Genomic DNA, 144,179 nt, shown 5'->3' on the forward strand with positions numbered 1-144,179 from the left:
TAGCTGTAAACTGTATAATCACTTGGGAATCGTTTCATCTAGGTGTGTACGCATTCTTAACTTGTGAGATCATGGATCAAAACTGCAGCCAAAGTTAAAAAATATTGCTGCTGAGAGCACTGATATAACATGTCTAAAAAATTACGTTGTAATACATTTGGTTTTACTGCAGAAACCTCGCTGGGTGACGAGTTGGCTTGTGGTGAGTCTCTTTTCCTTCTCTGGCTGGTACATCCAAAGGCAGGGTGAATAAGAACCAGTTATGTCATGTGCTTTTCTAAACCACGTTTGGCTCTCTGTTTAGGTTCCCCTGGATCCACGGCTCCCAGTGCTTCGCAGCAGCCAATGTTGCCTGCACCACCAAGTATGCTTATCCTTGTTCTGGCCTATGAAGCATGCCTAATAGGGTTCAGTATTCTCAGTTAAATACAGTAAAAATTAAATGGAAGGCAATTTTTGTACATTTTAGTTTAAATGACGACCTCAGTCAGCGTGCACCCTCTTGAATACCAATGCAGCAACAGCTGCGCTTCCTCTGCATTCTCACATTTCTGCCCAGCTAAAGCAACATGTGTTAGTCTCTGTTCACTTTCATCATGTACCACCATGTTACTTAGAGTTGGGCTTCCTCGTTGGCTATCAACATTCCTAAAGCTGAGAAGTTTTAAGATATAGTGCATATGCATTGAGCATAACACCTTGGTAAATAAATATAACATGTGATACAGCCAGGTTAAGCACTGGTTGCCATTCTATTATCAATTAAAGGTTCTTGCTAAGGGTCAGACATTGTCAGTACCCATCCATGCGCTTCCATGTGTTCTCGTTTGCCTTTTGCAGTTTTGGATGTCTACAGTACATGAACCTTAAACGCCTTGTCACATTTTAGTTAACATTTATCCTTGTCGCTGGGACAACGTGGCGAATGCATATTCTCATGCAATGAGCAGCCACCTATTATGTTGCTATTTCTTTATTTGTAAAAGTGTTGACAGTGCTAAAAGCAAAATCAGGGACACAATTTTCTGTGCTGATCAAATGAAGACACAGCATATTGCATAACTAGCTTTTTCAAGCGAATAAATTGAGCAATAAAAGCTGAAAATTACTTCTTAAATGGTAATGCCAGTAGGTGTTCACCTGGTGTTTCTATCTAGAAAGCAATCTTTTTCTTTTTATTGGCCAATTACAATTTTGGCACAGGCCAAAATTGTATTTATACGACTGACATTACTTCACTGCACTAATTTGCAGAATGCAACAAAAACGAAACGTAATTAAGTGACCTTTATTTTGCAGGCCAAATCAGCAACGCAACAACAGTTGCTAACTTCTCGTAATTGGACGATGGCACTGTGAGTATAAGCAGATTAGTCTATAAGCCATTACCACAATTCCAGCAAGGTACACCTTTGACCTTGGACAGAAAGCCGATGCCTTCTATTATTTTATATTTTCTTTCACTTTCCTCATGGTCTGCTGCCTCATTATGACTTCGTATGTATTATATTGCCTTTTCTCGCAGTTCCACTTTGCCAAGGGAGTTCTTGTGCGGTCTGAAGCTGCCTTCAAAATCATGCGCAATCTCAAGCCAACAGTTGTCGTGAAGGACACGGCTGAAGCTGTGTGGGGGAAGGACGTTTTAGAAAAGAAGAGCGTCACAGGCGTGGTGGCGCCACGGAAAAGATGGCTTGGCGAATTGGCTAATGAGCCACTAACACCCGAGAAGGTTGCCGTTGTTGCAGGTGAATTGATGAAAAAAAAATATTTAGAAAACGTCGAACTGTTGCCAAGTTGCAATGTATTGACGGCTGCCACAAACAGTGCCAGTGGTTTAATTTCCATACACTAGCTTAATTGCAGCTTCCATTCAAGCTTCTTCTGAGTTGTGCTGTGGCAGCTGTCACTGGAGCTTTTAATCTGTTTCTGTTTCTACATTTGCTCTTTTCACAGCACACTGAAGCTCTGGGGTGCAGAAAAGAACATAGACGTGGAATCAACACTCCTGAACCTGGGCCGCCTGCTGTCGGAGAAGATCCAGGATGTCTTAAAATCAAAGCGTCAGCTCAAATTGCAATAAACCCTGGCAAGCTGTCCGACATTGTGGATTATGCATCTCTTGATATATTGAGGCCTGTGGTCAGTTGGATGCTGCGGCCAGCTTGGCACTAACAGCTCGGCATACGTACCTACTGGTTCCAGTGCCTACTAGTTCCAGTAGCTACTGGTCCCACTATCTACTGGTCCCACTATCTACTGGTCGCACTATCTACTGGTCCCACTAGCTACTGGTCCCACTACCTGCTGGGAATTGGCTAATAAACCATTAGAACTGGCACCCGTAGCATCCCAGTTGCGAATTTTCACCTGGGAAATCATTACGTCGTGCCGATGCATTAGTTCTTAATGTAACTAAGCATACAACACACTTGGAGATTCGTGGGAATGGAACATCTTGTACTCTGTATGTGAAAGTAATAAACTTGCGTCGCCATGCAATCTGAGCTTTAGATCATTGTGAGAGCTGTAGAGCCGCACTGGCAAAACACTACGCCCTGCGGATGAATACGGAAAAAATGTGTGCTAAAGAAAAATGGTCGTCATGCAATTTGATAGCAGTATACCTTTGTGGAAGCTGTACAGTAACACTGATATTGGCTACGTGGCCCAGATTCGTAGCGATTCTGAGGTGCTTGTGCGCAATGGTAATTAATGAAGGAGCGCGTATTACTAATCCCGGCTGTTACGATGTCTAGCTTGTATACGGGCCTGCTAACCTATGTGCAGTCAGTCAAAAAACACTATTTATGCAGGTGTCCACGCTCCTGTAAAAAAATGCAATTTTGTGATGATCGACCCTCTAGAGGTGGATCCGTACCTATGTAGGCACAGCCGGCTCATCAGTCACTAAGCCGGAGCTGAAGAGAACTTTTTAAAGCTCATTATACGACATTGATAGCGATTAATTTTTGGTCAGCCAGTGACAAACGCATTGCACTGAACAGCGAGACTTCGTCTTTATACGCAATGCTTATGTGGCGAACAGGAGAGCAAAAGGTGAACGCAACGTTTTCATACAAGGAAAGTCATCCATGTAGTGGAAATTTCTCTTCGGCTCCTACTTTGCGACTGATGAGCCGACTGTGCTTACATAGGTGCGGATCCATCTCCAGACGGTCATCACTGAATTGCATTTTTTTACAGGAACGTGGACACCTGTTTAAATAGTGTTTTTTTTACTGACAGCACATATGTTACCAGGCTTATTATCAATTTTAAGTCACCCACATAGCTAGGCGTACGTTATCCTATTCATTAAGTAAAGAGGGGTAAACATCGACAAAGCGATGCAGCTTAAGTTGCTTGAACATGTATGCGATTTCTATCCGCAGTTACGGACAAGATGACTCGAGCGTTGCAGAATGCCGTTTGCCTAAAGTCAGCTTCGCCGTAAAGCACCAGTGTTGCGCAATCAAACATGCGCAGTGTGTTGCGGCGAAGTATACCAACAGTGGAAAGCGGCCACTGTCGGAGGATATAGTGTGATATACGTGCGCACCTGCCGTCACGTCTCCTGTCGCAGTACAAGCACGGAGACGCTGAACAGGTGTACTGGCAGGCCTTCAGAGCTATTTCGCACGCAGTCGTAGCAATCGGAGCCCTTGTTTCGCCCACATAGAGCGCCCGTATATGAGCTAGACATCGTAGCAGCCGGGATTAGTAATACGCGCCCCTTCATTAATTACCCTTGTGCACAAGCACCTCAGAATCGCTACAATTCTGCGCCGCGTAGCCAATATTAGTGTTACTGTACAACTACTGCTATGAAATTGCAAGACGACCATTTTTCTTTAGCATACAATTGTTCCGTATTCATCGGCAGGGCGTAGTGTGTTGCCAGTGTGGCTGTACAGCTCTCACAACGATTTAGGGCTCAGATTGCATGGCGACGCAAGTTTTAGTACTTTCACATACAGAGTACAAAATTTTCCATTCCCACGAATCTCCAAGTGTGTTGTATGCTCAGTTACATTAAGAACTAATGCATCGGCACGGCAGTTGAATTCATAACCTGTTTCCGTTCCCGCGATTCACCTGAAGTGTGTGGTATGCTCAACGAAACTAATGAACAATGTATCGGCACGATGTAATAATGCTTTGCCATTAAAGTCATCCGAGAAAACGCCTCACGTCCAAACGTATCCCCCTGCGACTATCTGAATTTAGTATGGTACCGTATGAATTTAGTATGTTAAAAAATAGAAACAACGACCTTGCATCGGCACGGCAGTCGAATTCACAAGCTGTTTGCGTTCCCGCGAATCTCCTGAAGTGTGCGGTATGCTGACCTTGCTCAACGACAGTAATGAACAATGCATCCAAGAAGACACCTCACTTCCAATAACGTATCCCCCTGGGACTACAAAATTTTATATACTACCGTCGCAACAAAATAGCAACAAACTCACCTCGGACCCGGCTTCTTCGCCTTGCCAGCCACGCATTCTGTCTGCCAGCTCGATAGGGACAAACGGAGCTAACAGCTTTCTTCCCCGTAGTACCTAGGTGAAGAGAAATCTCAAGGACCGAAAGTCCCTACATTTCTCCCTCGCAACCACTGCTCCTCGCGCATGCGCACAAAGAGCGGAGAAATCTAATTATGATGTGCTCGTTGGATATCCCAATGTTTACGTAAGTTCAACGCCGCGACGTTCTAGTGATGCCATTCCTTTCCGCGCGTGGACAGTGGTTGGAGCGACGCTCCGCCCGCCTTATTAACATGATCAGCCGACCGTCAATGCTGGGTGATAAGCGGGGCAGACGAGTGGAATGCACCGCCACAAAATAGTGTTGCACATGCACCTGGTTCCTTGTATGCGCCAAAGAAAGCTTAGCGAGAATGTTTTTTTTTTTCAAATATCCGTTACGTACACTATGCTTATGACGCGTACGTTGTTTTCCAGCTGCGAACTAGCATAGTTCATAGGCGTAGTTGCATACATCGCTTCGCTTGCCTTGAGGCAGCCATTTTGGTTTAGGAGAGGGAGGAACGGTTGCTCCCATACATGAGGAAGGAAACTTACTCCATTTAAAGACAAACACAGGGAACATCGCCGTTTGTCCCATAACGGAGCAGCGGTCACTCCTTTTTTCTTAGAGTGTTGTTCGTACGTAACAGAGGACTGCGAGTTGTTGCTGTAGTCGCAGAGTTGTTGACACGGAACCCAGAGGTCGAGCAAACGCGTTCAAGCGGACTTCTAGGAAGCCTGCCGCTGATTGATATTGTAGCACCGATAACAAAGCTGAGGCGTTTCGTGCGCTTCGACTTTCCCTAGCGTACTAAAAACTAATAGATAAAACACTCTCAGGCTGAAATACACACATTTCAGCAAACGCTCGGTATCCGCGCCAAGATCGTTCTGGCACGCAAAACACGTAAAAGTGTGTTCTTGTGCCGATCGGAGCTTCGCAATCCCTAGATGTGCTATATCGCATGTTGTCCTCGAAAGGGTTGCACTCCCTTACGTCTCGCAACAACTCCATGTCGCTTATAGAAAAACGAAGGCGCGGAGCTACCTTATCGGCGTGTTTGGCTGCCATCTTGCAATGATGCTCTCTTTCGTTCGAGATCTCGCGAGACTGCCGCTCGGAACTCTCTACGTGCGCAAGGAACGCACGCAAACTTTTGAGCCTCGCGTACGTCCGTGAAACACACGCAATCCCTTTGCGTTCTGCGCAAGCGCACTGCTCACACGTAAGAGCTTCACGTACGCAAAGCGTTTACGTAAGTGAAACTAAAACTGTATAATGTCCGTGGCCTGCGCATTAAGCGACGGCAGGGTAAGCTGTTACACTTATTGCACAGCCTAGCGTTAGATATTATTGCAATTCAGCAAACAAAAATTGAATGCGATGACGACACAGCGGTTGCTGTAGCTCCATTTTTTTCGAAGTATGAAGTATGTGTCAGCCATGCGATTGGTGTCTCTGCAAGATACATGCTATTTGTGAGGAGAAACGCGGCAGTGCAAAGTTTCGAGACTGCACTGATAGGGAAGGGTGCCTCCTACCGTGTGATGTCAATATGGAAAGTCTAGTTGGGAGGTTTCTTAGCGTGCATGTGCCAAGTAGACCACGTGACAGGGAGGACTACTTTCTATCATTCACCAAGCACTTACGCGCTGACCGTGTATTGGTTGTCATAGGTGACTTTAATTGTGTGTGGTGCCCAAGATCGGTAATCTACAAGGCAGCGCCACGATACCAGTGTTGACGTTTTGAATGGCATGTGTCTACCAGCTTGTTGATGTAGGGCAACACGAAAATGTCCCGTTTCTGTGTACACACTTTCAACATGCAACTCATGCAAGGCTCGATCGGATTTATGTGTCGTTACCTATCCTCCATCGACTATACGTCTACAATGTGCACCCTGTGTTATTATTCAGTGATCATTGTTTAGTGTCCGTTTGTTTTGGCGACCGGCATGCTCAATGTTCGCAGGAAGAGCGGCAACTTATCAAAAAATAACAATATGTTGCTCTCAGGTAAGCCTTTTCTAAAGCGCATCCCTGAAATTCTTATTGAAGTCTCAAGTCGCAGTTCTTAATCTTTCTTTGCGCAGTGGGAGACACTCAAGCAAGAAGTTAAAATGATAGCCACTGAAGAAGCTTCCACATTGTCTTTTGAGAAAAAAGTAAAATATAAAGAGTTGTGCAAGTTGCTAGACCAGCTACACGAACTTGAATGCCTGCATTATAGCAAGCAAGTTGATGACATTTGCAATATTAAGGCACAAATGCAGACAATGGACACTGAGAGATACAGAGGTGCACCAGTCAGAGCGCGTACTACACTGTATTTGGAGCAACAGCGTTGTAGCCGTTCGCTTCGTGATCTATCTCGAAGCAAGTGCTCGAGATAGGGTACGCCGGAGCGATTGTTAATGACCAGACTATAATAATGACCAGAATAGAAATATTTTTCGATGTCATAAAGTTGATAATAGTGAAGCTGTAACGGAAAAAAATTGTTTCGTTGCTGCCACAGCTTACCTAAGAAGCATGTGCTGATGCTAATGGAGACATGTATCACAGAAGTTGAAGCAACCATTACTTCCCTGATACAGGCGAAACTTCTGGGTCTGATGGGATGTGTGCAGAATTTTGCCAGTGCTTTTGCTCTATATTGGCTCCTTTTCTGCTTAAAGTTCATGAAGAAGCTTACCGGATTTGATACCTATCTGCTACGCTCTATCGAGGGCACACAGGACTTATCTCCAAATGCAGTGAAGCAACTAAGTAGCACAAAGTCGTGGGATATCGCCCCATATGGCTTTGGTACGTGGATTATAAAATATTTGCGAAGATATTAGCTATTCGTCTTCAAGGCGTAATTCAATCAGTGGTGGGAGACCATCAAACATGTGGTATTAAAGGAAGATCTATCCAGATAAATATCCACCTTGCGTGGGCTGTGCTAGAGTGTGTAGCTGAAAGTGAAAATGAGGTCGCAATACTTCGGTTCATTTGCCGAAAGCCTTTGGTAAAGTTAATCATTACATCGTGTTTCGCGTGTTAGAGAACATAAACGTTGGGTCTCTTCATTTTGAAAGCATGGCTATCTGTTATGGTGATGGCACAGCAAGGCTAATAGTTATTGGTTGTCTATCCGAATCTATCTACCTGAGGGCATCGGTAAGGCAAGCTTCTCCCTTATCCCCTGTATTATTCGTTTCTTTTAGAACCGCTTTGCGTACGAAGTCTGAAGGGTCATACCTTTCATAGGTTCAATTTGTTATCCAAGGAGATCTGCGTACTTTCATATGCAGATTACATAGCCTTCTTTCGTGCTGACAAGAAAAGTGTAGAGAACTCCCTTGCCATAACGCAATGGTTTTGCTCAGCTTCTGGTGCAGCAGTAAACTGTGAGGAGGGTTCAGGATTTTGGTACGGTCAAAGGTGTACGATGCCAGCACTTCGCAGGTATTTCGTGCAGGCAAGACTTTAAGTACTTAGGTGTACCTCTCTCTCAATATCGCAATAGTAATCCACACTGGTCTGCGGAAGTTGCAGAAGTACAGCGTAAGGATACCAACTGGAAGGGACGGCAGTTCATATTTAGTCGAGCTGAACCTTGCAATGTGTTCCTAGCAGCTCGACTTATGTCCTGCAGGTATTGCACTGCTCGCGGCTTAGGTCGCAAGCTCTCCGTCGTGTATTTGCTGCCTATGTATATGTATGGAGCTCATGTGTTGAGGCCATGCGACGCGATGACCTTTTTTTCCCTCTTGAGAGTGGGTGTCTTGGCGCAGTTCACCTTTGTGTTAGGCAACTTGTCTCCCGGGTATTCTTCTTTCGTGACATAAACAGTCCATTTCTAAAAGGTGTTACAACTTTGATTAATCAATTACCTTACAGAAATATTTATGTCGTCATATGCCAGAGATGCACCACGAGGTCGTTTGGGCTTCTCGAAGGGGGTTGTCGAAGGATTTCACATTATTAAGGCTCGCTTTAGTGTGGATTACAATTTCACTGCCTCCCGCAAAGCAATATCTGGTGCACTCATAGACGCATCGTTTCCCATTTCCCCACTATCGCTCGCTTCATTCAGAATGTCATTGCCTGGATGTACTTAAGCGTGCCCGTCGAATGATCATTCCTCAAGGGATTAAAACTTTTTGCTTTAAGTTACGTTTGGCAACCCTTCCTGCCAAAATCTGCTTGAAAAAAAAAAGGTGCTGTTTCGTGCCGTGATGGACAAACTCCGCTTGTGTCCTCATGCTTAAACGATAGATCACTATTTTGTAGATTGTGGAGATGCCGTGTTCTTCTGATACGTTCTACAGATAACACTTAAAAGTTGGTCTACATAGCCTTTGGCGCTGCAGAATGTGTGACAGGCACGCTTAACCACCGCGAAGCATTCGGTCGTTTTTTCGGGAATCTATTGCACGTTCGTAGTGTGTGCGCTGCACAAAGGACAGCGCCGGACTCGATGCCTTTACTGGACGCTCCCACTTGCATGCCTGCCATTTGAATGTATTTTCAGTCATCTTAAATTTCTGCAGTGTTTTGTTTTTCTTATTTCGCTGAATATTCTGCTCCCATGTAATAACAACAAAAAAGAAGCTGGCGTGGCGCAGTGGTAAAGTGCCGAGCTTGTGATCTGTTGGTCAGACGATTGAATCCTTGTGGTAAAACTTTTATTTTTACTTGTTTCTTATTTTTTATTGCACTAGAACACTCCCTGATGCTTTATGTATTCCAAAGAAATATCTACGTTACCGTGTATTTCAAGCGCAAGAGCTGCTTTGCGCACCAGTACCCAGCGCCTCAGCATCCAGCGCGCGACACTGGGCCCGTAATCTTGCATGGCACTGCACACTGGATACTCGGTTTTGCAGTAGGGTTTTTATTGAGTCAACGTGTTCCCTTTCCATGGTGGCCTCAACGGCGTTTTACTTTGCTGGGGTGCAAGGCACCATCCACGCCGGGCCGCCCTGAAACTTCGGGTGTTTCCGGCGATTTTGTCAGGTCTATGGAAATGCCGGGCCGTCTCCTAAACCCTACAGACAAGCGTATAGCATCATCCGCCATGTTTTCCATTCGAATGTGCTGCTGATTTAGGTAAGTACAAGTAATGCTCAAGACAAAGCTATTGCGCAAGTGTTTGCAAAGCAGTAGTGCCGGGGCTACCGCTGTTGGTATAGAGCGCGTAGGTTTCGTAGAAGGCCGCTCTCCATTAACGCTCTACAATACAACCGGGGTTCCTATGTTTTGTCAAATTTTGATTCCATTCTTTTCGAATAACGCTCGCCTTGGCAGAAATTTCCGCATTAGTGCCGTCGCGTCGATCGTGGATGCGCTGTGGCGTGCCGGTGGTGGTGTTCCGACAGGCTCGTCTTGTTTAGCCCGTCGCCCTCGGCTGGCGTCTTCTTCGCCCGAGTGCGCCTGTTCCCCCGAACAGAGCGTGACGTCAGCCGCGCGAGTTCAGGCACGTGCGCGGGTGTTTCGCACGTGCGAATGCGCGGCTCAGCGAGTCGAACGTTCGGGCTACGTGCGGCGCAGCAGCGGCTTCTGGACCCCCTTGGGGCTGGCGGTCTGCGCGGTAATCGCTCGGCCCGTGGCCACCGATGCGAGCGCCGATGACGAAGCGGACAGCGTCGAGTGCAGCGCTGTCAGCGTGGTCGAAGTGCTCCGCCGACGTCGCCGTCGATCGGCCGCCTTCGCGCACAGCCTGTCTCGTACCTGCGGGGACAGGAGGGGGGAGGGATGCCGAAGCAGAGTGTGAAGAAAACGTTATGCGCACTGTGCATGGACAGGCCACTCTTTTGAGCATACGGCACTCTCAATTTTTCGATTTCTTGCAGAGAGGGGAAAGAAAAAATTACCGCGAAAGTGGCCAACCAAGAGAATGCGTTTCGTGGAGTGCTTTTATTTCCTGCGTCATGTTAGAGCAACGCACTGAGAGACATGCAATACGAGAGCCCACAATGACGCTTTCCTTCAGCAACGTTTTTTTGTGCACGTTAACGGAGAGAAGAATATAATGGCCTGTATTAATAAATTACCCTTTTACGATATCCAGAGAATCGCTCATAACGCGAGAAGAGGCTTGGTACCAAGCCTCTTCTCAGAGAAGAGACAAAAGATAAACGGGTGACGACGCATTTCTTTTTTTGTTGCTGCATTGTATACTAAACGATCCCGAGGCTGAATGAACTTCGCCGTTCTGGCTCATTTCCTGAAACTTGCCACGAGCTATAGACAATACGTTGCAATTCGTTACGTCACAGGGACGTACAGAGAAAATCTCGGCATGAAATTAAAAAAAAATTGACTTTGACTATCACTTTATTTTCTGGTAATCAAGCTATTGCCTGTAAATTGACAAATATGGACCACTTCATCAGTCTGATAGTGTCCTTCAACTAGAGTGCTTAAAGGGACACTCAAGTGAAAAATGATTTCTTCTGCATCAGCAACTTACCGTTCTAAAACACCAAAAACACTACTCTTACAGCGATAAGACGTTTGGTAGGCAAGAAAAAGCGCAAGAACGAAATACGGGCGGCGACGCCTACTAATACCCGCACCTGGGGGCTGTGACGTCTTGAATTTTGATGGCATCTTCTAGGGCCTACTAATTATATATAGCGGCACAGATTGACTACATTGTGTTCTAAAGGAACCAAATATTAAACATGCCAAGTTTCGGAAACATTTATTCAGCCAACGCGGCCCAAATGCGAAAACAGACTTTGGAATCCCTTACGTCACGCTGATGTACCGACGCTGGGGTTTCGGCGCGAAATTCAAAAACAGACAGTTCGACGTTCATTTTCTCATCTAATAATCAAACTATTTTTTTTAAATGACTGCCTACAGGGTTCTCAAACAATGCTTAATTAGTCTAAACTGATTTATTGTTTCGCGTTAGTGTCCCTTTAAAATTGATTTAATTTAGTTACCTGTGTTTTTTATTTCTCAGACGACTTGGAAAGCTGGCTCCTTTGCAATCAATTTAAGCGCGACACATAAGCCATACACCGTGTCTTTTTTTTTTTTTTTGCGGAAGGAAAACTACGTAGTATTTTTGAACGCACTGGTGGCCATTGCACCACACCCGCAATAAATGAATCCTGCTCAATACGGGACGAAGCATAGAACGCATTTTTCTGGCGTGGTGATTTCGAGTATCTTTACGGGCCACGCGATGCCTGTCACGTGTAGATTTAGTGAGGACAGTATTTTATCTCAGGTTTATATAGTTTTTTTTTCCGATCGCAATTATACGGATTTTCAACGCGCATTTTTGCTTTTTCATTGCGAACAGCTGCGGTTGCTTAGTACCTATGGTGTCGGGCTGCTAAGGACGAGGTCGCGGGATCGAATCGCTGGCCCGGCGGCCGTATTTCGATGGGGGCGAAATGTGAACACACCCGTGTTTTTCGTTTTAGGCGCATGTTAAAAGACATCAGGTGGGGGAAATTACCGGAGTCCCTCCCCCACTACGGCGTGCCTCACAATCAGATCGTGGTTTTGGCACGTAAAACCCGATAATTTAATTTTGTTTTGCGTGGCTGTTCTTTATAAATTCGAGGTTTGAAAGGAATGAGCGACCCATGCCTCGTGTGTTGCTGGTTCCGTGATATGTTGCGGGCGCGAAGGCTAGCATGCGAGGGCGAGACGAGAAAGGTGTTGGCTTAGGCGTGCAGTCCTTTCGCGCGCGCGAAATGTTGGAGGTGATGTGATTGTGCCCAGGTTGTATGATGAGACAGATTTTCGTCGTATTTGCCTGGTCGCGTTAGCTGCGAGATGGACATTCGGGGACTGTCGCTTCTCAACAGGTCCCTATCCCCCAGGTACTACAGAGGAGCACACGCTTTGCTCCGTTTGGATCTGCACTCCTAAAAAAAGTTTACACCCTTTAGAGGTAATCTTGTCCCACAACAACAATCGCCGTCCTGCCCCTTTTTCGTTTCTTTAACGCTGCGAGCCCGGTACTTCCAAGTCCCAAATGACATTGCCCGTTATCAGCGTGACACAGCATTCCCGACAGGAAAGTAGCGAACGCTGCGTTTTTAAGAAAGGAAACGCAAGCAAGACAGACGGCGCTTATTGTTGTGGGACAAGGTAAACGCCAAAGGGTGTAAACATTTTTAAGAGTGTGCACTTTTAAAGAAAGTTTACTCCCTTCGCGGCTTGTCTTGTCCCGCAACAATAATCGTCGTCGGTCTTATCCGCATTTCCTTTGTTCAAAGCTGCGAGCCCGGTACTTCAAAATCACAACGGCTTGCGCGTTATCAGCCTGACACAGCACTCCCGACAGGAAAGTAGCGAGGGCCTAGTTTTCAACAAAGGAAACGCAAGCGAGGCAGATGACGATTATCGTTGCGGGAGAAATGTGCAGCCAATTGTGTGCAACCGTTTGAAGAGTGTAGCTGCGCTCCGCTACGCGACAGCCGTTAACTACTCCGGAATAACCTCTCCCTGCGTTCGTGTTTCGTATAGCGTCGGGCCAAGGCATCGCGCTCATGACTCCTAGGTGCTTTACTCAAGTCGCGCGTTCGATTGGCTTTCCTTTTGAAAATCTCTGCATTATTTTGCATTTACCCCTTTCAATATTCGCTTTTCTTTTTTCCTACAGTTCATCACCAGGCCTGGCACGAAATCTTCCTGCCAGGAGAAGGAATGCGATCCGGCGTGAAGCGCTGTGCGGATGGGGTTCCGTGGGTAGGTGCCGCTTTAGCGGGCGCAGACCAATAAATGATGGCACGTTGTTACTGTGAATTCGTTTTGTTGCAAAATATTCATTTACAAGTTATACTGAAGTCCATGTTCGTGGCTGGGTGGAGTATATGCAGAGCGGACCCCTGTGGTGCGCACTGTCAAGATCGCCTGCCGTCGCTGGCAACCCTGGCAGAGCGCCGAAGGTGCACTGCGAAGCGGTCAACCTTATGTTGTCGTCCCAATGACACGGGCCAACCACTAACGATAAACGACTGCCGCTTCGCCATTGCTGATTGTATCGGCTTCAATGATCCCGTTTGCAAGGAAGCTTAAGGGCTGTTTAGACAGGGGAAGCAGAGCGCGTCGTTTTCCTTGGTACCCAGACTAACCCACACTAGCAGCAAGAGTCCCCAGCAAAAAAAAGTCCCCATATCGCGCAAAAGTCTCGACCAAATATCCCCAGATCTCTACATATCTGGGGACGTTCTGGCTCGTGCAAATACGAGAAAGAGAGGTGTCGTCGTTGTACGTCGGGTAGCCCCAAGGTCGGACAAGAACAGGTGGAGAGCGCATCTCCTAATGTAGCCCCGCCCTATATAGCTTCGCGTGGCCCAACACATGCACGACCCGCCGTGGTTGCTCAGTGGCTATGGTGTTGGGCTGCTGAGCACGACGTCGCGGGATCGAATCCCGTCCTCGGCGGCCGCATTTACAAGGGGGCGAAATGCGAAAACACCCGTGTACCTACATTTCGGTGCACTCTAAAGAACCCCAGGTGGTCGAAATTTCTGGAGTCCTACACTATGGCATGCCTCATAATCAGAAAGTGGTTTTGTACGTAAAACCCCATAATTTAATTTAAATTTAACACATGCGCGACCATCGCGCCGTAAATTTGTTAGCTGATGCTGGCACAAGGGTCAAGGGGCGAGTATGCAGTCTTCATGTGCACTGTATTGTAGCGCGCGTAGTGTTTGGAGTTTCCGCAAGCCGAATTTTAAAGACGAGGCACAGTTCAAGTGGTGAAGCGAGCTGCATCAAAGACGTTCGCTTTCGGACACACAGGCCCACATCTCGCTGACGGGTCTCCTATCACGCTAGAATTGTGAGAGCGAGTACTCGCAGTGATCTAGTGAGATCTGTTCATGTTTGTTTGTGAGCGCGTCACAGCATGCCTGTTTGATGAGTGAATATTTACTACGATTTGTACGAGCTAAAGAAGTAGGAACATATTCTTTGATGTAAATGTAAGGTTAACGGACGTCTCGATTTAGATGGGACACGACCCGCTTTTAATGCCGCTATCCCACGGCTTAGGTCCGGGACAGCGTTTTGTCCCGTTTGGGCCTCTGGAGGCCCCAAGTAGCCCCAGAATGCTTGCCCCTGTGGGGCCGCTAACCGGCTGTCAACTTCTCGCGTGTGATGAGACCACCTTCAAGATTACTCGTAAGACAAGCGGGGAAAGAGATAGACAGCCGGAAGTGAGGCGGGAACTTACACTTTGATAACGGTTGCTATAGGCTGTACGTTCGGATAGCGGACCGTTATACAATGGGACCCTTCCTAAAACGCATGACCACTTACGATTGGTGATTTTTCTGCAGCCAGCTACAATGGACTTCTCTGAATGTTGGCTAGCGATCCTTGGCCATGCGATGGTACACTGACCGCGCCGTCATTGTGCCGTCTTGCTTGTCCCGCATGCGGTTTCAGAAGCGCGTGAAGTAATGCCTCCAAGCAAGTGGCAATGTACTGAGCACATATAAACGGTGTTTCTCTCCACATACAAGAAAACATTTAATAAATGTTGAATTTCTTTCCTTCTACAATGTGTCTCCCCCTCCCCCGGTAACGCTTTGGCATCCGATGAATCTGGTCACATTATGTAAATATCTAATACTTTTGCTGTGGCTATTAATGCCTCGCCCCTTTCGGGCAAAACTGCGTCGTTTGTTTAGACAGAACATTCCCTGCAGCCCTCAATTCTGGGAAGGTCGAAAGCTGGACTATATGATATGGTTCCATTGGTATGTGAGAGCGCGACATAGGAAACAGAGAGAAAGGAAAACTACAGGACGAGCACTGTCTTCCAACTGAAACTCTAATGCCAAGTCGATGCAAGTAGGCGTACATCTCGGAGTATACGTGCGCAAAAAAAGGACCCCACGTAGAAGGCAATCATATGTTTTTAAGCACTGAAGTTCCTTAGAATTGTCCAAGCAGCTCGCATGCGCAAACTGTCGGAAGCATGGGTAGCGCAACCTTCGAGTGCCTTGCATTCTAAGGAGCTTGAGTACTTAAATATGTGGTGGTATGCTTATCCTTTTCATACCGGTTCTCTCTGAGCCCGCTCTTAGAGGTACGTATATTCGCATGGGCTTGGCAATGAAGTTTCAGATCGAAGTCAGTGCTCGTCCTGTGGTTTTCTTTTGTCACTGTTTTCTCTGTCACGCTGTCATAAAACAACGGGCTCAATTCTAGCTCTTGAGTTGGCTTAATCGAGGACGCGAACATTACTTTGAGGAGAAATCGAAATGTATATTCGAATAATTAAAACGCAAATTCGCTAATTCACGCGCATTCCGATTTATGGATTGTAGCCGTTGCGTACGCCGTTGTAGCTGTTGCGTTGTGAACGAATTCTGAGGATGACGTCAGTTTCGAGATATTCGTTGCCAAAGTGCAATGCGAAATACATTGGCGGTCGAGTAATTTTTTTGTACTTCAATGCATAAAAATTGTATTTTGTTTCAAAAAGTAAATGGAGCAGCAGTGAGTTTTGCCGCAAATTTGACAACAAACATTTCGAAATTGTTGTCATGCTCAGAATTCATTCGAAGTGGATACATGTTGTAATCGCACCGGCTGAACTTCAAAATTGTAATATGTGCGACAAGTAATTGGACAAAATAATGACAGTAAGTTGTTTAATACTCCTTTATGCATTTCCGTCTTTCCTCCATTAGACTGCATACATCGTCATCATCTCCATTATGCTTTGCCATTGTGCACGTAAATACCGCGTCCGCGAACAATCCAGGTCTGTCTGCCGCAGGCAATTTTTCTAATTCAGTAATTTCCCCAGAACTCTGTATAGCGTTTCCGGGCATCCCGTATCATCCGTCACCTCGATAATGAAAAAAAAAAATCAAATGAATAACATTGATAGCCTGCATATATAACAAAGCCAAAGGGGACGTGCCAGCGCAACTCGAAAATGCGTGTTCAAAAATTGCCATAAAAGCCGTCGTAGATGATCGTCAAAGGAATCGAATAGCTTACGCAGGAGCGTAGATACGAAACGGAAGGGCTACCGAAATTTCCGTAGTATACTGCTCACGTCAATAACAGTGTTTAATGGTGGAGACATAAGTCATCGTCGACATACAGGATTTAAGCCCAAACAATGAAACGTTCCTTTCCTTCGAGCGCTTCCTAAGGAAACCTCACGTGAGGCTTCCTTACGGCGAAGGAACGATGGAGGAAGCAAGCGTACTCTGAAAGCTCCCTTCACCCGTCCTCACGTAAGGACCGGTTGCCGCATGCCTGGGTTCGAGATTATCTCTTAAAAGCTTTACGTGAACACCATCATTCAATAAAAAATGTTCTATTGTCGCACAATCTTTAAATTGAAGAGCTAGTATAGAGAAGCGTGGACGCTTTCCTTTAGTTTTGTTTACTAAACTGAAAAAAAGTAGCGCATTACAGTGCAAAACTTGATGTGCTCCATCAACGCTTGCACGCCGGCGTCGTGCAACGCCTAGTAACGCCTAGCAACGCTTTCATGCCGCACGCGTGACTGAAACGAACATGCTTGGCAAGACGTACCGTGCTCGCTCTTCTCAGCAGGTGGGCGACAGCGCGCATGCGCAAGCAAAGGTCACGTGGTTAAGCAGTGAGGTGAAGCGCTCGTTCAGGGCCAGGAGCGGCGTAAGGCATGAAGGTAGCTTTGGAGCTACCTTATGCTGAGGAAGCACTAAGGAAGCCTTCACCGAGGGCCCCTCAGTAAGGAAGCTTTCAGAGTGACATGAGGTAGCCTCACCGCAATGAAGGCTTCCTTACTGAGGTAAGGAAAATTTCATTGCTTGGCCCTTAGCGGAATAAGGCAGCGCGACGAATGGGGGCTACAATGACGGTGCGACAAATTTGTAGAGAGAAAAGTGACGTAACCATCGGCCGAAAGCCGGTGCAAGGGCAGGCACGTTTCTTTACAGGGCGTCCGGCATCGCCAGGTGCATATGGTAGGAAATAGCCGGTAGGACGCGTCACGGGAAGCCGGAAATAAAAAAAAAACGACCCACCACGTGATCGTGTGGCGGTGCGTAATGCCGTCTTTCACCGCCGCGCCGGCTACGTAACCTCAGCGAAAGCAGTTCCGAAAGCACAACGGGTGCGAGAAGCGAAGCGCGGTTGCCGCACACGCATATTGTAACGAAGAGGGCGAAATGTATACGTCGCAGTGCGCGACCGAGGTTGAGCAAGCATATCGCGAGAGAAAATGCCACTACCGCGGTTGGCAAAGTGCCCCCCCTCCCCCTCCGCCGAACAAGTTCGCGTCTATTAAAACCTACCGGTACGCAAGCGCACTGGGCCTTGTCCGCCGAAAGCAAGGTCACGCGTTATTCTGGCGACTTTTTCGAGAGAGGAAAGGCGACGCGGATGACTCCACCGAGAGACTGTTCGCTAAGGTTTGCTGCGTGACGTAATCCAGCTTATTTGCTCCTTTCATGACCGCATATGTCACTCGAAATTTGAGCTGCTTCACCGATACGCCTATCTGAAGAACGAAGAAGACGGCGTATGATGTCTTACGTGGCGTTGCGACGGCAGTTCGTTGACTTGGCACCCACGACAGCGAAGAGCTGTTGTTAAGAGGAACGCTTAGAATGCCGTCTGTGCTGACAGTCACACTGCGAAGGGACGCGTTTTTTCTGTTCCGTTAGTAAACAAACGTTATCATATTTGATGCACTCAATTGGACAGCTCCAAAGTTTGATTTAGACGTGGGAGAGTTAACGTTAAGCCCGTCGTTTTTAGTTGTTAATTGTTCAGGAAACCGTTTACTAAAGCACCCGCGATGGAACGGATAACCGATGCAGTCTGCAGAAGACTGCAACATCTAAACAGCAGCTTTCTGCCTGTGTATACTTTATGGGACGCGTGAGCAGCAGACAACTGTGACGTGGCAAGGCTGGAACGAACGGCGCCGCGAACAGCTCCTCTAGCACTCAGCTACATCGCGATCATCCACTGGCTACAGCGGAAATCCGTCCGGTTGAGCGAACTGCGATTACTTCATCCATTCCAATAAAAAAATTTACTTGTTTTACGCAAACATTTCATTGTTTTTGTACGAATGCATTCTCCATAGTCGGAAAGAAAATTGAAATCATTCTGCTTTTCATTCATGTCGAAATGATGTTAAGGCTTTCCTGGTCGACTTAGCGTTTGTCGCTATGACAAGTGCAATTTTCAGCACTTGTCACTATGCTAAATACTCCATGCGCGATGCTGAAATTCTTCATTGTCACCTTGAGCTGGGATCGTGCTTCAAACTTTTTCTTTTATCCCGTTAAAACAGTTTAAAGTGCATACAATTTGATCGCGACACTATATACAGCATGATGTTACAGGCGGTCAAACTCTCTTTCTTGGTCTATTAGGGCTTGGCGTGCAAGGAAACGGAACAAAAGAAGATCAGTCAACTGCATACGAGCACAAGACCGTACAGCAATTAAAAAGAAAGAAGTCTAAAAATTTAATTTGAGAAATGTTTCAGGGAAAAGCTCTCTTAAATAGGAATTATAAAATTGTTAACAGCTCCAATACTTTCATCATAAGCTCGCTTGTAGCTTTGCAAAAAAGTGACACTAATGCGAATAGAGACATTGTTGTAACTATATACTCTAAAATAAGAGGTCATATGACAAACCGTAGCACCTTGTTAAAAAAATTACTGTGAGCTTCGGACTGTCCAAAGGGCCTGCGACAGGGCTGAAGATCACGGTCTTCCGCCCCTGGCGCGGGTGCGGTCCTCGACTAGGGCAACGTAGTCCCTTAGAACCAAATAAAGTTTCTTGTCTGTCTGTCTGTCTGTCTGTCTGTCTGTCTGTCTGTCTGTCTGTCTGTCTGTCTGTCTGTCTGTCTGTCTGTCTGTCTGTCTGTCTGTCTGTCTGTCCGTCTGTCCGTCTGTCTGTCTGTCTGTCTGTCTGTCTGTCTGTCTGTCTGTCTGTCTGTCTGTGAAAGCGAGCGCGTTATGAGTAAATGAGTGTGCATTTAGTATTCCTGCTCGTAGACTCGATTTTACAAAATAAGCTTTCCATCTAGCTAGCAGCAAACCAAAAAAAGAAAAAAAGGAAGAAAACCAGTGCCAGTGCGCTGGTTTTCTTTCCAGTGCTCCTTCTATCTTACAAACGGTAGTTCCGGCTCTCTTTGCGGTACTAATATTTTCTCCTCCGAGCAGTGCAAACAACTGTCATAACAGTTGCATACAGCTCACCCATTGTTTTGTTGCACTCAAAGCATTGCAGCTTCCCCTCGTGTGTAATGCTTGCCTTGCAGGAGCAGGAAAAAATTAAACAACTATACTCCTCTCCCAAGTCAAGGAGATGCGTGTGAAGCAGCTTCCGGTGCGAGCACGCCTATTTTTTCCCCGGCTAGAATAAATATCCACCACGACTAACGCGTGAACCAACAACATTCATTGGCTCGCATTGCATGACGGAAACAGTTGCGTGAGGCTGTGCTTTTTTTAAAGCGAACCTTTCTTTACTTCCTCCGGCTTGCTTCTCTGCGGAGTGTACAACATGGGGCCACTGTGAATGTGCACATGGTCATGTGCCACTGGGTATTCGAACATTGTTAGTCAATCTGCGAGATTATCTGCATGCCACCGGCTAGGTGCGCGGAAAGACATGCAGACGAACCAAGAAGTGAAGGGAAGAAAATTTGGACCAGACCGCGCACTGAGGGACCTGCCTTTAGCTATATAGAAGTGCAGAGCAAGTGAAGACATTTCAGTAAAGATCAGCCAAAACTTCTGTTATCACTGATGTATATAATGCGTGAGACACACCTCTTCTACTTCTTCTTCTTATACTTATTATTATTATAGACGTGCAACATACTTCAAAACGGTCAGAGTGGTGGCGTGTAAAAACCGATGTAACAAAAGCACGTTATAGCATTACAGCTTCTATCTTTGTAGCGATACTACCCACGCATCTCACTTTGGAATCATTGTGTAGATTAATGAAACCACCGCTGGGACATAAGCGTACATTACAACCTGGCGACCTCAAAATTCGAGTGATAAGCACTAAAGAGAAGGAGGGGTGCGATAAGAAAAACGAAAATAACACTCCTTTTTTTTTTCTGGGCCACATCAACGTCACAAACAGCTCTGAATGGCTGTCAGTACAGTTATTAGACGTCTCGGTGCTCGTGCTCTTTTCGGGGATGGTGCGGGCCTGGGTGTATATTTGGCAAAAATACGTACTATGTCCCGTTACGGCGAGGCCTTTCTACTCTTTGTATGCTTCAGCATATAACAAGGCTTCTTAGCCGCGAAGCCGACTTATGAAACCTACGCATTAGACATTGTGTATACTGCACCCCGGCCTCACGCACAGTTTTCAAAGCTTGTCTCGATCTAAAGTGAACTGAGCTACGCCTAATGTGTCCAGACTACTCTAATTCCAAAGCGGGACTGCAGAGGGCAGGTGCGGGTGAGTTTGGAGAGGGAAACGAGATTAGACATTTACTGCAAGTTCTGTTTATCTGAAGGGAAACTCTTCGAAACTTCTCAGTAAGCTCGCACATTGGCATTTCGGCATTATTCCACGTGCGTTCAACGCTACACGCGCAACGAGAAAGACGGCATGAAGACGGCGTGGTCGTTGCGGTTTCGCTTGGCTACGGCTCGTTAGCTAGCACATTGAGAAGTCCGATGCAGCTGGATGGTAAAAAAAGAACAAGCCGGAATTGGTCATGCGTACTAGGATCGATGGACGTGATCTGATAACGGTTCGGGAGGAGAAAAATTTGCTTGCCGTCGCGCGATTGTGCAGAATCGCGCTTTGATCAGCAAAGGCCGTCATTCCTACCAATAACCAACTTGAGGGCAACCGGGTGGTTCGCTTCCGGAACCGTTATAATATCGCAGATGCTGCTGCCTACTTTCCTGCGGTGTTTGGCTCTGCCGCCGGCCTCTCCAGTCTTTTGTTTAATGTGGCGCCACCACACCCGTGAAAGTGAACAGCCTATGAGGAACCACAGGGCGTGCATTTCGGGACAACTCGAGATACGAAGAAGTCAGAGCAGAACAAAACACCGTACCGCACGTAAACCGTCGTACAGCGGGACAACGGCGATGAAAACGGGACATCTGGGCAGCTTAGTTATGCCTGCACTGCCTACACACAAGTGCCTTGAATTTAAACCTGACTTCGCTTAGCTACCAAGCCCATAATGGCAACCGTGATGCGGTGGAGCCGAATTACACGTTTTCTTTTTTTTTTTTTTTTTCTCGGTAGGTATGGCAGTTTTTTCGGAGGTTTACGGCCGTGTCCGTACAATCGGCAGGATTTATTGGAATCCGGAAGTCTGCAGAACAAATCAGGAGCAGGAATAGTGGCGTCTGAGATGTCTCAGTATGCCTAGTAGGTATAATTCAAGAAACTGTCAAACCTGCGTTCATCAAAAGTTATAGGGCCTGTAAATGTGCATTATATTCCAAAAATTCGCCTATTTCGCCCACCGGTTCAATACGTAGGGTGAAGAAATGTCATGACGAGGCTCAGGCAACAGGACGGCGATTTCAATTCGCGCATACGAACTTTGACCGCGGCAGGTCCACTACGGATAGAAAGGGATCACGACTTCGAGATTAGACCGTAGAACCGCCACTAGCTACGTCATAACTTAAGCGCGTAGGCTTTCTAATACGACGATAGATGCCGTGCTCTTTATTTTAGAATGCATTGTGTAGAGGACTAAGGCCATTACTCAGTCATGCATGCGTCGTGTGCAGAGGTGGCGCCCTCGTCTCGCCGCTCATGACGCAATCGGAGCTAAATTTAGCTCCTCGCTCGGCGTTCAGAAATTAAGGCATGGCTCGCCAGTACCTTTGTCAAACCGTGGAATAGTGATCGCGTTATGAGAGAGCTCATTGTGTCATAGCAGTTATAATTTATAAAACCTATCATAGTGCTCATCGGGAGTTACAGCGCCTACAAGTGTGCAATTTGCTGCAGAAATTTCACGCTTCCTCGGCCATGGGAGCCCTGCGTTGTAGGCGTGCGGTCCAGAAACACAAATACGAGTATTATTAGCGCGCTTTACTACAACCGCTAACTGTTGCAGCTTGCACAGTTACTGTGTTTTCGAATGGCACTAGGTTTCATGAACTCTTTCAGGTTCCTGCGAGAGGATGAGCAAAACGAGAACAAGGTAAAAGCGCGAGCCATTTCGACAAGTGGACTCGTCTTTTTGAAGGCGACATATGACTTCCTCGGCGTGGTATGTATGGGTAGGGTTCGTCTAAAGAAGAGGGGGGGGGGTAAGGCGGGTGGGTGACGGAACGACCGAAGGTGTGTTAGCGGCGAGGGTGTAGAATTAAGAATAAATAGGTGCCATGCACACGGCCGGTGACACGACCGTGTGTATAGCACCATATTTATATTTTGCTTTCTCGAAGAAATAACCCTGGAAGTGTTAGGCAGTCTTAGCTAGCCTTTCTTTATTTCAATTAACACCTGCAGGTAACTTGCCCTGTGCTGTCGTTGGTGTGATTGTTTGTCGGCCTCCTAAAATGTGGCTCATCAAAATCGGCCCCCTTGGTTTCCCTTCTTCTCTTTCACACACACACACACACACACACACACACACACACACACACACACACACACACACACACACACACACACACACACACACACACACACACACACACACACACACACACACACACACACACACACACACACACACACACACACACACACACACACATATATATATATATATATATATATATATATATATATATATTCCTAGGATTCTACTAGAGAAGAAAGGGGGTTAACCGAGGGGCCCGATTTTTATTAGTCATATCATAAGAAGCCAACAAACACTGACACCAAGGACAACATAGGGGAAATTACTTGTGCTTAATAAATGAAATGAAGAAACGATAAATTAAGGGAAATTAAAGTGGATGAAAAAACAAAGACCGCGCAAGTTGTTTTTTCATCCACTTTAATTTCCCTTAATTTATGGTTTCTTCATTTCATTTATTAAGCACAAGTAATTTCCCCTATGTTGTCCTTCTCGCATTTACCGCTACAGCTGTACTGAATTTATTAATACCACGTATTTGTGGATTCACTGCATGTAAAGAACATTGGTGTGGCAGCGTCACCAACTTTATGGAACGCATGTTTCGCGGCAAATAAATGTTCCGTATCCGTTACGTGAACATTCCATAAGTACACTTTATAGACATTGGCGTCGACCCTCCTTTCTGCTACAGTAGAGCGCCTTGTTCAAAGCGTCCTTACAAAACGAAGTATGCCAATCTTCAACAAAAATTCGACATGTGCAGTATAATTAAAGAATATTTAGTACGCTTCGTTAACGCATTGCATTTCTTTTTTTTTTGGCTTCAGCTGCAGTTCATTTCTCCCAAGGTTGGCCGGTCCGCGCTCACCATTCGCAGAACGCTCCTCTTGAAGGTGAATGCGAGGAAGATGAACGCTCCCTGGAGGCTGCACAGCACGATGAACGGGTACCACAGGGCTTGCACTCCGGTCAAGGCAGCCGCAAAGCCAAACACCCACGTGAGCCCGAACACCACGGCCAGCTTGACGTAGAGCGCCAGACGGCCCCGCTCCCCGCTGGCGCCGCTGACCCCTCCGCTGGACACGGAACGTCGGGCTACCTTCGTCTGTCGGACAGCGTTAGAATATGTTTAACGCGCTCGCGGTTTTCTTGCGACTTTCTTGTCGCCTTTGTAAGCCACATCTCTCTGCACAGGGAAACAGGACTTATTAGAACGGCTATTAACGGAACTCGCGCCGATGTGTGTGCGTGTCGCGTCAATTAACCCTTACGTGGCCCGCTAGCGATTTCCTGTCGCTTGAGGATCAAGAATGTTTAGTATTTCACCGTTGCAGGGCGTAATTGTACGCTGTGGAATTTTTCGAGGCTACAAGCATAGTGACCGTCTGTTAGCTGCGCCGCCCAGCTAACAGACGTTTGCCTGTTTGCCTGCAGTGTGCAATCGACTCCTAGTGTTACTCCTCCTGTTGCCACTTTGCCCTGCGCAGGGAAGCAAACAAGACACCTATTTGGCCGGACGCTTATCTGCCTGTCGCAAATGTGAAAATGACATAACAAAGATGTGGTAAAAAAATGTAGCAGAACGAACTAAATGGAATCTATACATAGCAAAGCTTTGTGTGAGCGCATAAAGAGCAGAAACTCACGCACGCACAAATTGTACCGAGCCTTTTGCTAAGCGGAGTTGCTGACTATTAGCGAGTACATGGGACGCCTTGAAGTAATCGTCGTTTCAGAGGCAGCATGCGCATACGTACGTAGCGCAATTAGAATCCATTCTATCCGCTATAAGCGTTTACTTCCTCGTTACCATGCAGCCCCCGATGCGCGAAGGCGAGCTGCTGACTCTTCTTTTTTATTTCCCTGGCGCGGCCGACGATGCGAGTGCCATCTGGCGTTACAAGCAACCCAGTGGCATACGCGGCGCGAGTGCGGCGCTGTGATTGGTTGGTCTGTTCGGCAAGGGAACAGCCAGGCGGCAGCCACTGTAGCGAAATCGCGCGAGGTTCTCAAAGAAAAGCTTCCCCTTCAAAACGTCCTCGTAAATACGCCCAGAATAGGCTTTACACAAATTCAAGCGAAGCGTAGTATCTCCAAGTGTTCTCTGCATTTAGTAAACCCAAACGTATTTATGGAGAAATACAGTCCGCATTTCAGAAGCAGCAGCGCTCACTAGACGAAAACGATGACGACAACCAACGCAAGCGCTGACTTTCAACTAAAACTTTACTTGAAAACGGCATGAATATATAAACAAACGGCAACCTGAATACGATAACATAACTTACATGCGCAGCAATAACCAACCGGGCACAACGAAGGTCTCGATTTTGTGTCGTTTTCAAATAAACATTTGAGAGTCAGCGCTCATTTTGTGATGCTCTTCGTGCTCCTCGAGTTAGCGCTGCCGCTTGTCAAATATCAACTGACACAAACGCGTCCAAGATTCGGAAGTATTGACATATAGTCCTATATTTACTTTTCTGTAGAACGAGCAGTAAAACACGGGTGATGCCTTTTCCGCTTTTTCTGGCTTCCTGGAGCTTCTACTACACCTGCTGCGGATGTACACCCGGGAATACAGTAGAAACACCAGAACGGGCGTTGTTCCACCACCTAAGGTGGTTGCGAAGATGCGCAGATACCTCACTGTTGTCGTCCTACTGGATGCCTGTATATATATGTCAGTATACAGCACTTTCGTTCTAAACTTTATGGCGCAGCAGGCGCATGAACGTATGGATTTGTGCTGATAGCCTATGCAATGCTAAATATCTATGGAATTCTACCAAGCTCCTTCATACCGTCTTTCATACAGTAGCAGTCCCAAGTTACATACTTCTATCTTTGTGGAGTCACATGTGCCTCTCGCTCTTTACAAGCATATTGGGTACGTTGTTTATAATGAAGAACCGGGACATTACCATAGAAATTAATTCGTGTTTTTGAGGCATGTGCTGCCGGCGAATTTGTTCGTAAAACCTTGAGCGATGCGAAAATGATGATCGAGTGGCCGCGTACCTATTTGCAGGTATTGTAACTAAGTGTCAAAATTCAAAATGTAATATCGGCACTGACGGATATTTGGAGACGGATGACGACACAGTTAATTTCCAGAGAAACACTAGCATACTTTTACAGTTCTCTCAGGAAGGCGCCGTGCCAGAAATCTTGTCGGATGTGTACGTGTATTTTAACGTGCAAGTAAGCTGTGCTGTAACGTGAACTGCCTAAAAAAACACCAACATGTTACAACGCAGCACGAAGCATTCGCTTACCTGTTTGGTGGTGAGGTGAATACTACGCGCCGTGAGGAGGAAGAAGGCAGTGTTGGCCAGAAGCAACAGGAGCACGGGCGCGCCGAAGAACGCAATCAGGCTGAGCGGTCGATTGATCCAGCAGTACGGCGTGCCGTACGAAGGGCTCCACGCGGACTCCGGCTCGAGATACTGGAGCGTCGACGCCGCGGCCACGAGGAGCGCCGGGGCGAGCCACGCGTACGCCGAGTACGACAGGAATGCGCTGGCGGCGCGCGAACTGCCGCCCACTCCCCGGCGGAACGTCCGCTGCACGTCCATTGCCATCACGTTCATCCAGAAGAACGCCGCCAGGTGAGCCGCGTGGGACACCACGGCGAACGCGCTGCACAGCGTCGAGCCGGACTCGAGGAACATCCCGCCGGCCACGAAGCTGCCCTGCGCCACGAGCACCGATACCGCGAGGCACAGCACCAGCCGCGAGGGACCGGTCCGAAGCTTGGGAACCAGCGCGTACGCCACCACGTGAATCACCAGACACAGCACGGAAACGAGAAGCAGCACGGTGGAGAGCACGTTCTCGAAGCCCTCCGGCCTCAGGGCCGCGCTGAAGTCCGCCTGCGGAGGAGACATGCAGGCCATCACGGCGTCTGGTCCGTCCATGTGCCAACGGTCCGGCCTGAGCTCCACCTCGGAGTCGGGACTCGGAAGCAGGGTCGAGTCGTCGCGCACCCTGACTTGGTCGCGGCGGAGGCGAGTCCACTGGCAGTCGTCGCGGCGGACGCACACGTCGGTCGGGCAGGCGGACGGCACGCAGCGGTTCCCCACCGGTTCGTGGATCTCGTCGCGACCGCAGACGTTCCTGGTCGGCGCGGCCGACATGACGGACGTCTGCCAGTTGCTGAAGTCCAACACCACGGCGTAGGACGCGCCCGAATATTCCGGAGCTCTGGTCGGAGGCGCCAGCTGTGCTTCCAGGCTGCAGCTCAGTTTACTTAGCTTGCGCTTATTGCAAATGGCGCAGTGCAGGTTTTTGTACACGCGCATGTTGACGCTGTCCTCCAGCAGGCTCGTGTAGCTGTGGCACTTTCGTCTCACTTCTGCATTGCTGTAGCTGTCCGGGCAGGCCGTCACCAGAGGAGTCAGCGTGCACGGCGAGACCTTGAGCTCGCGGATGATGTGTTCGTCCGTTTTGTTGACCAATTCCTTGATCGCCATTTGGCAGGTGGCGCTATTGTGATCGACGCCGCCCCATAGGACGGTCACCTTGCGCGATCGGTACCCTGTTACAGTGGCATTACCGTTGTTAAGGGCCTGCGAAAAATTTAGCAAAATTCTCTTATAGGCTTCTAGGGTGCAATTCCGCTATGCTTTGCATGCTTCTAAAATAGTATAAAACTAAGCATTTTTTAAGGTGTATCTCACCAGGGTCCATTTCAATATGTCGTCAGACACTTGAAGTTGTAGAGCGCTGTTTAGAGAGCGTCTTGGCGCGAGAATTTTTAAAATTGGTTCATTATTGGAGTAAGCAGGAGAAATTGAACTGTCACGTTATCATACTTCCAGGGGGTGAGATTCAATACCAATTATATACTATCTCTTGTTCTCACTATACTAGCGCCCGAAAGCAACATTCCTTGCTTGCGTTCTTCCTCATAGCAGTACAGCGAACATGTCACGCCTACGTCGCGAGCCCATGCTCCCTTTTTCTTATTTCATCTCTTCCTCCATTTACCGCTTCGCGCACTACCTGTGGTCGTATTACGCGTTGTATATTGGAATATTTGCACTAGTCACGTGACATAATCCATTTGCGGTAGGCAGTGAGTCTCACGTGGAGACATGTGTGCACGTGACTGATTCTTTGGCTGCGTGCGGCTGCTCCCTCGAGGCGAAGGGCGCGAGGGCTTCTGTATGAAATTACAGCTGCTTCTGCGGCGTACAGCCGTTCGATTATTTGCTGATACGATCGCTAGATATGGGGCCGTATGACGTAAAACTATTGCAATATGTTTTTATTCCAATCTCCTGACGTCAAATTTGCGTAACCGTCGACGCAAGCATCGGGCGGTCACCCGCAGGGTTGCCTGAACAAACCAATCAAACGCTCCCCTCGTTCATGGGAGGTCACTTTTTTGCTCGAAAAACGAATAACATTGCCTGCGCGGAGCGGATTGTCTTATCTAATTGGCTCACGAGAGGCGAGGAGCATGCATAAGTGGAGAGGGATTCGATTCGGCCGAGCCACTGCACTGAATATCGATAAGGGGGTGGTGCCGGCGTCTGCAATTGGTCCGCTTTCTCTTACTTAGCTTGGGGTGGCTCGTCGACAATCGCAGCGGCATGCAACGGAAGCTTAAGAATGACGCTAAAACGGATCCTCAGCAAAGAAGAGTTAGCAGAACGAGGTCGTAAACGTGCCAAAAGTTCTCGAAAACGTTACACGGTTCTTCTTACACGCAAAAAACCCATGCTCTTCGGCAGGTGCTAGTATAGCCAGTGCCTGAGCGATCGGCGGCAGCCATCTCTTATTCTTTTCGGAACGGGCAGCCAGCGGCTATTCAGAAGAAAATTCAGTTTTGTTCGGCATATCAATGCATTTTTAACGCGTACACGTCACTTTGACGCGGTGAGTTCTTGTGGTTTTGTGACGTCGCGTGACAGGTAGGTGAAGTAGGTGCAGCCCGAAAACTCTTGACCAATAGCTGAGGGCTAATAGCAAAGAGGCGTCGAATAAGAAATAAGTATCTTTGTTTTGTTCGGTCAAATTATGCATAATCAGTGTGTACACGTCATATCAGACCGCGGTTTTCGTGACGTCGCCTGACAGACAGGTGAAGTGGGGGTGGTTCAAAATGTTTCTGACAAATCGCCGTAGGCTGATTGCAGAATTAGAATAGAAAAGTTTGGAATAGTTTTACGTTATAGCGCCCATGGTCGCTAACCGCCCCGAATTCGGCGGAACAATCCAGACTTTCGCGTAAATGACCCGAGTCCTCACTTGACGTGGTCCGGACGGCCAAATGTACTGACTGTTGCGTTTTATTTCGTTAGCATTCTTATGGTGCTTTAAGCACTTACGGGGGGGGGGGGGACTATCTATCTGCGTTTGTATATATATTTACCGCTTTCCAGCCTACCAAGATTAGTGGGTAGTCAGTGGTCGAATGGGCAGCGCATCGGGTTGCTGTGCTGGGTGAAGTGGTTTCCATACCGACCGTCGGACTAACTTGGGTCGCTGAGTATATGTCACTGTGTACATACGTGCCGCTCTTCAACGAAACTCTTTCACGCCAACATGGGTATCGAGCACCGGCTATGTGCCAGTCGGTCTGTGCCGATACTCAATGAGCGCGTTTGATCGTCAACTTGGGTAATTAGGTATGCGCGACTGGAAATGTGCCGCTCTACAATGACGACAAATGTCCTATAATATTGTCCGATGCTTGGCAGAAACGAACCCATGTCACAAGGGACCCTCGAGGAGAGCAACCCGACGCTTTAGCTGTCTGCACTACAAGTACACTTCTTCCTTCAAACTTTGGCGCACAACCGCGAGGGGGGGATTGGCCTTGGTTCTCAGTGGAAACATATGAACTTCTTGCTTCCTGTTATAATTTATTGGTCTGTACTATTCATATTTATTTATTAGTAAATATAAATTATTTACTGTTTCTATTTCTCGAATATTGGTCATGCCAGTTATGACGAAGATGCTTATGTTATGAAAATAACGCGATGCACTGTTAATAATGAGGAAAATGTTCTTAACACGAGAGTCTCCCTGTGGCAATGACGTACTCGTGTACTGTCTGACAAACTTCCTTTCCGGCTCGGTCAAAGGTACTTCGTAGGTGCCGCTCTTCAATGAACCTGTCGCTAATTTGGAACGCTGTGCATGTGCCGCTGAGTGCGCGGCCGAACGAGGGGAAAAATTTCTCAGCGATCGCAGGCACTCGCGCGCCGTTCTTCCCGTCTCGGAGGCCACGCGCGGACTCATCGGCAGTGACGCTAAACGGAGCAGCGTGTCCAGAGAGGAGCGCGTAGGGGAGCCCGGTTGCCGCATGACGCGTTTCTGAGCGTTCGCACGCGCGCCGGGCATTTCGGAGGCCTCGCACAGGTTTCGCGGCGGTGGTGCAAGACGGCGCTGAGTGTTCTTAGGGACGTGCCATGGAGGAATCCCGCTGAAGTACATGCCTCACACATAACTCGTTTGGACGGTGGGCATTATGTTGCGTCGCTACAGTGTTCCATCGCTAAACGCAACGCCGTCGACAGTCATCGCGAGATGGGTACCGCCGACCGGATATTTTTACTATTGTACAACAACAGCAATACTATGTTTTCTTACTATAAAGCATGCCAGCTAGGTTGCGCGTTCTTCTGTTTTGTCTTGCGTTGCATTGCCATAAACATAACGGTGGTTTCGTTTATATTGTGACGGTAGTTCTGTTCTACGCCCTAACCGTTCACGGTACCTGTTTCTGCATTGGTAGCCACGTTAGCCAGGCATGTATACTGCAGCTTTTGTGCTGTAAATTGGGATATGGTACATGCCTAATAAATCTTTTTCAATCTGTTGACGCGTGCAGGCTGGCGGCTCCTGGCACTGACAGGGTCGATCGTCGCCATCTGCACCCGGCCCCCATCCTCGCTCCCTCAACTCGCCCTCACTCCTCTCTCCGACCCGACATTGGCAAGCCTACCGCCACCTCGCGAAATATGCGCCGCGTTTGTCTACTTGCAGTGCCTAAACTGGTGAGAGGTCGCCTAATATTGGATTCGTATCATTAAGGAAGTGATGCATTTGCTTTGAATTCCCTGAAGCTATGTACATGCGCTTTAATGGGTTCTGAAAGTATGATGCTTCGTTCCGCCCTAAACTGCCAGCTATCTCTCCGTCTTCCGTCGAGTGCTGGTGTGTAGAAAGGTTCTCGCAAAACCTGCGTTCTCCCGTTAGGCAGCTATTCAGCGTGTTGACTACGAGACGGGTTGCTGTCTTTACCGAACAAATTGCGCCGGATGGTTCGCATATAAATGAAAACAACACTTCGGCTAATCTACACAACTTCACCTTCGGTGGAGTAAGGGCACGATCACGTGGTAAATACCCACGACGAACTAATTGCGCTTCGGAACAGCGCTCACCTCAGACGCTTCTTTGGGAGTGCACTCGACGACCAGCGTCCAGCTACGCAGGTCTCTGGTGTCCCCGTTGCACGAGGCGCAGTACACGTTTCTGTACAGGGTCCCGGACTGGCGGCTCTGCACGGGCAGATCGTCCAGGTACGTCAGGCCGAAGCGGCGCGGGTTCGCCCTCTCGCATCGAGCCTTTGTCTCGTCGTCCCTCTCGTCGGCGGGCGACCACGTTTCGGGACAACGGACGACGGCCATCAGTTCCCGGTAGGAAACCGCGGGAACGCAGGCGATCCTGGGCCTGGCCACCTCGCCGAGAAAGCGGTCGGCGCAGCAGTCGCCCGTCTGCGAGCACTCCTGGGGGGACCGACACGCGCACATCTTCGGCTTAAGGGCCGCGTCGCAGCGGTCAGTGCACTGGGTTGCGTTCAGTCCCGCTGCGACCCGCTCGGCGAGGAGCAGATCCGGCGTGATCGCCTGTGGCGGTGGCTCCATGGCGAGCAGGTACGCTTCGGCAGACGCGAGGACAAAGCAAACAAGAAGAATGCGAGCCACTGCGACGGTAGCTGCCGCCGTCGTCGCGATGCGTCCTACGCCAAAGCCTCGGACGGTGGCGGTAGCCACCATGACTACGGCGGTTGCAGCTCCGGGCGGCAGCGGTTCGGAAGCGGCGCGGCGGCGGTCCGGAGTTTCCTCTTTTACGGTGCCACGCCGCTGCGGCCGGCTCTGCGGGCTCCGCGGTGGTCGTTTGTTTATTTTGCTCCCGTTGCTGCGGTCCGACGATTGCACCGGCAGCCGTGGCGGCGTCCATATGGTTTCGCGTAACCGCCATCGGCGCCTTCGGTCGGGGCAATAACGGTGGTGGTGAGCTGGCTTCCGAGAGGAGGCTTCATTGGAGTCCCGGCCTGTTTCACGCTGCTGGTTCTGGCGAGGCCTGCGGGGAAAGAGGGGCGGGAAAGGGAGCGCGTAATAGTAAGCCCAATGATGGGGCAATTGAAGACTCATCGCCTCTGCCTCGTGTCCCTAGTGTAGCAGGCGGTGGCGGGCTAAGTATTTGGCCGCGCTATTTTTTTGTCTGCGCGAGGCGATGGCGAGAATTGCTGGCGTCAGCCGTCATAAAAGGCAGCTGGAGGGCAGCGTGCGGCGCATCTCGGAATAACACAATGCGTGCCTCTCAAGTTGGATCGTAAAACGAGATGGGAAGTTGCCGATGTCGATGCGAGTTGAAAATGCAAAGGAAACAAGCAAAAAGATAATAATAATACGGAGACCTGGATTACTCTATAAACCGTCGTTGCTCTCTGCCCCGTCGATGCGGCGAATTGCGTTCTAGGCTATCACGATATACCGCGTGTTGATGCAAATATCGCATTTCAGCGTACTGCAGTGGAACCGATCGAGTTAGAGTCGTTAGTTTACCGGCGCGCTTTGCTGTCTATACGTCGGAAATGTTTCACCGATGAAAATTTCAAAAGAAGAAAAAGGTCGAACTGCAAAAGTAGCTGTCTTACCACCCCACGAAAGAAGTGTTTTGGCACTGTGGCGTACCGCGTCGTCCGCACATGGTATTGTTCCCGTCAGCGGTTATTCTAACGAATCCCTTAGTGTAAATTAGAGTTGCCACTTTATTGATTTTGTCTCTAGATGACCTATCACTTTGTTCTGTGCTCATTGACCATATTTTTTACTATTTAGCTACCACATATTTTTTTAGCGACGGGACAGAAGAAATTGGCGATAAATTAGATACCTGAAATATTTAAACTGGCTTAAAGGACGTGTTTCCAAAACGCCCCTTATTCTAAAGCTCTGTTTAGGCGGTCGGAATTTGCTCAAGGGCCTGTGGGCTCTGTGACAATGATAAAGCAACGTGGAATTCACTAAAGCAGATCATGTGATGCTCGCTGAGAGTAATGGGCTTCACGATGTGCTCGTAAACTTAGTTTTTTTTTAAAGTGTGAATGCGGTAGCATTAGGAGCCAAAGTACAAAAAGTGAATGTGTGTGAAGTGTGGGAAGCCGGTTACATGATATATATTGTTACGAAGAGTTGCGTGCTACGAAGAGTTATGAAGAGTTATATTGTGCGAAGAGTTACGTGGCATGCGATAGGTACGGGGATCGATACTCCGCACCTCCACCACAACTGTTACGAAGAGTTGCGAAGAAATGGTTTTATTTACAGGAAATGGACGATGATCGTAGCGTCATCTTAGCGCAGCCCGGCCTCTCAAACCCCTCGTTCTCTTCGTCCTCTCTTCTCTCTTCTTGTCCGCGCCTTTCGTATCCGTTACATTATATATACAGTCCACCTAATTTTCCGCCATCCTCGACTGCACTTCCCTTCCCTTGGCACCCATTCTGTAGCTATAATGCCCCACCGCTTACAGTGGATCGAAGAATGCTTCGGACCGTGCGAAGTGAAGGCGAGAGACGCAGCGCTGAACTTACTGCGAACTGAACCGTCAACTAACTTACTGTGTCAGCAACAGACATAGCTAAACCGAAAGACGCATGTGTGGCCATAGCGTTAGTCAAGTTGACTGACATAAGGAGCCTTACACGCATTGAACGCAACCACGTTGGAACCCGGGGGCCGCACGCATGACACATGTGCAGGATGTTTGTTCTTTCCCAGCCGATGGTCGTTTGTGTTCCTAGAACTGCGCTACTTTTCGAGACAGGAACCGGTGGAGATGGCGCACCTCCACTGCGGTGCCCACGGTGTATGTACATCTAATAGAGCAGCGTACGTAACGAGAGGCCGAGCAGCCGGCTCACCTCGCGCATGTCGCTAAGCGGCATCTAGGCACGTTCTGGTGAGGCTAACACAAACGTAGGCACTGCCGAAGGTGGCGACACTCCCGTCGCGATGTGGGAGAAGCACAGTTTACGCCGTCGCGCATGCGCATACGTAATGGGAGGCCTGGCGACGACGTCGACTGCGAGTGCGATTCTGCAGCGTGTCCGCGGTTAGTGGCTCGCGGGGCGACTTATGTGTTCGGGGAGCACGCATTTGCACGAGGCTGGCTGCCCCGAGGCGTCTGAACCTCAAGGAAGTGGGCCATGTGACGTTTGTTTAAGTGAGGTCGGTGTTCGTTTTCCAAGAACCGGTCTAGAAAAGGGGGGCGGCCGCGGTGTGTATTGTTGATGGTGCCGCCTACCTTGAAAAAGAAAAAAAAGGAACTGATTGGCAAAAGGCCAGCGAGGAAGCCTAAAATAATAGCACCGACCCAATTCGTGAGAGTATTTGAAGGAGTGTGTAGAGATGAGAAGGAGGAACCGAGCGAGTTGACAATCGGCGGCCACTAGTCCATGTAAGCGACTTTGTCATAATAAGCGTACGTATTTCTAAGTTGGCCTCCGCGAGTGCAAAGTGTCGCCGGACGGCGACGAAGACTCTTCGAAGGATCGTCTGCCTGGAAGGCCTGGAGGAGAAGAAACTTGACTACGTCCCAGACTGCGACGAAAAAAAAAAACGACACCATTTCTCGGTGTGTATGCTTAAAAGAAAAACGGAATTATAACTGAACGGCGACCGCGGCATATAATTGTTGCATCTCTCTATATTTTCATGTGTCCGATTTCTGTCATGTATTTCGTATACTTCTGGAAATAAAACTAGTTGGAACGGCAGCGCCCGTGTGTGTTGCCTACTGCTCTTGTCCTTCGTCTCTTGTCGCTGTTAAATGTTCAGCATGATCCACAACCTGCTAACCAACCACGAAGCCATGACGAAGTAACCTATAGTCACATGGATCACGGGGTGAGGTCACGTGCTACATTAACTTTCCGGATGTGTGGCACGTGTGCTTCAATTGCACGTGTGTACGTGTGATTGCACGTGTGAATTGCCCGTGTGAAGAGCACGTGCGTTCTTCAATGCTCGTTAAAACTCTAGGGCACAACCGAGTTTTTCTCGCGCACACACGGAATAACTGTCCCGTCGTTTCACTGTGATACTGGCATATATATATATATATATATATATATATATATATATATATATATATATATATATACATATATATATATATATATATATATACGCAGGAAAGAGACGAGGCGCTTTTCGGAAGACTTCTTAACGTTTTCGGCTGGTCCACCAGCCGAAAACGTTAAGTAAGGGAGTCTTTCAAAAAGTTCGTCGTCTCTTTGCCGCGCATGTTACGTCGGGGCCTGCGTGCTGAACTTTGAAGAAAACCCCCATATATATATATATATATATATATATATATATATATATATATATATATATATATATATATATATATATATATATAGGGGTTTTCTTCAATGTTCAGCACGCAGGACCCAACGTAACATACGCAGGAAGGATATATATATATATATATATATATATATATATATATATATATATATATATATATATATATATATATATATATATATATATATATGTTAATAGGTTGCTTCAGTTGATTGTTAAATTTTTTGAAATTACCGATCACGTGTAATATAAAGCCTGTAAACAACGATAAGGTGCCTCAGAGAGGCTGGCCAACGTTTCGATAGGAGGACCTATTTTGTCAAAGGCGGCCTCGTCATCCTCGGCATGTTAGTTTTAAAGGGTTAGTGCAGTGACGTCACGTGCGGATGTTGTCGCTGGCGGCTTACATGTAGGAACATTCTTTTGAGCTAGGTTACTCTCAGAGGCAGACATTAAATTCACAAAAACTAAAGTTAATATCTGAATAAATAAGTATTGCTAATCAACTTTTAAACTACTTACTTTACGCCAAATATTGGTGTTTGCAAATTGTAGCCGGTGACTTTTAAAACCCTATCCACCTTGAAGGATACTGAGGATGACTCCAGCTTCGAGATATGCGTTCTCGAAGTGCGAGGAACTGCATTGGTATTCCAGTAAGTATCGAGCGTCAGTGCACAAAAGTACGTTTTGTTAAAGAAGATAGTGGATCAGCAGTCCATTTTTGCGGCAAGTTTGCCTGCGCGTATCTCAAAATTGGTGCTTGTTTCAAGATTCTTTCCCCGTGTATGTGACATGTGATGTCACTGGCTTCAATTTGTCTGCTGCAACATGTTCGCTAAAGTAATTAGCTTAAATATAATGGTTGGCACATTTTATTAATTAGTCTAGTATTCGTATAATTTCCTAGTCTACATAATGCATACCTCTGAGTATTCGAGCACATAAGCAACTTTGTTCAACGTGCCACAGGGGATGTTTAAAAATTGTGTCAACCTTGCAATACCGCACTTATATAACAGTACCTTTCAGTTACCATTCTTCTAACTTATCGTTAGGAAACCACACAGATTTGGTAGTGGCGTTGCTCTTGGTCGGTCCTTCCACTTGACGTCTAGATGTAACACCGGCTAGGAATGTTCAGTAATTATAATGCTAAACGTTAACAGATTCGGACCCACAAGCCCCCGCATTTCTGCCCCAATGATTAATGTATTATATCATTATAGTCATGTGAACATTGCTGCCAGAGTTCCGCCTTTATCTCTCCCTATAACGGGACAATCTTAAGCTCATTGTACACTTCACCACGTAGCGTACTACCTTGAGGAAAAGTATACGCACCACTGATTGCGCAGTAGAGCCATTTTCCTTTCCGCATGTCAGTGTGACTCGAAACTGAGGACTGCAGTTCAAATTTGGCATTGTGAACTTTCCAGTGCACTCGTCCGAGTTTGCGGGTGTGAATTACGAATAAATTTTTGCGTTTATTTGTTAGGCGAGCCTGTGGTCCTTTCACATTTGATCATGAGCGTATACACCGGTAGTTTGTCAACACATAACTTTAGTAACTGTTTGGCATAGAATTGCGAGCCTCTACATTTAACGCCTCCACCAAGAAATTAGCTTTCTAACGACTGAATAATTCTGGCCCGGTTCTACAGAGAGCTAGGCGGAGGGCGACCTTTAGACACTGAAGTTGCTTGTCTATATATGTAAGGAATGACTTGGGAGGCCCAAAGCGTTTGGTTACTAAGGTGTTGGACTGTATCTGGCTCTTGTGGCACTAAAACATCATCATCATTATCACATATATTTTAGCCATCTGTACAGCGATAATCATCTTTAACTCGTTTGCAGCCATCACACATACAAAACAGAACCGCCATTTAAATCAATGACTCGTAGTAATTTTCCTGATGCTCTTCGGCTCAGACCTGGAGCCGAATTTACAAAGCTTAAGTGCTTTTTGTAAATTACGCAACAAATTATTCCCATCATTATATACAGCGCGCATCCAGCTTGTTGTAATTAGAAAAAAAAATACTGGCAGGCGACGCCTGATTGTAAATGAGCTGGGTATACATACGTTTCATGTTGCGACTTAACTGCTTCATATCTAGCACTGCATACGAACCATTCAATGGGGGACATTTAGGTCGCAGCGTTTCAAGATATTGCGACCATGAATACTCTTTTCAATAGAAACAGGTTTTTTTAAGAAAGAAAGAAGAACTCTAAGGTAATAACATTTTGTTGCATCAAACACCTTTGCCAAATTGTGAAGGGCGCTTTTGCGCCACAATACCTTACATAACTATGTTTCCAACGCACTGCATTTTTTTTTTCATCGTCGTAGCAGGACATATAGGTTTTAACGTGTTGTTGCACACTTACGGCTCTACACGTGGCATGTTGTTGAGCGGTGTTATTAAAGGAAGCGACGGAGGCGCGTTACACCCGCCGACCTTGGACACTGTCAAAGGCGGGTTTTCCAAAACGACAGCCGCATCGCTGAGACGTTACGGCACACGCTGCCGCCACGCTCGCGCACCCAACCTTGGAAGCGCCGTGAAAGCGCTCGCAAATTATCGCCGCTATCACTCGGCCCAGCGGTGCAGGGCGAAAATGAGACGACTCGGTGAAAGTGGACACGCGGCCCGGACGCAGACGCGTTCTTGCGAGAAGAAGCAAAGAATGACTTGGACCCGCCTCGCTGTAGTGCCCGTGGACGTGTGGCCTGGGGCTGCGCTGCTCGAGGTAGCGCGTTGCATACTGGGCACGGCGACCGCATTTTGATGGTGCGCGAAATGCAGAAGAAAGAAAGCTCTTCTAATTCGATTTAGCTGCACGTTAAGGAACTCCGGGCAGGCAAAAGTTTACATCGGAGACCCTCGCTACGGCGTGCCTCACAATGAGATTGTGGTTCCAGCACGAGAAATCCGAGAATTTTTTTAAACAATGATTTGGAATTGATAAGTAGGACAAAGTGTGCTAACAATTAACGAGGTAGGTGACAGCGGCTCCCGAGATAGTCTGTGTGTGTGCGTGGTTTTAAATAAATGAAATCACTAAGTTTCACATTTGAAAACTGCACAGTGGGTCGTCAGAGACGCAGTCGAGGGCGCGGTAAAGAAAAATATTGTTTTTTCTAGGGGACTTCACAAAAGTTAGTGATGTTTGGTATATGTCCTGTGTGTGCAGTAAGATCTGTTTCGTGTTGAACTGTTCTTTTAGAAACTTTATAATTAAGGGCAATGACCCCCCCTCCTCCTTCCCACAAGCCTCTTCCCAAGAAACCAAAACAAAGAGGGCGCACTCTTAGAATTTTCGCGCCCTTGTGGGTGTAATGCGGGTGTATTTATCTAGGGTGGTTGCTTGAGCTAGTTGGTAATTCATGATCAAATATAACGTACAGCGCGAAGGACAAGGACTGCGATAGACGGCATACACAGCGCTGTGTATGTCGTCTATCGCAGTCCTTGTCCTTCGCGCTGTACGTTATTTTTGATCATGTATATATCTTTTCACCCTTGTAAACACCCTTGCAACAGCCTTTTTTACCGGAAAAGGGTGTTCAATAAGAAAACACCCTTGGAACACGCCAGTGTTTCCAATTTACACCCCAATTTTACGGGCGTAAGTGAACAAGCTTACAATATATGATAAATGAGCATCGACAGTTTACGCTTTGATATTGGCTGTAGAGGAAACGCGCGCTACCTGCGCTTGAATCAGGTAGCTGGAATGATGAGATCGGGGCGTCTATGCAGCAGCGCACTGACTCCGAACAGCGCTCAAAAATGAAGTTTCCCACGAATGTTGATTTCGAACGGCAGATACTAACGCGCCGACTTTGCATAGCCAGATATCTGCAAAAGGCTTCGCATGATGAATGGTAAAATCTTTACAATGCTATCACTGAATAATTAAAGGTATGCAAGCAGTCAGACTGCGAATGGTTAGGAATGAGGGCTAACGGTAAATAGCTCACCAACTTACGGTTTGCAGATGACGTTGGCATACTCAGCAACGCTGCAGACTATTTGCAACAAACGTTTGAGGACCTTAGCGAAGAAAGTAAGAGTCTGATTGAATATTAGTGTGCAGAACAGAAAAGTGAGGTATAACAGCATGGCGAGAGAACCAAATGTCATGATCGGCAGTCAGCCTTGAGAACCTGCGCTGAAATACTTTTATCTAGATGAATTACCCGCAAGGGCCTCTGATCAAGGAAATTTACAAAAATAAAAAATTTCTTGGATAGTGTACGGCAGGCATTACTAAATCATGACCTTGGAGCTTACTGTTAATCATTTCTTTCTACCGTTACTAACATATGCGGGCGAAACTTGGAGGTTACCTAAGAAGCTTGGGAAGCCGTTTTGGACCGTGCAACGAGCGATAGAATGAAAAATGTTAGGCGTGACGATAATAGATGGAAAGACAGCGATGTGGATTAGAGAGCGAACGGGGACAGCTGATATTCTGGTTGACATTAAGAGCAAGAAGTCGTGCTGGGAAGACCATGCGATGCGTAAAGCAGAGAACCGCTGGTCTATTGGAGCTGCAGAATGGGTGCTAAGGGAAGGGAAGCACAGTCGAGGACGGCAGAGAATAAGGTGGGCGTGATGAAATTAGAAAATTTGAAGACACGTGGAAACAGTTAGCACAAGACAGGGGTAATTGGAGATCGCTGGAGAAGCTTTCGTCCTGCGATGTACATCAAAATAGGCTGATGATGATGATGTCACGACATCCATGCCAGCTTCGTGGCATGTCATTCATGTTATGTCATGCATGCGTGTCATGCACGTTCTGATAGCTCTATTGCGTCGATTGCGGGGTGGGGGGGGGGTAGCTGCGTAGCCAAGGGGCGCACGCCGGGCACTTGTAACGTTTACGCACAGTAACATTTTTATTACCATGGAACTGGCCCAGCTCCTGCCACCTCCACGGTCAATTTGGACCCCCCCTCCCCGCCTCACACGAAAAAATTTCTGGCTACGCCACTGTGGGTTCGGGGGTGTAAGGTTGCTCTCGACCCCTCCCCCTAACTTGTCAACAGAAGCGGGGCAGGGAAGGAGAGCCGCCGCTGGGCTGCAAACCTTAGGCAGCCCAATTACCGGCTGCATTTCCTTTTGTACGTGAATACTGCTCTAATGCCATTACACAGTAGCATTCATTGCGGTTCCAGGGCATGGCACAATAAAGAAAAACTACATGCAGCCATCAGCAATTCTTAGCTTGAGCAGGTCTTTGGGAGCTGTGGAAGAATCTAATAAAAATAAAAGCTTCGCACCCCTCTTACATGCATTGTTAGCTGTAGATCACCCCGACTGCACCTTCCCGATAAATAAAATCACACAGAAACTACTCTGGGAGTTGTCTAAGTATGCGTAAGCATTGTGACACTTGCTCATCTACACGCAGTCCGAGGTCATTATCAAAGTTATGAGACTTGATCCAACGAGTATAAAAATTTAAAAAAGTTAGTTGGAGAGCTTACGGCAGGCATTGCTAAATCATTTACTAATCAAATTTCATAATTACTAACGGCAGGCATTATAATAATTTGTTTTGACCGTTGCCCTAAATCGTGACCATGGAGCTTACTGCTAATCATTGCTTTCTACCTTTACTAACATATGGGGGCGAAACTTGGAGGTTAACCGAAGAAGCTTTGGAAGCCATTTTGGACCGCACAACGAGCGAGGCAATGAAAAATGTTAGGCGTAACGAAATGACAATGAAATGTTAAGCGACAGCGCTGCGGCGACACGAGCTGCTCTGGTCGGCCGTGCAAAGTGATTGAAGCAAGCAAAGTACTGCAGGTGGTGGTGCCAGGTGGCGCTGATGACGTTCCGTTCATTTTGAGCCGTTATGGCTCTTAAGCGATTCACTCATCCGCGTATAACCACTATCAACCGCACTCCGGCGGCGGCTGCTGCTTGTGGCACGGCCGCGCGAACCGTATCTTGAAAGCGAACTGCAATGTAGACAGAGTGTGCCGACTGCTTAAAACTTCACGCGCTGTGTTCTCGCCGTTTACTTCGCTTTGAAAACAGACGCGCATGCACCTATCTTGAAAGTGATATGCGAAAAGTGCATAGTGCGGCATGTGCCGAGAGCTTCGTGAGGGCTGTTTTCTCGCCACTTGGGTCGCGTTGAAGCGAGAACTAGGACGAAGGTGAAATTCACTCGCTGTTGCGGGTTCTATCTTGGAAGATATCGTGCGGTGCGGACTGACAGACGGATGGTTTTTCTTGTTGGGTAAGTATAGAAATGCTTACGTATTAAGAAATATCGTAGGGCCCACGGATTTAGCGATAACAAAGAACACCCACGCCTCTATCTCACTTAAAGAAACGATGATGAAACGCTAACAACGACAAGAACGGCGTTTCCTAACGCGTTGTCTCATGGCCTCCGAGATTTGCGCGCGAAGCTGGTGCGCACGAACCTGGGAGGCCATAATTGACCGCTTAATTGCATAAGAAGACGGAAAGATAATGCCACGCGACACAGTAAAAAAGGTAAACAAAGAACTGATCCTAACCATAATGTTTGGGGAAAAGAAATGAAAGATTAGACAGCCGCAACACACGTCACTAGAGCACCATACACTGGCATAACGTCGGAACGAACAGTTGTCAACATTCATGTGTCTGCTATATTCCAGTTACACCGCTGCTTCGTCTCCGCAACGAGAGCCGACATCGCTTCGCGCCCATCGTTTTGTTTTTCTGCAAGTCCGCGCACGCAGCTCATCGGTGAATGCACGGCTGCACGGCTGCACGGCGTCGCGTTGTGACCTGCGTCATTTTCTCGTGTTCGCACAATCGGTGTAAGACATGTCGCATGTGAATGTTTTATAGAAGTGCCTCACGTCTAAGTGAAGCGGCCGTACGGCTGGTAAGGAGTATAGGCTTGGCTATGCAGTATAGGCTTGGCGTTCATTGGCCAAAGATGCCCTTGTTCTATTAAAACCTATCAATTAATTGTCTTTTTGCAGTAGCAGGTGCTTATCTTTCTTCAGGATTGGTGCGCCAGTTTTAATTTGTACCATGCACTTGAACCATGCACTTCCCACTCGCAAGAGTGCATGTCACTTGAGATGTTCCTTCTTCAATAAAAAATGTTGAGGTTGTCTCTGTCAAACTCGATTTCTTGCCTCAAACGAGCTTGCACGCACTGACCAAGCTGATAATTCTACCTGCTTATATATGAAATATGTTGCGGTTATGAAACACCATAATGACTGACACATACTACAAAAATTTTAGTTATTAAAACAATTTCATGAAATGTTTAAATATCATCTACACTTAACCATGCTTTTTTTACCACATTGCAGGGAGAAAAAGTCTCGGTAACACCATGCATTCATTATGGTGGCCCAGGCGTTGTGTATGCAAGCGACTTCCTTCATGTGGACCAAGAACTACTCTTCAGTGTCTCGCGAAGACTTCCACGCGAAGCCCTCAACTTCCTCGTCACAATGGAATGGCTGCCCATCTGTCAGCTTGTCCATCACCAAGACTGCCAGTTGTGAAGCTTCTGAACCGATTTAAAAAATCTTAATGATTTTTTTATTTGCTTTTCACAATTGGCCTTAGAATGTGATCATTTTTGATGTTTCTAACATTTTTACAAAGATATGCAATAACTTTTGTACGTTGTACAAAGTTGTACAAAGCTGTGCAATAACTTTTATACCAGTGTTTATTGTATTTAAGGGATGCTCACTCTAATTCCTAGTAATTAATTAGTATTTAAGAAATTTGAATGTCTGATGAGGTAACAGCATTTGAATTTTCGTCGTGGCTCGTTTCAATGACCTGCTAGGAAATAGACATAAAACTTACCGCATGCCAGTTGTAGCATTTTTCTTTTCATGACTACAGTATACAGGTTTCAAAAGATTGAAAGTGGGAAAAAAGCCTCAAGAACATAAACATCCTAGAATTTTCATGTCCGAGTGAAAAAGAGCTTTGGTAAACAATAAGCGATATTCACTTGAACTTAAGAGTACAACCATTCATTTCTAGTCACTGCATATGAAATCATGCGGACAGCTTAGAGCTCTGCAATGACTCATGCCTCATACATCTTGGGAGCGCATTGGCCGCAATGCATACAGGTATAGTTGGTAAGAGAATGGCTTGCACCCAGATTCGCCACACAGTTGATGGCTGACGATGTCGTCTTCATGTTACTAACATGTATTCAACATTGATTTAGATGTGAAGGACACTACAGGCATTGGAATACCAAATGGAGCTTGCATTTCAGGGGAAAAAGGGGCCAGCGTGCCCGTCACAAAACGTGTTCTAGAGGCTACCTTGCCTCTTTAGGTAAATGCACACCAGATGCTCTTTGTACAATGTAATCGGTGTGCTAGTCTGGAGTGCTGGAAAGCTGTGCTACGGGATTTACTGGCACTGTCTGCTGATTGTGCATGGCTCTAGAGAGCTCGCATCTGAGCAACGGCCCCACATTGAAGGAACTGTCCTAATTTATTTTGTCGATGTGGTTGAAGCTTTAAGAGTTGCCATGAACAGCAGTGGCTTTGGAAGTGCTGCCGAACTGAAGCACAAATTAGACACCTCCACGTACACAGGACACTCTGAAAGTTTTGCAACGTGGTTCTGTGTTTGCTACCTGACATTATGGCACGTTTACAAGCTGCCGCAGGTGATTGCAGCTGCTGAAGCTTTGTCAACTAGCATGGTGAAAAAATAATGCTGTGCCGTCAGTGTGGCGGCACACTCCGAGATGGAAGCTATTTTGAACCAGGTGTTCGGTAGACGGTACCTGTGCAACCAAAACATGTTGTTTGAGCCCTATAGACCACTGCCTTCAAAACTGCACACAAAGGTGCTGTGACAACAGAAAATTGAGAACAAGCAGCATTTTTACCAGTGTTTCTTCGAAACGTTGGTGCGTCATTCTTCAACCAAGGCTGGTTATCAGGCATAGGTATTGGGAACAGGGCATTTCTGAAACACAAGGGGTTATATATCTACAGTTTAATTAGACCCAGTAATTTATAAGATGGATTGATATAAGGTATACCTTTCGTTTCTTAGTCCTCTTTCTTGCAGAGACATGACAAAGCTTCCGGCAGTTTTGAAATTTTATGTCGAAAGTTTGTGTATATTGCAACTATAACAGTCAGTGCTCTGTCTTGCCCAGTTTTTATGCTGTATTGTGATATTTGCCCTATTTTCCAGTTACTTCAGCTGAGCCAAGTATGTGTCTTTATTATTACTAGTTTTCATATTCAACTTTTGTGCAGTGCTCACTACTTATTGCTAGTCATGTTTTGTTCACATAGACACACTCAGATTTGTTCTTGCTTATGTGGTAGGTTCTTTTCGTACTTTATGATAAGATGCAGTGCCTTTCGAATGAAAACGTGTGATAGTTTGTAGTGAGGTTATTTAAACAGAAACTGTTTCGTGCTTAAAATTTAATTGACCAAGCCTGTGCCATTATGCGGTGCTTATGTCTTTGTAGTGGTATAGTATAACTCCTTATCTTTCCTTTTACTTTTAAAATGCGCAAAGTTTATTGTGTAACGATTTCTCTTTGATGAAATGATAAATATTTTTCTTCTGACATTTTGTCGCAACTTTACAATGAATATGTTCAGTTAGGTAACCTTAAACTAGCTGATTGTTATTCTGAAAGGTTAACTTCCAATGCCTGTGGGGTATTCAGTGCAAGCACGGGGTGAAAAAATAAACTAAATTATTTGGTATAAGTAGGACTCTGGCTGTAAATGGAGCATACAGAAAGTCGAGGAAATAGGCCATGCTTATATATTGAACAGCATGCACAGCTACGCATGTAGTTTTGTTTGTACATGCTAAAATATTATCCCAAGTGGAAGCCCTTTGTTGCACTTTGTTCTTTGGCTTTCAGTGCTACATTTAAGTCATTAAATATATGAAGGTATTAGTAGAAGCATCCCGTGGAGATAAATGACAACTTTGACGAATAGGGGTATAAAATTAGTGCTTTAAACGGAAAAGAACTTGCTGCTTGACAGGTGAGTGTATGCTTCTGTAGTACTGCACTGGTTACTGTCGCCAATGCAAGCATTGATTGTGCTCTATTGCATTGAATATGAGCTACAACAACGAACATTGGTGGCTTTCCCTTCTGGTCGAGCTGGTGTTTCTGTGAACATTTTTTGGGCTAGAAAAGTGGAGGTTTTTCTCTTATTTCAGAAATGCATGTAACATCATGCTTTTGGTTGTGTGCTTTTACCATGAAGTGATAAGTACTTGTGTGCAAAGGAGCGGGACATCCTATGTCCTTAGTTCGGCATGCTTCGTTGTTGCGTTCTGCATCCTGCCGGCAGTGCATCCTGCCGGCAGTGTATCCTGCCGGCAGTGTACTAGAGGAAGATGGCGAAAAACAGAGCGTGTGCATTGCTGCAATTGTGAAACTTAAAATTTTTGCCTGAAAGGGTCGCACATTATATGTACTACCACATGATAGACCAGAAGAGCAATTTGGCGACGCCTCACACATTCCGGCTCATACTCAACAAGATAGTCCCATAGCTAAGGCTAGGCAACATTCACAACAGATAGTCTGTCCATTGACTACATGGCTGTAGTTATCGCTAAATTACTTGCAGAGATAACACCCTTTTGGAAGGGTTTTGTCTATGCTACACCCATATTGAAAGGGTGGCATCTGTGTTACATTCATTTAGGAAAGCTGTTGTTTGTTTCACACTCATGTCTTAAAGGGTGCTTATTATTTAACACCCATAGGCAAGGTGTCGTCATTTTAAGACACTTTCCTTTGTTGGGGTGTTGCTTAGCACCCTTTGCTTGGGATGTAGCAATATACCCAAAAAGGGTGTCACCTATGGGACAAGTCATTTAGACCCTTAAGGGCGTTAAAATTGTTGGAGTGCATTGTTCCAAAGCTGATTTTCATTTAAGTAGAAAAAAGCTGTCACATTTTCAAAAGAACCCGAATAATCATCACAGTCCATCGTTTCTGGTCAGTCATCCTGCAACTCGAAGGTGGGCAAGATGTTACCGTTATACAAATCCGGTATTCTAATTATTCTCTTAAATATAGACCTATAGAATTAACTAGCACCCCTTCAGATATTTAGAACATATAATCAATACAAGTTTAATGAACTTCCTCGAGTAATTTTTTGCAGCTCAACAGCAAGGTTGTCGCAAATCATTTTGATTTGAGACGCAACGTGTTTCGTTTACTCAGGAAGAATTCACTGCTTTTCATAACGGGTGTTTCATCGATTGCATATTGCTACGCTTCAAGTTGAGCACATTAAACAACGTCCTCAAAATTATTGCTCTGATTGAAAACTTAATTTCAAACAGAACGCAATTTGAAACCGCTAAAGATTTTAATTCCCCTTTCTCTTCAATTACTTCAGGTGTGCCGCCGAGTTGTGTCCTCGGGCACGTTCTATTTTTAATTTATATTAAGGTCATGACTAATGTAGCTCAGTCATCTATTGAACTATATGCTGACGACGGCGTAATTTGTTGCGTAATACCATCTGACACGCATCTCGCAGCACTTCAGCCTGACCTTAACGCTATATACTGACTGGTGCAACGCATGGCAAATGCGTTTAAATCGTAAAAAGTGCAAATGTAATCTATCCCTGCTTTCTATTACATAGCTGATTCTATGCTAGACGAAGTGCCCTTTTATAAGTATCCATAAGTGCTACTCTTTCTTGGCAAACTCCTGTTAACTACGTTGTTAACAACGTTAATCGTACTTTAGGTTATATAGGGCACAACTTTTCAAGGGCACCATCATTTCTCAAGCTAACATTATATAAAAGACTTGTGAGACCTAAGCTAATATGCGTGTCCTTTGTAGCGGCTATAGCCAATAATTTCTTAATAATAAACAAGAATCGGTACAATACCAAAGTGCGTGTTGCATTCTGTCAAATTATTGCCGATTTTCCTCTGCATGATCGATGAAACTATCTTTGCAGATTGGCAGTTTCTTTTTGCACAGGAAAATTTCCCGCATGATATTTCACAAGATCTTTCAAAATGCACACCTGAAAAAATAACTTCTCAGTGAGCCGATTTATATGTCATACAAGATATCCTGGTAGCTCAAGCTAACAAATAAAAATTGCCACACAACATAAACATTAAATTCCTACTTAAAGAAACTTGTCTGTGTTGCTTCTTGTATGCCTTCTTTCTTTCTTGATCTGAGAGTTTTAGAGTTTGTGTAAACTTGAGTCTTCGTTGTATTATTACTATGAAAGTGCTTTATGTTCTGTATAATTGTATGCCCTTTATACTATGTAAAATTTTCGAAGCTTCCCTTACCCAATGCCCATTCTTCGGTCCTGTAGGGTATGTTGAATAAATAAGTAAAGATGTCGTAATAACCACCGCCATTGAGTTGAAATCCCGTTATGTAACAGTAATTTGTTTTGTGATTGATTCATCCCGATCGTAGCCAAATAATGGGATCACTTGCGCACTTCTGTCGTCACCATTATCAACGCTTCCGCGTTTTAATCGGCAATTGCAGATTGTTGAATGTACTAGCCGCTTATGACGTGTCATTTTATTTACTTTCACCGCTGCCTTCCGTACAGTTGCCGCCTCGCCCCCCCCCCCATTCAGGGCAATGAAATAAAAAAAGAAACTCAAGGAGATACGCTTGCAGGGACGATATATAAAAGCTGGCGAGAATACGCTTGTGTCAGTGGACGAGAACAGTTTTTACAGGTTGCATAAAGCGGAAATTATGGCCAGCCCCAATGCAGCTGTAAGCCGGTGTAGAGGCGATCTCGGTGTGCAGCTTCACAGGCTTAACTTGCTCCACCCTATAGTTATGGCGAGGTGGGAGGTAGCAGACAAACGACGAGAGAAGAACATATGTGATATTGAATTTTCACAGGCACTGACATAGTTGGCACCGATATGTCTGGTAGGCTTATCGGAGCCCGCCAAGTACAGTCTGTAAGGACGGTCACGATGTAAACCGCTCTGTCATGAATGTGCTTACCCTACATGAATTTCGGCGGGCAGTCTAACCCCCGTATTCCGAAATGCATCTGAACTTGAAGCCCACGCTTGACTTGATTTAAATGACGCCTGTCGTGCCGCATCTAAAGAAACGCAATGAGCGTCTTAGCGGCGTTCTCACCGGGCGTCGCTTATATCAAGTCAAGCATGAGCTTCAAGTTAAGATGCATTTCTGAATACGGGGGTAAATGAAATCTGGTTTCGTCATTAGGCACAGCATCCTATTGAATTGGGCTGCTTGGTAGATTGCTGGACTTGAAGGAAACGGCGCTAAGAAACGGGACGATGACGCCAGACAACTACAGCGCTTAGTACGCTTTCTTTCACGCATATCAGCTAGTTGTTGCGCGAGTATGACTGAACCTCGGTGCGCGATACTGCTTAAAAAGTTGCAGCAAGTACGCATCTTGCCGCGCGGATCCTTTATAACATACCCGAGTCATGTCGTACGTAATAAACTAAAGATACTTCCACTGGTTCGTTGATTCCGTAAAAGTATAGTTTCGATATGTGCCCTCCTTTTCTGCGGCTCTCGCAGATGCATCGTTGCTTGAGAACGTTAAACAGGATGAATAAATCAACCACAGAAGCTGCTCCAGCGATCTTTGGCTTTTCTGTTTTGCTTTGCGCTGCTATCTTATGCGTTAAGAGAGCACGAAGGGCAAGATAGCATGCCACTTGCTTGTCATGCTTCTGGTTATGAGCCATACACGAATATTACTACGTGAAATAGGAAGTTTCTCGTTTGCCTACGCGCGTTGCTATCACTTTTCCGTGTAGGGTATGTTTCTAGACTGTTTCGTAGGCCGATGACAGAGGTGGTGCAGCCTAAAAACGTGGGTCGATATGTGCTATTTGCTATGTGCCCTTGGGACCACTGGTCTACTTGATGTTTGGAGCATAATTATATATATATATATATATATATATATATATATATATATATATATATATATATATATATATATATATATATATATATATATATATATTGTTGAATTAACCAATATATCCGACGGCTGGATTCGACCAGAGGACATCTAGCAGAGAAGGTCAGTACTGTAACCATAAGACCACGGATCCTTTTCTCCCACAATGGCGTGCCTCATAATTGGATAGTAGTTTCGACGTCGTTACGGTTTACTTTTAAGTACCATAATAAATCAACGTAACCAAAGCTGACGGGCGAGATGAGCGCCAGACTGGACGAGAGTTGACCCGATATGCACGGTGGCACGCCAACAAAAGCGTTCTCTTTGAGGCAACACAACCGCCGTCCTTCGCAGAACAATTGCCGCCGCTCTACCGGAGCCTGGTCCTGACGAACGGACCTTAACAAATGGATCTCTAATTGTTCAAAGGGGAAAACGTCTAGGGCTTCTGGGGGAGCGACTTTGACATCGTGTTCCTCGCTTGCCATGTCGTTGCCTCGCTTGCAGGGGCGTACGTGCAAGATTGGAGGCGGAGCCCGGTAGAACGATGCGACATCGTGGGAGGGATTTTTCGAACGGTTTAACTTTGTGGTTGGCCGAGAAGACGAACAGTTAATTTCCCCGTCGAGGTCAAGGGCAAAAAAGACGTGCATAAAAAGTGGGGATTGAGGACTACGACTCCTACACAGTACTCGTGCTAATACTCGCGCTAGTACTCGCGCTAGTACTCGTGCTAGTACTCGTGCTAGCACAGGTAAATTCCCACCAATGCAAATGTGTAAATAAACCCTTTTCTCATTTCTTAGACGTCGCCACGGACCTCTCGATCGTCCGGCACTTGGCACGTCACCAGCCACGAAAAAAATCATGACCGCTCGGACACCCAAAACGCAGCAGCGTCTACAAATCAGGAAACTACTTAACATAATGAACGCGTGAATGTACGTCATCAAAATGTTGGCCGATCCGAGAATAGTGCTGTCTAAAAATGTTTGCCGATCCCGAAGTTTGATGGAATTCAAGTGGAGGTTGAGTCGCCTCCCAACATTTCTTATGTATTATACATGAAAACTATCAGATAGAATAGAAAGATAGAGTAGCTAGTAATTTCCACCGGTAGGGGCACGACAACTACGGGCTCTAGAAATGAAAATGTACAAATGAGCGGCGTTTCTCCAAGTGCGTTTCTACTACAATATATAAATTCCTGCAAAAGGACAGAAAGTTGGGCGAGTTGGTACGGTAACATATCCTTGGATTGTAGCGCGAAGTGACACAGACAGAGACTAGAAGCAGACAGGACGAGCGCTAACTCTCAGCTAAATCTTTATTGACACTATCAACATATTGACACGTGCACTTGCGTATCTTTATCGGGCGGCCACGGTTCACCACCTAACAAATGTTATCGCACAGCGCTTGACGCGCCTGCATGTATCCGAAGTTTCTGGAAAGTTATCGATGCTTCTATCTGCTGTCTGTTGTCACCGAACCTTGTGTTATATGATTTCATCGCGTGACTCGAATGGTGTAGAACTTCGTGGAAGGCATGCGGGTCCCAACGATTAGTCCCGAACATTCGATGACTGCTGTATAAAAGCCGACGCGCTTGACCCGCTGGTGAGATTTTCGACGGTCGCCGACCGTGTTCGCCGCTATCGTTGTGCTATAAGTGTAGCCTGTTTTTCTGGGCCCAGGTTCTCCCAATAAAAGTTAGTTTTGTCTTTCACAGTATTGCTACTGTGTTCTTCAACGTCACCACCACGTGACATCTGGTGGAGGTGCTTTTCGTTCATGTACGGGACGCCCTCGACAAGCCGTGATCCCAGCCCGGACCGCAAAGAGAACACCAACGTAGTCCCGGATCATCGAGCAAGCCGCCGTCTTCAACAGCTGCCCCCGGAGCATGGACTTCTACCTGAGAAGACCAAGAAGATTGTGGCCAACACAACCACAATGGCAGCCCCAGCGTCCCCCGTCGTGCTGCAGCAGCCCAGGGAGCCTCCGACGTTCCGCGTTTCAACATTCGAGGACCCGGAAACCTGGCTTGAGACGTATGAGAGGGTCGCTAAATTTAACAGCTGGAACAGAGACGACAAACTGCGACATGTCTTCTTCGCATTGGAAGACGCTGCCAGGACATGGTTCGACAACCGAGAAGCCACTTTAACGACGTGGGACCTGTTCCGAAGCGGCTTCCTGCAGACCTTCACAATCGTCGTACGCCAAGAACGAGCCCAAGCACTACTAGAAACCCGAGTGCAGCTGCCTAATGAAAGCACCGCGATCTTTACAGAAGAAATGAGCCGCCTATTCCGCCACGCCGACCCGGAAATGTCCGAGGAGAAGAAAGTCCGCTTACTGATGCGTGGGGTAAAGGAGGAACTTCTCGCCGGAATGGTACGAAGCCTACCGAAGACCGTCGACGAGTTTCTTCGCGAGGCCAGTAGCATCGAGAAGACACTGGAAATGCGGAACCGGCAATTCAATCGCCGCACAAACTCGACAAACACCAGTTGCAAAAGATCGCATAATAACCGAAGAGTGCGCTCGACCACTCCGCCAGAGCCCTTACCAAGTTTTGATGCGAGAACGTGAAGCTATTAGGCAACAAGTCGAAAAAATGCTGCGCCACGACATCATCGAGCCGTCGAAAAGCCCGTGGGCATCTCCTGTGGTCTTGGTGAAGAAAAAGGACGGAAAGCTACGTTTCTGCGTCGATTATCGTCGTCTAAACAAGATCACGAAGAAGGACGTATACCCCCTCCAACGAATAGACGACGCATTGGATCGGCTCTGCAACGCTAAATACTTCTCGTCGATGGACCTCAAGTCTGGCTATTGGCAAATAGAAGTCGATGAAAAAGATCGCGAAAAGACCACCTTCATCACCCCAGACGGCCTGTACGAGTTCAAGGTTATGCCATTCGGTCTGTGCTCTGCGCCTGCAACGTTCCAGCGCGTGATGGACGCGGTTTTAGCAGGATTGAAGTGGCAGACCTGTCTCGTATACTTGGATGACGTCGTCGTCTGCGCCGGAGATTTCGACGATCACCTCAGGCAACTTGCAACAGTACTAGAGGCCATCAAGTCATCAGGACTTACTCTGAAGCAGGAAAAGTGCCGCTTCGCTTACGAGGAACTTCTATTTTTAGGCCACGTCATCAGCAAATCTGGAGTCCCCCCCCCCCCCCGACCCGCAGAAGACGGCTGCCATCGCAAAGTTCCCGCAGCCCATCGACAAGAAGGCAGTGCGTCGATTCCTTGGCATGTGTGCCTACTACAGGCGCTTTGTCAAGGACTTTTCACGCATCGTGGAGCCGCTAACACATATAACCATATGTGATGTCGAGTTCAAGTGGGAAACGCCGCAGGCCGATACATTTCAAGAACTCAAACGACGCATGCTGTCGCCGCCGGTACTTGCACACTTCGACGAGGACGCCGATACCGAAATCCACACTGACGCCAGAAGCCTAGCCCTCGGTGCCGTCCTAGTCCAGAGAAAAGACGGACTTGAACGGGTGATATCTTATGCTAGCCCAGTAGCTGTCAAAAGCGGAAGGCAATTATTCTACGGCTGAAAAGGAATGCCTCGCCATCATTTGGGCTACAGCAAAATTCCGCCCTTACCTATATGGGAGGCCATTCAAAGTTGTCAGCGACCATCACGCGCTGTGTTGCCTAGCTAACTTAAAGGGCCCTTCAGGACGGCTGGCGCGGTGGAGCCTCAGACTACAAGAATACGACATCACTGTAACCTACAAGTCCGGACGAAAACACTCAGGTGCCAATTGCCTATCACGCGCCCCCGTCGACCCGCCGCCGAAAGATGACGAGGATGACGACGCCTTCCTTGGAACAATAAGCGCGGAAGACTTCATTTAGCAGCAACGAGCGGACCCGGAGCTAAAAGGCCTCGTCGATTATTTGGAACGGCACACCGACGCTGTCCCTAGGGCATTTAAGCGTGGATTGTCTTCCTTCTGGCTTAAAAACAACCTACTCGTGAAGAACTCACCAGTCCGCGCCAACTACTTTCTTGTTGATCCGTCGGCGCTGCGTCCAGAAGCACTGCAGGGCCTACATGACAATCCGACAGCTGGGCACCTCGATTTCTCCCGGACGCTATCGAGGATACAAGAACGGTATTACTGGCCGCGCCTAACCGCCGATGTCGCCCGTTACGTTAAGACATGTCGAGACTGTCAACGACGCAAAACACCGCCGACAAGGCCAGCGGGATTACTACAGCCAATCAAGCCTCCTTACCGACCTTTTAAGCAGATCGGGATGGACTAGCTGGGACCGTTTCCGACATCAACTTCCGGAAATAAGTGGATCGTCGTGGCGACGGACTATCTTACCCGCTTCGTTGAAACTAAAGCTCTGCCGAAAGGCAGCGCAGCCGATGTGGCGAAATTTTTCGTCGAGAACATCCTGCTGCGACGTGGTGCTCCAGAAGTCCTCATCACCGACAGAGGAACGGCTTTTACAGCAGAGCTCACCCAAGTCATTCTGCAATACAGCCAGACAAGTCACAGGAGGACAACTGCCTACCACCCGCAGACAAATGGTCTCACGGAGCGCCTGAACAAGACCCTCGCCGACATGCTAGCAATGTAGTACGTCGTCGTCGAACATAAGACCTGGGATGCCGTCCTGCCGTACGTAACATTCGCTTACAACACGGCGGTGCAAGAAACAACACACATCACGCCGTTTAAGCTGGTTTACGGCAGGAACCCGACGAAGACGCTCGACGCTATGCTGCCGCACGTCACTGACGAAGAGAATCTTGACGTCGCTACCTACCTCCAGCGCGCCGAAGAAGCTCGACAGCTCGCCCGCCTACGGATCAAAAACCAGCAGCGTACCAACAGCCGACACTACAATCTCCGACGACGCTTCGTCGAGTACCCGCCCGGCGACCGTGTTTGTATGTGGACCCCGATACGCCGACGAGGACTCAGTGAAAAACTACTGCGACGACATTTCGGACCCTACAAGGTCGTCCGACGTATTGGCGCACTGGACTATGAGGTCGTGGCAGACGGCATTTCGCATTCGCAGCAGCGCCGCGCACGATCTGAAGTGGTCCACGTGGTGCGTCTTAAACCATAGAGAAAGAAATTCAACAAGAGGGGACACTCTTCAAAAACTGGCAACAGGAAACACGTCACGCCTAGTTTCAACACCATCCGTTAGTTGACGCGAACATCAGAAAAAAAGAATGTGAAATAAACTTCCACACAACGTTTCATTTCTTTTATTCCTTCGCACTAAAAGGGAAAAAGTTTTGCGTGTAAATGAATTTATACTTTGCAACTTTTTGTTACGTTGCCTAGCAACAAGCTAGCGGCACGCCAGACGCGCGTGCATACGTCATGCGCCAGACAAGCCGCAGGAGTGAGCGAGGCCGGCAGCGCATGTGAAGCTCGCGTGCTCGGCGACCTGTCTCTTTTAGATGTAGCCCGTCTTTTGGGCTCCCGGCGTTCTCTTGTGCTCCGTCTGCATTTCGACACGGCACCGCTGCACTACTGGACTACAGCAAGGTGAGGAATTTTGTTTGACAGTCTGCGACGCACTTCAAGCACATTTGGGCTTACTGCACAAAACTGAACCTATATAGTGACGCAGTTATGGAAAAACATTTCCGCAGTCCAAGCCTAGTTAATATGAGTTAATTACTCGTACTGGAAGATGTTTGCCATGCTTTCTATGAGCCCAAGCATAATTATAAATTATTTCGGTAGTTTTTGGGCACACTCGCCGCACCTGGCTTTCTGACGAAAAGCACCTTGGCCGTGTGACGCAGTTTTGCGTGTACTGAATCTTATCGGGACAAGTTCTGGCGCTTTCTCTGACCCCAGACATTATTGTAACTAATTTCACTACTTTTTGGGGTACTCTTCAAGCACAGTGGCCGCGCTCGGCGTAGTGGCGCAGTTAGCGAAAAGGAGCTCGGCTGTGTGCCGCAGTTAGTTTCGTGTGTACTGAATCTTACTGGTAGAAGTTCGTGACGCATTCTCTGACCCGAAAAAGTATTGTAATTTATTTGGTAACTTTTTGGGATATCTTTAGGCTTGCTCGCGGCGCCTGGGGTTGTGGAGCTGTTAGCAAAAAAGCAAGCCGGCCATAGTGAGTTAGTTTTGCGTGTACTGAATTTTAGTGGGACAAGCTTGTGACGAATTTTATAGCCCTGCAACAACATACACCTTATTTCGGTACTCACGCTTGTCGAAAACGCGACGAGCGATTGCCGAGAGTGATAACACGGGAGTGTTTTATGCGCCGGCAGGACGCGTAAAAGATAACGCGAAGGAGCTCAAGAGCATGACATTTATGTATTCTGAGCGACTGAAAACATCTTTGCACCCACGAATCCAGTGCGACTAGAAGGCATTCTGCGAGCGTGTAACATGGTCTGGCTGAGCCTGTGTTGTAGCCACCTTTGTGTACTTGGCATACCATCGCGTCGACTGAGGCCAAGTTGTTTTGGAAACGCGCAGTCACCCGTGTATATGTGCATTTAAAGTGCAGGAAATAATGCCCGGGTAGGGAGGGGTGCTTGAAAATCGCATGTTTTGTTCAGATTTTATGGCATTGTTTGGGAGGAGTCCTTGCTGCACAATGTACGTAAAAGTGAATTTATCTGTAATGCCGCTCATTCACCACTTACGCACGTTTCGCCTTTACACGCAATACTCCTGTGAGGTCAATATACCGAAATGATATATGATTGTAATTTACTTTCTTGCAGCTGATGGTATCCGGTGGAGCTTCGTACGGCAACGGCTGCTGCTTACCTGGTGCCACAACTTTGGATGAATGTAGAAGAAGCCCGGAACGAGTATTTATATACAGCAAAATAAAGATTTCATCATTTCAGAAGACGTCTTGCGTTTTTTTTATGAAATTGTACCTGGCGGATTCGGTGGAGTCTTGTAAAGGTCGTTGGCAATCTTTTTTACTAAATAATGAAACGATTCCACTCCCAGGCCACGCGGGGTTCAGCAGAAGCGAAAAAAAATAAAAATAAATGCCGCGCCGAACAGCGTAGCCGGCGCGGCGTGTACCAACTGGTGTTCAAAACGCGCGCGCCCAAAACCGAAACCGGAAGGACTCGACACCATCAGCTTGGTGTGCTACAGTCAATTCGGCCGCTGGGCTCTATGGCGGTGTCCGCTCTTGTTGAAATTTCTTTCTCTATGCTTAAACCCTTTTACGGACGCTGCCGAACTTCCTTATTTTGTTGTCTTCTTTGCTACGAGTGCTTCTTTACTCTCGTTTGTTTGCAACAACGGGTCGATGCTTTTTATGAGGGGGGTATTGACACGTGCACTTGCGTATCTTTATCGGGCGACCACGTTTCGCCGCCTACAAAATATTATCGCACAGCGCTTGACGCGCCTGCATGTGTCCGAAGTTTCTGGAAAGTTATTGATGCTTCTATCGGCTGTCTGTTGTCGCTGAACCTTGTGTTATCTGCTTCCATCGCGTGACTCGAATGGTGTAGAACTTTGTATAAGGCATGCGGATCCCAACGATTAGTCTCGAACATTCGATGACAGCTGTATGAAAGCCGACGCGCTTGACCCGCTGGTCAGATTTTCGACGATCGCCGACCGTGTTCGCCGCTATTGCTGTGCTATAAGCGTCGCCTGTTTTTGTGGGCACAGGTTCGCCCAAATAAAGTTAGTTTTGTCTTTCACACTATTGCTACTGCGTTCTTCAACGTCACCACCACGTGACAATATAAGTGATTGCAAATAACGCAGTATATGAACAACACAAAGTCTAAGGACTATCAGTTAAACATATCAAGAGGTAGGGAAGCCAAAAAAAAAACCAAACAAAAGACACTACTTGAGATTAACACATGTGCTCAGAAGATATTGAAAGTCGCTTAATAAAAGAGATATTGAAGCGTGGCTAACGCAAGTCTCTCCTGATCTTTTAATGTGACATTTCTCCGTTATTTCCCGTGTGGCTTGGCATTTGCGTCTTGAAAAGATTACGTTTTCAAACAAAGGTTTACAACCGCCACTGGAACAATGCGACGCTAGATGTGAAGCATTGGAGCTGTTAAATGATTGTTGGTGTTCTCCCAGTCTGATATTGATACAAGTGCAACTCTGTCCAATGTAAGTTTTCGCGCACTTGCAATGTAGACCATTTATCCCTTCAAATTGTACGGCGGTAATATAAAAAAAAAAGGTGTGATCGTTTCCTTTGAGCAGCGTTACGGAATCTCGTGTTAAAGAAGTTTGCTTTTGAAAACAGTAATATCTCAGCCAGTTTATGCGTGCAACATTCGATAGCCACCACCAAGTGAACCTGCTTAAAGATGGTGAATTTTTTCAGCTGGGGGGTGGGGGGGCGGCATTTCACTGGCATAACGGCTACATGACTTCCATCGTTAGTTATCTGCCGCGTATGCATGTGTAATGATGTGTTGCTTGAACAAAATGCGCTAATTAAAGCGAAATGCATCGCTGGACCCAAGCACAGTCTGCTTGGAGACTAACCACGAAAGCGGAGTAACCTTGCAGCCCCTGGTCTTGTCCGCCGGTGATTAAAAACGCAGAGCTTCACATTTTCAACTCTGAATTTCATTGCGTGCGAGGCGGATAAAGCAGATTCCTGTGGTATTTTTTAGAAGTAGACAATAATAATTATATAAGTATTGCTCAAAGGCAATGAAAACGAGGCTGTTCTTATTTTGTCACGTTGCCGAAGTTCCTAACGCCCAAGTGCAGCCTAACTAATAAATACTTTTGGTTGTTTCTGCATAAATGATGCGCCGCGATAAATTTACAACACAGCAGTGGCAAATGTACTTCCGGTCATAGTTAGAATTATTGCATTTGAGACATAACAAGGTGACTGTGCTTATTACTATGATCTGGCAGTATCAATTGTCATGTAATCGAGGCTTCACTAACCACAGTCCTTATAAACACCATTTGAAAGAAATAGAAGCGGAAAAAAGTGTTGTATGTGTATGTGTGCGTTTCTGTCATGGAGCGTTCTGTGCACTGTTAGTCAGACATGAATGACGAACTGGCCGTACACTTCCACCACAGAAATTGAGGCTCTTTTCTCTTTCGACTCCAGCCACCAAGACGCTACTCATATTTGTTCACCCCTTTGAGCTCTAGTGTCTGGATGTGCAACTCAACAGTGAACGTGTCAACACTGGAAGTAACATCAAGGATCTCAATCCTCACAAGGCATCATCTGGGCTTCATTGTTTCTCTTTTCAGGAACAGGGACAAAAGGGATGACTGGTGTTCATGCTGTCAACGCTAAGTCATAAGAAGCTCAACCACCACCATAATGACGACAGGTCATCTTGCACGATGTGCCTCACAATGAAATGTTTGAAAGTTTACTAGATAGAGGGATCCCAACCCTATCAGGAACGCAGCAGTCTACAGTGTTGTATAATATCGAGTGGGAACGCAAAAATTTGACATGACAGCCTACTTTCTTTAAGGCCATTTTATGACAAACGGAGAAGCAACACGTTGTATCCCAACTTGTTAATTCTCTGTTCATTACAACCTTGAGGACAGAAACACAAAGAAGATAGCAAACTCATACTTGCTAATGCACAAACTTTGTCATCTGGTATTCGCAAATCAGCTTACCGGGCAATACCTCCGAGAACCACGTGCTCCCAGACAACTATAATTTGTTATATGTAAATGAAAAAAAAATTTAAAACGACCAAAAGTGCTCAATGAAATATTGAGAAAATGACAACGATGACCGTATTTCTGGCAGCCACTATTACATGGTTCATGAAGAGTTAGCATGAAATCAATACGCTGGCCTTGCACAGTAATATAAGAGATGCTAGAAAATGGAAGCTCACAAACAGCCTACTACACATTTCACAAACATGACAAATCAATAGAACAAGGGAAAATTTTTGTTTATCTTGAAACAGTATATGACAAACTTGAGCACAGTGTGTTTCCAAATAGTCTTTGAAATGTACTCACAGAATAGTATATTTGGCTTAACATTCAGCCAATGAACAGTCAACGAGCAAGGAAAGCCTGAGCATGGTAACTTGTCTTTGTCATTGCCCTCACAAATATGTTTGCATGTCGAAACCTTGGCTCCAGGCTGAGACTGCCCTTGCTCACCTCTGTTACCCAAAGAGTTTATCTCCTTCCAACTTCTTTGCCTCGTTCGAATACATAAACCGAGATTTTTGTTTTTGAACATGAAACCGTAAATTGCGGTATCCAATGTTCTGTAAGCAATATTTGAGCTTGCTTATATGTTTATTTAGTGCCCTTGTATTTTTGCATAATCCTTGCAGAATTCGTTGTAAACACTGTTGTCTCCTAACGTTCCTTGCTTCCCTAAGGATACGGCACTTCTGTCAATGCCTGTACTGCCGTACCTGAGCACTAAACGTGCAACATAAATATGAGTATCAGATAATATATGCTGCAAAATTTAGCATTACTTCTTTGTTTTGTTTTTTTCCGTCGCCACTTTCCCCTCGCCAATGTGTTATGAAAAGAAGGGGACATTGCAGCTCGAGCTTATCTTGATGACGCTACACCTCTGCCGAGCACATTTTATGTTTCTGTTTTTTAATCTCGCTGAAATCGTCGCACGCAAGCAATATACGTATCGTACGCGCCAAGCAGTACTGTACGCAACTAGAGTACCGAGATTTGCGCACCACAATATATTGTGGTCTGAAGCTTCGTTCTCCCTGCTTTAAGCAACCCACCGAACATGGTGGGAGAAAGTCGCTTGATTAGAGCTTTGAATTCAATTAAATAGACGAGTATCTGTGTTTACGTGACTGGCAGCATTAAGCCCACCTGGCGTGTACGAAAATTGTGAGTACGCACTGCTTGTACAATAAACAATGTAAGCTTACTCATTCGAAGTGTTTTTTTTTATTTTGCCAGTTGAGGCCTCTTGGTTACCTGGCGACATAATAAAGGTATCTGCAGTCATGTTAGGCTACTATACAAATACCGCCCCGATAGCGGTAACGACACGCCCAAAAACAGCGAACGGGCAGCGCGACCAGCCCCACCAGCCGCTGCGGCGGCGGCCATATTGCTCACGACGTAATGATGATGATATGAGTTTTGATTTTGAAAGCGCTCTCTCTCTCGGTGGTTTAATTAATTCACGACGCCACCGCTAATATGGATAGTTATTATGTGTCCTGTGCACATACCAACAAGTTGGCATCAAAGGTTTATTGAAGAGCGGCACCCATTGACCCAAGTTGGCATTAAAGGAGTTCATTTAAGAGCGGCACATACTCTGTGTCACATACCCAGTGAATAAAGTTGGTGTGAAAGAGGTTCATTGAAGAACAGTAGATGCCCAGTAACCCAAGTTGGCGCAGTAGTTGGTTTGTAACTGTGTTATTTGATCACAGCAGCCCGATGCTCCCTCATTAGGGCGTCGCCAACCATCTGAGCCAAGTTGGCGCAAGAGGTTAGCCGAGGACTTACAGACAGATAACTCGTAAACCGGGTGAAGGTGCCAAAGAATACTTATGACATTAAAAAACAGTGAGCTTTGTAATAAAATCGCTTGCCTCTAAGGCCTCATTCAGAGAGCCGTCAAATTTTCCATTGCGTCACCCTCACGACACCGATTTTTGTCATGGGAGAGGGCTTTCCGAGTCGTTTTCTTTCCGAGACGTGGAGCAGTGTGCTATGTTCCCGTCGCCAGAACGGTGACGGATCCCTGCCCCTACAAAATGGTTTAATCAGAAATTAAGAAGCCATCGCTAAATACAGCCATTCTACAAAGCTGAAGCTGGCACCAGCAGCGGCTGCTGGGCTGTTTACATCTGCGTCCCACGTGTCCCCACGTGTGGCTCATCGAATACCGAGCTGTTCGTCTCGCTGGTGTTCAAGTATGCGACATGGACAATGCCGAAGGGCGTTTGAACGCCGAATTGCTAATTGAGTCAGTCAGGCCTCAGAGATTCCTGTATGATAGCAGAGTAGTATGCTGCTGTCTACGTCACCACCGCTGTCGCCTATTCGCACACTGCTCTGTGGCACCTTTTTTTTTACGCGACGGACCCTTTGACGGCTGTGTTACTGAGCCCTAAAGCTCGCCTCGCGACAGACGTCGAGGTCAAAGGGTTAGGGCGATCGGAATCGGAGCGCCCTGGCAGGAGGAGGAGTCCAGTGCCAAAAATACAGCCTGCCTGCTTAGACTCTCCTCGGATCAAGTCCGCTTCTGGCGTTTTGACGTCGCAGAGTCCAAACATCTGTCGTGTTTATGTTTCGACGGGCTTGCAGCCGCGGAAAGGCACAGCCGCATTTTATACGCGCAGGCGGTGGATACAGTTTGTACCTCTTAGTTTGACGTGCTATTTAAGCCAGACCAGTCGAGTTGTTATATATCAGCGAAATGGAGCGAGTCGTAGGGGTCGCTGCTTAAAGGAATTCCCATAAATCTGCCGCAGAGGGGCGCTCTAAATCATGGGAGCGATGAAATGCGCAGGTCGCTTGATGCAGTGACTTTTCTTCCACATTGGGCAAGGCCAACGTGCAGGTCTACTTGGTTTTGTTTGGAAGATGCATTAGTACAGCGGACACATACGCAGACAGGATTACGTATGACAGAACAATGACTATCGGTTGTTCTATCCTTTTTGTCCCACTTGTACACGGTGTTTCCTTGAAGCGTTTTCTTGTTTGGTTGCAGGGTTGGCGCTCATTTTCTTGAAAGGATATATGTCCGAACGGTGCTGGCAAATTTGAGGAGATTATGTCATAACGACAACTAAATCCCTACGTCGAACCTCCCTTTTAAAATGTCTTGTACTCGGTGCCGCTATAACCGTTTAATACGGTGTGCATTCGTTGTTACAATCGAGTATTGTATGACATTCCACCTGATACCATGAGATGTCATTAAACGCGCATTTGAACAACCAGTACTACGGGACAATTTTATACGCCCCGATAAAACTATTAACGGTTGAATAGTTCCAGCACAGCCATATAAACTGCTGCAGAATAAGTGCACGAGTGGCCGATAGTAAACATTTCTCGAAATCTGGCTCCGTGGGTGACGGACTACTGCGCAGGAGGTATCCTTCTGCAAAGCCTTTTTTTTTTCTATTTCATTGTAACTCATCGTTGTCACTGTTAACTCCTCCTCTTGGGTTTTCTCGGTCAGTTTTAAAATAACACACCTTGTTCACGAATCCCTTATTTCTGCATATTTTCGCGAATTTAACGGTTTTTCAATCGCCTGGTACGCTGGCAAATGTCCCTAGTTCAATGGCTCAGAGCTTTTTGGGGCGCAGACAAAAAGCCTGTGCAAACGCTTAATTGGGCGCATGCTGGCATCCCCTACGGGAGCTCGTAAGTACGTTTCATTATTGGTCGTATGCGAATAGAGATTGATAATGAAGCAATTACCCCCGCTTTCATCCGTGCTTACAAAATTGTTAGTAAACGATGAGTAATTTTGCGTCTCGAGAGGCGTCTGCCAGGGAAAACATCTGTAGATACGGGGTGCTTGCTTAGTGTATAAGGATTTCTTTATGAAACGCCTGCGGCAAGTAACATAATTCTTGTCTTGTGCTAGATTACTCGAGGAGGGGGACATTATCACTTTCACAAGAAATCGATATACATAATACACAAAAAACAACGTTACGTGGATCCCACGCGCTGTTGGAATCGATGTAAGCGATGCTTTCTTCGTTGTTTGCGTTGATTGACGATAACTGGCGATGATGTTTACGGCGAATGTTTATGTTCGTCAGCGTTTAGTGTAATACTAGAGTGGTGATTGATGTTAAGCGTTACTTGCGTGCACAAGTTTGTTTGTTTGCACAGTACACATAACACAAAGCGAGACGTGTTTTCTTGATGTGCTTAGATGCGGTGAGAGGCTGGCCACCCTCCACGTACGGCTGACCACTCCACAGAAGCTGAGAGAAAGAAGCACTTTCCTGTAGCATACAGGCAGCATATCCCTCTTTATTCCCTAATGTTTCTTGGTTCAGAACCGCTTTTTGACACCAGAACAGTCTTAGGTTTCATGAACGCAGTTGTTCCACATTTTAATAGCACAATAAATTGGTAGGACATCCAATTCCAACAAAAAGCTGCTGTGTAGTAGTTTATTATAGCACAAGCCTCCTGCCCCTTGCCTTTCAAAGGTTCTGTTAGGGCAGTAGTGATTCTTGCACACATTTGCCTCTGGAATGTTTCAGTATATGATCATTTCTTTCACGATGTATCTTTCGTGTCCATCGTACCACCTCATTAGCCTTTGCCATAATTTTGGTACACATAAGCTTTACGCAGTTTGAGCAACCATTTCACAGCGACCCCTTTGCAGCCACGTTAACATCTACCTCTAGTAATTCATCGCTCCACTGCGAACTCAGTAATACTGGCCTGGCAATCTTTGGCCATACTTGGCTCTTGCGCCTGAAAACACGACATTCATCATCATGCTAGAGGCGTTGTTGTGAGCACTGTTGCTCTCCCGCACTTACCCCATGAATGCGAGCGACGAGTGGCAAGGTTCACTCGTTTCATCGTTTCGTGACTGCGTCGATTCTGCCCATTTTCTGCCTCCTCTCCTTACCCTGTCACAACCATTATAACTCTCCTCTGGACAATTTCGCGTTGGTAGAAACAGGCGCGGATCCAGATTTGTGCGCGCAAACGTACAGGCCCCGTCTGCAAAATCGGTGACATTACGTCGGAGGAGCTGGGAGAGGGAATTGGGCACCCGAGGAGGAGGGCACATGGAGGTGGAAAGAAGGAGCGTACGGCGGAAAGGCGGGGAGGAAGGAGGGTAGTGGGAGGCGCGTTGCGTTCACCTTCTCCAGCAGTCCTTGCGGATTCTGTGGGCGCTATGGTAATACCGGGTTCGCTTGGCGATCGAGATACCGAGCGAGGAGGGAGGAGCAACGTAAGCGGTCCCAGGGCGAACGCGAGTTCAACGAATCCGAAGTCGTTGGCAAGCGCAAGCTCAACAAGACCGGCAAAAGGCGCCGTTTAGGCGTGCTAGGTGGCTTGCGACAATGCGGGTGTGTGTGGCAAGACGACACAGCTTAGAAGCTCCGTAACCTGCTTTCACGATGTGGAACGTCAATGTAATTTTTTAAATGGGGGGCATGGTTATTGATGATGATGAAGCACTTTGGGATGGTGATTGATGGTGATGATGATGAGTTTTTTTTCACGCTGGAAAAATTCTCTTCAATCTTCATTGACCATTTCTAGGCTCTACAGAGCAAAACAACAGTAATGTAGAGAAGAATGACTTCATGAGTTTGTCACGTGCCGTACCATGGTGCTGCGCTGCAATTACTGCAATGTTTGCGGGGCATCACGGATAATCACAGCAGTCTAGAGGGTAACGTTGACATGTCCAGGGAACTCCAGAGGGCATAGTAGCGACGCGATGGAAAGGGCGAAACGAGTTTCCCACGTCGCCTTTCCTATCTGCCGCGCTCCTAAAATGTATATACACGCTCTGAACCACATCCCGACGCAGCTGCGAGACATCGATAGCAGCAGCAGCAGTCGAAAAGTCGAAAGGAAGAAAGAAAGCTTGGCCTAAAATCGCGATTTATACGGTCAACTAATAATGTTACGGCACATATTGAAAATTACGATATGTATCAGGGGAATTCGCAAAGCACATTTATCTCGAAGGCTGTTGCGTGTCAAAATGAAAATGGGGATTTTATGGGTGCTTCCCACGAAGGGGCCACTTCACCAGAGCCCGCTTCGACGAAGGTGGGGCCAGAGCAGGCTATTGACGTGCAAACAAAGATGTGATAGCAACCACCGCATTCTGTGGAAGCGTTAACGACCGTCAAGGTCAGGCCTCTCCAATCGGTACAAGCTGACCGACCCGGATAGCATAGTAATTGCGGCACGGAGCCAATGTCGATCAATTTAGTAGGAGCAGCGTCGACCAGGCACGTAGCCAAGGGGGGCCCGGAGGGGGCGCTTTCTCCCTCCCCCCTCCTGCTCACGCCACCACTCCTCACACACATTCCTAAAGCAACCCCAAATCAGTCTTGAGACTTGACAGCTATTCGGCGGTAAACATTTTGCTGCCTCTTTCAATACTTTTGGGTGGCGGTAGTTACCGACATCTCCTGGGGTACGTAGGCTAGCTTTGTCATCGATTCGGTGCCCGCGCGATTAACTCGAGATGCGTCCAGTTGTCACCATCTATTGAAACAGTCACGCGCATCACTGCTCCTTCGTTAGTTCAACCTTCTTTGTTTACACTCATCCAAGGACTAGGAAAGGGATGCAGTTCGTAGTAAGCTGGTCTGTATGCTCCTGGAACGAGTTGCTGCTGCCGGAGAAAACGCTAGCTGTGTTTAACTTTTCCTTTTGCCTCAGTACCTCCTCGAGTGACGGCTCGCCGCGACGCTGGCAGATCCCCGGAACCATATACCCATGATATGGCTTAGGAAGGTGGAAAATAAGATCATGCGAAACAGCGTCCGTTATCAAACCCGGCAATAACCGTTAAACTCATAAGCAATATGAATGTCACCCGTTACGTCGTCAGATTTTTCCCTAATTGTACAGCTCTTTTCGCGCAAATTGGCAACTGGAAACAAGAGTCGCAACGAGTTTAGAAATTTCGCGATATAGTAAGGGAGAGAGCCGAGGCAACAGCCAAACAGGAAGGACAAGCGAAAACGAACAAATTTAACCGTTGTTTGTGAAAATATTTATGGGTCAATATTTTTTTTGTTTAAAAAGAAAGTAGAAAGAACGCCGCCGGAAGTGGAGATGATTCCGTGTGGTTTGAATGACACTTCTACAGGTACCAGTCGAGTCGCCTGATGTAGCCACTTCTCTGTTGTGCATATGTGGGTGTTCTACTGACTTTTCGCGATGGGTGTAGTGCGTCTTGAACCGCAGCGTTCGGCGCACTACGCGGTTCTACGAGGCCGGTGACCTCGCACTGTTACGAAACTTCCAAATTAACGATTCGAGTCGGTTTTGGCACTGGGTAGAGTAGTAAACGAGTGCTTCAAAAGAACTGTGACTGTTCCGCATTTCCTCTATATTTTGATATAATTCTTCCAGATCAAATTCGAAAATCGGTACTAGAAATCTTTATTTTAGACTTTCGCTTGTTTACTTGTCCTTGGCTGTGTTCTTCCTGCGATTCTTTTCTGCGCTAGTCCATTTGATGTTGTTACTTGTTTGTCAAGTAAAGGAGAGGTGTTCCTCACAGGCGTGTATCTGTGAGATACACCTTATTTCATTTCTCTTTTGCGGTTTGATACGTCTTTATAGCGAACAGTAGGCATTATTCACTTTTACACTAGTAAAAGTACGCCCCTTCCCTTATTTTCATAGAAACGTTACCTCGGTTTGCCCCCCTCCCCCGTCCCCCCCGTCCCTGTAAAAAAATCCTGGGTACGTGCCTGGCATGAACCCCTATTTACCGATTGGCTCGTCATTGCATCGTAGGCGGGTTCGAAGGTTGGACATCACAGGCGGAGTCCAGCTAAGTGGTGCGTCTATGGGCGGAGTGCCGTGAACAGCGCGACCTTTCTGATCGGTCGGGACAAGGTCACCGAATTCTCTTGTTTAAGGAACAAGGGCAAAAGAACTGCTTAAAGTGGACCTTCCGAGTGTGTCTGAGAGTGCTCTGACTGCAATCTGACTGCTTGCTTCAACATGTAAACAAACCTCTTCTTTCGCTCCTACTTTCTGGACGTACTCATCCCTATGCCTGTAGGGGTCCTGGCCTAAACGCTAACCCGAGTCAAACAAAGCAAGGAATTCTGAGGATAGCACGGGTTTCGATATGCGCCATCAAATTTGCTGTACAAATGCGCTATTACTCCACTTTTTTTTACAAATCCGCCACCTTATGCATTGAAGCAGGAAAGTAGCTGGAACGTGCGTGTATCGCGTAGTGCACTTTCTGAATCAATAACTCAGAACGGGTTTAATCCTGACAATTCCTTGTAAGTGGATCCGCCTTGCCAACCCATTGGATAGAACTCGAAAATTGCAGTATGTGCCATAAAGTAAATAATTGTGAAATTAATCAGTGGGTTTTGGTAATTATTCAATTATGGGATTGGATTTTTCGCGCAGGTATAATATTCACCTCTTCGAGTAATGCATTTGAATGCCTAGAACTATCTTTCACAGGCGATTTTCTTGAATGTTTCGTATTAAAAAAAAAAAAGCCCCAGCCGTCAAAATTCTTCTTTCTACAAGGCAAGCTTGTACGTAGATTAAAGTAAAATTATGCAGGTTGATTTCACGCACTGTTTCACAACCCTTATGCGCCGCTGACACAAAGCTTCGGTTCCAGTCAACCTACAAAAGCTCTTCTAGAAACAGTTCTATGGAACGAAAACGGGCATATTTATCACGCTTCCCAGCACACGAGCCGGGAAATCGTGTCTTGCCCTGTCTCGTAAAGATATCGCCGTGTGCTGAGTCAAGCACACGTATCAAGGAGCGCAGGTACAGAGGGGTGTTTGCCTGATGGCGTTTGACGAATGACTCACCCTCCTCGTCTTTGGCATCACTGTTATTCTGCCATGTTTCTCAATACTTCATATTTCAGTAACATTTCTGGGCTGATTCGAATACGCGTCTGCGGCGACTGAACGGAGAGAAAGCTCCAAATTCTTGTTTTGTCCATAGCGCAATGCATGAACCTGACACATGCTCACTTGCATATTTTTCTTAGCTGAGGTAGCCCTTAAAGGCGCAACTGGCTGTTTTGATATCAAAACAGACAGTGCCTTTGTGATTGAAGGTTTGCAGCAAGTTATAAAAAAAAAACGGGAATTCGGGAAACACGCATTTTTAGTCATGCTGTTATTCGCGCCGGAACTTAGCTAATTAATGTTTTATTAATGTTAAGAAACCTGCTGCTATATTGAAGCCTATAGAGAAATTTCCAGTGCTTCTCCTTAAGAAGAAACTTTATCTCGGTGTCTCCTATCTGCGTAAATACACGGGAGCGGAGAAATCGCTTTTCTCGGCAACTAGTGCGTCGAATTTGATGATGTTTGTTAACTCAAAAGAAAAAAGTTATAACATACTGACTGTAGCAAACTGAGCTTTTATTTGCGACATCGATTGTGTTGAGTTTTAAACTGCTTATTTTGGTTTTCTGAAATATTACAGCTCCAACTGAGGAATGAAGGGCGATATCACATTTCTGTAAACTGCATCTGCTTTTATGTCTAAAGCTGACAGAGTTAATGGCAGATACACTGCTACGCAATGTAGGACTAATGTGTGAGTAGAACTTTACTACTTCCTTATAAACATTGTAACACATTTAGATATGCTGTAAATCCATGTAACAAATTTGGCCACTTTAAATGCTCAAATGCCCCTGTCACACTGGGAGTTTTAATGTCATTCGGTGCAACGAACGTCATTCGCCCGCGGCGGTGCTACACTCGAAAAATTAATGTCATTCGGTGGCGATATCAATGGCGATCATTCAGAAACAAACGTGGCAACTAAAATAGAACAAGGTATAGGTATAAAGTGCTCGCATAAGCAATCCATACATTTAAATATATTTTTGGGACGTCACTTCACTGAAAAAAAATATTTTAGTAATGCGTATAAAAAAAGTTGTTGAGTAGCTCATAAATGCTGACATGACGGCGCTGGACGACGACGCTAAGTTGTAGGAGGCGAAGCGATTAGTTGCTGCGTACTTTGCATTACGAGCAAGGCGTAATAATCTAAGGAAGCGATTAGACGTTCTATGGCCGACGAGCAGAGTGGCGGCGGCATGGGCGGTGGTCAGACGCTGCTGAGCTGGAGAGTAACAACAATTTGCGACCGCCTGCCGCACAGTTTTTGTCGTTTGAAAGCAACAAGTCCATTAAAACATGCAAAAGTTATTATTTGTATGCGAGTACGGTTTTCAATTTGCAAATGCCCTGTCCAGTTTTGTTTCTGGGGTTGAGAGTACTCATTCGCTCCGAGTGCGAAGCCGAATGAGTTTCTCGAACTCATTCGATTGCGGAAGTCATTCGGTGCTAATGGCATTAAATATCGCTGTGTAGCAACCGAATAATGTCATTCAATGCTAATGCCATTCGGTTGGAATGACATTAAAACGCCCAGTGTGACAGGGGTATTACAGACTCAGTTTACATGTGTTTTTATGTGTTTTGGGTAGAGAGTGATGGATTTTGAGTAATTTTTGTGGAATATTCTTTTCCTTATACCAAAACTTTCCTTGCTAGGGTCTCTGCAACTTAACTTACACTATAAATGCAACACAATTCATTCAAATGGATTCAGCCGTGTGTAAGAAAAGCATTTCTGTGTTTTACATGTGCTTGAACAAGGAAAATTGGAGTTTGTACCGAGCTGAAGCTTCCTCTTAGGTCGACTGCGTACTAAAGCTGTTCTAATAGTGAAATGTACGAATCGAAGAAGAATGTTACTGACATTCGGCCTTCGAAGACTATTGAAGAATCCGCCCTATTTAAGCTTGTCAAATTCGTTTGTCTATTTTAAAATTTTATTTTCAGTAATTTATACCTGCACGTAATACAGTTCGCTACCGGACTTCCGGTAGACTGAGAAAGTTGCAAATTAGTAGCAAATTCAATTATGAAGCGCGCCGGGACGACAGCGATGAAGCAAGGGAGCAGCACCTCATAAGATGTACGTAAAGTGTGTTTGCTGCTGCGGAACTACACGTTGCCTAAAACAAGGCTAATGTGGCTAGACTGAACGACCAATTTTTACACAGCCCCCCTAAGTTGAAGGATTTCTTGTTCAACTACCGGATAAAATTACCGGATCACATTTAGCTGACGTTATCGACCCTATTGTTCGCTCAGGAACTAATGCCCCTGCCCAAAGCTCGAAGCTTTCCTGGTGCGACAAGACCATTCGGAACAGTATAGTCACTTGCATATAGCTATTTCAATCTGCACTCCAATAAGTGTTGTTACTCTTTGTATTCTAAGAGAACCCAATATTTTACGATTTCAAAAAGTGACTAATTGAATATGAATCGAATATGAATCGAATATAAATGACTATCAGATTCGTGGTTGAAGTTTCGAGTATTGGAAAGCCCCTGAATCCCTACATAACAGTCGAAGTCATTAAAACATAAAGCACAGTGGAGAGTGAACCCTACCAAAGGGACTGTCATAATTTCTTTGCGAGGGATTGGCATATTTAGTACAAGGTTCCGTTTTTCTTTATTGTTGCCGTTGCGACAGTATTGCGGCATAGTAAACCAAATGTCAGTATGTTTTTGATGCAATTACCGCGCACGTAAACACATATGATAGCGTGCCCTGAAAGTGGCGTTCTATGCAAGAGAATGGCAGCAACATCAGAACAGCTTACCTGAAACCTAAGGGCTTCCTACATGATTCAAAAATTTAAAGTAGTTGATAAAGCATTGAGACGGTAATAGGGAGAGCGGGTAAAAAAAATAACTATAACGCGAGAGTGAATGTCGCAAACATCAATGGATGGATGCTATGAGCGTGCCGTTTGAAACGCCGGGGGGGGGCACTAATCTCTTGTTCTTATTTTGCCTAATATCCGACTTACAGATAGAAAAAAAAACACATACACAGACGAAGAATTCCCGGCATCAAGCTTTCTGAACCATTACTGGGAATTTTGCTTTTGTAAGCCTCCGTTCTTTGTGGTCTCCCTACTTTTCTGTCAGCAAACCCCCAATCGCCTCTTACTAATCTTTATTGCGGACCTGTTTACTTTCCCCCTGCTATCCTTGAACCAAAGGTCTTGAAGGAGGCCAGAGGAGATTAATAAAACATCCTGACCTCGCTTCGAAAACTAATGAGCTTCCCATTGACCTATCATAAGTTGCTTCTTTCCTGATTCATTCCCATTGAGTTATCATAAGTTGTTTCTTTCCTGATTGATTTGTTTCTTTTTTATTATACCGTATATGTTCGCCAACAATTGTTCATTCTAAACTTGCTGTAGTACTTGTTGTATTTTTGTTTGTCACTACAGCCACTATATGGCGGCGGCTGCTTCTTGACTCTTCTTTGACGTCGACAATTAACATAACTTCATTCATATTTCCGTTATCGATGCCATCACCATGGTAATAATTGAAGATCAATTCTCTGTGCACGTTTCATAAAGGTTTATCTTTACGTGTTTGTTAGTTAGGAATCGTCATCTTGCAAGTGTTTTTAAAACTTCTTCATAGACTGAAGATTTTCGCCGAATTATGACAAAGAAAAGGCATGAACACAACCGCGTTCGCCCCGCCGTACACTGACGGGTACGGCCTTCGGCTGTAAAATCAACAACACCCACACAGTCACATTGTGAGATAACTTAAACCCCTAAAAACTAAGAAGGCTGTAAATCTGTCTATGACTCACACCTTTCCACCCAAAAGGGTGTAAACATATGAGTCAAGCATAGGCACATTGTTTGTGGCACACCCCGATTTTTCTCCAACGGCTGGATCTTACATCGAAGCTACAGATTCCATCGAACTTCTCCCGCCATGATGCAATTTCACTGCGCCGCCTCTGGTTAGGGGTGGCTATGAAGAGATCATCAAGTACGCATTGTGTTTTGTAATCTCTATGAAATCGTAGGCGACGTTCTTCAGAGTGTGTTAAAGCGATTAGACAACAGGCCACTTTCGGAGACTAAGATTCTCGGACAAGGTTCCCACGCGTCGCGGGATTACAAAGCGACGCAGGCACTGCTATGTTTCATGAAATCGACTGACCTCAGTGACCGATTATACACGTGATGACAACCGCACGTATTCACACTAATAATACCTTCTTCCCTCCATCTCCTTTCTTTATTTTCTCCCCTTAAACGCCTTCCCCATGTAGGGCAGCAAGTCGGACGTGCGTCTGGTTGACCTCCCTACCTTTTCTTCCATCTTTTCCTCCCTCCCTCTTTCCTGATTTCCTTTTATTCATCTTCGCCAGTTATTCATAGCAGATTTATTTTCTATTGCGATCCCCTATCAGATTCTCTCAAACTCTGTGACTTAGCGTTTGACTTTCTTTTCTGCCTTGTTGCTATACCAGTCGTGTACTTGCTGGTACGATGCCGAATCCTAGTTCGTTTTCTCCGCTGAGAATCAATGTTTTTCTTATGCAAATATCTGCACACTCTCGCAACCCATTTACTTTCTTCCATATTCCTCAGTTGTTCGCGAAGATCTATTTTACTCAGAGCTTCCCTCGCCTAAAAACTTGTCCAGCCCATATAACCCTGCACAGCTTCGTTTGTAGTCTTCTCTTCAGCGCCCAATGCGACTCGTCCCACTGAACCTTGGTTGCCATCGTGGCCTGATTGTACCCCTGACTTAAAGCAAACAAACAAATTCCTAAATGTAAGGCTTGGGACCATTACACCTTTGCACATATCCCGGTGCACCTCGTACCTATTGTGTCACCACAGCGCTCTGTGTTGTGGTGGATTGCGCCACCGATCTCTTGTTCTGAATCTTTTGGAAAAATATATGAACATACACAAAAAGAATTCCCAGCATCGGACTTTCTGAACCACTACTGGGAACTTTGTTTTTGTACGCCTGTATACATGGTGTGAAGAGCGCCTCCAGTTTCGGCGGCATGTAAAATAGAGGAAATACATTGGTACAAATGAACGTCACGTTCGTTTTAAGAGGAGATGTGAGTCTATATATAACATGCGATATATAAATGAGAAAAGCTGAGTTGTGAAGAAAGATTGGCAACGACCACGGCGAAGCAAGCTTTCCTTGAAAAGCAATGTGCATTTACAATTTTGGAAGACAAAGATTGGGCTGGTGTATGTTGACACAGCATTGACAAAATATTGACACGCGTACACAGTTCATCATTTTTCGATGGCTGTTTTTGAATGCCTAACCAGTCACAAACTGTTCATTCGTCGAAAGACACGCCTACATGTATCGGAACTTTCTCCAATGTTGTCGCTTATTATATAGCGAAATAATTTTTTATATATAGACTTAATGAGATTGCACGACGGAATGGTGTACATTCGGGAACGTGGCACGTGCTGAAATGTAGAGTCGTTTTCAACAGGAGCTGCAACAAGGCACATGAAGGAGCACCAAAACAGCACGGCGGCGCTGAGATAAAAAAAAAAACTGCAGAGTTTAGTACCGTTTCCTACACTGGTGTTTATTAAACACAATTTGTTACGTGGAAGTAGCCGTATTCTTGAAGCCATTTCGACCACGGGCATCATGTTGCAGGTCTTATAGAAATTCAATGTACGATGGGTCATGTAAAGCTGACACCCTTGACCCGCACATCATATTCCACCGATGCGGCTCGTCGCTGTCATTGTGTTTCGAGTGTTAGTTAGTTGTTTTCTGGACACAAATATGGCCAAATGAGAAATTGAGACGCACCTTTCGCAATGTCTTAATCATCACCGGACCACATGACGGCATGACAATAGCCCCCAAAAAATCTCAGGTCGTGATGTGATGCGCTTTCTTAAGCCAAGTACTGTTGAAAAATTTGGGGGTTCGAAACGGGACTACGTTGCGAGTTCTTTCCTTTTTGCTGCAGGTGCATTACTGGAATGGCTGAGTATGATATGATGCCGTTTTTAAAACTCGGCGGCCACTCAAGCAATTGCTGTGAGCCCGCCAAAGAATATGGCCCATCGCAAGGAGTTCCGGCTTCCAGGCACTTGTACACAATGGCTTTTCCAAAGCTCTAAAGCTACGTAAACGTTCACAGCTATTCTTGAGTGTTCATTTTCCATCACCCTATGTGTTTCACTAAACAAGCTCATCATTCAGTCTCATAAATTTATAAGTTTTACGCTCCTGAGGAGCCGCATTAGCCACGGAAAGCTGTACTGCTGATTCTTAAAGCATTCAGCCACGCGTAAACTCCTATAGTCGCCTGCCCTTAAGTCAGCAACTTATTCACTGCGGCCGAATCCTCCCGGTATGGCATTTTGCTTAAGGCAGCGCTGGAGCCGGAATGGATGCCAGCTTTGACATTAGGCTACTTTGAACACCGTAAAAGAAGTGCGGCATGGTGGCGCGGCCTCGGCAAGAGACGGTTACAGTTTAGAGCCCGGCGTGGTGGCTACACGTAAGTGGCTTCCTGTGAGCACTACCATAGCGCGACAGTAAACGAGGCAGCACACCACGGAGTCGGGATGCGAACGCGACGCATCGGTCCCGTCGGCGCGGGAAACGACGGGTTGATTCAATGCACCGTGACGTCGTCATTGACGCAGGCTCGCTTTTGTAGTCACCACGACTATTTCACCAATTTGTTTCGACATTCACAGAGCGTACTTCTGAATGGCATTGTTGCGGCTTACAACAAACACGCAGCCGTGACTCACCTTTCACACCTCCCGTCCCCTACGGCGTCGTCAGTCCTGTTGGCGTTGCCGGCACGGCGAGGTTGCTACACGAGATACGCGCAGGACCAATTGTGTGACGTGCTTATCTCCACACCGTGTGCGAGAAGGAGAAGCGAGAGAAAAGAAGGTGCTGCCGAATTGTGCCGGAGCAATCGCGAGCGTGCCTCCTAAACTCCGGTTCGCGATAACCTACGAGTCGCATTCGCCGGGCTCGCACGCGTACGCACGCGTGCTCTCCGTGCCAGGAGTGATGTACCGCCTCCGTATCAGGCTCTCCTGGTCTCCGCATTCACTTTGCCTTCGTTCCTTCTTCACTCGATTTCCTTTCCCTTTGCTTTCTTTTTGACGTCGCCTACTCAGACTATCGCCTTCTCCTTAGCTCTCTTATCACTGGCTAGCACGCACACCACAAAGAAACCGTTGCAAAACCACCGGCGCCTCTTCCGCAGCCAGCGAGCGAGCCGCGTCGCCGCCTGGTGGAGGATAGCGGCAACTTTGGGAGTTTTTTCTCCTGTGATCCACCGCCGGATGAACGGTTAGCTGCGCCGGTGTTGGTGCCTTATCGGTCGAGAAAGAAAAGAGCGGATGACGTCACTCCTCCGCGTGCGGTTTAGCGTACGCAAACAAGATCACACGCTGTGTGCCGAAGGTGTGGTCTGCTGGTGTGTTGACAAGAAGGACGTGGGCGTCCTGCCGCGGTTGTGGGCTTCGGCTCTCTGCGCACGCCATGAAGTCATCTCGCAGAGGAAGCGGAAGGCGGCGACGGAAACAATGCAGCCGCCCAACTATCGGACGGCGCCGTAGCCCGTCCGTGCTTGGCGAGAGGTTTGCTGAACACTCCGCTCAAAAGAAATGCTCGTAGAAACCGAAAGCAAGAAATGCTCGCAGAAAGCGTAAGCGAGTATTATGCCATCGACTAAGTGGAGGGCTCAACAGAACCTCGAGACCTGTACTATCGTACGGCCATGATCGACCGGAGCAATCAAACTTCTTTGACGGGAAAACACATAAGGCCATGTGCAGCCCCGCTGTTTCCCACCTAAAGATATTTCTTGGACTACTAAATAATCACTTTCGGCCACAAATGATTTTTATGGAAAGCAAGATGCGTTTTGCGCATTGTTTGCTGTAAACCAAATAGCTGCAGTCGAAGACCGTCGCCGGACCTCAGGAAAGCATTGCAGAGCCGGATTAACCGGGCTTATTATTATTACTAAGCGGGCTTATTAGCAGACATTTATGCTAGTTTGTTCGTCGCTGCACTGGCATTGAGAATGCCTTGCTATAAGGTCTTCGTTGTTCTATTGAATAACGCGAGGACACAAATATATACGAAAGGAAGTAGATAGAGATAGCTGGCTATAGTCAAATATTTGAAATGTTTTCGATCCAGTCGTAATTGTACTCAAGCGTCGCTAACCACTTCTCCTATTTCGGACAGTGTTGCAGTTAAGAAGTACTTGTGCTTAAAATTCAAGCAGCTTCTTGGGATTATCTATGCTACTGTTAAAACGAACGTTTGGGCGAGCTTGTAAGCTATTTTAAACACAACAGCGCGTATTTTGACAGGGGCAAGGATGGAGACACGACACGGGCGAGCGCTCTACCTCGACCATCGTCCCTGTCAAAATACGCGCTGTTCTGTGTAAAATTACGATGTTACCGCTTTTGTCGAAAAGCCGCGCGCGCTGTATCCTTGCGAATGTAGTGATCAAAGGCAGCGGAAAGCGTTTTGTGATGCATTGGAGCACTACTGTTAAGTAATTTGAACATTCGTGCGAGTTCTCAGAAAAATGTTTCATTTCACGCTGTGCACAAAAATAGAACAAGCAGGTTCACAACAACAAAGATAGCGGAAGGAGCCAGCACCTCGTGTTTATTTATTTTTAACGCGATAGCGTTAAGGAGCTCGTGTCGCAGAAAAGCCGGTGTCGTCGGCGTCGGCGTCCGCGGCGTTGGCCGTGAGCGATAAATCACGGCAGGCACTTCATAAATAAAAAGCAACTTCCAAGATGGGCTGGGTGGGAATCGAACCAGGGTCTCCGGAGTGTGAGACGGAGACGTTGCCACTGAGCCACAAGTTTTTTTTTTTCTTTATTGCCGGTCGTTGGCCCGGATAAAAATTTCACATTCACAAATAATCAAAAGGCACACTCACAATATGTTGAAAACAACCGCAGAACTTGCGCGGCTGCGCTTGTGCTAAAATTCCCTTATCGCCAATAATAATTCCACTCGTGGCAACCACTCTGGGATGCACTCCAGCAACTTTTGTTCCTCTACAAAGTTCCGTATGCTTTCTTTGAAATACTGGCGAGCCGCTCTTGCATCGAGATTCGATGCTTCGAAGCGCTACAAAAGCGCCTCTAGTGAACGCGGTGTTGCCTTAGAAACTAGCCGTTTCTAAGGCTCAGGCGTGCGTCGCTTGCTCAGGCGCACATTTCGTTGTCGCGCCGAACGCTGCGTTGCTCGACGCTCACCGCGTCCGATGCGGGGCGCGTAGTCGCTGCGCCGTAGCCCATTGTCTTACACCCCTTGGCGGGTCGACGGGAACGCTGTCGCGTTCCACTCTTGAAGGCGAAGCTTAAGCGTCCTCCAATTTTTTATTGTGCTTGTGACTATTCGAAATAAATGGCCTCCTTATCAACTGCATCGCAAACGCTCGTATACGTAGCAGACAATTGATATGTCCCAACAAAATTTATTCCAGATTTCATAAACCTTGTGAAATTATTATGCCACTGTAATATTGTTGCCATTGACGTTCTAGGTATTTATTGACATGTGGCTGAGTTCTCCATAGGCTACTACAGCATTTCTTAGGAATAAATAACTGAAAGCAATATCAATGAAGACTTTGAGTTTACGCATGCCATATTTTATGTAAAGACTCCCATGCAATGTTGGTGGCGTGTCTCCACATTAATTTGTTTCCATTTTGTTTCTGTTCTCACACGAAGGGTTTTTATTATTGGCGTGTTGAATATCCTAACGGAACATTTAAAAATCGCCAGTTTACTACAGCGTATTTCTTCTCCCTCAGGTATGTTCATCAAATAGGCAAATTACATGAATTTGAAGTAACCAGGTAATTAATTGGTCAAATTTCATGCAGTTCGTTGTTTCTAGCCGCTCAGTTCACGAGGCATGTTCTTGGAAGAAATTTTAAAGCTTTCATGTGTTTTAAATTTCTGTCAAAACGCGATAATGCGACGACTAAGTTATTGATCACAAGAATATGTTTAGGACACTTCCGCCCTCTCTAGCTTGCCGATTTACACCTACACCTCAATTTCCGTCTTTATGACGACCGTGTAATTGCTTTCAAGCCACTTTTATTTAACCATGTGCTGTGTGCATGAAAGCTCACGTTCCTTTTCACCATAAAATCAAGATTAGGGAGGGAGGAGTAAAATCGCGGACTGTGCTTTTTTTGTCCTTTCATAGATTCCAGACAGAAGCGGCTGTCTTATAAAAACGACTGCGGGGCTGTCGGGTTTTTCTGGGATAAGTTTGCCGAGGATGCTAGGAATTCATCGCGCTTGAAGTTTCTTACGGTCGGCATAATCAACCTCGATGTGACAGATCCTTGGAGAACATTTACTTTATGAATCGCTTATGCGCTTGACATGAAATCAAAAGTCCTAATGTAGGTGCACGTGCTTAATTTAGATTTACAATGGCTTTGAATGCCACACTCCCCACGCGTAATGGATGGATGGATGGATGAAAAACTTCATTAGGGTCTTTTAGGACGCGCACTAGCGCGCAGCGGGCCGCTCCCACGTCGGGACAGACAGGCCGAGCCTCTCCGCCGCGTCGCGGGCCCGTTGGACAGCCCATAACTGTTCTTCGAGGTTGGGATTGTGTAGGACCGCATCCCAACGTGAAGCAGTGTTGTTTTCATCGCCGCGTAACACGGGACACGCATAATGGCACCGAGGAAATTACGTTCTTTTTACGTACTGTCTGATCTCCTTACTAATATTTTTGAGACCAGCAATGTCGTCCACGTATTGACACTTACCGAAAGGACAGAGCCAGGGGCCACATTTAGGCAGTGCCGTATTGTTGGCTTGAGCCATCGCAGAAGTGCCCGGTAATGAAAGAGATTTTTTTGTTGGCGCGTTTACCAGCAATTTGTATCCGGTATTTTAATTTCCTTACCTTGAGTTGGAGGGCATTACGCCACGACTGGCCATGTTAAGAACGACAACCAGCATGCAACGAATGCCGGGAACTGTTTACAATGAAACGCACCTTAACCCTTTATTGACGAGGGTTACCTAAGGTTACATACAATTTTTTTTTGCAGCCCAGTTTCAGTATTGCGTACGAAGTCTCTGGCTAAATGTACTCGGCCAAAACTGAATGACAGGTAGTAAGCATCATTCTTTCGTTTAGGGCAGTAACACTGGGCGAGGAACATTAAGTTTCCGCACACTACTTACTGTCTGTGAATGAATACTCGTGCCGTTGGGCTGACTCTGTCGCTCTTGAACGACTGCGCTAACTTTTGCTGCGCGTTGACTGAACTGAACGGCGTCGGCGTGCGCGCGCAGGAGCCTCGAAGGAAATAACTTCACTCGCTGGGATCCGTTTCGGACTGGTTTGCTTTACAAAAGACAGATCGAAGGGAAGAGAAAGGAAAGAGAGAAGAAACACAAAGTCCGCGTTCTCTGTTGGCCGCACCGACGCCTTCGTCCCTGTCGGAGGCGCCGGCAATCCGCACTCAGCAGGCGGTCTGCGGAAAACCCTGTGGCGCGGATCACGTTTCGGGTCGAGGCGCCGGCCGGGTCGCTTGCACAGCGGGCCACCCCTCGTCCGTTCACCGGCTCCCTCTCTCTCTCTCTCTCTCTTGAGTCGTCGGGCCCCCAACCACGGGTGCAACAAATTTGTGACGGTCGCTGGCGACTTTCAACACCGTATTTTGAAAGCAAGTTCGGAGGAGACAGGCCGATGCTATACATCCAGCTGCAGTCGTGTCACAGACTTGACGTAAAGCAAATGAAATGTACGCGTATGGTTCACATATGATGAGAGCTGTCTATGCAAATTGAAAACGAAGCCTTAGGGAGCTTTGGCTGAGGCCCATTTCCAGTTTGCTGCCTAGGGTTTGCCCTCAAGAGCTGCAAAAATTTTCGCAGAATATTTTTCTTTTTATTGATCATGCTTATTCTTGATATGTTTTGCCTGTTTAGATAGAAAATAAAAATTTCTTCTGGCATTTATACGTCTCGTCATTAAGGATCTAATTACATGCCACCCTAATTGAAAACAACGAGGGTATTTTTATGAATCTTATAGGTGACTGAATACAACCTATTGCAATACTAGGTGGCTAGTTCGGGGGGCAAATGTTTTAGAGTTCTTGGGGGAGCGTGACTCTCCAAACAAACTCTAAAGAGGTGAAATTGTGATCGCTGATATGAACGAACGCAATTCTTCGTCTTGTGGCCGGCGCACGGAGCCCTGGTGGCTATGCACCATCGAAAAGAATTGCCGGCGGCGGGTGTACCACATTTATTTAAGAGAGACAACCTTGTATGGAGAAAGAGGCCAGCTGCTATGATGTTTTCTCTCTCTTTTGCTACCAGTGACGTGTAGTGGGGGCCCGAATGTGCGATTTCTGTATAACCTATGCTCAAAACAGTTTCCTGACCTTGGCAATTAGAAAAAGATGAAGCACTTCGCGCACGGTGCAAGGAAGTATTTCGCAGTGTTGCGATGTTGCAGTCGTTACGTGCGACAACAACGATGATCTGAAGGGACTCATATGTCACGTGGGCACGTCCCTGCATTTGTTATTCATCTTCCAACTGTATTCTGTGCCTGAAATCTGGCAGTAATTTGGGTTTCATTCCAACTGTCATCTCCGAGCGACAAAACTGACATCTGTCTGACCACTGCCATATATATTTTTTTTAAATCTTTGGCGCTGGTAGGCCAGGCGCGAGCGATGAAACACCGTGATAAATTCGACCTACCCTCTATCTGCATCGTTTTCTGGACTAAAAAAAGGACCGAATTCAGCGGCAAATTATTAGGACGAGTGGCTGGTGCGAGTTGTGTGAAGGAAGTTATCTGGCCTTATTTTTCTTCGACGCCGTATTGCGAATATATTTCGGGACGGGTAAACTGCTACCTTCTCTGAAAAAGTCATCTAGCGCGTAAATATTTCCTCCTTGCTGCCGCTACCTAGTTTTATCTTCCACATTTGGCACCAAGCGCTGGGAAAGAGTAAGAATCCCTAATGACAGCGTAGGCGGAAACGTAAGGGGCGAGTGGCGTGGTTCTTGCCTGCTATACTGACTGAATCGTGAAGTAATGCAAAAGCTTCTTGCTTTGGAATCGTCCTTCCTACTTTTTGCATTTTCCTTTACAAGTTACATTGCGAAAGGTTCCGCAAACACAGCGCCAAGGAGAGAAGCCGATTGTCCGTTGAAACAGAAGCGAGCAGAATGTACGACATCATGTCTTTGGCACCAAGGTTGGAAGGGTTACTTTTATTTTTTGAATGCTATTTCCTTTTATCCTATTTGAACGAATGTCGCCAAGGTTCTTCTCGCTATTTAAATTTCCGCGCCTGGATTTCTAGCTAGCTATACCCATCACAGCTTTTATTTGTTCACCACTGCGCCATAATATTCCTTCGTGAGTGAAATTGCAACAATACTCATTTGTCTTCGTTAACATTGCGGCATAAACCTTAGCAATAAACAAATATAGCTTATTTTCGCAACACTGCGGATTTATCGAAGTAAATTAGCTGAATGTCGCTTCTGGCAAATAAGGTCTCCGAATATATAAAAAGCTGAGAAAGCTTCGGGAATAATATACTAACAACGGATGGACCAACAGGGAGGTTAACCGAGGTAGAGCGCTGTTGGCTACGTTACATACACTTATAGAGGCCGAACTCACTTAGTGCGCACGCTTCAGAAGAACGTTCACTCTGATGGTCACTGGCGGTTGCTTAGTCCTGTACTGTCGAATAAACCCAATCGGGTGTGTTCAAATAAGTTCGGTTAGGCCGGGCGTGTCCGCGGTGACCATCGTTTAAGTTTGATCGAAAAGTTATAGTTGGCTGCCTGAGTGCAAAGCAAAATAAAAGCAATCTCAGTCTCGTGAGATGAAAATTTGCCTTCGCATATATATATATATATATATATATATATATATATAATGTAAGGAAGCGCCCGGTCAGTCACAAGCGATTTTCTCGGACTATGCTGAATTCGCATAGCATTGGTCCTCAGTAATTTACACGGAGCATAGCCGCAACGAGTTAGAGAAAGAAAAATGCGATAACAGAACATTGCACAAAGTCCACATTTTTTTCTCTGTATCTATCAAGAGCAGGATTGTCAAATTTTGTCAACCTGTGTGAAAAAAAAGTCGCTACAATTTGAAGCAAATCTCTTTGCCCTAGTCGCTACCAAGCATTCCCGAGACAAGCACAAGTTAAGGCTTGTTAGTAATTTAGTGGTATCTTAAATACAAAAATGCGATGCTCGATTTTTTTTTCACTTTCGTAAATTAAGTCTATTGAGTTGAGCAGATGTACCCTAAAATACAGTACCGCCGCTGCGACGTACGGGCTCCGTGCTTGCTCGTGGCCGCAAGTTCCTTTCGTTTACAACGCGAAAATGCTCCAGGATGGATCAGAAAGCCAGGATTGACAAAACGGAAAATCTGGGGCTGAGAGCACTATGCGCGTTCTAGAGGGATCGCAAAATATTTGCACAGACCGAAAGGCGAAACAACGGTGTGCACGGGGCTGCCTCGTCCACGACAACATCAATCACCAGAGTCCGTCAATTCGCGGCCCACGCTTATGCGCCAGCAAACCTCACTGTTCAGCAGTCAGACTCACTTTCACCTACAGTAGAACTCCGCGATAATTGAAAAATCTAGTAGCCCACTCAAGGTGAGGCACGACTAATCCGTGACTGAAAACTTCCGTGAAGAAATGACTTCCTTCGCACGTCTGCTGGGAACTGGTATGTGTTGTACTTCTTTTTCTTTTCATCGTGCTACGCGTTAAAATGAAAAACACCCACACAGGCACTTTCTCCGCGTGCCCTCTTGCGGATTTGCCATTGAAACACGCGTGCGCGTGATTTGTGTTGCCATGCTGTGGCCTTGTGTAATCACACAGACGTGGCATGCCACAACTGCGGCCCCCGTGGCGAGCCCGTGGCGGGACACGTGCCTACAAAGCAGCACAGCGAATTCACCAGGCCCAAGTTTCCGACGCCAGCGATCGAGGCTCGAGGGCCGTGGAGCCACCGGCTGACCGTTTCCCATGCTCAGTACTGCAGCTCGGAGCAATCGCCGGTGTCCGACTCTTGAAGCCCGCTGCTCAGTAGGCGCGTGACCCGCCGCCAAGCATTTCTCGTCGTGCTCACCAGACGCGGACAAATCGTTGCACAGTACACACGTGGTCTGGCGCCGAGTGCATCCATCGCCGCCGTTCGTCGTAATTGGCATCTTTTCGTTTCACTCAGAAGACCCCTCCAAATCTTGTGCTGCCATGTTGTCCTCCACTTCCTAACAATTTCAGTGAGAGTTTTCTTTTTCTCAGATGGTGTAAAACGAAAACAACAGTTGATATTTAGCTGTGCGGAACTAAAAAGAAAATCGTGCGGCTAATGGGGAATGCTCGCCTTGTCTGCACCTCAGATTCCTATCTGAGAGAAGGAATGTCAGAAAGGAACTTGTTCGAACAGAAATGCAGAAACGTACCGGTACGTCGGTGAGAGTGAAAGGACTAACGCTCACAAAAGAGCTTGGCGAGAAAGCAAGCAATCAGCAGTACCTGCGAAGGCACTGCCGATTTAAACTTTTGCCATATTGGCGTATAAGTATTGAACAACGTGGTTGAACTTTTAGTACGTACCATCCTTAAAATTTTTGCCTATGACTATATATCGATCTAGCAAGATTATCAAAGAAACGCAGAGACTCTTAAACGCGTCTTGAAATGGCAACAAATGGCTACAGACGTTCACAAATTTTGTATTCTACAGAAATGGAATTTCTTTAAACATAGCATAAGCGCCTGAAATATACTATTGTACATTCTGTCTGCGGCAACAACCCACTACTGGTGTTGCCAGAGTCCATTTTGGTAAACGCATTCAGTATGTTTAAATCGAGAACTTTTTGGGATGTTTCTGTCAAAAAGTGCATGAAATTTCAGCGACATATTAAACCTACGGTGACCGTCAGCGTTAACGAACAAAAGACGCCAAGGACAAATGCCCTAATCAGCAGCAACACCACATGCTGGCATCAATGTCAAATAATTCGTACCGGAATTTCAACAATCAAGGGTACGTTACCGTTTTTAACCCAGGGCACTCCCTTGACGGCTCGCAAGCATTATTCAATGCTCGCACAGCAGCGCCTGACAGCAGTATCGAAACGCCGGTGTCACAGGGATTGCAGAGTGGTGGCTAGCACTGTGATTGGAGCAGGGTCAGTGCTAGCTACCGGGCTGCGATCACTTCGACGCTGCTCAACTCGATAGGCTCTAAATTTGTCAGCACTCTCGTTCCGTGCTGGAAGCACCGGGACGCAGGAAGCTTGAAAAAAAATAATAAAGAACGGCTACTGGCGCACGCGATGTTTAGGTCGCGGGTTCTGCACAGCAGTTCTGTACATACCTTGGATATTAACTGGCAACATTTAACATTTCTGACGCTTTCTGTGGCGTGTTTTGCAGCAACACGTCGTGACATTGGCTGTATTGTGTGTTTTCCCCGACTGCTTACTACCACAATGGCGGGATCTGCGTTCGCCGTTTTCGTTGTTGTCGACGTGTATGTGCGCTTTGCAGGTTCGGATATTTCATTTTGCGATAAGTGAAAAAAACTCAGACTTAATTTTTCGCCAACAATGTCTCAATTCTTTCAGGTATTAACCACGCCAATTACAAATTGTTGGCCTCTTCTGCCCTGGCGGTTTTCGTTATCTTTATTTTTATACGAGAGTTTTGCTTGCTTATAGTCTTCATGGTTACCGCAGCATGAAACAACCGAAGGGACTGCATTCAAAGAGGAGGCGCTGGTAACAGTCATGAACCAGATTGAACTCGCCGAATTTTGTGTCCTTTTGTTCTTGATTGGTTTACGTTTTTTCGTGCTTGCGCGTGCACGCGTATGTTACCATACAGCTTATAGTGTTCATGCTTCATAGCAACTGAAAAAGCTTACTGCCATGGTTACTTAATTCATACAATGTTAAAATTGCGCTGGCGCTTTGCTCCTAGGAAGCTGCAAACCTTGTAGCCAAGCAGGTCCTTCGCCTGGAGGTGGAGTCACGACCGCTTGTTGTTTATTAATGTGAATCGTTGTGGGTTCAGCTAACTTTTAATTACAGATATGTCTTTCAACGAACTTTATGCTCTCTTATTTTGTCCTTTACACTGTATAGATGGCTGGACATCCTCCTTGTCTCTTGGTGATTGCTGGATGGTGGGATCTCATCATTGTGATTCGTGTAAGCCAATGTACTGTATCCTCTCTGGTCCTCACAGTTCTTTGTATAAGTGCTAAGACCAGGGATTCCTTCGCGGTAAAATATCTAGTTTGTCTTTTACAAATGGGCAATATTGCACTGATCCTTACTATTCCCAGTATCTTAGCACCAGCGTATACAGTTTATTAATTAGAACGTACTATTTCGTTTCCTTAAGCTTTACAAAACTTAATAACTGTAGGTAGTCATTGATATAACTCACAGATGAACTCACTTGTGTCATTTACCAGTAATCCATATATGAATAAAAATTTGCTATAGCAGTGTACGCTTCACTTCGCATACTGGCTTGAATACATTGCTGCATCAAGGAGGCTATGCGTTCGGTATTTTAAAAATGTTTTTAGTGGGATTTAGTTTCTTTACGCCAACTTACTGTACAGCATCAGCGAGGGGGCTAATCCCATATATTTGAGTGTACTGCACAGGTATACTTTGCTGCTACGATGAATAAAACTTGGGCTGAGGTTTCCATACTACAACAAACACCAGTTTGGCTCTCCCACCATCAACACTTGGCTGGTTTCTATCCAATAAGTCCCGTCAAGTAGCTTGTGCTGGTTTCTATCCAATAAGTCCCGTCAAGTAGCAAGCAAATATACAGCAAGACGCTGGACAAGCGTTGCTTTGTGATACCTTAACACCAGTCATTTGTGTACTACCTGCTTACCCTGTACTGTGTCACCTTTCAAGTAAGAAAGACAGACAAATTAAAAGCAATTTGCATTTTTCTCTCTTGCTGCTATCGATATAAAGCGCGATTTACCTTTCTAATCAAGTTAGCACATTATTTATCTGCAGAAATGTTAACTGTTTTAAAGTCATTATATTCGCAGAAACTTCTCAAAGGTTTGTTTGAGAAGCTAATAAGTGCCTTCTTAGCCGTTTTAGTCGTTTTTGTTGCGCAATATTACATGTGTAATGAATTATCAACTTGCCCGGAATGCTGCTCTAATTAAATTCAGGGGCCACTGCCAACGTACGTGGCACACTAAAACACTTAATAAACTCCTCGTTATTAAGCCAAACGTAGGAAACTGGCCACCAATGCCAGAAATACGGCAAACTGAAGTTATTCCTGGCCGTCTTAGGATAGGCCATTTGTATGGCACTTATTCGTACTTATTAACCTGCATGCGATAAATGTGGCAAGATGCTAATAGTCCTTCATTTTTTGTTAAGAGTGTCGGGAAGTAGAAAATAAAAGAAAATAGTACTTTGCTTCTGCATGCTGTCAACATATTTCCTTCCATCCAGCAGTCGTCTTAGGCATTGATCCACTATTTCACAATAAGTCAGTTTTAGTAATTTTACGGAATGTTGGAACATTGCATACTATCATCCCAAGGTACACGTAGCACATCCTCCCATTAGGAAATGCTGCTGCCATAACGTTTCCGCAGAGCATGGACCTCCCAGCCCTTGTATTCAAGGGCTCACCGGTGAGGTACGAGCGCTACTACTACCTACATCTTGAAGGGGCAGCGCAATAACACGAAGACAGATGGCAGGAACACACAGGACAGCGCTGTCCTGTGTGTTCCTGCCTTCTGTCCTCGTCTTATTGCGCTGCCCCTTCAAGAAGTTCAACCAATACCAACTCGCCCAAATGTCGATCCTTCTACTACCACATGCCTAGTAGATCATTATTCAGTAACAGAGCTTTTACGATCGTAGCACACACCATCACTCATTGTCATTATTTAAGTACCTGTACATTTTACGCACTTCACACCGACTGAGCTCTAGGCCCTTTTCCAACCAAGTAACGTCAACATATCTCAATTCACCTATCCATGTCATTCCGAAACCATCGGCACGACACCACCACTTGCATGGCAATGTTTGGCCGTATCTGGGGCTTGTGCAAATAAACACCACACATCATCATCAACTGCAGCGTGGGCCGCACACGCAGCAGCACATTGTTTCTCCATCAGAACTAACTGAGCGCGTATGTGGAACCGCCTTGCTTGGTTGCGATTAGCGTTTCACTGGAACTTCTCGGTCGGCGTTCTGACAACACCCGGGGACATGTTTGCGCCACGTAACGGACGCTGTGTTTCGCTGTGGAAACCATGCACCGACCATGCACAGGTGCTATTCTAGCTCCCGTGCGTTGGCTGCTACGTGTAGGAAAACGATGGAAGAAGCCGAGAGGGTCTCCATGCTCGGCATAGTCTGCGTAGGCCCTGTTACAATTCGTTCCAGTAAGCGAAGTTTTTTAACCTGCGGTTTTAGAATACAGCTGCTGCGCTGCGCCAGTCTCTGCCATTGGAACGCGAACGCGCCCGTACATCTTTAGCCATCTGGCATTCAAATTCTGACGTAAAGGGATATCGTATGGTTAATGAGAGCGCTGTTCTTCACAAAACACAATAAAACTAAAGAGATCAGAATTGTTATGTGTTATTATTGATGACGGCTAAAAATCGCCTGGAGTGTTCATAAAATGCGCCGGCTTGCACGCGGGAAATTTTTAAGGATGTTCTGTTCCGGTTCTGTTCTGTCCTGTTTTTTTTTAAGGATGTTCGTTCCGTCATAAAGATGAGTAAAATCTCTCGATGGCTAATCTAAAGCGCGCTGTATCGCGGATGAGTGCACTTGGTCTTGGAAGGCATTTCCAGTCTCGGGCGGTTCGGACGAAGAATGACCGCAGGAGCGTAGTTGCTCGGGCTCGCGGCGAGATGACCGAGTTCGGATCGTTTGTTCGACGAACACGGTGAGTCGGCTGAATCGGCTGACTGTCACGCGCTATTGAATAAAAACACCTGTGATAGGGCACAGGAGAGAGACGGGACGATTAGAGGCAAGAGGAGATAGGCCTTGTTTAGATTGTAGTGATGAAACGCTAGTGTGATTTGTGTAACCCGAAAGAATAAATCTAGCAGCCCGGTTCTGAACAGATTCGAGTGTTTAGTGATAATAGTTTGGTAAGGTATAGAAGATAGCACATGCATATTCTAGTTTTTGTCGCACGGGCGTTTTATTTAGTAAATACAGTTCAGAGTTAATCTGCCTAGGCTGCAGAACCACGGATTATTCCAAATATATTTTCCGTCATTGCGTTCAGCGAAAAATAACGTTTGAACGCATTTTTAAGCATAGACCAACGCGGGCCAAAAATTTTCTTTTGTAGACGTTGACAACTCCCGAAAGTTTTCTCATCAGTGGGACTTGCATTGGATCGGCGTGACTACTGCATTGCACGATTTGCGAGTCGTAGTGTCGCAGGTGGCACATGTCTGCCGGAAACATTTCATGAATAAGGCTTGCTTTATGGATGTACGTGTGCATAGGAATAGCACAAAAAGAGAGAAAGCGTGTTTAGAATACTACGTTGGAACAGCTACTGGCGACACAAAGCGGTTGCCTACTGTGCAACACGGCCCCCACCGCAGCTATCGGGCACGTGCTATGGAGTTCCAAAAGCACGCAACCCCCCGACGAAAGCCCCATGGGCAAGTGGCGAGCTTCGATAAGGGCATCCGTCCCTCAGCGGAGGCCGGCGGGTGTCCTGCGAACGCTGTGCGCCATTGCTACGAAATCGGGCATTCTCATCTTGTTGCAATCGCGCGGGGGAGCATTCCTCGGCAACGGGACCTGTCCACTTCTCCCGATTTCCCGACCCCATTGCCATAAGTAGGCCGCCATGGGCCATCTGTATCTGACTAAAGCTTTATCATCATCTTGACACGTGCACCCGAAGGTGTTTACCATCGTCGAGCCCTCGCACGTGACCGTGGCTTCTGTTCCAAAGAGATGGGTCGACATGCGATCTGCTATCTCGCGCGCTGACGACGATGTCTGCAGTCGACCTTCCTCTGCAACCGTGTGCCTTTCGATAAGACGTCGGCGAAGCTTGCCGAAATGCTGATTTGACGCCTGCCAAGCATGTTAGCTGCGAGACGTTCGAGGTTCAGTTCTGGGCAGTAGTCGGTTGCGTGTAACTGCATCCGAGTACCATCGCGAAGAAACGGCGGGTCGCCCTCTCTTTTCCCCATATCCCGTAGTTTCTTCACCGTGGTATAATTGTGCAAATATGAAATTCCCGTCCGCCCGCGGGCTCCGTAGGCAAAAGAAAAGTATGCGGTGTACCGGTGCGTTCCTTTTCATTATGGCTACGCAAAACGCGAGGCAATATCCTGCATGTCATTAAACGAACGAGACATTGTGCCGTGTAGAATACTGATATTGAGAGTGTGATACAGAATCACCTAGAGTCAAAATTGTACATTTGAAGAACCACTGGTTTCGTCGCGATAGGCTTTCAAGGGTAGGATATTGATTGCGAATTCGAAAAAGCAAAAAAAAAAGAAGAAGAAAACGGGGTCGCTACTACATGGCCGGATGTGAGGCATGACTAAGATATCGCGGCTCCTCAGCACGACCTCTGAGATCGGGCACCGCTACTGCTATGTGGTGGGACTAACATCATAGCCGCTAAGCACCAGGTGCACGAGTCGTCTGCTTAGGGGCTATAAAAAGGCTGCTAGTAAGAAAATTAGACAATTACCAAGCCTCAGCTTTGAAAAATTATTTCAGTGATACATATTACTCATTTATGCTAGTTTAACCAAATTCGAATTGTACGGTGACGGTGAATGGCGTTGGCGACTGGTTGGGGGCGTCAGGCTGCGGTCTGAAGCTGGCGAGCCACTGCTTCTACTATATTGACGGAAGATATTCCGGGGTGGTTCGCCTGTGGTGTTTGCAGTATCAGTGTCTGTCGGCCAACGGTCGTCATAACTGTCACGCTCAAAATTAGGCCAAGTTGGTGGCGGGTGGGTGGCGGGTTGGTGGTGTTGTTGTCTGTCGGCGCCGGCGACAAGAACGAGCAATGTGTCCTGAGGCGCCACAGCTGTAACACACAGGCGATGCGCGACCGACGTCGTAAGGCTCGGGGTCAACCCCGGGACACTGCGAATAATAAACGCGATCTTCCGAATTCCGATTCGGGGTGCTAGCTCGACGAGTTCGGTGATCATGCGTCATGTGTCGGGAAAGGTGCATCGGTGCTGTCGCAGCTGATCGACTCGACAGTCTGCAACGCCTCGCATGGCAGACAATGCGGACACAGCAGATGCACGTTCTTGAGGTTGGTTGGAAGCGCAACCAAGCTGTTCGAAATCCGCGCCTTTGGTGTATCGTTCAAGTTCTTCGCCGACAACTTGCCTTATAGTTGCCGCAGGGTCAAATTGAAAACTGTAGTTGTCGTATTCGTCAACGCTTGCCACCGTTGTGACATTTGCTAACATGCTGAACCTTGGCGTGATACGGCGCACCTTCAAGGCCTGAAATGTACGGCAATGCTTCAAGAGGTCGGCGCCCGAGGCGAGACTCTCCTTTCCGAATAAATAATTGTAAAAATCCTCGGCTATGCCATTGAGAAGGTGTCCAACCTGGTCCTCTTCGGACATTCGAGGATTGACCGTTTTGCAAAGCTTTAGGATCGCCTCTATGTACGTAGTGCAGGTCTCACCTGGGACTTGAGCGCGCTGAAGCAATGTCTGCTCCGCCCACTTCCTTTTCGGGGTGGAATCGCCAAAGCACTCTGTGAGGTGAGTAACGAAGCTGTCCCACGTTGTGAAGGTGTCTTCATCGTTCTCGAACCACACTAGCGCAGTGTCTGTGAGGAACAGAACCACACTGTCTAGATGAGCAGTGAAGTTCCAGCCATTGTACTTGCTCACACGCTTATAGTGGGTGAGCCATTCCTCCACGTCCTCGCCGATGTTTCCTGAGAAAAGGCAGGGCTCCATCTGATGCAACCAGGCGCCGGTTGTTCGCACTGGAGCAGCCAGATAAGGCTGTTGGTCACCGCTGTGGGACATCGGCATCTCAAGTGGGGCTGGAGGCAGTCGATCGAGGCGTCGGCTCCGGCGTGGCACTTTTTGCAGCAGCTCCGTCATCTTGGTCGAAGTACCCCGCACCTCCACCACAAAACTGTTACGGTTAATGTTGAACCGCCTTTATTTAAGGGACGAGATTAATGGTGAAGTCAAGATGGCGTCCCGAGGCTGCACCAGCTAACGTCTTCTTCCTCTTCTGCTCGCCCGGCTCATGCTGTAGCAATATAATAGAGTCTTTTAGGATGTCCGCGATTCCGGCAAAAGGGGGTGGTTTGGGCGGATTGCCGGATAGTCGGGAGGCGTAAACGTGAGCGGCCGGAGTGGTGAAGCCGCCTGGTGGTGTAGCGCTCAACCAGATAAACACATAGCTAAAATTGCAGTAACCTACTATATTCTGATTCTTTGCTGGGGCAAATTTTCCGCAGTGGCGTAATAGTGAACATGATTGCGCCGCTGTTGGAAATTTATACCCCAGCTGAGAAGAATATAGTAATTAGCTTTGTGTTTGCGTGGTTGAGCTTTGCGCCATCAGCTCGCGCCACCAATCTGGCCGCTCACGTTTACGCCCCCGCTAAACCGGCAAACCGTCCGCGCTTGCCGGAACACCAGACGACCTAAAATTCTCTATTAAAGAGGTTTCGCGTGTCCGGTATTCGGGTAAACGCAGCCGGACAGGGCGTTAGGGCGAGGGAGTAAACGGGAGCAGCCTGCTTGGTGCATCCACCTGGTGGCGCAAAGCTCAAACAGAAAAAGGAAACAGCTAATATTGTAGTAACCAAGTCTATTCTACTTCGCTTCTGGTGTAAACTTTCGGCGCTGGCGTAATCGTGTTGCTGCCAAAAATTTACACCCGCAGCAAATTAAAATACACTTTGTTACTACAATACTAGCTGTTTTTGTCTGTTTGAGCTTTGCGCCACCAGGTGGCTACGCCATGCTGACCGCTCCCTTTTACGGCTCCGCCCCAACGCCCCAACGTCTGCGTTTACCCGAATACCGGACACGCTAAGCCTCTCTATTAACTGCTTTTAATAAAAATAGTTTAATGTGCTTTACTTCATATGCTTTATGTCATATTTAAAAAAATGATATCGCAGCAACGATGAGACTTTGATGGAGCTGCGAACGCATGCGACCTCACTGTAGCTAGCATTTGAGGCGGCTTACTCATAACGTGTTTCTGCTTGCTTACGCAAACGCAAACGTACCCAAGCGCTAGGGGCCCCAACGCCTTGCGTCCCCTAAAGCTCTCTATTCGCTGCTGCGCAAAACTGTAGCGCAAGCGTTATCAACTCAATCGGCTACAGTGCATCATGAATACACTGCCCATTTGGTGTAACAGTAGCATCGATGTAGTTGCTCTTTGATTATATCCGCGAAGAGCATAGCTGTTTGTTTTAATTTTCGAGGGTTTCGATATAGTTCCTGCCTTTTGGAACAAGTTTTTTGTCCGATTTAGTATATGTTGTAGTTGCACAAGAGATGTGGGTTGTTATTCGGAGCACAACCTTTCCCTGTGAAGTTGGTGCCTTGCACCAGTTTCGTAAAATACGGACTCATAATTACAAGAAATGTGTGGCTGTTCGAGTCACTATTTTCTCGTACCGCATTTTTAACGAAATCGCGAGAATAAACAGCAAGAGAAATAAGTTGCGCTGCAGATTTTGAGCACTAATTAATTGAAACTTCTGCAAGGCAAACAATTACAAACTCTGCCACGCCCCAGAAAGTTCCGGCATCCGTTCACACTGGGTTTGATCATAAATTGGCCCTTACTGCCTGTGTGGTTGGTTGCCTAATTGCTTGAGCACTTTGGATGTAGATGGGCAGTCGGTGCGTCTGTGTATTAGTGTGAGGGAGGCAAAGCGCGGATGTTATGCCGGCGTGTGTTTAGCGCCAATCTGATACTCGGCATGCAGAAAGGAAGTGGGAGGGAAAGGCCGCCGTAGATAGTCAGAACACACATATCCTACGAGGGAGCCGTGTACTTGCATGGTGAAAACGCCATGGTTTCAAGCTTTCTTCTCAATCAGGAAACTCTTGGTCATGTTTGTCTCCGTTTGTCCCGGTAGCGTCGGAACCCAAACCAATAAAGAATGCTTGTCAGTTACTAGGCATTGAGGGGCCTCGGGTAGGTACACGAGGCACGAAACATTCACGCCCTCTTGAAGCGAAATTGCGTACGCGCAAGTGTGCTGTCGGCACGTGCAGGTGCGTTCATTGTGACGCCTCCCTTGGGGGAGAGCAGCAGCCGAAACGCGTGCGTGGCGTGTTTCGTTTCTCTCTCTCTCTCTCTCCATCGTCTCTCCTTTCCCGGAGACCTCGCTGCAGCAACCTCCAGATTCTCGCTCCTTTCTTCAAATACTATTTCACTCTCTTCAACGGGTTTGGCAGAACCGACAGGAGCCACCTTGAGGTATCATTGTGAGATTGTTCAGCGACTCAACCACGAGGCACCGTAGACGCACTTCCTCGCCGTTGCGACATCGTTCCACCGTGTTGTGGTGTCCTTGCGGACATACAAGTCGCCAAAATCAGTTTGCGGTAATGAACTTCGCGTTTCCGCTGCGCCTTCGAGAAAACCATTTATTACGAGTCGACCTTGATCTCGTCGTTAATTAAGCGCGGTATAGCATTCGAGTGATGTCCAATTACGCTCTTTACGTTTGGACTACGCATGCGACCGACGTGATAGATTTCGCTGCCAGAGACGCATTCACGTGTGCTGGGATCTGAATGACGTCGCCTGTTGGCATCGAATGCGAGAAGGGAAAGGGAGGGTTGGGAATTACACGCATTGGAGGAATGGCGTTCTGACGATTCTTCTCGCGAAATGTGCCCGAATTTCGGTGCCCGTTTTTTTGACCTGAGGTCTGCCTGGAGCCACATCATTCGCGTGAGTTCGCGAAGCGGAAATCGCCCGATCGAGTGAACTCACGGAAGGCGCCGACGACTGCCGTGTCTCGGAGAGCGGACCAGAATGACGTGAACAGGAAGAAACTAAGCCTGTTAGGTAAGACGATCGGTGGGCAAGGAAAGAGAGAGAGGGTTAAGGTTACAAGGGGAGAGCGAGCGATAGTGCGTGCAGCGCGCGCAGTTTTCTTTACGGGGTGGACGTTTCTTCTTTTTTTTCTTTTTTCTTTCTTTTTTTGGTCTCAAGAGGAAGCGGCTTGCGCAGAACGCGTGCAGTCGCCCGCAAATACGCTCTGAAAGGACACGCATCAGCCCGGTCCGCGCGTTTACGTCCGTCATGGCTTGTGCTTCAGCGTGCTCCGTTGCCTTGGGCCTTCTGCTCGTCGCTGGCTACTCCGTGGCCGCTCTCGACGTCGTCACGCCGGAGAAGTGCGGTGAGTCTGCGGTTTCTGCTGGGCTTACTGGAATTTGTATTGCGCAACATTTTGCCGGGATAGACGGAACAGAAACGCACACAGCGGAGCACCGCTCATCATCCCATCACCTTCAGACATGCTCTCATCCCATCAACACACACAACACGCTGTGTGCGTTTCTGTTCCGTGTGTCTCGTCAAAAATGGTGCGCAGTCCAACTTGTAGTATGCTACACCAACCCCCTGAGAGTTCAACCTTAGAAAATTTGCTGGGCTAGCTACGACCACTCTTATTTTTTTTTTTAGATGCCGCCAGGGTGCGGTGATGTTTTACCTTCAGACTCCAGTCACGTTGCACCGTAATGTAAACTGTACAGAGAGAGGATATGCACACGCCGCGAGGGCTCCACACCACAAACACCCAGTGTTTACGATGTCGGTGTCTTCTCTCTGCGCCCGGTTTAATATAGCGCTGGTGACATCAATCAAGAATATCGGAACGAACTAAGTCGTTTAACACTAAGTCGTTTACCTTACACTACATTCATTTCCCCACTATTCCAGCTGTTCAAATATTGCTCTTCACATTTCTACTCTCATATGATATAAACAAGGATTAGGATGCGAGAAGTGTAGTAGGGGGCAAAAGTTTGTCGAGCACGCCCACAGAGAAAATACTGAATTTCGCCGTGGCCTTTTCACGTAACTTCCAACCGAGAAGGGCCAACTAAATTTCCTCCCTCTGCAATCGCAGTGCGTGACTAGTTTCCTGTTTATCGAGGCTCACTTGGACGAAATGCAGCTTTTTCTCTGAGGGCCTGGTCCACTAATATTTGCGCCCCAGTATACGTACTCACCTGGTTGCGGCTAAAATGTTGCTTTACTCGGAGAAAAAAAATGTAGCTGCAGCGGCCGAGGAATCGGCGCTCCATGAAAAAAAAAAAGAAACAAAGGAATGATTTGTCTAGCTGAATCGCCTTTTCCGTATGTACACTGCGGCTGACTGTTAACGCGCAAGACGAGAATAATTACTGGTCGATGCTGGGCGTCAATGCACTGCACAGGAGAGTGTCAATGTACCGATACCAACAACCACAAGTACTCTGTTGCACAGCCGTGAGCTTCCACACCAACCAGAGAGGCACGTACGCGTGCGCTCCAAGCCAGTGTGCTCCCTTTAACAGAAGACCAAACTAATTCTTGGCTATATCCATTAATAGCCACTGCCGAATAATCCAGACGTTACGGTGTGTATACTGTACACGCTTTAGAAAAGAATAAGGCCTCGGCAAGAGCAGCCTATTTCGCCACCGGGCGTGAGGGAAACTAAGGATCGCGATTCAATCTCGCGCTCTATGGGGAGGAAAGCGCGAAGGCAGCGTGGGAGGGAGGAGAGGGGGGGGGGCGGCTTCAACCCCACCAAGTACGTACTCTGCGCGGTGCACGGTGCTGTCATAGAGTGCGCGCGGACGCGCGAGAGGTATCTCGATAGGAATTAGGGTCGGTAATATTGATGAATGATTAATCGATTAAAAGTATCCCGCAAAACGATTAAAACGAGTAACGGTAATGAAGAAAACATTAGATCTTCCTGACCTTTCGTTACGCCGTCGTATTTCTCGATTACGCCTCTTTCACAAAATATATTTCGCCACTGACACTCCTAAGCAATCACTCTTTATTACTCCTACTTACTTTTCATCCCGCATGGACCACCGGTTCAAAGCTGGCGTGCCAACCTGCAGGACTAATCTTTATTTTGATTCGTTTGTTCCGAAGACAAACGCGGACTGGAACCACCTTCCTGCCTCCGTCGTGTCTATCGCAGTACCCGAAGTCTTCAAGTCTACTGTATGTGATCATATTCATTAACCTGCCTACTAAAAATGTATTCGTGTATAGCCATTTGCCTTTTTGTATACCCGCTCCTCTCTGTAACGCCGAACGGCCCTGAGAGTAAATAAATGAAACGAAATCGTCATCGATGTCCACCTTTCATTAAGTCGACCTAATCGATTATACATGTTCGTTTAATGGTTTTCTAGAGTTTGACAGAACTGGCGTCAAAGTTTTGAAACCGCACTAGAATGGCGGAGCACGAGCAATGACGGCGCGGCTGTGGTAGAAAAGCGATCGACGACTGTTTTTTGCGAGCCCCGAGTGGTGCCGAGCTTAGGCGCTTCCGCTTTCGGCTTTCTTCCCCTCCCCTCATGCCGCCCGAAGCCGGAGGCTCGAATGTCCTCGTATTTCACGGACTACTGTAGAAACCCAGTCGTTGATCGTCGTGTCACTCCCAGTCCACTGAAGACGTGGCACAGCATTCGTGTCGGATTGAAGCATGTATGATTGAGGCGCAGTGATCTCGCCGCTCTTGCGTTGAAGCGATAGACCGCGCGAAGGTCACTTTGCTCGCTGCTGCTGCCGTGCTTGCTGACACGAGTGTTCTGACAGCCAGTGTCCGCGCTCATCGAGTGTGAGGTGTTCATGTTTGCTTGTGTGGGCTGAAACCATGGTTGGTAATTCAGTTAGTAAGCGAATCTTTCCAAGTTAATACGGATGATAAAACTACTATCCTTACTTCGTTTAGCTGCCTACCTCTTTGCTATCGCAATCAATGCTTCGCCGCTCTGGCGAAAGTGCGACTTTTTTCTTAGTTGGGAGAATGACGTAATTTGTGGGCCGTTTTATAGTCGCGGCTTTCTGATGGCGGTGGGGTCGCACACCCAACCAATTAATGTTCTCGCATTGATGCGTAATTCCATCAAAACACATACATTTGTTGCTTGGCAAGTTGCGTATTAGCGGCGTGCTCTGAGGCTCCAACCATCCCTCACGTCGTTATATGGTGTAAAGACAAAGCTAATAAAAGAAAAACATTCTGATGGCGTTCACTGCTATGTCTACCATTTCACCCAGCCTAAACACTTCACCAAAAACCATTCGTCCGACAATGCAAAATTTCCATCATTTAGCGTCAGCTGACCTATTTAGTCAAACTCTAACACACCATAAACGCAAGACAAAAATGCTCACTTTATCACAGTATGCGGGTGTGTCACGAAATGTGTTCTAAATTCCCCCAAAATAGGAAAGGTTACGTGTTTAAATGATTTTTTTGTAGATTGATTTTACCACAGAGGCATACATTTCAAAATGATTCGGCCAAGTAAATACAGAACTAATTGTGCAGATTGAATCAAAACACTTTTTAACCAAAAGAGCCGTGCGACCGGTTTCAATGGAGGAGCACCACCTGCGGAGCTGATAACCGCTTCCGGAATTCCAGAACACTTGAAGCTGCCATTTTTGATAGCGCGATGAATTCCAGCCAATGTAACACAGGAACTGAACAGCCAAAAGGCGCAGCTGTCACTCTCTTAGTTGACGCCCATGAGTGAGGTGACTACTTGCGCCTCACCATCGGGCAAGCAACAAGCGAGTGAGAGAGCCGTTTGATAAGGGCGCTTGCTTGATGATTGCCCACCGGTGAAGCACAAACGTTCACTAGTGGGCTAAAGGTGGGACAATTGCGCTGTTCGGCGGTTCAGTTTCCGTTTTCTGTCTGAAATTGGCCGCAAGTCACTGCGCTGAAAAAAATCTTGCCCGTCGAGTTTCCTGGAATTCTGGAAACGGTCATCATGGTGGTACGCTTCAATTCTTTCATCGGAATGAATTGCAGGCGTTGTTTCGTTTAAAAGCAATTAGCCTGTTTTTGCACGATTACTTGAGTAAATACTACATCTGGACATCTTCAAATGTGTGCCTCGATGGTAATAAACAATCAAGAGCAAACCACTTATTGCATCGTCCCTATGCTTATAAGGAATTTCGAGCGCATTTTTATTAAATACTCGGTATGAAGCTCACCCCATGCTCATAGATAGTTTATTCAATATATATGCTTGAGGAATCTGTAGTGGCTACAATATTGAACGTTGTCACTGGAAACAATTCTAGGCCCATTTACCGACGCATTGGATGTAGTCATCCGAAAACCTATCATACGTGTGTGCATCAGTCTACCGGGAATATGTAGGGTGTAAAATTAGTACTAAGTCTAAGGAAAAAATTATAGAAGAACATTAAATGGACAGCTACACTGCTTTCCCAGGTATGTCCTGCCCGAGACGCGATTGTGCCGAAACTCAAAACACGCGCACGCGCACTCACAAGAACTGCAGAGCGTGCATGGAAAATTACGGGACATTGAGAAATACACTGGGAAACAAAAGTTTTTTTTTGGTTCAGTAAGTTGCCATTATATAATTGCCAGAATCAGCGTGATAAGTGTGTCACGCAAGTTAACTCGAAGTGCTCTACGTCGGTTCCGTCAGAAGTGACTGCGCCGCGAATTGTTAAAGTGACAGCTCAAAGCTATGGCTACTGTTCCATCCCCCTGTTCTAGTGGTGTGCGCTAAAGCTTCAAAATTTAAACATAATTCGCATCAGTTAGACGTTTTCTGGCAGTTATCGCGCAGTGTTTGACGTCCTCTCACTAAGCGCAATCCGTTTCGTTTATTCTACTTTACATCAAAGTGTCGTTTAAATAGTCTCGTTAAAGCTGGTTCAGTCACCCATGGATTGCTTCGATGTGATTTTAAAACAATATGCCCGAGGAAACTGAAACACTCTTTCAATAAAAAGGAGAGACTTGCGTAGCAGCTCGATTTATTTCCGTTATGGCACTTTACCAACATGCTGGTGCGTCACAGAAATAGTTGATGGCGCTTTGGAAATGTTCCAGCCACTTCTTCCTCGGTACACAGAAGTTTTTGCAAGCTTGCTTATGATCTTCATACACGAGATTGCGTCCAACGCGCAAAAAAGAGCCATGAAATTACTAACGCTTCACAAGTTGTGCTCCAACAGAGGCAAAGTTGCCGCAGATTGACCCATTTCGCGCAGCAGTTTGCGTCGGAGAAACGAGACACTGCCGAAAACGAAAGTGTGGTGGTTTTGATCGAGAAGGGGCCCACTTCAATTGCAGGCTTGGACGAGAAGTGGGCTGGCGAATTGCTGGTCGCGCTGTTGCTTTTCAGGGGGTCCACGGGCGCTCACGAGGCCAGAGTAGGTAGTAATGAAGAATGTCCCACTCGGGGAACCTCGGAATAGCATCGCCCTCAATAGCAGAAAAAGGAGGAAAACAAGAAAAAGAGCTCGCCATGCAATAGGCTGCATCAACATGCATGGTGGCAGAAGAAAGGAAAAGTAGGCAGAGATTGAGAATCAATTAGAGAACAAATAGGGGTGTATGCGGTTACGGAAATTCACTTTTGAGACTCGAAAGAGCCGCCAGTAATTGAGAATTATGTTGGGAAAGGGAGCAACAAAACTACGTCACAAAGAAAGGGAGGGGGATTTGGAATGATATTCCATCAGGGAGCGAAGTGGAAAAGAGAATTCAAAATATCAAGAGCACCTTTGGTGATCAGGTACAATGAGTGAAAAAAAAAAGAACTTGGCTCGGCTGATAATAAGGGTTTGGGTAATGATGCCGAAATTATCCTATTAGATCACATGAATGCCCACATACGGGATCTAGATGGCTATACCGACAACGACGGGAAGTCGATGCTTGATCTTTCTGGACAACATAACCTCGTTATCGTGAATGCAGGGCCTGAGTGTGAAGGGCAGATGACGTGGGAAGTGGGAAACTGGCAATCGACCATTGATTACTTTCTGATGACAGAAGGAGTTCATCATAAGTTGAAAGAAATGGCCATCGACGAGAAAGGGTATAGCAGCATAGGGAGTGACCATAAACGCATCATTTTGAAAATGGGATATGTAGTTGGAAAGAGAGGCAGCAGTACAAAATGGTCAGTCCAAATTTGAACGCTGAAAAAATAACAAATATAGTCGCAAGAGTTCAGGAGGAACTTGGCAAATGGCCAAGTAATGATTGGGAATATAGTGAACTTCTAAGTGTAATGACGACAGAAATATGGAAAGAGAAACAACATGCAAAAGAGAAAAAAAGAAACCGGAATGTGGTGGAACAGGGAGATACGAGAGGCAATCATCGAACGACAGAAAGCATCCCGAGAGCACAGGCAGGCAAAGAAGGCGCAGTTGCCGCAGGATGAAGTGACCAGTAAATGGGAAATATACCGGGAGAAAAATCTATGGTTCAAATACTGGTACAAGCAAAGATAAAACGTGAAAGTGTACGTTGGTTGTCGGAGATACTTGAGAAAAAGAAGGCCGCAGCTAGAGTATTTTGGAACCACATGAAATTATTAGGCCGGAAGTAAACAACAATACAACAACATATCCTAGACGGAAATGGAAACAAACTGGAAGGGGTAGCGGCAGTAAATTACATCAGAAAAGTAACAGCTCAATCTTTCCAAGGGAATGACGAGGTTGTATTTGAAGAAAAAAAAGAGTATGAAGGTGCACCAGATAGAAAAGGAGCTGTTGCAAGCCGATAGTTGGCGATAAAGTAGAATGAATTTAATTTACAAATGTTAGGGGGAGAAAGAATTCACTCGTATAGACTATTGACCTTTACATTGGTAATATTCAAGTTAGCAATGCAGGAAATTAAGTTAAAGGTGCAAGCGTGGGCAGAAAATAATGTCATTTTGGGAGAACCTCATAATGGCTTCAGAATAGGTAGGCGTTTGGATGATGACTTATTTGTTCTTGCTTAGTGTATTGAAATATTAAGAGTAGAAAGCCGACCGTTATACGGGGCCTTTTTATACATTGCAGGAGCGTATGACCACGTTGACAGCAACATTTTGTGGGTTGTTCTGGAAGGGCAAGGCTTAGGCGACGATAGTCTACACCTTTTGAGAGAGGTTTACCTCGAAAATACCGCATGCGTTGAATTGGAAAGGATGAGGAGCGAGGAGAAAGTTGAAATCAACAAGGGACTGAGGCAGTGGTGCCGCTTATCCACTCTGCTGTTTATGATGTACATGATGAGGTTGGAGAAAGCGCTATAAGGAAGTAATATCGGGTTTAATCTCTCATAGAAAGAGACGGGTGCAGTAGTAGCGCAGCAGCTTCTGTGTTTATTTTATGCGGCCGACATTGTGTTGCTAGCTAGCGAGCAACGTGATCTTCAACGTCTGGCTAATACCTGAGGACAGAAAGGCGAGAATTTAGGTTTGAAATTGAGCGTTAGAAACTCAGCTGTTATGGTATTATCAAAAACAGTGAACAAACAGTGACAATACAGGGCCAGCGAATACCTCGGGTAAAAGAATATAGATACCTGGTATATGGATAAACGAAGGCAATATATATATATATATATATATATATATATATATATATATATATATATATATATATATATATATATATATATAGAAACACAGGAAAAAAACACTAAGACTAAAGGGGAACAGAAATGCAGCCATAATGAAGCACAGAGCGCTATGTGGATACAAAATGTACGAGGTGCTCCGGTGTATGTGGAAAGGTGTAATGGCTCCAGGACTTACTTTTGGAAATGCGGTTTTTTTGCTTTAAATCAGGGGTACAATCAGGACTCGATGGGAACCAAACGTCAGTGGGACAGCTTGCATTGGGCGCTCACGAAAGACTACAAATGAAGCTGAGCAGGGTGATAAGGGCTTGACTAGCTCTGAATTGAGGGGAGTCCACAGTAAAAGTGATTATGAAGAACTACATAGGAATATAAAAGAAAGTAAATGGGCATGTAGAGGGTTGAGGTATTTCTACATGAAAAGCAATCACAGTGGAGGGAAAGAACTAGGAAGCTTATTAGAAAGTATGTGGCCTGTAGGGTCAGCAACACAGCGACAAGGAACGTCAAGCGGAAAGTCAGTGAGGCTGAAATAATCTCATGGGTGGCGGCAATGGAAAAGAAACTTGCCATGAGTTACTACTTAAGAGGAAAAAACGAAATCAGGAAAGATACAACTTATGATATCTCAAAGGAAAGCTCACTACTTTTCGAAGCGAGATCAGAATGCTTTAAAACACGCACCTATAAAGCGAGATATTAGAAGAAAGAAGAAGCATGTACTTAGGGTTGCGTTGAAGCTAGGGAAACGATGGAGCATGTTTTATTTGAATGTGAAGATATCTGCCCAGCGCTCAATTTGGGCACGACTGGCTTCCTTGAAGCCCTTGGGTTCAGCGAGAGCAGAGGGAAGGTAAGCACGTCCGCAATTGAGATCTTTAAAAAGCGATAGGAAGGTTCGTAGAAGTGGGGAAACGACAAAAAACGGAGATGTACGAAAACAAAGTTCACAATATGGGGTAAGAATATTTCTTTATGGGAATGCATCGTGTTTTTTTTTCCTTTTTTTTCCTCTTTTAACCTAGGTAGGATATCAGGATGTATAAAAGCAAATTCTTGGTAGCGCGACCGACTGCCTCGTTCCAAAGGAGACACCCATAATATCCATCCATGCATCCATCGTACGTTGCCACCGCGAAAGCGCAGGAATACGAAACGACTGTGACTTGTGCCCTGCTTCTGTGCGATCACATGTCGGAAAAGCAATTGGGTGTTCGCTAACGCTTTGTGTTCTATTCATGCTACAATATGTGGAGCGGTGGAGGGAAGACATGTGCTGTACTTGGTTGCAAAAATAGTGCCTAGCATTTTAAGGAATGGAATGAATATTTGTCACCAATATCGCGATCCGCTGCTTGGTAAAGACTGCCTATGTTGCCAGCCCTTCGCAATGCACGTATGCCCTCGAGGATCTCAAAATTCAATCATCCGCCAGCGTTGTGTGGCTAACCGTGAAACCAAGGACTTCAACGAGCGAGCGTCGCAAGAGTGAGTACCACTCATTACGCAGTGTGAAAGGGAGTAGCGCCGTTACCGTGCATAGTAAGTTTCTCGCGCGTTATCTACATGTTTCTGCCCCAACACATACGCAGACTTACACCCGCTCTATGGCCAACGTGTCAGTAATAAGTGAAAAGGGCGCAAACTTGAATCAAAGTGCCGAAGCACGGGTGACGGCGACTTCACCGAGAGCACGCAAATGTGCGATGCTGAACGTTTCGTATAGGTCCACACAGTAAGCGAGCCACCAGCGGTACTACGTATTTGCTACAAGGTATAACAACGTACAGAACATCTACGTTACAAGCACTGTGCCCAGAAAGAACAAGCCAATCGCAACTGAATACAAACAGAAAAGGCAGAAAATAAGCAACGGATAATGTCCACCCGGAGAACATTATACTCAGTCAGAAGCGCGACGAGGCGCTACTTAAAAGTATTTGATAAGTTTAAACGGGGAGCTAAATACATTCATCCTAATTTATTTCATAGGGGGAAAGCTCGGACAGTTCGGGATACATTTATAGCATCGCTTTTACTGTATACATGCACCGTATGCGCGGGTCGCACCGCTTGCACAAGGCTCAATGAGCTCAGAAAGCCCTTACGTGTCCCCTGAAGCTGCAGCCAAAGCTTCATGTCGTTCAACCAGTCATCGTACACGTTATACGCTGAAGCAGAGGTTTGCTGAGCCGCACCAGCCGTAATGCAGATCCATTGTAAACATGGAGGCAAGCAATGGACGCGTCACCACGTGATCAAACATGGCTGCGGCCGCGGGATCGCCATAAAAAGGGTGTGTATTTCTATATCCCAGTCCTGCCCGACGGACTCAAGTCTGCATGCCAATTCTCGCACAATAATGACAGTTACGCATGTAGATGGAGAAGGTTCCGCTGCTTCTTTGTTTGTGGCAAAACAACAATCACGAAGTATGAAACTAAGTACAGACAAATGACACTCGTAAAAAATAAAAACGAGGTACGAATAGGGAGACGGCACCAGGAGTAATGAGGGTGCGCCACGTTGCTCCTTGGAAAGCACTTCATTAATTCGCGAACAAGGAAAAAAAAACATTACCTTGCCACAGTATAAGAGAGTAAATGCTGGTTAAGTAAGTTGCGCTGCTAGTACGGGAAGTACAGGTTGGGGTAGTACAGGTCGGGTAGTACAGGTTGGCGCAGATTAGTGGCAAAAAAAGAAAGAAAAGTATAATTTGAATTGCACAAAACAAGCGCGAGATTGCGTAAATATTCAGCGTCATTTTGACGAATAGCGGGAGGGGTACGGCTTCTGTGGAACTCACGTTGTGATCTATGTGGAACTTCATCATCATCACCATCATCATCAGCCTGGTTGCGCCCACTGCAGGGCAAAGGCCTCTCCCATACTTCTCCAACTACCCCGGTCATGTAGTAATTGTGGCCATGTTGTCCCTGCAAACTTCTTAATCTCATCCGCCTACCTAACCTTCTGCCGCCCTCTGCTACGGTTCCCTTCACTTGGAATCATTCCGTAACTCTTAATGACCATCGGTTATCTTCCCTCCTCATTACCTGTCCTGCCCATGCCGCCATTTCTTTTTCTTGATTTCAACTAAGATATCATTAACTCGCGTTTGTTCCCTCACCCAATCTGCTCTTTTCTTATCCCTTAACGTTACACCTATCATTATTCTTTGCATAGCTCGTTGCGTCGTCCTCAATTTAAGTAGAACCCTTTTCGTAAGCCTCATGGGTTTCTGCCCCGTAGGTGAGCACTGGTAAGACACAGCTATTATACACTTTTCTCTTGAGGGATAATGGCAACCTGCTGTTCATGATCTGAGAATGCCTGCCAAACGCACCCCAGCCCATTCTTATTCTTCTGATTATTTCAGTCTCATGATCCGGATCCGCAGTCACTACCTGTCCTAAGTAGATGCATTCCCTTACCACTACCAGTGGCTCTTTACCTATCGTAAACTGCTGTTCTTTTCCGAGATTGTGAAACATTACTTTAGTTTTCTGCAGATTAACTTGCTGAGAGAAATTTAAACTTGAAAAATCTTCAAGGACTCTTAAGGTTCGCATTTAAGTGTGGAACGTGGTAGCATTCAAACATCCCCGACTGCTTCCCACGCTTCGCGACAACTACAGATTATGTAACCGTAATGATTTCCTGGAAACGCACGCGGCTAACGCTATGGACAAAGAGGAGCTTTCCGGGTTTCTTACAACACCATTGGCTGTCGCCAATGGTGTTGTAAGAAACCGGGCGGGGCACGCCGCGCCTCCTCAAACGGCAGCTGGAAAAAATCTGTTGGTGTCTCCGCGTAACAGAATTATGTTTCCTCGCATATTGAAATTATATCCCGAAGCTACCATGTCTGTAGGTTCTGTGTGGAGTCGCAGTTTACGAATTTTCAGAAGCATTTTACTTTGAGACATTCAGTGAGGGCAGTAACGCCTACCGCCAGCCGAAGGGCCTGCGTGGTCCAGGATGACTTTTCTCTAACAGACACCGACGCCGGATTTTTCTGCGACGCGGGGCCCTCAACGCTGTCGCGTTAAAACTTTTGTCGCCTCTGTCTCCGTTTAGGTCGGCACTGGGGACTCATGCGTGGGTCACCCGCGCAATATCTCTTTTTCTTTTTTTTTTCGAGCGCTTGTCGCGAGATGGCAAGACGCCATCAGTTATGCAAAACCATTAGTTAGCTAACGCTCTAAGCTTTCACAAGCAAAAGTGGCCTGTCATTGAGTTTCATTGACGTTATCTTCGGTGCCACAGGCAAAAGTGAATTCTGTCGCTGACGCCTCCAGTTGCGTCACATTAACGCAGAAGGAAGTTACGCATAAAACGCGTATCCATCCTCAAGCACGGCATCGCGCCAAAGGTGCCACGATCCGCCAGGCGTCGTTGCGCAAGCTTCGGAACTAACCCCCACGAGTAAACTGAATGTAGCGACTTTGCTCCTCTCTTAGACTCTCCTTCTCCAGCTCCCCTCTCCGCACGCCCTTCCCCTTACTTCTCTCCCTCTCAGTTTTCTGTGCGATCGTGCGCACCGCGAACCCATAACGCCCGCGCAAGCGGGGGAAGAAACAACAAGAAAACAAAATGAGCGGGCAGCCGGCTCGAGCGCTTGTTCCCGTTAAATGGTGCAAGCGCAGTCACGTGATTGCGCTTCATGTACAGCCACGCCTGAACCTCCTGGTCGGCTCGGGCAGCGATGATATCAAACGAATGTCGCTATCGTTAGCTTCTTTCAGGGGGCTCATGCAAAACGCCTGCAGGTCTTGCGCTCAACCGCTGCCCTGATTACCTCCCAACCTCATTTTCTTCTTCATCTGTAAACGAAACATGCAAGAACAGTGGTTGTCTCATTTTATGAGCGTTAATCAGACGCTATGATCATTTTACAGCCATTGTAGGCACTGTGGTCATTCTGCGAAGTCGTCATTGCTGTGAAATAACATGCCATCTTATACAGATGTTCTAATATTATTGCAAATTCATTGAACAAACTTTCCTGTAAAAATTGCACTGAGCATGCCTTCAGGAACTGCGTGCAGAATTCTTCATGCAAGATGGTGCTTTTAACGGAAAGAACTGATAAATATCTTATTTAAATAATTTCGCAAACATCTCGAAGGAGCACTGAGTGGACCTGTGCTGCAGATTTGAGTATTATTGGCAAGATAATTTAGGTAAGCGAATTGACATGTTGACGTCTGGGTGCTTGTTCTCTGTATCGGTATGCTATTACGTGGTAGGTTATCTTTCATTTTTTAGCGTTTGTTTTACATCCAGCAAGTATTCCAAGTGGTCGGACGAGTGCTTTACAAGGATACTAGAGATGAACCAGTTGACGTCACATCTGACGTTCTTGTATAGCGTTCGCACAGGAAGTCCAAATTCTGTAAACTTCACTTCGTCTTACTGAATTAATTGGCGCCTGAAGTGGAATATGTATGCATTTCGTCAATTCGCGAGAAGAAATGTATTCGGCCTGCATGCCTAGACTATGGAGAAAAGTGGTGTAGCCCAGAGCGCCTTTTCGACCAATGTAATGCATAGAGAGTACTCGACATTGCACGGTATTGCAGAAATAAATGTTTATTTTCCACTGATGGCGCGGCCTGTAGACTTTTGCTCTCAACTGTATGAAACCGTGTAGGCTGCAGTTGTGGGAATGTAAGTAACTGGCGCCCTTATGACCTTGATTCACGGACCGCCTGGTGGTGGATATACCCGTGAATGAGAAAACCTTTCTTCGATAGCTGGAATAAAACAGGTCAGTAAATCACTGTGGTATCGACAACCACGAGATACGGTTGGACTTATTAAACTAGCTACCTGAGGTGCTTAAGGTGTCGCTTTTACTTTGGTTTTTAATGGCACGACTATTATACAGCGCGTTAAACGGGTGTTTGTGGTCCCTCCTTGCGTGTACTATAAAGCACCTTGGAGAAGAGGTGTCGCTTCAGCCAATTCACGCTTAGAACGCACCACACAAGTGCATCAGAAGAGGCTTGGTTTCACCATTCATGCAGAAAAAACACCTCACCAATGCGCCAAAATAACACTTTTAGAACCATTACAACAGCATAAAAAAATTTGCAACACCTTAACTTAATTAAAGAAAATTACTCGAAATAATTGTTTGGCGCTTACGTGTAGTCGCCTCTCCAGTCGAAATTTTTATTCGAACATATATTCACCTTCAAGAATCGGGCGGTTGAGAATCACTGCAGCAGTTTTCCTCATTACACAGATCCTTGCCAGATCGTACGAGCGAAGTGCTGCCTGTGGATGAATAGGAAGCTACCACTGCTGTAAGACGGCGTCGAAATGCGGAAGTCACAACGTAAACGTCGAGCGTCGCCGAGGCCATCGAACAGCTTCGTGATCGTTTGCACAGTACGCCCGAAGGTCAACCTGTCGGTCGCTGCGCAAGCTGAACCTGTATGATGTCACGCTTCCTTTCGCTTGATTCTGTTCGTCTCTTGTTGTTGACCCGCTCGCGACCGGCCGGTTTTGGTGATATCGCAAGCGGATGGAATTGCAATTTAATGCGACCGTTTCATTATCCCGGCCATGACCCTTTCTTCGGTGCACATGGTTTCTCGCAATCTCTCTTTGTGTGGCCGCATTTTACGGCTTTGTTGTTATCCTATCTCGCCTAGCTCGCGAAATATTTCCTGCTACATGTATGCGCTCGAAATATATCCGTTTGGCGTATCACGTATTATTCAGTCCCGCATTAGCACTCACTGGCTCTGCCATTACAGAGTGTTTCTTTTAGAGCGCAGCTCTTTGGCGTCCGTTCCTGGGTTTCGCGTCGTCGTCGGCGTTGTCGTCGGCCTCGTAACCAGCTCCGCCCCCCTTTCATCCCCCCAGCGCTAGCAGCGACCGACTGATACCGCTGGATGCCGCTGACGCCGCTAGAGAGTCAAGATAACGTGACTGCATAGAACACCGTCGCCGCCATGCAGAAAGAGGAGGAAAGGGTCCCCCCCCCCTGTTCTTGTGTGGCGGATAGGGTGCTCTTCAGTTGCCGACGCGCCGGTTATTTCACGTAGGCCCCGGCACGTCGACGAATACGTGACCACCTTCCCACGGCTAGACCTGGTTCTTAGCGCTGCGGAAGCGAGGGTATCATATTGTTTGTGTCGGCATCGGCGGCGTTGTCCTGGGGTTGACTCACTATCGGCGTCAGCGGCATCAGTCAGTCGCTGCTATCTCTTCCCTCCTCCCTTTATCGTGTTGTCCGCTTGCTGCGCGCGCTTCTGCCCCCATCGTTTGCCGCTGGGTGTACACGCCGCCCCCCTCCCCCCTCTTCCTGCGAGTCTCCGGTTGTCAAAGCGCCGGCTCGAACTTAATTCCTTTCTTCGCTCCTCCTCCAATGCAACCCCTGTGCGGTGGCAATCAGAGAGCCAGATCGGTGGCGGCGGATCTGTATATGTGCACCGCCCGAGCCGAAATTGCCGCTGCCGTTCGCCCTGTGCGGTGGCAATCAGAGAGCCAGATCGGTGGCGGCGGATCTGTATATGTGCACCGCCCGAGCCGAAATTGCCGCTGCCGTTCGCCACTGCGAAATTATCTGCCAGTTCTTTCTGAGCCATGAGCGAGACGACCGATGGAGGTCCTCCGTCTGCTGCTGCTGCTGCTGCTGCTAAACGAGCTGCCAGAGCAGAGGCCCAGCGCCGTCGCCGTCAGAATCCAGAGGTGCGTGCCGCCGAAGCAGAAGCTTACCGTCGCCGCCGTCGAGATGATCCAGGAGTACGGGAAATATAAAAAAAAAATTCTGTGATAGCGCATACATGTGTTGCTCGATTTCTTTGCCTCAATCTATCGAAAAGGTGAAACAGCTTATTTGCTGCGCTCAAATTTCGCATTAGGAAGTAACGTAATCGTCGGTAATTCTTTTTCATTCCTTTTTTTTTTCAAGGTGTTATTTCGTATGTAGACGCTACAGCGAGACAACTTCCGTATTTTTGCGCGTGTTATCCCGATAGTTCTGGGTAAAAGACTGTGGCGAACGTTGCTTGGCCACGATTACGTCTTCACAGGAAGCTTTAGCTCGGGTGCTCCTATATATCTGAATACATGTAAAAGGAGAATTCAATTTTCTCGGCAACCACTGCACCAAATTTCGCGAGGTTTGTTGAAGAAAACGCCAAATTCTAGTCACTGTTGCTTTGGAATCTTTATTTAGGTCGCAAATTTTTTATGAAGAAGCGCAAAAATCAGAAATTATCAGAAAACGAAACTATCAAGTTCACAACTCTGTAACTCGGAAATGAAAAATGATATCGCAACTATGGGAATCGCATCTAATGGTACATCTAAAGCGGAGAAAATTGACACGACACACGTGAATTTAAATAAAATGTACTAATATGGAAATATAGCTTTTGCAGAACCCTTGTGCACAAAGTAACAAATTCACGTAAAATAAAAAGTTACATATGAAAATTTCTCGCTTTCAATGCTATAGTGAATGCCGTTTAAAGAACCGCGATATCTGTTCTTGATGCAGAAATATTAATTTGTGAACTTCGTGCTTCTATGTTTTTTATCCAACTTTCAAATTTTCGACAACTTTTTCAACAAAATTCAGGCTCTAAATCGAAATTCCGCTTGAAACAGTCACTAGAATTTAACTTTCTGTTTCAAATGCAATACATTTCATTACCATAGGTGCAGAGGTTATCCTAGTAAAATGTTCTTGCGTTTTACATGTATTTCAATAGGCCACGTCGGAGTTGAGCCCGAGCTAAAGCTTCCGCTTCAAGACACACTACTCCGGGCGCACTGCGCTGTGATACTTCGTGTAGAGCAACATTATGAAATTCTAATATTTACAAAAGTGCTGTGTATTTTCTTTTCCACCAGGAGGCGACTTCAAGGAAGTGCGAGTAAGCCCATGCCCAAAGTTGCCCTGCAACTTCGAGAGAGGGAAGACTGTCCGCATAGAAGTGGACTTCACTCCTGGTGAGGAAGCACTATCTGCTCAACGCACAACATGAAGTGACATGCTGACACTACATCCCGATAGCGTATATTCATTTACTGAGCCGTATTCGATTCATTATCATGAGGTCGGTATTATAAAATCTGTTGTGTATTTATGCCTAAGATGGCTTTCAGGTGTGTGCGCGTGTGTGTCTGTACTACGAAAGTAAAGACGAGTTTGTGGTATGGGTAAACAGGTATGGAATAACTGTGCAAATTGCCGCGATCAGAAAATATGTGCGAAAAGATCTTCCGACCTCCGTTTTTTTTTCAAATGTATGTTTAAAGCCACATGCGTATCTTGGAGGTAAGAGGTAAGCCACAAACGCGCATCTTGGAGGTAAGAAACTGTTACCTTGGATCCCATATTCTTACCGCGTTCTTGAAACTTAATCCCCAGCATGCGTAATACTAGATCCGTTCACTTATGCATTATACATACAAAAGTAAGTCATGGCCAATGTAGATCTCGGGAAAGTGTCCCAAGGTGGGCCACGCGCCAGGGACGAAGCAGGTGCCTTCACCTTGTCCAAAAATGATGTACACAATTATTCAGTTTCATTATAGCGTACTCTGGCTTTTAATGCCTTAACCATTGTAGCAGGCACTTCAGGAGTGCACCTGCCACTGTGACTCACAGTCTACGGTGCTCTGCTGCAGCACGTTAGGCGGCCGGTTCGATATTCGTATATCGACGGGAGCGATACTAAAAAAAGTGTTCGTGAGCTGATCTTCATGTGGAACTCATGAACACCCAAGTAGTCGGGATTATTTCAAAGCCTTCCCCTGCGGTTTCCTTCTTAGCCTCTGGACGGTAAAACATTATAATATAATTATTATATATAGTTTCAAAACATATGTACATTGGCACATTACACACTGGCACAGAGAGAGAGAAAAAAAAAGAATGGGCATGACAACTGGCCACTGTAAAGACGGGCCATGATGCCAGCCTACTTTTCAGGAAGTATAGAAAGAGCACGATAGATAAAAAAACTAAAGTTAAACACTGACAGCTAAAGGTAGGGCAGTAGGAACAGAAAAAAAAATACTGCAAGACTAACTAAATTAAAGGGGTTTAGAAGCGTGATTTGCTGGGCTAGTTGTCACATTTTAAACGAAAGAGGAAGCAGCGAAAACGAAACGGAGGACCACAAGTTGTAAGTCCGGCGGCTGTTTGTGTGTGCTTGCTTCTGGTACTGCACCTGTGTTTTCGCGGGTTCTTTTTTCGCTTATAACTACATTAAAGTATGTTAGAAATATACCAAAATAATACCGCGTCTTTTTGTCTCGGGCTGCCTCCAGAGAAGAAACGAAAGCGCTATTAGCCTGGTGTCGTCGAGACGCACCAGAATTTGAACACCATCGATCAGTGGTAAATTTTAGCAACTGTCGAGTATTTGCTCCAGTGTGCAGACTGAGGCTAGCCTACACTGTGGCACGCTGACGAGTCGCATCATGCTATACGTTGCAGTGTTTGCCACAGCTAATCATATATAATGAAGAAGTTACAAGACGAAGTATTTTTTGAATTGTGGGTGATACCACAGCACGTGCGCGTTGCTTGGGCACAATGGTGGCGCAAAAAATGGTTACCTTTGATTACTTTCGCATACTTAGGGGGAAGTCCCAGCCACGCACATTTCATAATTTGTAGTACTTGCGCGTTCTTTAGCCAAGTCCACGTTTAGTGAAGTCCAGCTAAGCGAGTTAAGAAGGTTTCTCGAAAGAAATTTAAGTTTTCACATAAAGTTTACGGAAATCTAAAGCCTATTCCGAACATTCATCTTGGGGCCTTTTCTCATTTGTGAAAAATATCAAAATTGAATCCTTGGAGCACTTGGCTAATGAGCCAATTTCACGTGCGTGTGTGAACAGGGAGAGCCTGAGCAAACGTTCTTAATTTCTGTTTGCAAAGAAAAGGAAATTATAACCTAGTCACGTCGGGGCTTGAATATTGAGATGAGGCGGCCAAAGGTCCCTAATTTTACAAAGAGCATTGTACTCCTCGCTTTAAATCTAGAAAGGTTTGTAAGCTAGCACGTGACTTGAAAGCTGAACTTGGTGGTCACCCTTCGAGCACGCTTATGCTACTAGATTTATGCAAACTGTGAAGGACAATTTGTTTCTTTATTATTATTGAAGTCTCTTGACAGGCGTTGTGACTCATTTTTCCAGCAGTAAAGCAATCGCTTACTTTTTGCGTGCAATATTCGCAGAGGCCAGCTTTGACAAACTTCAGGCGACGTTCAAAGGGGAACTGACACCCGGCAACTGGCTGCCCCTGCCGGGCTTCAAGAAAAACGCTTGCGCGAAAAGTGGTCTAGCGTGCCCGCTGGAAGCTGGAAAGCAATACACTTTTGCCAAGGACATTTCAGTGCTGCCGTCATTCCCTACGGTGAGTTTGTCATTACGAGGAGATGCTGATGTTTCGATACCGCCATGATACGTAGCAGTGCTTTAAAAGGCGAAGTGTAAGAAATCACAGCAGCAACTCTTCTGTCACTGCAAGTAAATTCGTTTATTGCGATGTGTATCATGTCAACTGAAGGCCCTAGTAACATGCTTCAGTTAATACTGAAAAGGACGATTGGACGATGTGTCTTAGTCTCTTCTCACGTCTAAAAATTAGTGTGCGCAAAAAAAGAATCTTGGCATTTCAGAATAAACAGTGTAGAGGTATTACTTATTCAGTAATTGTACACACGCTGGCTGAACCAATCTGACTTCCTACACAATTAGCACTCGCGGTTTCAATGAACTAATTGTAGACTTGCTGCATACTCAACCAGTTCATCCGGCCGCACGTCAAGAGAAAATTTTAGATAATATTTTTACACCGGCTCCTGATAATGTCAGCGCTTTGTGCGGTAACACTCGGTTTAATGACAGCTTGCATTTAATGACAGCTGCATTCGAAATGTCTGCCTGTTCGCGATATGTGGCCAGAAGTACATTTGCAACTGTAACAAAATAAAAGTTCAGCTTTTTTTATCAACACCGGCAGAGAAAGCACTACTGAATCTTTTGTCCTTTTGTTTTCACCTCAGTGAGTCAACTAAAACTGGTGTTTTATCAAACCAAAGATGACTTAGTTATTACATGCGCACGCACCAAGTATTTCGCTTCGAGTAGACTTCCGCAAGCATGGTTATACAGATCGCTGTGTACGATGGGAAATAAAAGGAAATGATCTTTTGAGGCTACAAAATAAATAGCGACACCTCAATCTCAGGCGAAACACCAAGCTGCGGGAATGGACTACTGCCATGTTCCTACAGCCCCCCTCCCCCCAAAAAAGAAAGAAAAATTTTGAAATTATCTTTCACTAGCACGGCCTCCGATATTTCAATGGTGGATGATGACGGATCACACGTTGCGTCGAAAAAATGCGCTCTTCCGCTGAAGAAATATTCAGGGCCGTTTAATACAAAGAGCATTCTAGCATCGAATTTACGGAGAAGGTGAATTGCAGCTACATGAAAGTCATTACTACCATCTGCATTTGAGTATTGATTAACAAACATAACGCATCAACATGTCCACACCCGGCTTTGTGGCTAAGACGCGGCGTTGCAAAGCGCGAGGCCTGTGTTCAATTAGCGACCGCAACCTGCCGGGTGTGAAATGCAAAAACGCCCTTTTACCGTGCGCTGGGAGCACGTTAAGGAACACCAGTTGATCAAAATTATTACACAGTCCTTCACCACCGCGCGCCTTGTTTTGTGCCGTGATACCTCTGAGATTCTTCTTTCTTTCTAAAAAATGCGCACATTTAGAGGTATTGATGATATTGGCGGTTGCAGATATCCTGCTGCAACAAAATAGGGAGCCACCACCACTAAATTTCCTAGGGCACACCGTCAGAGTTTGTGGTAACATGCCTCACCCACATCTTCAAACAATGCCTGTGCCTTTCCGCTGACCAGATTCTCGTATTTGGCGGCTGTTGAAATGAACTAGTTCAAACGAAGTTTATCTTGTAAATGCTTCTTTGTCTTCCTTGCGCGATATTTGCTGAGCAGAAGGCGTTTGCAAAAACTGTGGGCGGAAGCTGATCTGCGACGTTCCCGCGCTTCTGCCGCAAAAGGACAAAGCGCATTGCCATGATCGAAGCTATGTGCCTACGCTGCACATAGAAGACGACTGCAGGCGCTGTGTTTCTGTACAGTTGACAATATCGTACTCTTGTCGTAAAGGCGCTGTAAAATTGTGCAATTATGCAACGCCTATGTATCAGCGAAAATTTGTTTTAGCCATGCAGTCGGGAACCTAAGGAAACTCGTAATGCACTGTGCGAATGTGATCGTCGCAGTACGTGACAAAACAATACTACTATTGCATTGCCATGGGGTTACCACTGTCAACAGTTCACTTAAGAGACGCGGTCACTTTCTTTTAACTGTATGCATTACAAACGGCGAGATTTTATTGCTGGCTCCTTTAAAGGTTATTGACACTCAATTCATTTACGCATGCATGTTTTTCGCTTCATTGCAGCTTCAAATCAAATCGGAAATTCGACTGAAGGATGGAAACGGCACGACGATCTTCTGTTTCTACGTGCCGGTGCAAATTGCCTGAACATCATAGTCACAGTGGCCAACGACGATTCCGTTTTGCGGCCACTTCACCAACTCATGGCGTCCACGGATCGAAAGAATGACTCGTGGTCCTGCTTTAAAAACAAAAGTGCAATTCTTCGCAACTCTGCCTTGACAAATTTCTTCTTGCAAACCATGGACAATGATGGAATTTCCTCTTCGTGGCACCCAGGAATGACCTGGCTGTTCATGCAGTATACAATGTACATATAAACTGGTTGTCAAGTTTCTGATAGAAGCCTGCATGCCTAGAATATGGCAGCATATTGCAACCGCCTCCACCTGTGTTTCGTGGAGAGGCAACTTCTGTCCGGGAAAACGTGAATAAAAAATAATCACGTCACACTAGGAAGTCGAAGCGATGTCGTGATTTACTTTCCTTGGCTCGAATGTTTAAATTCCTCTGAGGTGCGTCATTTGGACCGCTACTTGAACACTTTTTTACCACACAGTCTTCTTTGACTCAACTCTCGACTTTCCTGGTGCTGTGATTGTCTTGCCGTGCGTGCCGCTGGGTTTCTCGCAACACCAGCAGACGGCGCTCGCCTCCACACATCCAGACCGGCCCCACCGCGGGCCGGGATGCGTAGCCTGAGCGTATGGCACGTGCTGTGTTTGATTTCCTGTGCGACAAAAAAGCGGCTGCTGGGCTGTGATAGTGTAAACATCACAATCGCCCATAGCCTGAAGAGAGCGCTTGGAACCGGCGTCTCAAGAGCGTGCTGGTCACGTGTGCAGAAGGAGCACGTAAACACGCGCCAGAAAAATGGCTCCAAAGCGTGCACTCACCGTCGAGGGCACTCAGGCCTGATAGAAGTGTCGCGCGGAATAGGGGCGTCTTCGCTACTCAGGAAAACGTGGTGCATACTGCGAATGTATGTATACAATCTATACATTCTATTCTATAACAATTAATTGAATTAGGCATGGCCCCGTATTTCAATTAAACTTTGACACTTCTGCCACGACGCGATGTGCCATGTGAGGCAGTGGCAATGCTCTACTCTTAGAGATTATCAAAAATTACGTACAACAACGCCTCAAGCAACACGTCTTCCTGTGTGTTCTCTGGACTACGCGGACAAACATGGTGGTGCACGAAAGGTGAGGTTTAACATAAGTTGACCACTTTTGTATTGCACGAAACGATGAAAAAATTAAACATCGCTGCCAACATCACCAATTATTACCGCCTATCAAAGCAATCAGCGCACAAAGCTTCGGTTGCATCGATTCCCATAGTACGTGGGATCCGCAAATTTCTTTTTCTGAGATTGCAGCTCACCTCAGTTTATACGCCAGCGTGTGTCTATAACAGTGGCCTCTCTCTCAAAGTGAACGTTATCAGGCTGGTAATGACCGCGAGAGATTAAGATGAGAATGAATGACAGTGCGAAGCAGCTTTGAAAAGCCACTTCACTTTTATTAGCGTACAATTCTAAAACCAATATACATGACCGAATTAGAAAGTATGTTTCAATGGATAAAAGTTGTATGGCCAACACACACTGACAATAATACAATAAATGCGAAACCTATTCACCGAATTCTAGAAGCCCTCAAAACCCTTTGCAGCGCCATGTATTCATACGAGGCAGCTGTCAGATGAAGCAGCGTTGCACCATATTGCCATTTAAACAGCATTACAAGCTACCAACACTCCTGCATGCCGTGCACTCAGAGCTTCTGACGAAGAGTGAACACAAACCATGCAAGGTTTCTTCGCGTAGCCCTCCGCTTTAATCGCCACGGCGGTCACGTCACGTTGAATTCAGCAGCGTCAAATTGCACGTAATGCACAGCCTGCACCCACATCTTTCTCTGCCATTAAACGACGTGTGCTAGCTCCGCCAAAATTTGAAATGAAGAGCACGCCACGCGCTGCAGAAACACGCAAATAAATGAATAAAAAATTATGAGCCATTGTATTCTGTGAAAGTGCTCGACCAGCGAAGCTGTTTAGCATACGACACGGAGGTGACTCATACTGATGAACACAAGTACGAACTCTTTTATTGTGTTGTTGGGTAGTCATTATAGGGGCACACTAATTTCTTGGTCGGTTGTCGTTATTTCACTCGCAACTGCAATTACATTATTTGACAACGTCAAATCGATGCACGTACGCCGCTGGGTGGTCAGTTGGGCCGGATCGGTGTGGCATGGCAAGGGATGTGTCGGCAACACGAAACGCGTAAATCGCTCCCTTTTCGATACCGACGCATTTACATTCAAATCACCGACAAGGACAACAGGGGTAGTGTCATCACAGCTAATTCCCACAAAGTGAGTAGCCATGAAGCTTACGGGACTGTGTATGAGTCATTGTATTTTTTACTTCCTTACGGTATGGGTCATTGTTCACCGGGGCAAAAGCCATTGGTGATGACAGTTTTCTTCGACATGCTGTTCTGTATGTTGTATTCGTGATTAGAAAAAAATTAAGCACTGTACGCTTCACCTTGCTGAGTGTTTGTAGCCTCCGTCTTACGGGGCTATGAGCCATTGCATTTTTTGCCTGCTCATGGGAGTTTGAATGCTTGCTGGGGTATGACCTTTTAGTGATCAAAGTTTCTGCTCACGGAGAACGAAAATCCACGGAACCTTAGCCATATACAGCTTCGCTGTTAAAGAAGACTTGGACCAAGCCGCTGCCGCTCAATCGACCAGTGCTTTTCGCACGACATAAAAGCTGTTCAGAGCTTGCACACACTGACTAAACTTTGTACCAGAAACACTAGCCTGTAGGGGTCACTGTAGGTCCAATGTATGTCCTTGTGACTTCCTCTTGCATCGTCTTGCACAATCCAGTGTTAAACAAGCACTGTCCTTATTTGTTCTGTTTATCTCACTTTCTCACTCACTCAATGTGTTGCTCCTGAATTCATTAACAAGGCTTCTGACTCTTCAGCAGCTGTGACCATTACGGTTCATAGTCATTAACATCTCACTGACAGACATGAACAGATGGGAATAAACTTTTATTCCATCTCAAATTTCTTGTCAAGGATTGCTGTGTTCAAGTTGATACCATAACCAGTCTCAGTGCGAAACCTGCGTGCCCTTCTCTGGTACTCTCTCAGCTATTCTTCAATGCTTGCACACTTCATCCTTTCGCATGGCGTTGTGCCATTCCATTATGGCTCCATTCCTTTCCACGAAAGTCATGCACCTTTCAAAAACTACAACACAAGAACTTCAGACAAACTGTTTGAATGGTGCCAAGTACTTGTAGCAGTCACTACATTGGAGTAGATCGTATCTTTTTCCGTTTTGCTCTTGCACTCTTTATTCGGGCTCTGTAGGGCTTCGCGCCTGCCACTTCTCTAGATAAACTGCTAGACTAAGTCATCACATCTTTCAGGCCATGCTTCTTTAAGAATCCTCTGAACCTTGTTTCAAGACTTTCACTGGTACCAAAGTTCAAACAGCTCCTTTCAGCTGAGATTGCGTCCTCAAAGGACAACTTCTAGGGCCCGGTAGCGATGAGCCGTTCTTGTTTGGTGGTCCCAGGAAGAGCGTTCTCGCATCCCTTTCCGGTCTGGCGGCACATAATTTCTAATTGCCATTGGAGACACATTGCTGAAGTTTGCCACGAATTTATTAGAGAGAGCCACAAACTCAAAGCACCCCACAACCTGCTCACCCGACATAGGTTCCGACATCTAGCTATCGCGGCCACTCAGACAGACATCAAACGGTAGCTGGTAAAGGCATTTGACTTTGAGTTTCCGCTTAGCGGAATTATGTTTCCTCATATAATCAAATTACAATCCAAAGCTATCAGCTCTGTAGCTTGTGTGTAAGTTGTTCTTTCTGAATTTTATAACGCAATTTGCTTTAAAAAATTCAATTTGTTTAATAAGTCATTCGAGCTTGGCCGAGGGCCTATTAGAATGATGTCTGGTGCACTTCTGCACACGTCCGTGTACGCGTGACGTACATGCGCACACAATGTATGTGTGCTTCATATCATATTGACCGCAAATAAAGACGAGGACAGCGGAAGAGAACAAAAAAAAATAACGCCCGTGTTGTTTATGTGTTCTCTTCCGCTATCCCCATCTTTATTTGTGGTCAATATGACACGCAGTAAACACCGACTAGGCCAAACTGAAGTTCTTGTGATACCGCTCGTGTTGTTTTTGTGTTCTCTTCCGCTGTACCCCTCTTTATTTGCGGTAAATATGATATGCAGTAAACACCAACTAGCCCAAACTGAAGTTCTTCTGAAGCATATATGTACTTGATGCATGCATGCTCTGCCCGTGGCATCTGTCGCACAGCGTTTGCCATGACCGTAATCCAAATTAAGGCAAGCACTGTCGCAAAAGAGTGCCGCCACCTAGCGGCCGCGGCCACTCAGACAGACCTCAAAGGGCACCTGGAAAAGCGGGCGTATGGGCCGACGCCACTAGACAGTCTACACCTGCGTTGGCGGCATGTGAACTGACGTCAATCGGCGTAGCCCAATGGTGATTGGCTGGAACCTTTTCAAGGAGAAGTAGCCTAGCATCGGACTTCAGTGTTGTCGCGGCTTCGGTATGGGTAGGCACGTATACGCAGGAGACGGAGGTTCTCACGTGGCATAGCGTCAGTTCGCCTGGTGGCATTTGCCTAACCTAGGTTTTGCTTGTTTTATATCGGCGACACTTTCGGCGTAGATCTACGTTCACGGAGGCGGGTTTTATTGTGCAACGAATTAATCGGGCCCCTGACATTGTTGGATACGGAATCTTTGCTTTAGCGCACCTACATTTTCAAGCTAAAGAAGGCCTCAGCAAAGAGGTCTAGCCACTACTTTAATACCCGGCTTAGACAACACAGACAATTGCCAAGACGAAATGCTAGGTTCTCTGTCACAATTTCCAGAGGTGGTGTCATAAGCGATAGAATAATCTGCTCCGGATCCAGGCTTGTTCGGACTGTTGGGCTCCAGACAGATAGAACCAGTTATAGCAATGTAGTAATCATTGCTGAACATACTGTACCTTAATGTAACTGTACAGCCTTTTTGTGTCTTCAGAAGAATATCCCCGCCTGCGTTTCGATAATGCGTTTGTTCTGCTTCAAGTTCTGCTTTTCTCTGCTTAGCAATGCCAGCTACTCAATTAAACAAACAAACAAACAAACCGAAATATGTCATCCAAATGTTGTCTTCGTTGTTTAAAAGTAGAAAGATTTTGAAAGATCATAGAGGCCGACAGTATCAGCCTGACAGCTGGTCGTCAAATAATATTTTGCTTGCCCTTTTGTCATCTATTCTTTCTTGGTTCCCATGTTGCGCAGTTAATATGACACAGTATTGTTAGTATCTGACAGGGGTCCAGGGTCGCCTGCAGCCAGTCCCCATATTTATACCTTCGAAATTTTGCGCGCAATACAGGTCTTCTAACTTGAACACTGCACATATTTTAGCCACGCTGGTACCCCTCGAATTTCTGCTCACTGTTGTCTTGATTGTGGTTCGCAAATACTGCCTGTATGGTAGGGTCAGAGAATGGCTGGCCTGGAATGCCAAAAATGGCTAGCTATGAAGAAGCATTCCATTTTAACTATTTGTATGGAGTTTATAAAGGGGAATTAGTTCAGTCCCTGTTCTAGAACGCAGCGAAATAATGTCACATTTCAAGCTGCACTGTATTTGCAAAAGTTTGCAGTCACACTACCATTTCTTCCGGCTTGCAGGTAGTTAAACTACCTTCATAGAAAATACACACTGAGGGATTTGCAGTTAATATTGGCACATCAGATTCTTCTGATATGACCAATGGTTCTCCCATGCCCTCAACACTTGCAGGGCCAACGTGGACCTGTCGGTTTGGAAACAATTCCTGCTAGCGTGCTGCCCCCAGTAGTCCTGAAAAATGGTACACTGTAGTTGTAAGCAAGCGCGCTAGTCATTCATATTTAGAAATGTTATATTTAGATTTTAACGGTGAACTTACGCGCTTCTATTCACATCAGCGTGCACAGTTTGTTCGAAGAGCTAAGGTCGGCGCTAGTTGGTTGCGCATGCTGACTGAATGCAGCGTGCAACTGTGATATAAGAAGCACAGATACAAAGCAAGGACGCAGACGAAAGTGGAGAAGCGCGAACTAACAACTCTTTACTTCACGCAATCACTGTGTAACTATATTTATATGCACAGATATGACCAATCTCAAATATGGTGCGAGTAAGAAATTAGTAAGCATTCTCAAAATAACGCAGAGAAGTAAAGATACATACCGCGTCTCTACCCACGTTGGTGCTATCAATACCTCCTATCGTCTTTTCCCCAACTAAATGTAACCTTGTCTTCAATCAGTAGAATTGCTGGCGCACTGACGCATTTATCACCAGTCTGCCCCACTGTGAAGGTTTGGATAGTTTGCCTCTCGTGTACATTTTTATCACCAAAATATGCTGATGTATTGAGAATTTCGTTAACACCACCTGCTGTAACGTGTAGCCATGTTTCCGCGATGACTGATTTTCTTACAATTACGCAGGCACGTGTTAATGCATCTGTTGGTTTGTCCTTTGCGCTGTTTACCACAGGAAAATGGAATGCCCTAAACTGCTTCACATTTGCATGGCACACAGTATTTACCGTGCTCCATGTAGCACTCGTCGTGGTTAGATTTCTGGTTTCCGTTAACTCTATGGCACAGGCCAATTAATTTGTTAAGTGCCGTGAAAACCATCAGAATACCGTTTCTCTTTCCAAGATTCTTGTAGCCCATAAGACATATTATGAACTTATACTACCACCATAGGCTGTTTATTGGCTATAATTGGGACCTCATTCGTAGTCTGTTTGTCGCTGACTTAAAAGATTATCAAGTCATGAGGGTATGTTACGGTTCTCAGTCAATTTGTTCAATTTCAGTCAAACGGCGAGTGCGGCCACAGGACTTTTTCGAGTTGCTCAGCGTGTTTGAGTATGCCACACTTATTTTTATTGCCTTAGAATGTCCCCATTTATAGCTTAAAAAACTGTTATCCCCCTTCTTCTCATAGTCGTAAAGCTGGTGACTTTTAATTTCCTGTATCATATTGTCAATAAAACTTCCTTCATGTATTTTAGACTCTATAAATGTAAGATTTAATCTTTAGAATGACCTTTGAAACGCAGAAACTTTTTCCGCATCTAGATTGTTAGTTATATTCACGGAAAAAAACATAAAATCATCTCCAGAGCGGCAACATGCCAAAGTACTCCGTTGTTGAAGGTCTCTCTGGATCTATCGATCCCGGTTTGCCATGAACAAATTGGCCACGACGGGTGCCAGGTACCTTATACGTATTCAGACCTGTTCAACCTAAACCGGTACCGCTAAATAGATGCAGAGCGAGTGAAGGTAGAAGCTAAGTACACCCAAAGGTCCGTAAAGACACGTACAACACTCATTTTGAAACGATGACTCTTGTCCGTTCGTCTTCAATATTTCGATGTAACCGAGAGGCTTATTTCAGAGTAGCGCGCTGCAGTCATTCAAAAAAGATTGACAACCAGATATAAGCTGTTCCCGTGCAGTACCGCATGATTGCCGTGCTGCATTCAGAAGCTAGGAAAGTTTTTCCCTCAAATGGTCTTTTGTAGTAGTCGTGGAACTCGTAGCTATTCCGCTCAGCTCCTATAAAGACAGTAGCCTCGTTTTATAAAATCTGTAAAATAGTTTTTCTTGCAATTTAAGACGTGCGCACGTACAAGTCGCAGGGACGTGTCGATGTGGTGGACCTTGTTTCTGTAGGTACGCTCACAGTCTGCACACATTAGGAGCAGAGGACCAAGAATGGCCCTATAGTGGTGAAGACTAGTCCACTTGTCCAAGCGTTGGCTCCTGCTTCCACCTTGTTCTCGCTTTGCTAATCGCTATAGTGGTCAGTATCACGATAAGGTGGAAGCTTGGGCGAGTTGGTGATTGAATATCGGTATGTGTGAACAGCGTAAAAGACGAGCATTGAAGGAAGAACACAACACAGGCGCTGACTTCAACTGATGTTTATTGTCGAGACCCCCAGAACAATATACATGAGCAAAAGTAATGAAAAACAACTTTTGCATTATGTCACACAGGAACCCCTATTGCATCACAGTCAGATGCACAATCAAGTACCTGGCTGTGATACGACACATACGACACAATCTTGCAACTCTTCAACAGGTTGTCGACGGAAGGCCATTTTCTAAAAGCATGGAAGTAGGCGATAATTATAGCACTTCTAAAACCTGGAACGGAACGATCTGAACCGAAGGGTATTGTCCCATTGTTTAAGACGGCTATTTAGGAAAAAAACCATTTGAAACACTAGTTAACAAACAGCTCGCGCACCTTTTGGAAAGTAACGGGTTACATGATCAGTAGCAGTGTGGCTTTAAAGCCAATCGCAGTACAATAGGTCGGTTAGTCCGATTAGAAACGAGAATCCGTGAGCTTTTCGTCCAAAGGCAACATTGCGTCTTCGTTTTGGTTATCAAAAGCATATGACACGACATGGAGACATGGCGTGGTAATGTATTTGCACAGATACGGAATAAAAGGGCACATGCTTCTTATATTAAAGAGCTATCTGCAGGAGCGAATTTTTCAGGTCATGTTTGGAGCAACATTGTCTGTTTTATACAGAATAACGGGGTGCCACAAAGTCACGTATTAAGTGTTACACTGTTTTTAGTTCACCTCAACTCTATAACTGCAGTCATTCCGGTTTCCTTAATGTATTCTTTATATGTAGACGACACACAAAGTTGTTGCTCCTCTTGTAATATGATTACTTGCGAGCGCGAACTGCAGCTGGGCGTAAATTCTACAGCGCGATGGGCAAATGAAGGTAGTTTCAAACTTGGCCAGAAAAGACAGTATCATGCGAGCTATAATAAAGCTCCTTAGTACCTTTCAGTGAATACCAAAGTCCCACACCGGACCCAACATTACACCACCAGTTACACCACCAGTTACAGTTACACAAGTTACTCCAGTAACTTTTATCCGCAATTCTTCCCAATCCAGGTCGGTGAATAGCATTGGAGAGATCGTATCTCCCTGCCTGACGCCTTTCTTTATTGGGATTTTGTTGCTTTCTTTATGGAGGACTACGTTGGCTGTGGAGCCGCTATAGATGTCTTTCAGTATTTTTACATACGGCTCGTCTACACCCTGATTCCGCAGTGCCTCCATGACTGCTGAGGTTTCTACTGAATCAAACCCTTTCTCGTAATCAATGAAAGCTATATTTAAAGGTTGGTTATATTCCGCACATTTTTCTATCACCTGATTGATAGTGTGAATATGGTCTATTGTAGAGTAGCCTTTACGGAATCCTGCCTTGTCCTTTGCTTGACAGAAATCTAAGGTGTTCCTGACTCTATTTGCGATTACCTTAGTAAATAGTTTGTAGGCAACTGACAGTAAGCTAATTGGTCTATAATTTTTCAAGTCTTTGGCGTCCCCTTTCTTATGGATTAGTATTATGTGAGCGTTCTTCCAAGATACCGGTACGCTCGAGTTCAACAAATGTGCTGTTTCTTGATCCTCCCCAGCTGCCTTCCCCCTTTGCATACCTCACAAGGCTTTCTTTACTTCTTCCGGTGTTACCTGTGGGATTTAGAATTCCTCTAGACTATTTTCTCTTCCATTATCGTCGTGTGTGCCACTGGTACTGTATAAATCTCCATAGAACTCCTCAGCCACTTGAACTATCTCATCCATATTAGTAATGATCTTGCCGGCTTTGTCTCTTAACGCATACATCTGATTCTTGCGAATTGCTAGTTTCTGCTTCACTGCTTTTAGGCTTCCACCGTTCCTGAGAGCATGTTCAATTCTATCCATATTATACTGCCGTATGTGAGCTGTCTTACGCTAGTTGATTAACTTCGAAAGTTCTGCCAGTTCTATTCGAGCAGTAGGGTTAGAGGCTTTCATACACTGTCGTTTCTTGATCAGATCTTTCGTCTCCTGCAATAGGTGACTGGTATCCTACCTAACGGAGTTACCACCGACTTCCATTGCACACTCATTAATGATGCCCACAAGAGTGTCGTTCCTTGCTTCAACACTAAGGTCCTCTTCCTGAGTTAAAGCTGAATACCTGTTCTGTAGCTTGATCTGGAACTCCTCTATTTTCCCTCTTACCGCTAATTCATTGATCGGCTTCTTATGTGTCAGTTTCTTCCGTTCCCTCCTCAGGTCTCGGCTAATTCGATTTCATACCATCCTATGGTTACTGCAGCGCACCTTGCTGAGCACGTCCACATCTTGGATGATGCCAAGGTTAACGCAGAGTATGAAGTCTATTTCATTTCTAGTCTCGCCGTTCGGGCTCCTCCACTTCCACTTTCGGCTATCCCGCTTGCGGAAGAAGGTATTCATTATCCTCATATTTTTCTGTTCCGCAAAATCTACCAACAGCTCTCCCCTGCTATTCCTAGTGCCTATGCCATATTCCCCCACTGCCTTGTCTCAAGCCTGCTTCTTGCCTACCTTGGCATTAAAGTCGCCCATTAGTATAGTGTATTTTGTTTTCACTGTACTCATCGCCGATTCGACGTCTTCATAGAAGCTTTCGACTTCCTGGTCATCATGACTGGATGTAGGAGCGTAGACCTGTATAACCTTCGTTTCGTACCTGTTATTAGTTTTCACAAAAAGACCTGCGACCCTCTCGTTAAGGCTATAAAATTCGTGTATGTTACCAGCTATATTGTTCATCATCATCATCAATCTGGTTATGCCCACTGCAGGGCAAAGGCCTCTCCCATACTTCTCCAACTACCCCGGTCATGTGCTAATTGTGGCCATGTTGTCCCTGCAAACTTCTTAATCTCATCCGCCCACCTAACTTTCTGCCGCCCTCTGCTACGCTTTGCTTCCCTTGGAATCCATTCCGTAACTCTTAATGACCATCGGTTATCTTCCCTCCTCATTACGTGTCCTGCCCATGTCCATTTCTTTTTCTTTATTTCAACTAAGACATCATTAACTCGCGTTTGCTCCCTCACCCAATCTGCTCTTTTCTTATCCCTTAATGTTACACCTATCATTCTCGTTTCCATAGCTCGTTGCGTCGTCCTCAATTTAAATAGAACCCTTTTCGTAAGCCTCCAGGTTTCTGCCCCGTACGTGAGTACTGGTAAGACACAGCTGTTATAAACTTTTCTCTTGAGGGATAATGGCAACCTGCTGTTCATGATCTGAGAATGCCTGCCAAACACACCCCAGCCCATTCTTATTTATCTGATTATTTCGGTCTCATGATCCGGATCCGCAGTCACTACCTGTCCTAAGTAGATGTATTCCCTTACCACATTCAGTGCCTCACTACCTATTGTAAACCGCTGTTCCCTTCCGAGACTGTTAAACATTACTTTAGTTTCCTGTAGATTAATTTTTAGTCCCACCCTACGGCTTTGCCTCGCCAGGTCAGTGAGAATGCATTGCAGTTGGTCCCCTGAGTTACTAAGCAAGGCAATATCATCAGCGAATCGCAAGTTACTAAGGTATTCTCCATTAACTCTTATCCCAAATTCTTCCCAATCCAGGTCTCTGAATACCTCCTGTAAACACGCTGTGAATAGCATCGGAGAGATTGTATCTCCCTGCCTGACGCCTTTCTCTATTGGGATTTTGTTGCTTTCTTTATGGAGGATTACGGTGGCTGTGGAGCCGCTATAGATGTCTTTCAGCATTTTTACATACGGCTCGTCTACACCCTGATTCCGCAGTGCCTCCATGACTGCTGATGTTTCTACTGAATCAAACGCTTTCTCGTAATCAATGAAAGCTATATATAAAGGTTGGTTATATTCCACAGATTTTTCTATCACCTCATTGATAGTGTGAATATGGTCTATTGTTGAGTAACCTTCACGGAATCCTGCCTGGTCCTTTGGTTGACGGAAGTCTTAAGGTGTTCCTGATTCTATTTGCAATTACCTTAGTAAATAATTTTTAGGCAACGGACAGTAAGCTGATCGGTCTATAATTTTTCAAGTCTTTGGCGTCCCCTTTCTTATGGATCAGGATTATGTTAGCGTTTTTTCAAGATTCCGGTACGCTCGAAGTCATGAAGCATTGCGTATAGAGGGTGGCCAGTTTCTCTAGAACAATCTGCCCACCATCCTTCAACAATTATGCTGTTACCTGATCCTCCCCAGCTGCGTTCCCCCTTTGCATAGCTCCCAAGGCTTTCTTTAGTTCTTCCGGTGTTACCTGTGGGATTTCAAATTCCTCTAGACCATTCTCTCTTCAATTATCGTCGTGGGTGCCACTGGTACTGTAATATATTGTTATTGCTATATTGTTATGAAGCAGTTGTGTTCATAAGGGAGGTTGTGGCCAAGTACTGCACCAGGGTGGCCAATCCTGCTCCGGTGAGGGAGTGTGTTACCGGTTCTGGTCACCGGGATAAGGCCACACTCGAGGCCTGTTTATGCAATTTTATCAGTACGCGGATTTTCTTTTTTTTAATCAGGCGGAAAATTGCCGGCACCGGGATTAGAACCACGGACCTCTTGCACGCGAGGCGGTTGTTCTACCTCTACGCCACTACTGTACCCTGCAACATTACACATTAAAGGGCAACAAACCACAGTAAAAATTGAACACGAATTTCTTGGTATAATCTTTGACAAGAAACTCAACTTCAAAGCGCACATCGCGTATGCAAAACAGAAATCTCCCATATTTATAAATCTAACAAAGCTTCTATTCCACCGATTACGGGGTTCATGCAGAATATGTCTGCTTCGCATATAAACAGAGTTGTCCGGTCACAATTGGACTACGAATGTTATGTGTACGGGTCTGCTCGCAGGTCTGGATCAGAAGTTCTTGAGCCGGAGCATTATCTACTACTTCTGTGTCCTGGCGCGTTCCGTACGTCTCCCATACAAATCCTGTACGCAGAAACAAGCCAGTTGTCTTTGAAAAACAGAAGGCTAGTTCTTGAAAACACGCAGATAATGCACGTATTGTCTTGTTCAAAGCATTCTTGTACACTACAATTTACAGCCCGGGCTTTGAAAATTATTTTACCAAAATCCGGCAGTCATGCCTTTTTTTTTATCAGGTAGCGAAAACTCATTGCAAAGCTATGTTTCGAGCTAGGAAAACAATTCTTGCAAGATGAACTTTCTTTTGCTCCTTGGGAGTTGAAGCATGCGAAATGCGACTTCCGGTTAACGAAAAAAAAGAAAACAATCTTAACCAAGAGAGGCTTCACTAAGTGAATATTTTCAAATAGTATCGGAATATAATTTATGCACAAGATATTTTATAGATGGATCAACATTCAATGATAATGTGTGTGCTGCAGTTCGGTCAAATCAACTTGAAAAACAAATAACCCAACTCCATAAACCCAACTTCTGCGAGGCGGCACCGGCCTTTCTACCTGGTCCCCAGATTGTGACGACACGTTTACAACAATGCGCTGTCTGCTCACATCGCCGCCCATACTGCTCCATTCCGACCCCATGGCTCCCACAGAAGTTCACACGGACGCCAGATGCATAGGACTTGGTGGTGTCCTCGCTCAGCGCAAGAGTAGATATGGCGAGTACGTGGTAGCCTACGTCAGCAGGACACTAACCAAAGCCGAATATATTTACTCTGTAGCTGAAAAGGTGTGCTAGCTATCCTTTGGGCCCTTTGAAAATTTCGACCATACTTGCACGGCCATCCCTTCGATGTCGGTTCAGAACATCACGCTCTATGTTGGCTGTCGACATTTAAAGACCGATCAGGCCGCCTCGCCCGCTGGACCCTCAGGTTACAAGACTTCGACATGCGCGTTGTCTAGAGTTCTGGCTGCCACCACACCGACGCAAACACTCTCTTTCGCTCCCCCACGTCCAGTGACACCACTTGCCTTTCTGCCATCCACTCGGTGCTTTCGTCACCAGCGTTCATCAATATGGCTGCGGAACAGTGCAATAATCCGTGGATTACGGCTCTTTTGAATTTGCCTATCTGACACCCCGGCGACTAGCCCTTTCCGTGGTCTCCACCGGCAAGCTTCTCACTTTAAGGTACGGGATGGACTGCTCTATCACCGCAACCATGCTTCAAATGGTCGGAAGTGCTTGTTCATCATCCCTCGCCACCTCCGCGCAGATAGGTGCTCCGATGTCCATGCAGTACCATTTTGCGCCTACACTGACTTTTCATAACGTACACCAGGCTCCGCTTGCTCTTTGATTGGCGTGGGATGGACAGTTTCCTGCAGAAGTACATCCCCTCATGCTCAGAGTGCCAACGCCGCAAGTCTCCTGGTCGCCTTCCTTGTGGCCCCTTGCAACGAATCCCGTGCCCATCTCGACCATTCGCACGTGTCGGCATCAGCCTCTACCGCCCTCTACCCCACACGCCTGCTGGGAATTGCTAGATTGTGTTTGCCGTAGATCACCTTGCGCGTTATGCAGAACCAGTTGCCCTCCAAACCACGACAACCCGTGGCGTTGCGTCGTTCCTCTTGCAACACTTCGTACTTCGCCATGGTGCGCCTCGGGAACTTATCAGTGACAGTGGACGTGTCCTCCTTTCCGAAGTAGTTAACGCGCTCCTGACTGCATGTCTCCCTTCCCATTGCACCACTACTGCTGTTCACACTCAGACTAACGGCATGACTGAGAGATTCAATGGCACTTTGGGGCATATGCTATCAATGTACAGTGCGTCGGGCCACAGCAACTGGGACCTAGTTTTAACATAAGTGCCCTACGCATACAACACCACTTCACAGTCCACGACAGGATTTCCTCCCTTCTTTCTTGTATACGAACGTGAACCTTTCTGCATTTTCGATACGATTATCCCCTACCGACCTAACCTGTCGGAATGCACGCCACTGTCTGAATCTTCCATAACTGCAGAGGAATGCCGCCAGCTAGCACGCTCTTTTACGACTGAAGAACAATGGCAGCAAAAGTTCTGTCGCGATGACGACCGACCCACCAGCTCCTATCAGGTGGACTTCGTGTTCTGACTCTGGATACCGCCCACCACCCCCGGTATTCTGTATAAACTCATAGCCAAGTACATGGTTCCTACCGCTTCGTGTAACAGTTGTCTTTTGTCAATTACCTCGTCGAGCCTCTCATGCTGTCCGCTAATTAGAGCGCCGGAAGAGGGCGCCAGGATGGCGCCCTCTTCTCCGGGAGAAGTAGTAGCAATGACGACAGGCGTGTGCTTCAGGCGTATTGTCAACGTCTGGCTCGAGAACAGAGCACGCACAGTCGGTGCCCTACGCTTAATCAACAGACTTGCCTGTGTATCGTGCGACGATTTGGCTTGTTGAGTAATCAACCTCACAATACCTTTAATTATTTAAAAGTAGCTGTAGCACATTTCATGCTCTTATATTTTAGAGCGCAGCTCTTTGGCGTCCGTTCCTGGGTTTCGCGTCGTCGTCGGCGTTGTCGTCGGCCTCATAACCAGCTCCGCCCCCCTTTCATCCCCCCAGCGCTAGCAGCGACCGACTGATACCGCTGGATGCCGCTGACGCCGCTAGAGAGTCAAGATAACGTGACTGCATAGAACACCGTCGCCGCCATGCAGAAAGAGGAGGAAAGGGCCCCCCCCCCCTGTTCTTGTGTGGCGGATAGGGTGCTCTTCAGTTGCCGACGCGCCGGTTATTTCACGTAGGCCCCGGCACGTCGACGAATACGTGACCACCTTCACATGGCTAGACCTGGTTCTTAGCGCTGCGGAAGCGAGGGTATCATATTGTTTGTGTCGGCATCGGCGGCGTTGTCCCTGAAACCAACTCCGCAGCTGGGGTTGACTCACTATCGGCGTCAGCGGCATCAGTCAGTCGCTGCTATCTCTTCCCTCCTCCCTTTATCGTGTTGTCCGCTTGCTGCGCGCGCTTCTGCCCCCCTCGTTTGCCGCTGGGTGTACACGCCGCCCCCCTCCCCCCTCTTCCTGCGAGTCTCCGGTTGTCAAAGCGCCGGCTCGAACTTAATTCCTTTCTTCGCTCCTCCTCCAATGCAACCCCTGTGCGGTGGCAATCAGAGAGCCAGATCGGTGGCGGCGGATCTGTATATGTGCACCGCCCGAGCCGAAATTGCCGCTGCCGTTCGCCCTGTGCGGTGGCAATCAGAGAGCCAGATCGGTGGCGGCGGATCTGTATATGTGCACCGCCCGAGCCGAAATTGCCGCTGCCGTTCGCCACTGCGAAATTATCTGCCAGTTCTTTCTGAGCCATGAGCGAGACGACCGATGGAAGTCCTCCGTCTGCTGCTGCTGCTGCTGCTAAACGAGCTGCCAGAGCAGAGGCCCAGCGCCGTCGCCGTCAGAATCCAGAGGTGCGTGCCGCCGAGGCATGAGCTTACCTAGTGGAGTCTTTGTTAAAGGAATACGTGTGAAAAAAAAAATTCTGTGATAGCGCATACATTTGTTGCTCGATTTCTTTGCCTCAATCTATCGAAAAGGTGAAACAGCTTATTTGCTGCGCTCAAATTTCGCATTAGGAAGTAACGTAATCGTCGGTAATTTTTTTACTTGGGCATTTACATCATTTTATCACATTTGAACAAATAAGCTACTTCGGAAAACCTGTGCTTGACGCATTATACCCTGGACGGCTGCTGTGGCAATAAAATACGACATCATCATCATCATCAAACTTGGCAGCTCTGCACCATGTGAGCAATATCCTGGTCCATGCCCGGCCACCAAACATAGGACTGGGCGACCATCTTTGTCTTTTCCTCGCCAGGATGACCCGCGTGCAGGAGCTGCAGTACTTGGACCGGAGACTTGCTGAGATAACCTTTTCACCCCCCAGTAGGCAGCCCTGCTGCAGGCTCATCTCGGCGGTCTTGTGGCTGTAGGCGCACTGAACCAACTGCTCCGGCTGCTCGCCTGTGACACTGCAGATCTGGAGACTACCTCCGGGTACGTGTGCTCCAGCACGAACACTTCAACAGGCTTTGGAACAGCAGTAGGCAAAGGCAGAGGTTCTGACAGAGGCAGGTGGATCAGGGCATCAGGATGTCCCAGGTCTGTCCCCGGGCGGTAGACCAGCTGGTAGCTGTATTCCGCGAGCCTCAAGGCACAGCGTACCACTCTAGGTGATGCCTGCACGGCAACCTGCTTGTCAGGCCCCAGAAGCCCTGACAGCGGCTTGTGGTCCGTCACGGCCTCGAGTTTCCGGCCCCACAAATACTGGTCAAAGCGCTTGACCCCGAACATGAGCGCCAGTCCTTTCTTGTCAAGCTGCCTCTAACGTTTCATTGCAGCATGATGCCAATAAGAAGCAAACAATATGGCGTTCCAGGCCATCCTTGTCCCGGTACACTAGGAGAGCTCCAACCCCGTACGGCGACGTATCTACGGTCAGGCCGACAAGCTTGGCCGGTTCGAAGTGTACCAGCACTGGAGCCTTGGTGATTAGCTTCTTGTTCTGCTAGGAAGCCACGTCCTGCTCCTTCCTCCAGACCCACTGCTGACCACCCCGAAGTAGGAGATGGAACAGCTGTAGATGCGCCCACAGGTTTGGTAGGAAACTCCTGTAGAATTTGATGAGGCCAAGGTAGTTCTGAAGCTCCTTGTTGTGGAGCTTAGGCGCCTTGAGCACAGCATCAACACTGGCGGGGGGGGGGGCGGTTCAGGCAAGCCTGGGAAGTGGCATGTCCCAGGTATTCAACCCGGGGGGCGAGGAAAACGTACTTTTCCAGCTTGATCATGAGACCGGCATCCTGCAGTAGTACCCGGACGTTGTGCAGGTTCTGCAGGTGGCCCCCGACGCCAGTGCCGGTAACCAGGATATCGTCCAAGTACACCGCCACGTGCCTCATGCCCCTCAAAAAGTTGGCCATCTCCCTCTGGAAAATAACTAGGGTTGAGGCCGCGCCAAACGGTACACGCGTGTACCGGAAGAGCGCCAAAGTTGTCGACTTCGTGACATACAGCAGGGAGACATCCTGGAACACTAGCTGCTGGTAAGCGTCTCTGAGGTCGAGCTTGGCTAACTTCTGTCCCCCCGCACAATGCTGACCATAGATCTTCAATTCGAGGAAGAGGGTAGTTCTCGAAGGTAGTGATGGGGATGAAGGTAACCTTGAGATCCCCGCAGATCCCGGAAATGCCGCCTCGCTTGAGGACTGGTACGACGGAAGCGGCCTATTCAGACGTCTTAATGGACACAAGGATGCCCTCTCGCTGTAACCGTTGCAGCTCTTCGGTGACCCCACCCTTCAGGGGGAACTACAGTGGGCGAGGTTTGAGAAAACAAGGCGGGGCTTCCTCAGGTACATAAGTGCGACCGTCGTGTCGGCTAATGTGCCTACCCCTGGCTGGAACAGGGACTTGAAATTGGTTAGGAAGCTTGTTGCGTCTTTTCCTACATGCAAGGTGGCTTCCTGGTATTCCGGCAGACGAACGCCTAGTGCGTGAATCTAATTTCGGCCGAGCGGCGTCGGCGACGACCCCTTGGTTAAGTAAAGGGGAGAAATACCCCGTGTCCCCAAAGCGAATGCTTACCGGGGCCTGACCCTGGATCTGCGAGACCTGTCCGGGGTAGCTGCGTAGCATGACGCCTGAAGCCTCGACGGACACGCCGGGGAAGGTATTCTTGAACAGTTTCCCGGCCATGACCTACACGCTGGCCCCAGTGTCTAGCTCCATGGAAATGGGGTGCCTGTAGACTTCGACGGTTAGCATGTGTAGATGCATAGGTGGCTGAACGAGGCCTGTGTGCCACGTGTCGAAAATCGGCAGGTCGTCGGTCACGATGTAGAACCTGGCCGCGAAGGAACTCGACCCTGCTGCCGCACGTCTCCGCCGCGTGTGTGGAACCTGGGCTCGATCCAGGCTGCTGTTGGTGTCCGCTGTTCGTCCTGCCCCCTCGGCATATCCGTGCAAGGTGCCGATTTTTTTCGCACGTGAAGCATTGTGCTTGGTAGGAGTGGCACTGTGACGGGGAGTGGGCACCACCACAATGACTGCAGGTACTGCCCTTTGTCACCATCTCGTTGACCGTTGTTTCCACCGACGGTGAGCCGGCTGCACAAACAATCTTACTGACTTCCTTAGCTGCAGCTTCCATCGCCAGCGCTGCCGTCATGGTGTCGTCCGGGGATAGGTTGGGAAGCTCCAGAACTTGTGTCTGCGTGGCGGGGTTGTTTCTGCCGCAGACGGCATGATGCCGGAGCAGCGATCCCTGCTGGTCCTCGAAGGCGCAGGCACTCGCCAACCCTCGTAGCGCAGCGACGAACTGCCCGAGGGTCTCTCCTTTTCGGCAACTCCTGTTGTTATTTATTTATCTATTTATTTTCAATACTGCCAGTCTCTATATCGAGACCATAGCAGGTGGGCATATTGTTACAATGTAAGCGTTGATACAACATTATTCATAGAACATGTGAATACAAAGTACAATAAACTAGATAGGCTACATGTAGCTACGCAGTACAGTCTGGGAAAATACAAAATGCAAAAAAAGAAAGAAATCGTTTCATGGATATAATTAGTGAAGTCAGCTATAACAAAAGACAGATGTTATAAATACAATAAATTGTCATTCAATACAATCTCGTGAAATATAAATGCAACACAACCATTTACAACCTAACAGTGCATAACTTAATACAATCTAACATAACATAACATAAGAGATAGATCTAAACAATGTAAAAAACAAATTTGCATAAGACTAAAATATTTCTAACAGTTATTCCTTATTCGTTTCTATCATGTTCCTAAAATTGAAGGCGAGTTTATATCAGCTATTGCTGAGTCGAGGTGGTTCCACTCCCTAACAGCAATAGGGAAAAACGAGTATGTAAATGTGTCCGTTTTACAAGGGTACTCAACTAACATATTATTTTGCTTATGGCGTGAAATACGGGACGTAGAGAAAGTAATGTATTTTGAAGAATTTATGTTAAAGCGGTTGTGCAACAGGTAGTGTATGAATTTTAGCCGAGCTTGCTGTGCTCTGTTCACCAGTGTGTCCATTCCGGATGAAGCCAGGAGTTCTGTGGGCGAGTCAGTGGTTTTTTACTTGTGAATAAACCGTATTGCTTTCCTTTGAACTTTTTCCACTTCGGCTATGTTTGTCTTTGTGTGAGGAAACCAAACCGTGTTGGCGTATTCTAGTACTGGCCGCATAAAGGTTTTATAGCATAGCAGTTTGGTATGACTGGGAGCAGATTTCAGGGACCCTTTAAGGAGGAAAAGCTTACGGGTGGCTGCTGAAGTGATGTTAGCAATGTGCTTGTTCCACTTCAAGTCTGATGCTAGAGTCAGTCTTAGATACTTGTGTTGCTGAACATTAGTTAGGGGTGCACCATTGAGACGGTAGGTGAATCCTGACTTAATCTTCTTTGTTGTTACTACCATTGTCACTGATTTCTTGATGTTGATAGACATTTGCCATTGTTCACACCAGGCATTAATCTCGTTAAGGCATCTGTTCAAAGTAAGGTGATCTTGATAACTTCTTATTTCTTTACATATAATGCAATCATCTGCAAAAAGCTTTATGCTGCATGCTATGTTATTGACGATATCATTGATGTAAATTAAAAATAGTAAGGGCCCCAAGACCGAGCCCTGGGGAACGCCAGCTGTGACAGGAGCTGTATCAGAAGATGCTTCATCATGGAAAACGAACTGTGAACGTTGTTAGAATAAATCTTTAGTCCAGTCTGTAATGCTTCCACTTCCAATAATTGACTCCAATTTTGCAATTAGCTTGTTGTGACACACACAGTCGAATGCTTTGCTAAAATCTAGAAATATTATATCTGTTTGACTGCGGTTGTCAATAGTCTGTGCTAGGTCATGTATAACTTACTCAATTGTGTTACTGTTAACATCCCGTGCCGAAATCCATGCTGATTGTTGTTCAAGCGGAAACGGTTCATTGGTATCAATGGTGCAGGGCTGAAATGCGAGCGCAGTGTGAACAGATCACTCAGCGTCTTAACATGCGGTGTGGCCGGCTTGAGGAGGTCGAGCAGGAGTCTGAAGTCGCGGGTTCCGTAGCTCGCCAGGAAAATGTACCACTGTTTCGCCTCGGTTGTGTCGTTTGCCCAAAAGGACATGTGGACTTACTCGTCGTAAGCTGGCCAGGCGAAACACATCCCCTCGAACAGCTCGAGCCTCCCGTACAGCGGCATGGCGGCAGAAACAGGGGGCGGTGTTTCGCCCCTCACGGTGAGGTGGGTTGATCTGGGGGCGGTACTCGTCACCAGTGTTAAGATCCACGCGGGTTCGTAGAGGAGAGAGGTGGGCCTCGAGGCACCCGCCATTGGGGAGAAGCTCTGCAGCACGGTGGCGGTGAGCTGACCGCAAGCAGCTGCACTCGTGGATGTTTATTGAGAGTGATGACCAGTGTTTCCTACCAAGCCTGCCGGGCGGCCGAGCCTGGCGGGACAACGAAGATTATGCCCGAGGGGGCGTCACACGCTTGTCACAATTATATCTTCCAGGCCATACTTCTTTGAGAATCATCTGAATCATGCTTGAAACCTTTCAGCGGCACCAAAGTTGAAATTGTTACCTAGAGTTTATCTTGTGGCCTCAAGGAACAACCTTAAAGGCGCGGTACCAATTACCTCTTTTGATTAGGTGGACCTTGGAAGAGCTTTCTCGTATCCTCCGTCTCTCTGGCGGCACTTATTGCTGATTGTAAGTGGAAACTGAAAGATAAATTAAGCTCTCAAGGAATTTTTTCGAGAGAGCCGCAAACCCGAAACGCTCCAAAACCTGCTGGACGGATGGATGGATGTTATGAGCGTCCCCTTTGGAACGGGGCGGTGGGTTGCGCCACCAAGCTCTTGCTATTATACTGCCTAATGCCCTACCTAAGTTCAACAATAAAAAAAGAAAAAAAACACGATTAACTCCCACAAGCAAGTTTTCTGATCCCCTATTATGAACTATGATTTTCTACGTCTCCGTTTTTTGTCGTTTCCCTACTTTTCTTCCACCAATCCTCCAATCGCATTTTATTAATACCTATTGCGGACATGTTTACTTTCCCAGTGCTCTCGCTGAACCTAAGGGCTTTAAGGAGGCCAGCGGTGCCTGAATCGACCACTGTGCAGATGAAATCTGCACATTCTAATAAAAGATGCTGCATAGCTTCCCTAGCTTTACCGCAGGAAGCACACGCTTCTTCTTCCTTCTTATATCTCTCTATATAGGTGCGTGCTCTTAGGCATTCCGATCTGGCTTCGAAAAGTAATGAGCTTCCCTTTGAGTTATCATAAATTGTTTCCTTCTGGATTTCGGTTCTTCCTCTTAAGTAGTTACTCATGGCAGGTTTCTTTTCCATTGCCGCCAACCATGAGATTATTTCAGCCTCTCTGACTTTCCGCTTGATGTTCTTTGTTACTGTGTTGCCACCCTACAGGCCGCATGCTTGTTGGTAAGCTTTTTAGTTCTCTTCCTCCACTGTGAATCAATGTTTTTCCTTTACAGATACCTTAAAACTCGCCCAGCGCATTTACTTTCTTCCATATTCTTGAGTCATTCTTCATAGTGAATTTACTGCGAGCTTCCCTCACTCCAAAACTAGTCCAGCCCATATCACCCTGCACAGCTTCATTTGTAGTCTTCCCGTGAGCGCCCAATGCGAGGCGACCCACTGACCTTTGGTTCACATCGAGTCCTCATTTACCCCTGATTTAAAGCAAACAACCGCATTTCCAAAAGTAAGTCCTGGAACAATTACACCTTTCCACATACCCCGGAGCACCTTGTACCTATCGTATCCCCATAGCGCTCTGTGCTTCATTATGGCTGTATTTCTCTTCCCCTTCACTGTTATTGTTTTTTTCTCTGTTTCCACATATCTATTGCCTTCGTTTATCCATATACCAAATTATTTACATTCTGTTACCCAACGTATTTCCTGGCCCTGTATCGCCTCTTTCTGTTCACTGTTTTGATTGAATACCATAACACGTGATATTCTAACACTAAATTTCAAACCTAAATTGTCGCCTTCCTGTGGGCAGATATTAGCCATACGTTGCAAATCACTTTGCTTGTTAGCTAGCAACACAATGCCGTCCGCATAAAATAAACTCATCAGAGCTCACCAAAAACAGCAGCGCCACTTAGCGGTCGCAGCCACTTAGACAGACCTCAAACTGCATCTGATAAAGCGCTTCTGCGTAATAGAACTATGTTTTCTTGTATATTCGAATTACAATTCGATGGTGTAATGTGTGCAGTTTGTGTGTAATACGTACTTTATGAGCTTTCTAGAGCAATTTGCCTTCAAAAATTTAATTTGTTCAATTAGTTACTTGCGCTTCCTAGGACCTATAAGAATGAGGTTGTATGCTGCACTTCCACATACGTTCATACTTCGTTTAATCTGAAGTGCTGTACGATTTCATTTTAATATCACCTTGTATATGTGACAATTAGTTTATGTTATTGATTGAGGACTCGGACACTACTTTGAAGACGTGGCGTGTATACAGTGCTTTGTAGTTTGCATATTTTGTCGTCCTGGGGGAATAGTGCCGTGAGTGTGACTCAGCGTTCGTGCCGTCTCTTCTTGAAATAAACTTTTCTAAGCAGAGGAATGCACCAACCAGCCTAGTTTAGCATAGTCTTGTCTCTTTATTTTGTCGACCTATCATAGTCGCTGTAGCGCATATGGAGAATTTTGAAGCACTGGTCGCCGACGCCGTGGAGTCTCTATTCATGTACGAGTAACTTGCCGACTTTGGTACTGGTGCCGAAAGAAAACGTATGGCCGCAAGGGGCAATATTTACCTCCACAAACGCAAAATTGTTCTCTACAAGACGATTTATCGAAAGCGCAAAAGTTCGCAATTCAGGAATATCATTAGGGCGTCATCAATCAACGTGAACACAGTTGCGCGTTGTCAGATATACAAATAGACACACTATTATAAACTCGCCCTGCATAAGTTTTTCTTAGCCACACAATTGCGTGGGCATTAACGACCACTTTTTTCATAGTTTTCATAAAGCGCAACCTAAGGTAATAACGTGGACAGCACATAATGCAACAGGAGAAGTTGGTATTAAATGGGCAGCTATACGAAGAAAAAAAAGTGGTCAGTGTAGAAGGTTCCTGTGTGTTCACTAAAAGTTTATGTATTACTTGGACATACAGCTGTATATGCGCTTTTAAGTTTACCCCTGTTAAACTAACCAAATGGCGTTCTATTCTTAGAGACGCGGACCAAAGCACATGGGCAAACATACTGAAATGCTGCTGAGGAGGGAATAATGGCCTAAATATGTTAAAAATATGTGTTTCAATAAAAGTATGGTATTTTTGAGACCCAGCATACGCGAGACAAACGAACAGCTCTAGAACGGTTAGCAGCCCATTCTAAGCATGACAGTGTAGTAGACCGAATCAAGGAAATGGGCGCTGCAGCGAAACATTTGGGTATGAGAGTGCTGCAGATTGCAAAATGTCTGCGTCGCAGCAGTTGAGGAGTGTAACACTAGACACACTCGTTCCACTTCCCTTTCTTGCTTTGCTCCCAACTAGTTTTCCTTAAGTAAACTTGTTGGCAATTTATTGTACGACGTTTCATCGTTTACTTGTGGTGCAGCCTAGCCGCTTGCTCATGTAATTGAGCAACTTTGTAATTGAGTATGGCCACATTAAAAATCTGCAGAGGAATGGAGAAAAGTGCAAATTTAATTGCTGTTTTCGTGATGTTGCACAAAAATGGGCCACTGTATTCTAGAAAGCTAGCTTTTGAAGCGCACACCTAGATGTTAAAAATACAAAATGCAAATGAATGAAGGAGTGGTTATTTTATTGAATTGAAGTAATACTTAAAAACAATATATCCTAGGCTCTACCAAATTGCACGTAAGACGCATTGAACTAGAAAAATTCGTACATCACATATACATACCTCATACGTACATTGTACTGTACAGGTATGTATGAAGCAAACGACAGCGTTGGAGATGCCGTGTAAGGCAAAATAATAGAGAAACTCTTCATCATCAGCCTATTTTTATGCCACTGCAGGACAAAGGTTCGCAATAACCCTTCGAGTAGCCCCAGTCTTGCGCTAGCTGATTCCTACTTGAACCTGCAAATTCCCTAATCTGATCAACCCACCTAGTTTTCTGCCGTCCTTGACTACGCTTCCTATCCCTCTGCACACATTCTGTAACTGTAATGGTCCGCCGCCTATTTAAACTACGCACTGTATTGCCTGCCCAGCTCCAGTTTTATCTCTTAATGTAACAAAAAAGTAACATACTATAAACACTTTTTGTGTAAGCATACCAAAATCTGTGTATTAATATGACAAATTTCATTTACCGTGTCAGGCTTACCACTTGTCTGTAGTTATATGCAATAGAAGCTGAATTTCTTGACATTGAAGGACACTGCGCAATGCATGACATGTCTAACAATCGACACATAAAAATATTCTTAACTAAGCAGTAACGGGATTGTTCAGAGAAGGGAGTAAGCAGTGCTAGGATTGTTTTGAAAATGTTAAAAAAGCACGTACTCGCGAAATGATACAACTGAAACTGTTATGCGTTGATGCCATGAAAAAGTTACCGCCAGAGACTCACACCACAAACACAACTCAATTTTGAATAAAGAGCATGCCTTGCTAAAAACCCGGCCACCAGGGTCCAGAGAGAATGCGTAGACACACTGAGGGAGCAAGGCGATTGGTCTCTACCGCCAGACTACGGCAAGTCCTGAACTGGAGTCTGTGGGCGACTGCAGTGTCTCTGAGTAGAAGATGATGTATTGGCATCCTCTTTGAAACGGGTTTTGGAGGAACGGTCGCAGCGCCCACCAGACAACACGGGTGACATTTTAAAGAGGATGTAAAGAGAGTGTAAAGGCACTGGGCGACCGCCGTAAGGCGCTGGCAGCGCAATAGATTAGCGCCGAGAACGACAGCAATAAAAGCATTGGAATGTCAAGCAGACGACAGTGCGAAGGCGGACACGGCGCTTCCAGTAATTTCGCGCTGTGTGTTGAAGGTCTGACGAACAGGAAAACGTATTTTCATGCCTGTGCACTCGATAGAGGCCGCCGCATGTGCGAGGAAGGCCACATTCATGGTATCCCACAGGGTTCAAAGCAGAAAACGAGTGCAAATTGCGATGTAAGAGCACCTCGCAAGGAAGTTATCATGGCAAACTAAAACTTGAAACTTCAGCAGGTATGTGGTGCTGCACGTTAAGGTTGTCGAGTACCTAATCATGGTAAATCACTAAAGTAGCACAGCAACCAAGGACAGTGGAAAAGGAGGTCTCTTTTTATCTTTCTTTTTTTCTTTCCTGGAGCTGGTGCCGATCAAAGATTTTTAGGTATCATCCGGTTTTTTGTCCGCTGTATTTTATCTTTTCCAATGACTCGCCCATACTGAGGTGTTGTATCCTTGTTACACAGGCAGCCTAAACCACGGTTAATGTAACCGCGACTACGCGTAATCGCGGTTCACGTATGTCACACGGCATGCGAAACCGCGGTTGTGGTAAACCGAACATGGCAACCTCGGTTTGCAGGTTAACCGAGCAAATGGCAGCGTCCATGCACGAGGGGTCTACGCTGACGCACGTGCGTGAAAAACGGACTAACTCGTCAGCAGCAACGACAAAAAGTCTAATTGCGCTATGCGCAGATAATATGTGACACCTGCGGGATGCGACACACAACGTGAAGGTGTACGCAGTGATTACGGCTAACTTGAACGCCGGACTGCCGCCAGACGTGGAGCCGTTGACGGCGAAGCTAGGACACTTTATGATTGATAGCCTAAACAAAAACTACCGGTAAGTACCACAGTATAACCACGCGGAAGATATGACATATTTCGCTGGTCGCTGCTGGATCTATTCGGAGCTGACATACGTCAGAAACCGATCCTATCAGCGTAGAAACGCCAACGTGCAGCGCTGGCTATTGTTTTGCTTTTGAGCAAGGTTCCATATTTACCTCATTTTTGACCGGGGCGGAACAGGGCATGGTGCAAGGCTGTTTTTAACAATATAAAAAGGCTCACTTTCGTCCAAAAAGCGAAGCGGTGATTGCGATAGCAAATGCTCATGCAGTTACAAGTTCTCAAGCAGTGCTTTCTGTAGTAACCACTCGTTTACTGATTGAATTAATGAGATTGGGTTAAAGCGCACAGTCTAGCATGAAGAGATTTGTTGCGATGACAGGGCAACTGATGATAGGAGTTGAGATTGTGATCATATAATGCATATTTTGCCTCCGTTTCTACATATTTTAACCCGTGATGTTCAGCAAGAATGCCTTACTACCTATTGTTTACATTGTGCCGATTGGTACTCAGTGGATTGAAACTTCAGTAACAATTTTTTCTTTAGAAAAATCAGGCGACGAGACACAGCGACTGACTCGAAAAGCATTGAGTGGGAGCACTACTGAAGTTTGCACAAGTTTTTGGGTCCCTGGCCATTTGGGTCCCTGGACAATTTGTTGGTTGAAGAAAGCTTCCAGTATTCTGCGTTTACAAACATAGAATATTTCTACCACCCAGGAGAAATCGTGTTAGCAAAGCCAGCATGTAATCCAAGAATAATAGTAGCGTCTCACTATATTTGTATTATATAAAGCTCTGGCACAGGACAGGATGGGTCACCGAAGAGTCTAGCTGTGTCGTATTGGCCATGGTTGTTCATATTGGAAATAATATAATTGCTAGCGTGCTACTATATTGGGACTAACGTTGGTTTTTAGGTTTCAGCCAGCCAATTTCAGCACATTGCAGTGTCAAGTCACCCATATTCGACTTGTTGAAAGTGCGCTTGCCTGTATGTGCATGAGCAATCATGATTTTATTACGTGCTAATAAAATTTTATGAATGTGCAGGCTGATATAGTCACAGATGTGTTGGAAGGGTCAGAGATGCTGGCCTTCTGGGACAACACCATTCGTACTGAAGCCAGAACATGGAATGAAAATGTGATTCAGAGCAACGGCTGCAGCAGCCCATTCCTCAAAATGGTAACGGCGCTAACACCAGCAGTGCAGCATACACACCGAGTTGTATTGCACTGAATGAAAAAGCCACCATCACAGGGAGGAGCAAACGTCATGCCACCTCTGCCGTGCTGCAGCTGCTTGATTTGCACCACGAAGAGGCAGCCAGGAAGCCGAGGAAACTTATGAAAAAGTGGTTAAAGCTACAAGACGAACTAAACGTCATGCAAGCCACGATGTTGCAAATAATGCAGCAGCATTTTGTAGCAAAGAAATAAATAGGAGAAATCAAAATACAGCATTTTCTATTTATTGGCCACATAGAAGCATGTAATTTTAGGCACCACAGAAAAGCTAAGTCATGCGAGATGTCTCGGGAAGGCAAAAGCACTAGCGCCTTCTATGCCAAATTGCTGATTTTCGTTACAATACCAAAAATGTGGTTACAGTCTTTCAAGCTTTCTGAGCAGAAATACACATACACTGCTACATAACTATGGACAGTGCTCAAA

General features: G+C 46.4%; 2 protein-coding genes across 5 annotated transcripts; one reads left to right on the plus strand and one right to left on the minus strand.

The window, feature by feature from the left end:
* Positions 1-9,396: 9,396 nt before the first annotated feature.
* Positions 9,397-75,535, minus strand: LOC142590494 (uncharacterized). 3 transcript variants are annotated; one of them, XM_075702655.1, is made up of 6 exons: positions 75,095-75,532; positions 44,624-44,703; positions 31,484-32,405; positions 26,357-27,649; positions 23,947-24,183; positions 9,397-10,253 (listed from the first exon to the last, which is right to left on the minus strand). In XM_075702655.1, exons 3-6 carry the CDS (start codon positions 32,096-32,098, stop codon positions 10,059-10,061), a joined length of 2,340 nt encoding a protein of 779 aa, XP_075558770.1. In that variant the 5' UTR covers positions 32,099-32,405; positions 44,624-44,703; positions 75,095-75,532; the 3' UTR covers positions 9,397-10,058. The 3 variants fall into 3 exon arrangements, with proteins under 3 accessions (XP_075558770.1, XP_075558769.1, XP_075558771.1); XM_075702654.1 differs by lacking the exon at positions 44,624-44,703; XM_075702656.1 differs by lacking the exons at positions 23,947-24,183; positions 44,624-44,703 and having other exon boundaries at positions 75,095-75,535.
* Positions 75,536-94,329: 18,794 nt separating this feature from the next.
* On the plus strand, positions 94,330-116,110 carry LOC142590495 (NPC intracellular cholesterol transporter 2-like). Of its 2 annotated transcripts, XM_075702657.1 has the most exons (5): positions 94,330-94,525; positions 94,673-94,859; positions 111,003-111,101; positions 113,342-113,520; positions 115,623-116,110. In XM_075702657.1, exons 2-5 carry the CDS (start codon positions 94,763-94,765, stop codon positions 115,704-115,706), a joined length of 459 nt encoding a protein of 152 aa, XP_075558772.1. In that variant the 5' UTR covers positions 94,330-94,525; positions 94,673-94,762; the 3' UTR covers positions 115,707-116,110. The 2 variants fall into 2 exon arrangements, with proteins under 2 accessions (XP_075558772.1, XP_075558773.1); XM_075702658.1 differs by lacking the exon at positions 94,330-94,525 and having other exon boundaries at positions 94,662-94,859.
* The last annotated feature ends 28,069 nt before the right edge of the window (positions 116,111-144,179 follow it).

The sequence above is a fragment of the Dermacentor variabilis genome, chromosome 8, assembly GCF_050947875.1.
Source record: "Dermacentor variabilis isolate Ectoservices chromosome 8, ASM5094787v1, whole genome shotgun sequence".
NCBI classification, from domain to species: Eukaryota; Metazoa; Arthropoda; class Arachnida; order Ixodida; family Ixodidae; genus Dermacentor; species Dermacentor variabilis.

Excerpts from the sequence above, each read along its gene's own strand:
- LOC142590494 (XM_075702654.1), bottom strand. The coding sequence starts at position 32,098 with ATGGTGGCTACCGCCACCGTCCGAGGCTTTGGCGTAGGACGCATCGCG. Across the intron at positions 24,184-26,356 it reads TTCACCTCACCACCAAACAG|ACGAAGGTAGCCCGACGTTC; the intron begins GTAAGCGAATGC and ends GCTGTCCGACAG. Across the intron at positions 10,254-23,946 it reads AGAGGAGCGTTCTGCGAATG|GTACGAGACAGGCTGTGCGC; the intron begins GTGAGCGCGGAC and ends CTGTCCCCGCAG.
- LOC142590495 (XM_075702657.1), top strand. The coding sequence starts at position 94,763 with ATGGCTTGTGCTTCAGCGTGCTCCGTTGCCTTGGGCCTTCTGCTCGTC. Across the intron at positions 94,860-111,002 it reads CGTCACGCCGGAGAAGTGCG|GAGGCGACTTCAAGGAAGTG; the intron begins GTGAGTCTGCGG and ends CTTTTCCACCAG. Across the intron at positions 111,102-113,341 it reads AGAAGTGGACTTCACTCCTG|AGGCCAGCTTTGACAAACTT; the intron begins GTGAGGAAGCAC and ends CAATATTCGCAG.